Here is a 144,179-nt window from a genome sequence, read left to right on the forward strand (position 1 = left end):
AAAACAACGATCCTAGGGAGCAACGTTGAATCCAACCATGAAATCCTTCACACACCACGGATTACAACCCCAATCTACTCCACAACACCGGATCTGACCTCTCTTGAAACCACTCACACTGAAAACCTCTCAAACAAGAAACCCTAACTCCTCTGGAACCCAAGCAACCGAAGCAGTTGCTTATCTCTACCTACACACCCGTTTAACCACACAAAACCTTGTGATAAACCATCATGTAACACTCAGAGAAACATCAGAGAAGAAGAAGAAGAAGAAGCACCAGGGAACACTGATACCAATTGTGGTGAATTGTGGTGAAGCAAACCATATCCCACATCGGAGAATGGACAAGAGTTGCAAGCATATAAATGGACTACCCCAACTCCATTAGTATGAGGCCTTTTGGGGAGTACCCCAAGAGCAAAACCGTGAGGGCTTTGCCCAAAGCGGACAATATCATACTAATGTGGAGTTCGCGTGTGCACCACCGAGGACCCAACATCATGAATTTTAACAAATCTAAAGAAAAGTAAGTTGAATAAGTTAATGAAATGTGGATCTCACTTATATATATAATAAAATATGAATCAGATAACTTGGTGGAATGTGAACCTACTTACCATTTATGGTGTAAGTGAGATATGATTCTTATTGTGGGACGGACGAAAAATGTTGAAATAAGACTTTTATTGAGGAACAGGGGAAGTATTAAAAAATGAAGTGCAACCAGTTGTATATATAGAGTTGAAATAAAAATTAAAAAATATATAAATTTGAAAAATTTTGGACGGCTCCCGCTCGGCGTGCAATAGGCGCAGAGAGAGCATCGTCCCACCCCCGGCCCGGCCATGCCCTTCCTGTCGGTGCCCGCGGACCGCCATCCCACGGCTTAAGGAGCGCAATAGGAGCCGTCGCGACCGCTGTCGCACAGCGGTGGAACGACTCCCTATTGTGAATGCTCGTGGACCATGTTTATCGGTTAGATGTGGCGAACCGCCACATCATATGCTAAGTTTAAAATAAAAATTGAAACCAATGATCTCTCTCACTCTTTTCTCGGTCCATTTGAGGGCAACCGACATACCACCTAGTTTTCCTCCACATTTATTACATCAACGAATGAGCTTGTGCAAAATGGTACAATCTAATTGGTTAATAAATATTTTATTTTAATTGGTTAATAAATAAATGAAGATTAAAGTAGTAAATGAAAAAGATAAAGAGATGAAGAAATAAAAAAGTACTAAGAGAGAGTAAATTAAATGAGAAAAATGTGTTGACTTTTACTAAAAAGGGAAATGACTCCACCACTATGGAACGTACCAAAATGGAAAAATGATTCCACTTTGCTAGAGTTTTGCACCAATTATGTATATTTAATTTCGTATTTTAATTATTATAAATTTATGTTTTTATTTGTTTATTTTTATAATTTAGTTTGTTATTATTGTATTTTTTTTATAAATTCTATTGTGTAATAAATATTTTTATTTATTACTATAATTTTTCAAACGAGTGCTCAAAACAAATGCCTCTAATGAATTGGGACTAGAGATGTCATATGGGTCGGGCCTGTTAGGGTTTTGTATACTAGAAATCACCTTTCGAGTGATTGGATACTGTAAAACTCTAATGGTTATTTTCCAATAAATGCAACAGATTATTTTTGTCATAATGTTGTTATGTTTTACATTTAATGGTTGTTTATTACATATTTAAATGTATGAGCAAACGTAACAAAGTCTAAGTCTTTGTTTTAGTAGACCGGTTGTGGGCGTCGTCCAATTTAAGGTAACACGGTCAGTTCTAAACAAAGAAAAATAAGAATTTCACAACCTAGATAGGCCTAGACTACCTATCGCGAAAGGTTGCAATGTCAGTCCGATTATTTCTAAACCTTATTGAAATAAGATGACGTTGGTGTGGTATAGCACTGAATGGATCTAACAGCAAGACGAGTCTTTATGCTATCTACTGAAAGACGAGGTCTTGAAAATTAATTTCTGAATCAATGTACGTTAGCATTGAGCATACGATATTGAGGATCCACTACTTTGACTTTCCAAAGGTGCGGGTTTTTCGTAACCCAACGATCCAGGTATATTGGTTAGTGGTGCTCATTATCTAGAGGTGCTAGGATTGCTATTATGTTGAAACGTGCGCGAGGAGAGTCTCGTTTGATAATATCCACAAGAGGAGCTCGAAACGAGGTTTTAGTATTCGGAACCTAGCTAGTTGGAGTTTGATTACTCTATGAATAATAAATAAGAGTTTCTTGCTAAGTCCACTCTTGGAATTCGAAATATGTTAATTAATTAAGTCTATAGCAGACATTAATTAATTAATGGATGTTTCCATCTTAAGCGCGGGAAATGAATCAAATGCAATTAAAGGAAACCCGGAATACTTGTAATTTCGGATTTGGAAGGCAGTGCAATATTACTTCTGTAGTGGCTGCTCGTAATATTCCAATATAAGCTTATATTAAATTGTGGGTTCAATTTAATTAGTAAAAAGATAATTGGGTGAGACCTGTTCCAAATTCTTCCTTAGATCCCTGACTGGGCCCAATATGTGACTTATATAAATAGGAGAATAAAGGAGACAGAAAACATAACAATTTATTATCAAAATTTTCGTCCCCCTCTAAAGAGAGAGCTCGAAATTTGTGCATCCTCCGTGAGCTGAGTTCTGTCTTCCATTATTCGAGTCCTAGTACGTTGGTGAGATTTGCCCACACAAATATCAGCGTATAGTCCGGGACACCAGTCAGAAGATCCGAGGTCTTGTATTGAAGATCTTCACGTGGAGACGGAGCAAGCCATCATCGATTCTTGATTTAATCAACAAGGTAAATTGGCTAATTTCGTAGTAAGCATGTTTTAGGGATTTTATGTGCTAAAGTATGTGCTAAAGCATGTTTTAATTCAAGTAATGAGCATGATACATGTGATAATTACGCGAATAGATTTTGTCTAAATAATCTGCTAAATAGATCAAATTCATGTGATCTGTTTTGAACGCACGCTTCCGCTGCCAGCCCCTTCAGGGCCGGCCCAAACCCGACCCACCAATGAAATGGTGCGGACATGGGCTAGGCTTAGTAGATTAATCGGACTCCAATTGGGCCTTTTTAAAACCCAGACCAACTCAAAGCCCGACCTAAGCCCAGGACCAGCCCAAGCCCGACAGAATCTAATTATGTACTTAATTTTATACTATTAGTTCTTTCAATAAGTTATTTATGCATATACATATATCAACCTTACGTGTTTATATGTACTATGATGTATATATGAGTAAAGATTGAATATTATTCCTATATAATAACATATCAAATAACTATATCTCCTAGTTAATTTATTATTAGATGCATGATTATGGAGTATTATATTTGTATAGTATTTGTTTTCTATAGTTACATAGATTAGTTATTGACTTCTTTTTAAAAAAATAGTAGAACCTAGAATTGAGTGTGTTATACTTAATAATTTTGATTTGCATAATTATGGAGATTAGTTGTCAATGATTTATCTCTATTAAATATAGTTCCATAAATATAGTGATTAGGGGTGCGTTAAAATGCTAACTTTTCTTAAATTGTTAACTCATCAACTTAGTGTATTAAAAATGTCAATACGATCACATTAAAATGTCAACACATATTTATGTTGACATTTTAATAAATTATGTTGACATTAAAATATCAATGTCAACACAATGTATTAAAATATCAACTTAAGTTTATGTTGACATTTCAGTATAATCGTGTTGACATTTTTAATACACTGCATTGATGAGTTAGCAAAATAACAACTTAAGAAAAGTTAGCAATGGATCACACCCTTATTTATATGTATATAATATATGTATATGCGTATATAGATTGAGTGGATATATATATATATATATATATATATATATATATATATAGGGATGTATTCATTTCTTTTTTTATCTTTTGTTCTATTGTTCTTTTTAATCTCAGCCTCACGATTTTGTCATCCGACGGTTAGATTGATGTCCCGTGTCATTTAATAATGCAGATTTTTAGTTGAATAATGCACACCGACTAATAATGCACCATTATAGTATAATAATGCAGATTTTCAGTTGAATAATGCACACCGACTAATAATGCATCATTATAGTGTAATAATGCAGATCATCACAACCATCCAATTCAAGGATCCAAGGGCTGTGATTAAAAAGAAGCTTGGACTGAAAAGCTGCGAAGGACCTTAACACACCCATATATATATATATATATATATATATATATAGAGAGAGAGAGAGAGAGAGAGTTGTGATCAAGGTCGAACCAATCTTAAAGACCGAACTAGAGACCAAATTAGGGTCATCCATTTTCTTAATCTTGTGGTTAGGATTAATTTACCATTATTTCATTATTTTTTCCCAAAAAAAACTTGTTGAAGGGTATTTTGGGAAATCTATTCATTTACAAACATAAAATACGTGTTTCCTCAATTTATCTCTCAATTTTTCGATCTCCTTCTCGCAATCTCCTTCATCTTCATCGATCTCCTTCTCGCAATCTCCTTCAATCTTCATTGATCTCCATCGCTGGAAAATTGTGTTGCCTCAATTCATGATCGTCGGACAATTGCCTCAATCACGATCTGCCTCAGTTTTCGCAATCTTCTTAATCTCATCCATGGAGAATTCCACACGTGAAATCCATCAGCATCTCGATGGAGTAGGAACGACACCGACAAATTCTGCGGTGGATGAGAAGCTTCGATCTCGATTTGTCGTCGGAGGATTTGCCTCCGCCGGTGGAGTAGTACGACGACAGCAGCATCAACGGTGGGATTTGATGAATTTCTGTTAGAATTTTGCTATCTCTCTCTCTAAAATGCTGGAGCTTTTATTTAAAATACCAATTTAGTTTTTTCAATTCTGAATTCTGGCCAAATTGAATGTTATTTTGATACCTGTAAGTTTTTAGCTTGAATTATGAAATCCTAGCCAATTTTAGCCAATTCCGATTTTTGAATCCTAGCCAATTATAGCCAGTTATTAATCTGATATATGTTTTTAACATTGATGAACAATCTCTTGTTGAACCTTGTTGATGGATATTTTTTCAATTTTTTTCATGTCTGTTGTATTAACAAATCTATAATGAAGTAACAGTTTTGCTGAATGAAGTAATCCACAGGTTGAATGAAGTAACGTGAACTTAACTGTGTTGTATACATAAGTTATTGTATAGCTTTAGTTAATACAAACCAAATATCTAGTTGAATGAAGTAATAACATGTTCAATGAACAAATGCCGGTTAATATGAAATAATAATATAAAGTGTATTGTATGCATAAGTACGTGATCAATTGTACTTATGATGAATTAAATTACCTTTATAAATGAAGTGATAACATGGATGAATTTCTGGTTGAATGATAATTTTTATTGTTATTGTTGTGGTGGATGAGGCTAGGCAGGAATGATTTGCAAGCAGATTTTTGTTGTTATTGTCGTAAATGTGCCAAATACGGCGAGGTTGGTCGGCGTGATTCAAGAATTGTGAGAAAATACATGAGAAGAAGAAGAAGAAGAAGAAGAAGAAGAAGAAGAAGAAGAAGAAATGCTTATTTCCTTGTTGTAAATTATTTCATTCCAGTAGGTTTCGTACTTCATTCCTGTAGTTATTTACTTCATTCTTGTTATTTATTACTTCATTACACTTTGAATTTGAATTTGTTTAAATATTTGACAAACTTTAAATCAAATAGACTGTGTGAACTGTGAAGTGTTTTATTAATGAAGTATTTATTCTTTATTATGACGTATTTGTATGTCAAGACTGAACATACTTCATCCCAATAGGTTCATTACTTCATTGTAGTAGTTTATTACTTCATTATAGTAGTTTATTACTGTGCGTGAACTAAAACTGTTTGAATTTTCTCTAAAATAGTCAACTATTCCAATAGTAGGTAAAAGTTGTAAACCACACCATCCTCACTATATAAACCCCATAACCAATACAAACTCTCCATCATAAAAAAGGGAAAAAAATACAAACTTGTCCAATACAAGAAATCATCCAAAATTGACACACTAACACATCTCAATGAGCTGAGCCGTGATTCTGGGCACCACCCATTTGTTAGGCGTGGGGATGGACTGCAAAAATGTCTTCATCATCATGTCACCGTGCCTCAACTACATCTCCCGAAACTCTTCATCTCGCTCCTCAAATTTGATTTCTCACCCAGCTGTGAGTTGGAGGATTTTTCCCTAGCTTTTTCTTAACCTATATACAAGAAACACATAATTACAATGCAACATTTGAAACATAGTTTATATTACATCATTAAAATAGTTTGTAACTTCATTAAAAAGAATATGTAGTTCATTTGTATGTGCAAACAACACAGCAGTCAAGTTCAATCCTAAAACCCTAAACCCATACAACACAGTAAATAGGTAGTTCATAATTAGAGTCTGTTACTTCATTATCATGTTTTTTTACTTCATTTTATCAATTTACTACTTCATAGTTTACATAGTAGGGCATTAACTTCATTACTATCAATTTACATACCAGTTAACTTCACTTTTACCTAGGTTATACTTCACTTTTTAGCTATGTACACAGTTATATGCATTTATATGAGCTACAGTTATAGATACTTCATATAATAGGTATTAGATTTCATTACTTAATACATACTAGTTAACTACACCATGTCAATTCAATATTTTAAAATAAAAATAGCTTAGACTTCACTTTCTACCTTTCGGAATAGAATTTTTGGTCCCTTGAGCTGCATCCAATTTCTGTACAGAGGAACCTTTTGCTACATAAAAAAATACAACACATTAAAAATTAGATAATGATCAAGATCTTACTTAATCATATGAATTCAATACTTCATTCATCTATGCTTTAATTTCATTTTTTACCTTTCTTAGCAAGGATTTCAGTGGGGATTTCAGAACTACTTGCATTCATCTTCTTTTGAGAGGAAGTTTTACCTATACATGAGGTTTGTTAGTTAATACAACGTTAACTTAATCATATGAATTCAATACTTCATTCATCTATGCTTTAATTTCATTTTTTACCTTTGGTAACAGGTTTTCCAGTAGGGATTTCAGAACTACTTGCATTCTTCCTAGTTGGAGAGGAAGTTTTACCTATACATAACAAACACATAATTAATATACAACATGTCATCCACAATTATAGATAGTTCACTTGGAATACTATGTTACTTCATTATTAAGTGCTATTACTTCATTTTTATAGTATGTTACTTCATTATAATGTTTTATTACTTCATTTCAGTCATAAACCCTACTGTTTAAATAGAGCATTTATATTACTTCATCATCATAATTTATTACTTCATCTTATCAATTTACTACTTCAGTGAAAAGAATATGTAGTTCATTTGTATGTGCAAACAACACAGAAGTCAAGTTCAATCCTAAAACCCTAAACCATACAACACAGTAAATAGGTAGTTCATAATTAGAGTCTGTTACTTCATTATAATGTTTCATTACTTCATTTTACAAATTTATTACTTCACTAAATAGAATATGTAGTTCATTTGATAGTTAATATGCAGTTAACTTAATCATATGAATTCAATATATCATGCATCTATGCTTTAAGGAGACTTTTTTTTACCTTCGGTGTGAGGGATTTCAGGAGCACTACTTGCATTCTTCTTGGGTGCAGAGGAAGTTGTACCTATACATAACAAACACACAAATCAATATACAACATATCATCCACAAGCATAGATAGTTCACTTGGAATACTATGTTACTTCATTAAGTGCACATTAAATATAAATTCATTTTTTACTTTTGGTAGCAGGGATTTCAGTAGGGACTTGAGGAGCACTACTTGCATTCTTCTTGGGTGCAGAGGAAGTTTTACCTATACATAACAAATACAGAAATTAATGTACAACATATCATCCACTTAGTCACTTGGAATACTATGTTACTTCATTATTAATTGTTATTACTTCAATTTTAGAGTCACTTACTTCATTATAATGTTTTATTACTTCATTTCAGTCATAAACCCTACTGTTTAAACAGAGCATTTATATTACTTCATCATCATAATTTATTACTTCATCTTATCAATTTACTACTTCATTAAAAAGAATATGTAGTTTATATTAATGTCGAAAGAACACAACAATTTAGATTAATCCAAAAATCCTAAAACTATGCAATACAGGAAATAGGTAGTTCATAATTAGAGTTTGTTACTTCATTATAATGTTTTATTACTTCATTTTACAAATTTAAATCCTAGGTTTTACCTTATGGATCTGGAATTTTGTTTCCAGGATCTGCATCGAGCTTGTGAGTTGCTTGTTTGAGCGTCTTTGATTTAGCCGGATGCTTGCGAGTATATTATTGTGCTATTTTGACAAAAATCAGAATCAAAGTTAGGAATTAGATGAAGTAAATGAAGTAAATTAAGTGTAAGATCTTTGAAAAGCTTCAAAGTTGTATTACCTTCACCAGAAGTTCGGCCGGAACGCAACTGGTGGCCAGAATTTTCCATCGAAGATTTTCGAGTATCAACCATTTTGAAGAAGAAGTTGTGGAGTCGTTGATTTTGGCAGAGAAGCAGCGTTTGAGTGTCGATTTGCAGTAGAAATGAGAGACGATTTGGAGTAGAAGATGAGCGTCGCTTTGTAGAAGAAGATTCGTCGCTTTGTTGTAGAAATTTCGTCGATTAGTAGAAGAATTCTTCGATTTGGAGAAGTATTCTTCGATTTGAAGAAGAAAAGAGAGAGAGAGATGAGAATGAAGAGGAGCGGCGTGAATGAAGAGAAGCAGGGGTGATTTTTTTTACCCTAGATGTAATTTGACTGAAATACCCCTAATTTGAAGTATATTGCTTATATAATGAAGTAGCGAAATTCATGAGACATGGTTTAATCTCATCCATTAAAATCTAAATCTAAGGGCCCTAATTTGGTCTCTAGTTCGGTCTTTAAGACTAGATTTGTGAATAATGAGACTATATATATATATATATATATATATATATATATATATATATATATATATATATATTTGTATGTTTTCATGATAATTATAGATTTTTATTAATGAAATTATGCAAAAATAATCAATTAATTCAATTACTTAACCTAAATAAAATTTATAACAAATTTATTTTAATAATTACATTTGATTTGCATAATAATAAATATTAATTGCTAATTGATTTGCATAATTATTGATATTAGTTTTTTTTATAGATTTATCTCCATTAAAAATAGTAGTATCATAATTATAGTATAATGATTCCTGAAATTGTGGGATTATATATGCGTGTGTAATCAATAAATATAATACACAAAATTTGTGGGAATATACAAAACTTCATGTCTGCAAAATCTTGATTCCTTATTTTGTGGAACGTATTTATACATCATTACTACTATATTATTCAAATAGAGAATAATTAATGTTTAATTAGCACAATAAAAATGTTGAATTGTCAGCCCAGCCCGGCCCACTTACCAACTGGGCCCAAGCTTAGGCTGGGCTCATTTTGTATACCAAAACCCAGGCCTGACCCGGCCAGGCACAGACATGGACTTGGGTCGGGCTGGGCTTAAATACTACAAGGCCAATGTAACACCCGTACTTTTTAAAGTACTAATTTAATGTATATCACGAAATAATTAATAAAATTATTTCGAATTATGATGCTTCTCGATAAATGTGCTCTCGGAGAATTATAGTTATTGTGGTTAATGTGAAAAGAAGCGTGCATGTTTATATTTAATTGTGAACGTTGGAGACACGTTTAAGGTCTCGTTGAAAGATCGATGATGAAATTGCTATTCTTGAGCAAACGAAGGAATGTAGTGGGAAAGAATATATGTTTTTATGGATAACGACGCGCATAAATCGAGGAATGGTTGAAGGAATATTATATTTGGAATAACACCAAATATAAGTTATGCCGGTAAACGTACATTAATTTTGGTTGTGAAGAACGAGATAACAAAATAAATAAAGACCAGTGAATTTTAATTAACGAGGGAAAATGCGGAAAAAAATAAACTATGAATTTATTTTGGACTTTTCAAAATAAATTTGAAGTCCAATTAAAAATAAGATAATTTGGATTTTAATTACTCTTTAAAATCCATCAAGTAGTAGTTTTTTTTTCTTGGGCTTGCAACTTATTTATTTCTTTAGCCCAATGGAAATTAAATCAAGGAAGCCCAAGTGGATTTTAATTTTAGTGGATCAAGCCCAAGTCTTTTTCCTTTTCTTTTCCTTTTTCTTTCTTTTTCTTCTTCTTTCCTCCTCATGGCCGACGGCCCTATTCTTCATGGGAGACTCTCCAAGTTCTCACCCTTCCATCTCCCACCATCCCAAGAGTCACCACCACTCCTTCATTACCCTCCTCACTAACTCCTCTCATCATTCACACTTCAAGAAAAAAAAGAGAGAGAGAGAGAAGGGCCGAGAGAAGTCGACGGGAAGGAGAGGGGAGAAGAAGGAGTTGGTTTCATTTTTTTTTCAACCACATCAAGTTTAAGCTCTTGAGGTATACCATTTCTTCCATCCTCAAAGCATGAATTGTTTACTAACTTTGCATGCATATAGCCTTGATTTTATTTTCATAACCAAGCTATGAATAATCCGTAAGAATCAACCAAACGATCGCCGCGCGTAACCGAAACTAAGAAAGAACGTAACTTTATAAACATAACGTATGTTGCGGGATGTTTCAGAGTCGTTTCGGAAGAGGAGAAGCCGCCGCCGGCGACGGGCAGCGGCGGACAGCCGTTTGACGTCTTCCCGACGGCAGGCATCTCAAGTTGCGACGGGAGGCAGCAGCGGCAGTGGCGCGACGGCGAGACAGCAGCTCCCGGAGTGGCGAGGCAGCAGTTCCAGCCGCACGGCAGCGGCGACGTGGACTCTCCTCCGCGGCAGCAGCTCCCGCCGGCGAGCAGCGAAGACAGCAGCCTCCTCGGCGGCTCCAGCTGCGGCGGCAGGCGGCTCCAGCCGCGACGGTGGCGAGCCGGAGGGAGAACGACGGCGACGGCAGCTCCACGGCTGTTGTGTGATTGCCGAGAGAGAGAAAGAAGGAAGAGAGAGAGTATGTTGGAGAGGGAGATGAGTTTGGGCCAACATTTTATTAAGTTTGGGCCATATATTCTTTTAATTGTTGGGCCTTTTATTAATTAATTGGAACTTTAATTAAATTGATGTTGGGCTTTTCTTTTAATTGATGGGCGTACTAATTGTTTTTTTTTGAGGAATAAGGTGGGCTAAGTTTAGTCTCTTGGGCCGATAATTAAAATTTAATCGGGGAAAATTATTTAATTAATTCCCGGAAGACTTTTGAAGAATGAATAATTTACCTAAGTATGAATTAATACTTTTTCAACGGTAAATAAATACAGAAATTAAAGTATGCGCTTAAATAATTTTTTTAGAAATTATTTTCGACGATTATGGAAAAAATATGAGGAGCCAACGAAGGAAAGAACGAGCGTAAGCGGCCGACCGGCGTCGCACGCGACGCCTTGGGCGGCCGCCGAATAACCGAAAATACACGGAAATCGAGAAAGAAGATTTAAAAGAATTTAATTAGAGTGCATGCATTCTAATTATCATCGTTACCGAATTTTGATATGAATTTTATGTAATTTGCGAAAAGGTGGTACGCACGCACGCTAAAAGTCGGAACGAGGATTGTTACGGAAAACCTAAGCTTTTGAGGTGGGCTTTATTCTTTAAAAGTTTATTCTTAAATTGATGTATTTATGGTGTGATAAGGATGATTTTACAAGTATGTCATGCCGTGTTTATGTTTTGAAACTGCCTATCTGATTGTCTACTAGAATAACACTCTACTAGACTTTGATGGTTAACGAATTCGGGTCTGACTAGGGAGTGAGTCCCTACTCGGACTAGTGCACTGATGGGGATCGTGAGCCGTCCCCTAGGTTGGCCGGTCCAGTGATCGAGTTTGTGGCCACATTCTCGTTTCACATGATGGTTCAGATATGGTATATGATGGAGGATGATGTTAGTCCGCGCGGACACTATTTTATGGAAATGGATTTATGTGCTTCTCGGTCTCTTTTAAAGAAAAACCCGGGATTCACACGATGATGGCTTGACATAACTTAAATGATAAATGTATTTCGGGCATGAGTTCACTGGGTGCATCAAGTACTCAGCCCCTGCATATGTTTTCCCTATGTGCAGGTTGAGCGAGGTCGGAAGGCGGAGGATGTTGAGTGATGTTATCAAGAATTGGTCCGGTTACTATTACGTCTTCATACGTAGTAGTAACTACACTCTCAAATTGCTTCCGCTATTCAATCTCTTAAGAAACTCTATTATTTCCGTTATTGTTGAACTCTGTTATCTTTCATTATGAGACTTGGGTTTTGAAACGTTGATTGATTTAAATGGAATTTCCTCTTTGATTGTTAAGTTGTATTGCCTTGAATTGTTTTCCCCCTTCTTCCCCGCTTCTTAAATCCCCCACGAGTCACGATTTCCCGTGCCTCCTATCCTTAGGAAGTGCGGTCGTGACAGAATGGTATCAGAGCAATTTTTCCTTCCGCTCTGGACCGAGAGTCATTTATTCAATCTAGTCTAGACTCGTTTCGCTAGACTAAAAGAGTATTCACTTAACACTCAACACTCTGTCTCACCGCGCTCAACACGAAAGAGGGCAAAAGTTGAAACGAAGCATAATAGAAGTGATAGAATGAATGGGGTGCGAAAGGGTGCGAATTCCAAAGGACGATGAAATGACGAGACAAGGATAACCTTGTGAAACGCGATTGTGATAGATGGAAGGATAGACGAAGTTGCAAAAGTACCACGTTTATAAAATACGAAACATCTATCCTTAGGGAAAAAAAAAAAAAAGAATTGTTACGACTTTTCCTTATGGAAATCGACAGGTATATGCACGGTAGTACGTATGACGTTCTTTATGCGTTCTATCTTTCTCTACCTTGCTTTACTCTTTTCTACGACTGGTTGCTAAGGGGACTCACTTTTATGTAGATGGCGATCATGATCCACGCACCGCTAAGGGGAAGGTACGTCAAAAATGGATTGCGGGCGGTGGAAATGTATCGTGAGTTCGAGAGGGACGAGAGGACCCCTTTGATATCTTATGTCACAGATTACTTGACTTTATGGCGGGATGCTCATGGCTGTGGAGTGAGGCACTATGAGGGAATCAAGAGATTGATTGATGGACTACCGGCACCTTGGAATAGGTGGGCCGACGAGGCTTCACGGTCATACGTCTGGCATAAGCTTCCCGACTACAGCATGCAAGGGGACATGCATGGTTTTGTGAAGGTTCTCTTGGAAGCACTGGTTGATGCTCGTGATGGACCGCCACCCTATGCTCCTCCTAGGAAGGAGGCATCCTCATCGAGTCGCAGCCTCTACAGCGGGGGTCGGTACGAGAGTGAGACTCCGCAACCAAACTTCCCCAAGAGGAGGAGGCTTGGGATGCGCACCTCCGCACCTCCCGCGACGGAAGTTCTTGTAGTCGATAAGCATATCGACGTGGCTACTTATGTTCGGGAGAACGACGAGGAAGAGGAGGAAGATCCTCTCGAAGATGAAGAGGAACCTCTTGAAGACGAGGAGGATCCCATGGAAGACGAGGAAGACGCCGAAGAAGAGCCCCTTGCGAGAGAGGTTGGGATTGACAGCGAGGAAGGGGCGAATTATGAGAGAGCTCCCGAGGAGTAGTGTTTCTTTCGATGTTTATTAGCTTTTGAATGTTTTGTTTTGACGAACTATGTAACAGTTTCTTTTGACGTTTGTTTTTCCTTCCCTGCTTCAAAGACCTTGTGGAAACACGTACTTGTTGGTTTGAGTTAATAAAGTTTTCCGTTGTTTTATCGTTGTGTTCGTTTTACCACGTTGTGTATGGAAAGTTGTGTTATCGCTTTGGGAAGGTTATGTGGAGTGGTGATGGTAAAGTTGGATGTTATACTAACGTATGTGTTGAACAGAATGCCTCCCCGACGTGCAGCCGTTCACCACGAGAATGAGGCAAGCAACGAGACCCAGAGCAGTGTGGGTCCTGAAGGACAATCACAACCACCACCACCACCTCCACCACCGCCACAGCCGGAACGGAACATCGAGAAGGAGTTCCGAAAGGAACGTCCTCCCGTGTTTGACGGAATGGAAGATCCAACCAAGGCCGAGACCTGGATTCGGGCCATAGAACGCATCTTTAAGTTCTTAAGGTGCACCGACCAGGAGCGCCTATCGTGCGTGACCTATCAGCTCACCGGGTCCGCAGAGTTTTGGTGGGAGACTAAGCAGCGTACAATGACGCAAGAGCAATTGGACACCCTGACGTGGGAAGACTTTAAGGAGGAACTGTATGACAAATACATTCCAAGGAGCTACCGTAAGGCAAAGGAGGCCGAGTTCTACAACTTAAAACAGGGGCGGATGACTGTGACAGAATATGACCGTGCCCTATGTGACATGTCTCGATATGCACCCGAACAGGTAAACACAGACGAGAAGATGGCGGAGAAGTTTTATGCCGGTCTGAGGCACGAAATCAGGATGGCTTTGGCATGCCGTGGCAGACTCTCGTATGCCGAGTCATTGTCTCGTGCATTGGACGTGGAGGAAGCGATGCCACGGGAAAGGACAGTCACACCCACTACTCCAACACCGCCGAGCCCACAGCAGAATTTCCGGGATAAGAGGAAATGGGACGGGAACCGCACACCCTTTGACAACAAGAGGTTCCAGGGTACCCCAAACTCTTCCCAGGGAAAAGGAAAGCAGGCTGCTCCATTCCAAAATGGAGATTTCCGTCAGAGAGCACCTCCATGTGCCAAATGTCAGAAGAACCACATGGGAGAGTGCAGAGTCGGGACCAACATATGCTATAAGTGTGGGGGAATGGGACACTTCGCCAAGGAGTGCCCGAGCAACAACAACACTGGAGGTGGGGGAACACCGAACGGACCTCGAGGGAATCCTACACCACCTCAGCAGCAGCAGCAGCGTCGCCAACCATACCCAACTCAAGCTAGGGCCTATGCCTTGGGACGCAAGCAAGCTAAAGCCCCACAGGGAGAGCCAAAACAAGATAATCTGGCAGGTATGAGAACACTACTTGACATGCCTGTTGCTGTTCTGTTTGATACGGGTGCGTCGCACTCTTTTATATCGCACTCTTGCGTGAATGCTTTAAGACTGCCTGTTGATGAACTGGAACATAAGATGAACGTGAACTCACCAGTAGGAGGCCTTATAGAAATTTCACAGTCTTGTTCGAACATAGAACTCACGGTGGGAGAACTTAGTTTAACGGCTCACAACTTGCATGCTATGCCGATGGATAACATCGACATTATCCTGGGGATGGACTGGCTAGCTGAAAACTATGCCACTATCCGATGCCAAGAGAGACAAATCTCGTTACAAACCCCGGGGAAGGAGCCCTCTACCTTCCACGGAATTTCGATGAATCAGCAAACTTGTGTGATATCGGCACTTCAAGCATCTACGCTGATTAGAAAGGGGCGTCCGGCCTATCTTGTGTATCTGCAAGGACATGACAAGAAAGAGAAGAAAGTTGAAGATGTGGCAGTAGTACGTGACTTTCCCGACATATTTCCCGATGCTTTGCCAGGCCCTCCGCCTGACCGACAGTTAGAGTTTACTATCGATCTGGAACCAGGAGCCGCACCAGTGTCGAAAACACCCTATAGGATGGCGCCGAAGGAGTTGGAAGAACTCAAAATCCAGCTACAAGAACTGCTGGACTTGGGTTTTATCCGACCGAGTGTGTCGCCGTGGGGAGCACCGGTACTATTTGTGAAAAAGAAAGACGGGACACTGAGGATGTGCATAGACTACCGGGAATTGAACAAGTTGACTCTCAAGAACAAGTATCCTCTGCCGAGAATTGATGACTTGTTCGACCAACTCAGGGGAGCAGGAGTATTTTCGAAAATGGATTTAAGGTCGGGATATCACCAGTTGAGGGTACGAAGGGAGGACATACCCAAAACAGCATTTCGAACGAGGTATGGGCATTATGAGTTCATAGTAATGCCGTTTGGACTGACGAATGCACCGGCGGTATTTATGGATTTAATGAATCGAGTATTCCATCCATACTTGGACAAGTTTGTTCTGGTATTCATAGATGATGTGCTGGTTTACTCGAAGGATGAAAAAGAACATGAGGAGCACCTAAGGATCACGTTGGAAACACTACGAACGGAGAAGTTGTACGCCAAGTTCAGTAAGTGTGACTTCTGGCTAAAGGAAGTGAATTTTCTGGGGCATATTGTGACGGCCGAAGGGATTCGAGTTGACCCTGCAAAGGTTGAGGCCGTACAACAGTGGAAGGCGCCAAAGACCCCAAACGAGATTCGGAGTTTCCTTGGACTGGCAGGATACTACCGGAGATTTATAGAAGGATTTTCGAAAATCGCACGGCCAATGACTCAACAACTAAAGAAGGGGACCAAGGTCAATTGGACGCCGGAGTGTGAGGTCAGCTTCCAATTGTTGAAGGAAAAGTTGACCACCGCACCTATTCTAGCCGTGCCGGAACCAGGGGTAGACTATGTGGTTTACACCGATGCATCGAAGGTTGGATTGGGGTGTGTTTTGATGCAGAATGGTAAGGTGATTGCCTATGCTTCGCGGCAGTTGAGGCCACACGAGTTGAACTACCCCACTCATGACTTAGAACTAGCGGCTGTTGTGCACGCATTGAAGATCTGGAGGCACCATCTCTGTGGAGTTCGGTGTGAGATTTTTACCGATCACAAGAGCTTGAAATACTTCTTTGAACAGAAAGACTTGAATATGAGGCAACGCAGATGGCTCGAACTAGTCAAGGATTATGACTGTGGCATTAACTATCACCCAGGCAAAGCAAACGTGGTGGCGGATGCCTTGAGCCGGAAAGCTCAACCGCAGTTGGCTACTTTTCTCACTCAGGAAGCGGAGTTGATTCGCGATTTTAGCAAGATGCGACTGGAGGTAGTGAGAGCTCCGGAAACTGTGAAGGGAAAGATTGCCACCTTGGTAATTGCATCCGATCTACGGACAAGGATAATAGAAGGGCAGCGGAATGATGAAAATCTGGAGAAAATTCGACTGAGGGTGAGGAAGGGCGAACAAGAAAAGTTTAGAGAAGAAGCTGATAATGCTCTTACCTACGAGGGGAGACTGTGTGTGCCTAGTGACGATGGACTCCGAAATGAAATCTTGACCGAGGCACACGAGACTCCATACACCGCTCATCCTGGAAGTACAAAGATGTACCAGGACTTGAAGGGATCATTCTGGTGGGATGGAATGAAGAGGGACATAACTTTGTTTGTGGAAAGATGTTTGGCATGTCAACAAGTAAAAGCTTTACATCAACGACCCTATGGGAAGTTGCAACCATTGGAGATTCCGGAGTGGAAGTGGGAACATATCGTTATGGATTTTGTGACAGGTTTACCAAAGACCCGACAAGGGAATACAGCCATTTGGGTAATCATAGATCGCCTCACCAAGAGTGCGCATTTTATACCTATCCCTATAACTCATGGGTCCGACAAACTGGCCCGGATCTATGTGAAGGAAATCATTCGATTGCATGGAGTGCCAGTAACAATCACGTCAGACAGAGATACAAGGTTTACTTCAAAGTTTTGGATGAGTCTACAACGAGAACTGGGTACACGACTGAATTTCAGTACTGCTTTCCACCCACAAACCGATGGACAGTCCGAGAGAACGATTCAAACTCTCAAGGACATGTTGAGAGCCGTGGTTCTTGACAGAGGAGAAAATTGGGAAGTTGTATTGCCGTTGATCGAGTTCGCTTACAACAACAGTTTCCAGGCGACAATAAATATGGCCCCATATGAAGCATTGTATGGGAGGAAGTGTAGATCACCACTCTACTGGGATGAGGTTGGTGAAAGAAGAATACTCGGGCCAGATTCGGTCGAGGAAATGATAGAGATCGTGCGACAAATCCGACGAAGGATAAAAGAAGCTCAAGACCGACAGAAGTCGTATGCTGATGTTCGGCGCACAGATTTACAGTTCAATTATGGAGATAAGGTGTTCTTGAAAGTATCCCCGTCGAAGGGAATAACGAGGTTTGGTGTAAAGGGGAAGTTGAAGCCACGATACGTAGGGCCTTATGAAATCCTCGAGAAGGTGGGACCCGTAGCGTATAGATTGGCACTACCACCGAGTTTTGGGACTGTGCATAACGTTTTTCATGTGTCACAATTACGGAAGTACGTGTTCGATCCCAAACACGTGGTTCATCAAGAGGAAATGATATTGAATCCCGACTTGAGTTATGAGGAGAAACCTGAAGCTATTCTGGACAGGAAAGTGCAAGAGTTGAGGAATAAATCGATCGCGTCCGTGAAGGTACTTTGGAAACACCATGGCCACGAGGAGGCTACTTGGGAACTCGAGGATAAAATGAAAGAGAAATACCCGGAGCTTTTCGCTGGAAACAAGTAAATTTCGGGACGAAATTTCTGTTAAGGTGGGTAGAATGTAACACCCGTACTTTTTAAAGTACTAATTTAATGTATATCACGAAATAATTAATAAAATTATTTCGAATTATGATGCTTCTCGATAAATGTGCTCTCGGAGAATTATGGTTATTGTGGTTAATGTGAAAAGAAGCGTGCATGTTTATATTTAATTGTGAACGTTGGAGACACGTTTAAGGTCTCGTTGAAAGATCGATGATGAAATTGCTATTCTTGAGCAAACGAAGGAATGTAGTGGGAAGGAATATATGTTTTTATGGATAACGATGCGCGTAAATCGAGGAATGGTTGAAGGAATATTATATTTGGAATAACACCAAATATAAGTTATGCCGGTAAACGTACATTAATTTTGGTTGTGAAGAACGAGATAACAAAATAAATAAAGACCCGTGAATTTTAATTAACGAGGGAAAATGCGGAAAAAAATAAACTATGAATTTATTTTGGACTTTTCAAAATAAATTTAAAGTCCAATTAAAAATAAGATAATTTGGATTTTAATTACTCTTTAAAATCCATCAAGTAGTAGTTTTTTTTTCTTGGGCTTGCAACTTATTTATTTCTTTAGCCCAATGGAAATTAAATCATGGAAGCCCAAGTGGATTTTAATTTTAGTGGATCAAGCCCAAGTCTTTTTCCTTTCCTTTTCCTTTTTCTTTCTTTTTCTTCTTCTTTCCTCCTCATGGCCGACGGCCCTATTCTTCATGGGAGACTCTCCAAGTTCTCACCCTTCCATCTCCCACCATCCCAAGAGTCACCACCACTCCTTCATTACCCTCCTCACTAACTCCTCTCATCATTCACACTTCAAGAAAAAAAAAAGAGAGAGAGAGAAGGGCCGAGAGAAGTCGACGGGAAGGAGAGGGGAGAAGAAGGAGTTGGTTTCATTTTTTTTTCAACCACATCAAGTTTAAGCTCTTGAGGTATACCATTTCTTCCATCCTCAAAGCATGAATTGTTTACTAACTTTGCATGCATATAGCCTTGATTTTATTTTCATAACCAAGCTATGAATAATCCGTAAGAATCAACCAAACGATCGCCGCGCGTAACCGAAACTAAGAAAGAACGTAACTTTATAAACATAACGTATGTTGCGGGATGTTTCGGAGTCGTTTCGGAAGAGGAGAAGCCGCCGCCGGCGACGGGCAGCTGCGGACAGCCGTTTGACGTCTTCCCGACGGCAGGCATCTCAAGTTGCGACGGGAGGCAGCAACGGCAGTGGCGCGACGGCGAGACAGCAGCTCCCGGAGTGGCGAGGCAGCAGTTCCAGCCGCACGGCAGCGGCGACGTGGACTCTCCTCCGCGGCAGCAGCTCCCGCCGGCGAGCAGCGAAGACAGCAGCCTCCTCGGCGGCTCCAGCTGCGGCGGCAGGCGGCTCCAGCCGCGACGGTGGCGAGCCGGAGGGAGAACAACGGCGACGGCAGCTCCACGGCTGTTGTGTGATTGCCGAGAGAGAGAAAGAAGGAAGAGAGAGAGAGTATGTTGGAGAGGGAGATGAGTTTAGGCCAACATTTTATTAAGTTTGGGCCATATATTCTTTTAATTGTTGGGCCTTTTACTAATTAATTGGAACTTTAATTAAATTGATGTTGGGCTTTTCTTTTAATTGATGGGCTCACTAATTGTTTTTTTTTTTGAGGAATAAGGTGGGCTAAGTTTAGTCTCTTGGGCCGATAATTAAAATTTAATCGGGAAAAATTATTTAATTAATTCCCGGAAGACTTTTGAAGAATTAATAATTTACCTAAGTATGAATTAATACTTTTTCAACGGTAAATAAATACAGAAATTAAAGTATGCGCTTAAATAAGTTTTTTAGAAATTATTTTCGACGATTATGGAAAAAATATGAGGAGCCAACGAAGGAAAGAACGAGCGTAAGCGGCCGACCGGCGTCGCACGCGACGCCTTGGGCGGCCGCCGAATAACCGAAAATACACGGAAATCGAGAAAGAAGATTTAAAAGAATTTAATTAGAGTGCATGCATTCTAATTATCATCGTTACCGAATTTTGATATGAATTTTATGTAATTTACGAAAAGGTGGTTCGCACGCACGCTAAAAGTCGGAACGAGGATTGTTACGGAAAACCTAAGCTTTTGAGGTGGGCTTTATTCTTTAAAAGTTTATTCTTAAATTGATGTATTTATGGTGTGATAAGGATGATTTTACAAGTATGTCATGCCGTGTTTATGTTTTGTAACTGCCTATCTGATTGTCTACTAGAATAACACTCTACTAGACTTTGATGGTTAACGAATTCGGGTCTGACTAGGGAGTGAGTCCCTACTCGGACTAGTGCACTGATGGGGATCGTGAGCCGTCCCCTAGGTCGGCCGGTCCAGTGATTGAGTTTGTGGCCACATTCTCGTTTCACATGATGGTTCAGATATGGTATATGATGGAGGATGATGTTAGTCCGCGCGGACACTATTTTATGGAAATGGATTTATGTGCTTCTCGGTCTCTTTTAAAGAAAAACCCGGGATTCACACGATGATGGCTTGACATAACTTAAATGATAAATGTATTTCGGGCATGAGTTCACTGGGTGCATCAAGTACTCAGCCCCTGCATATGTTTTCCCTATGTGCAGGTTGAGCGAGGTCGGAAGGCGGAGGATGTTGAGTGATGTTATCAAGAATTGGTCCGGTTACTATTACGTCTTCATACGTAGTAGTAACTACACTCTCAAATTGCTTCCGCTATTCAATGTCTTAAGAAACTCTGTTATTTCCGTTATTGTTGAACTCTGTTATCTTTCATTATGAGACTTGGTTTTTGAAACGTTGATTAATTTAAATGGAATTTCCTCTTTGATTGTTAAGTTGTATTGCCTTGAATTGTTTTCCTCCTTCTTCCCCGCTTCTTAAATCCCCCACGAGTCACGATTTCCCGTGCCTCCTATCCTTAGGAAGTGCGGTCGTGACAGCCAGGCTGGGCTGTCCCGGCCCACTTGACATCTCTAATTGGGACTGAGGGTGTATTTAGTTTCTAGTTAATTGCTCATTGTAGTGTGTAAACTCAATTTTTTCGTTAGAAATTTCCTAGCTAGCATTAGGCTTAAATGACCTTATTTTTTAGGCAAATTAGTAAGCGACATATAGTAAGAGAAAAACGCATTTTTAGGCTAATTTGCCTTTAAAATAACGAAAATGTACCCATTTTGTTATCTATTCCACAAATGGGAAAAACGTCACTCTCGTTGGCGTGTTTTAAGTGAAAACGCCAACCTTATTGGCGTTTTACACCGTATGTGGCGTCGTATTGCATGTACGTTGAAAAACGCCGATGTGGTTGGCGTTTGAACGAAAAACGCCAATCCCACTGGCGTGTTTCAAAAATGCCAATCTTGATGGCGTGTTTCAGTCTATACACGCCAATGGGATTGGCGTGTTTGCTGTGAATGGGATTGGCGTGGAAATAATGGCCAAAAATTCTCCTTATACACGCAAGTGGGATTGACGTTTTTGACGAAAAACGCCAATCCCACTGGCGTTTGTAAGTGAATTTTGAGTTAAAACGAAATGCACCCCACGTGTTTGATGAAATGCCTCAAAGAGGATTATGTCCTTGTCTCTTACATAGCACACCAAGTGTTTGATGGAATGTTTAAGTGAGCTCCAGCCAGCTTTTTACATCCTAAACTTCGATGAAAACAACGTCCGCGCCATCGAGGCTCTTGCCAACTCCACATACGCGGCGGCCTTCGGGGTCGGGGTAGGGATCGGGACCAACTTTTAACCTATTTCATTTTTCATACATATCTTGCAATGTCGGTAAATCACATCCAAAATTTCCACATGAAATAGTAGCCTAAATACGACAAATTCTGATGAATAGAAAGATAATGTTGCATCATTCGAGAGAGGGAGAGGCCTTTGAACGTTGCACTATTTTCAGGAATTAAGGAGACTTTATATCATTTCTATCACCCATTAATCATGATAGACCAACATAATTCAGGGTTAATGTCGGATTTAAACAGTATTTAGATGTTGCAAAATCTTAATTAAATAAGTAACTAAAGTAGTGGTCTAACTAATGTTCCCGTGCACGTAAAATCTGTGGAAGAATGCGGGTAGGCATTAAAAATTAATGTCAATTTGCATGGATTTTTAACCTTGTTTAATCATGTGGAGTATAGTAATTCATTATACGTGTGATTGTAACAATTATGTGTATAAGTGGTGTGTTGTAAAATCCATATGTTCCGGCCATCGGTTCCCAATTTTTATTTAAATTTTTTATATTTCCAATTTTTCGTTTTTTTTTTGTAACTCTCAACTTTTACATTTTTTACAAAGTTGTGTTATACAACACAAGTGTAGTTCAAACAATGAGTATATAGCGAAATACACATAATATCCGTTCACAGTTAATAGACTTATTTTTTCATTTTTGATATTTATAAAACCTTTTTTTATTTTTTGCAGTAGTACTAGTTAAAAAAAGTATATCAATAAGGTAAGTGAATACTATTATAGGAGTAGATGTATTAGGTGAGTGAATATTCGATGTGTCAGCATATATCAAGAAAAATCAAATGTGATCCAAAAGATATCATAGTTCCCAAAGCTTGCCATATTTATTTTTTGTACTGGCATAAAGTATGAAATTTTACCTAGATTGCAAAATTTATTTTCTGTCACGTATTTTGTTTTGTTTTCTCGAGTTAGGATGGTTTGGCCTTGGAAAAGTATTTAAAAACTTTATAATATAGCTGTGCAGTTGGTAGAAAGTATAGTTACGTTCACACATTTGATTTGCTGTATGTATATGCTACAATAATTGAGTGAATAAAAGATAAATCTCTTTCCTGACATAATGTGGATAGTTGTCATTTACCAAAGAAATACTCCATGTATCAGATAATCATAGGAAGAGATTATTGGATATATAGGTTTGGTGACATTCTTCTCAATTTATCCTTATTAAAAATATATATATAGTGTATCAATATAATAGAAGTAACTAACGAGGTTATAAATGTTAGTATTTTCTTAATATAAAAAGCGTCACTTAAACTCATCAAATCGTGTTTTCATCGAAGTTTAGGATGTAAAAAGCTGGCTGGAGCTCACTTAAACATTCCATCAAACACTTGGTGTGCTATGTAAAAGATGGACAGAATCCTCTTTGAGGCATTTCATCAAACACTTGGGGTACATTTCGTGCTAACTCAAAATTCACTTAAAACGCCAGTGGGATTGGCGTTTTTCGTCAAAAACGCCAATCCCCCTGGCGTGTATAACTTGGGAGAATTTTTGGCCATTTTTTCCACGCCAATCCCATACACAGGAAACACGCCAATCCCATTGGCGTGTATAGACTTAAACACGCCAATCCCATTGGCGTGTATAGACTGAATCACGCCATCAAGATTGGTGTAATAATGGAGTGCTCATTTCAGTTGGAAGAAGCTCGGCTAGAAAGGAGTTCGGCAAGCTCGGCTTACCGAGCTGGAACTAGCCTGGAACTAGCCGAGAAGAAGAAGAAGGCAGAAGTCGGTAAGCTCAGCGGTAAGGAAGTTCGGTAAGGAAGCTCGGTATGGAAGCTCGGTAAGGAAGCTCGGCGTTGAGCTGGAATGAGCCGAGAAGGAAGAGTTCGGTTGTAAGCCGAGAAGGAGTTCGGTTGTAAGCCGAGGAAGGAGTTCGGTCTTGAACCGAGGAAGGAGTTCGGTCTTGAACCGAGAAGGTAGAAGCAACCTAGCCGAACTAGCCGTTGGAGCAGCAGTTAGTTAGCTGAGATGTAGCGGTTATTCTTCTTGCTTTCTTGATTCTTCTTGTAGTTAGTTAGTAGCAGTTGCTACTTGATTATAGAGCTTTAAATAGCTCACCGTGTATGTAGTTTAGAGTAGAGTTTAATCAATAAAGAATTTTCCAGTTTTCTCTCCAAGATTATCATCTTCAATACTCAAAGTGTGAGTGTGTGTGTTTTCTGCATTGTGTGATCTCATACAACAGTGAGTGTGTGTGTGATCTTATTGAGTGTGTGAAAGCCTTGTGTGTGCCAATCCTAACAAGTGGCGCCGTCTGTGGGAAAGGGATATTGAAACTGATTTGCAGAGGATCAAACGGTTTCAGAGATGGCAGCAAGGCTTGATGCAGAAAAGTTCACAGGCAAGAATGATTATGGCCTGTGGAAGATGAAGATGAAGGCGGTTTTAATTCAACAAGGCTTGGCGGCAGTTCTTGCAAAACCAGAGGAGAAAGGAAAGGCTCCAGTGCTTGATGAAAAAGCTCAGGCAAAGATGGAGGAAATGCAGCTCAAGGCACATTCTGCAGTGATTCTGTGCCTTGGAGATAAGGTCTTGAGGGAAGTTCAAGAAGCCAAGACTGCGGTGGAGATCTTGGACAAGTTAGATGAAGTTTACTTGGCCAAGTCCTTGGCTAACCGGCTGTATCTCAAGAAGAGGCTGTATGCCTATAGTTTTTCTGGAGATAGGTCCATCATTGAGCAGCTAGAGGAGTTCAACAAGATCATTGATGACCTGGGATCTGTTGATGTCAAGATCTCAGATGAGGATAAGGCCATTCTCACCTTGAATGCCTTGCCTAGCTCGTATGACCAGCTAAGTGATGCAATTATCTATGGAAGAGATAAACCTATCACCTATGCAGAAGTCTATTCAGCCTTGATGGCCAAAGAACTCCAGAAGACAGCCAACAGAGGCTCTGCAAGCTCCAATGTTCAAGCTGCAGAGGCCTTGAATGTGAAGAAGTTCAAGAAGCAGAACTTCAAGAAGAAGTTTGAGGGCCCTAAACCCTCAAGTTCAGATGCTCAGAAGGAAACCAGAGCTTGCTATTGGTGCAAGAAACCTGGACATTTGAAGAAAGATTGTCATGCATGGAAGAGAAAGATGGCCTCTGAGGGACACAATCAATCTGATTGTGTGGAGAGTGCTGATCCCCCGGCTCAACTCATGAATATCAGTGATAGTGGGGTCAGTCATAGGTGGATAATGGACTCGGGGTGCAGCTTCCATATGTGCCCCAATAGAAGCTGGTTTCATGATCTTCAAGAAGCATCGGGTACGGTTGTTCTTGGTAATAACCACATTTGTCAGATCAAAGGAATAGGGAAGGTAAAGCTAAGCCTACAAGATGGCTCTATAAAGATCCTAACTGGGGTGAGGTATATTCCAGAAGTAAAGAGGAACCTCATCTCATTGGGAATGCTGGAACAGAAAGGGTTCACCATATTGATGAGTCAAGGAAAATTGTTTGTGAAATCTGGAGATGCAGTGATGATGGAGGCTGACAGAGAGCATATTCTCTATTATCTGAAGGCTAAGGCTGTTGATGGAGAAAGCAATGCAGTGTCAGATGATTCCATAATGCTATGGCACAAGAGATTGGGCCACCCAGCCGAAGGAAGCTTGAAAGAACTCATCAAGAAGGGTCTGATCTCTGGAGATTTCAACAAGATGGACCCCTGTGAGCAATGTATACTTGGAAAGGCTAAGAAGGCACCCTATCCTACAGGTATTCATTCTTCTACAGCCCCTTTAGACTACATACATAGTGATCTTTGGGGGCCTTCACCGGTGTGTTCAATTGGTGGAGGAAAGTATTATCTAGCTATCATTGATGACTATACAAGGAAGTTGTGGGTATATATTCTTAAAGAAAAATCTGAAACACTCACAAAGTTCAAGATATGGTGTAAGGAGGTTGAGCTAGAGAAGGGTAGAAGTGTTAAATGCTTAAGGACAGACAATGGCCTAGAGTTCTTGTCTGCTGAGTTTGATCTGTTTTGTAAAGAGAAGGGTATGAAGAGGCACCGGACTGTTCCTGGTAATCCTCAGCAAAATGGTGTTGTGGAAAGGATGAATAGGACAATCCTAGAGAGGGTGAGGTGCCGACTTCTTGGGTCTGGTTTGAGCAGCAGATTCTGGGGTGAGGCTGTGTATACAGCAGCCTATCTCATCAATAAATGCCCATCTACTGCCCTGAAATCTGAAACTCCTGATTACATGTGGTATGGAGCTCATAGTGACTACTCAAAATACAAGGTGTTTGGGTGTGTGGCCTATGCTCATGCTAGGCAAAGTAAGCTTGAAGCTAGGGCTCTGAAATGTATCTTGCTGGGGTATCAGAGGGGTGTTAAGGGGTATAGGCTCTGGTGTATTGAGCCCGGTAAGCAGAAGGTCTTGGTGAGTAGGGATGTGGTGTTCTTGGAGGATCAGATGCCATTCCTGAAAGATAAGCCGGACTCCAATGAAGATGAGGGTGATTTCTTCAAGGTGGAGCCTGTGGGGGTTGGCCTAGGAGCAGGTGGAGTTATTGACTCAGGGAGTGAGTCTGATTCAGATAAAGAAGAGGCTCCAACTCAGGGCAACCAGGCTGGTGAGTCTATATCAGACTCTATCAGAGACTATCAGCTTGCAAGGGACAGAGTTAGAAGAGAAACAAGGCCACCAACAAAGTTCTCTGATGTTGTGTATTATGCTCTGTGTGCAGCTGAAGGTATTGATGGTGCAGATCCACTCACATATAAAGAAGCTATGCAGAGTAAAGATAGAGAAAGATGGATTGAAGCCATGAATGAGGAAATAGAGTCTTTACTCAAGAACAAAACATGGATTTTGGTGGACAAATCCAAGCTGAATACAGATGGAAAGGAGAGGAAGCTGATCAGTTGCAAGTGGTTGTTTAAAAAGAAGGTAGAAACCACTGATAAAGACAGAATCAGGTTCAAGGCAAGGCTGGTGGCTAGAGGCTTTACACAGCAGGAGGGAATCGATTTCAATGAAGTGTTTGCACCTGTTGTGAAGCACACTTCGATTAGGATTCTATTGGCTGTGGTGAATCAGCTTGACTGGGAGCTACAACAGCTTGATGTGAAGACAGCCTTCCTCAATGGAGATCTAGAGGAAACTATCTTCATGGAACAGCCAGAGGGCTATGTGAAGATTGGAGAAGAAGGCAAGGTGTGCCTGTTACAGAAAAGTCTTTATGGACTTAAGCAAAGTCCTAGACAGTGGAATAAGAAGTTTGATGCACAGATGAAGAAGATTGGCTTCTCCAAGTCAGAATATGATGATTGCATCTACATCAAGAAGGCAGGCAGGACTCCCGTTGCCTACCTATTACTCTATGTGGATGATATGCTACTTGCAGGGCCTTCTATGACAGAAATTCAGAAAGTTAAACAAGATCTGAAGTCAAGCTTTGAAATGAAGGATCTAGGAGAGTCAAGGAAGATCCTAGGCATACATATTCAGAGAGATAGAGGCTGCAAGAAGCTGTGGATGCTGCAAACTGACTATATTGAGAAAGTTTTGCAGAGATTCAAAATGGAAAATGCAAAAGCTGCATCAACTCCTCTGTCCCAGAGTTTTAAGCTATCAAAGGAACAAGCCCCTAAAACTAAGCAAGAGGCTGATGAGATGGAGGCTATCCCTTATGCTAGTGTGGTTGGAAGTGTTATGTACACTATGATTTGTACAAGACCAGATTTGGCTCATGCTATCTCAGTGACTAGCAGATACATGGCAGACCCGGGGAAGGAGCATTGGAATGCTCTTAAGTGGATATTGAGGTACATGAAGTCAACTAAGGACTGGGGGATTGTGTTCAATGGCTGGGAAGGTGAATCTGAGGAGGTTGTGCAGGGCTATTGTGATGCAGACTATGCTGCAAACCTGGACAACAGAAAGTCCCAAACAGGTTATCTTTTCACCATGTTTGGAACTGTAGTCAGCTGGAAGTCAGGGTTGCAAAGTGTTGTTGCTCTCTCAACAACAGAATCAGAGTATATAGCTCTCACTGCAGCTGTACAGGAGAGTTTTTGGATTCAGGGAGTGATTTCTGATTTTGGTTTTGACCAAAAGACAATGGTGATTCATTGTGACAGCAGCTCAGCTATGTGCTTGGCTAAACATCCGGGTTTTCATGAAAGGAGCAAGCACATAGACATAAAGTTGTATTTCATTAGAGATGAGATTGAAAAGGGGAGAGTGAAGGTGATTAAGATTAACACCTTGCACAATCCGGCTGACATGCTAACAAAGTCTCTAGGTAGAGACAAGTTTGATCATTGCAAGAAATTGATCAATGTTTGTGCAAGAACTGAGATGAGCCCTCAGGTGGAGAATTGTAATAATGGAGTGCTCATTTCAGTTGGAAGAAGCTCGGCTAGAAAGGAGTTCGGTAAGCTCGGCTTACCGAGCTGGAACTAGCCTGGAACTAGCCGAGAAGAAGAAGAAGGCAGAAGTCGGTAAGCTCAGCGGTAAGGAAGCTCGGTAAGGAAGCTCGGTATGGAAGCTCGGTAAGGAAGCTCGGCGTTGAGCTGGAATGAGCCGAGAAGGAAGAGTTCGGTTGTAAGCCGAGAAGGAGTTCGGTTGTAAGCCGAGGAAGGAGTTCGGTCTTGAACCGAGGAAGGAGTTCGGTCTTGAACCGAGAAGGTAGAAGCAACCTAGCCGAACTAGCCGTTGGAGCAGCAGTTAGTTAGCTGAGATGTAGCGGTTATTCTTCTTGCTTTCTTGATTCTTCTTGTAGTTAGTTAGTAGCAGTTGCTACTTGATTATAGAGCTTTAAATAGCTCACCGTGTATGTAGTTTAGAGTAGAGTTTAATCAATAAAGAGTTTTCCAGTTTTCTCTCCAAGATTATCATCTTCAATACTCAAAGTGTGAGTGTGTGTGTTTTCTGCATTGTGTGATCTCATACAACAGTGAGTGTGTGTGTGATCTTATTGAGTGTGTGAAAGCCTTGTGTGTGCCAATCCTAACAATTGGCGTTTTTGAAACACGCCAGTGGGATTGGCATTTTTCGTTCAAACGCCAACCACGTCGGCGTTTTTCAACGTACATGCAATACGACGCCACATACGGTGTAAAACGCCAATAAGGTTGGCGTTTTCACTTAAAACACGCCAACGAGAGTGGCGTTTTTCCCATTTGTGGAATAGATAACAAAATGGGTACATTTTCGTTATTTTAAAGGCAAACTAGCCTAGAAATGTGTTTTTCTCCATATAGTAAACTCTTAATTTTTTCGTTAGAATTACATAGACGACGATCTCAGCCATGGCTTATAGGAGACAAGTTAATCGAGGCGGGAGGAATAATTCTAAGCAGAACTGGACTTGTTAAACCCCGTCCAATCTCTTCATCTTCTGCTGAATCCTGCCAAAATCAGCCAGATTTGAATTCGCTCCCCAACAACCAACAAAATCAGTGTGTTAACTCAGAATCTCAACTTGCTTCAAATTCACTCGGTGTAGATGCAAAACAACAGGCTTCTGGATCTGCTGGAAATCAAAGAGCCGTAGAGGGGAATTCGAGTTCCCACAGTGATGAAATTGATGAGGATCTCATTGTTAAACGATTAGAGGAGCTCAGGTTTAGCGCGCAAGAGCCCTGAATTGACTGAGGCGCTTCTTAGCATCAATAAACAGCTACAAGAAGATGAGGTATTTCCTATTGTTTCTTCACTTCTACATGATTTTCAGTAGTGGTGGCTAATTTAAGTAATAATTCATTTCAACCATACTTAAGATGAAATTTTCATCTTTAACTTTTGACTTAGGAATCGTGTTCATTGGATATATTCTAGTAGAATATGCAATTTAAATTAATGTGATTGATCTCTGCTTATTGTAATTTTTACTATCAATTTCTTCTCAGTGTTCATAACTTCATGTATTATTTCCATTGGCTGACTATCTCGGTCACGACCATCCTTTAGGGTTAATAAATATGGGCGATCGTGATTAAAAGAACTAAATAAATAGGCGTAGAAAAACTAGGGTTTCAATAAAGAGTTTGACCAATAATTAATAAAAAAAAACGACCAAGAGTTTGACATTATCCAAAAGATATCAAGTTTCAAATATCCAAATAATTAGGTTCAAAGCTAAATAAATGATGAGAAAAAAAAATAATGTCTCAGCGGAAGCGTTCAAGAGAAAGAGTGACGTAATGTGTGAAGACACAACGACACTCGTAGTTCAAAGATAACCAAATAATACTTCAATTTTAATTGCTCAACACCACCAATTGCTCGTCGCCGCTCAACCTGCACATAAGGAAAACACATGCAGGGCTGAGTACTATAAAATTACTCAGTGAACTTATGCCGAAAACATGTTATCAAAATAGTATTTATCATGTCATCCATAAGCAACCATCGAGATTTAGCTTTAGAAAGACCCGAGGCACTCAAAATCATTTTCATTGTAAATAGTCGATTGATCAGTTATTTTCCCATAGACGTTAACCATATCTGCACATACATGACATGGAATGTGACCACAAACCAAGTCACTAGACCGGCCAACCCATACGCTAGCACACGGTCTACCATAGGTGTACACTAATCCAAGTGGGGTTTTCGACCCTACGAGGACCAAAATTTGATTTAAATAATAATGGCAAAAGCCACATCAGATAGGCACGTTAAAATCAAATCACGGCATGATAAACATAGTTTCATTCCCGTCAATAAATATTTAGGACATTGTCCTTATTTAAAAGAAAGCTCACCTCGAGTGCTTAATCTACAAATATATTCTTTCCCTTGCGATCACGATTCACTTGCGAAGAATCACCTTTAGCATTTACATAACACGTAAATCAACACACTTTTCAAATATATAAATAAGATGCATCCATCCTATGTCTCCAATTATCTTCCTCGTTCAAGACTACCAATTTCTCATGATTACGGGCTTGGGTATTTTTGATTAATTCTGGCCGCTCACGCCCCAACCATTCATATTAGAAACAAGCCCAACCAAATAAATTAAGGAGCCCAAAGAAGGAAATAGTATACTCCTATTCGCAAAAGTAATACACGTATCTCCTCCACTGCCAATTAATCCAAACTCAAATAATAACAAAGCAAATAAAAATTAACATACACCATTTTTCCTAAACGCACGTTCACATACCCCTTTCCTAAGTACTGCTGCCACTTTCAATTAAGTAAAAATAAACAATTTAATGACAATACAAACACTCCATTATATTTACACGCACTTTAACATCCCGTTTTCTTTAAAAATCTACCAACTAAAAAGCACTTCAAACTAGGATTAGTAAGAATAAATAAGGTTTTAAAACAACAAGAATAAAACTCCCCTTTCCAAAATACACGCTGCCTCATGTTTCACTTTTAAACCAACAATCTCAACTAAAGCATTAGGAAAATGATTAAACAAGAAAAACAAGAAAACAAGAAATACTCTTCTTCCCAACGGTACACGTACACTCCTATCTCCATTTTTAAAATCAAATACTCAAGATTTAACATAAACAGAATTTTATAATATTCCCCTTTCCTAAATACGCAAACAATCATATACTCCCTTTTGAAAAACTAAACCAACATAATAAAGCTCTCCTCTAAAACCATCGGCTTCTCCCCTTTCTCTCTTTACTGTGTTTTATTTCAAAGAACATCCCCAGAACTTTTCTCCCTTTCTTTTTATTTGTTGAAACATAATACATAACAGTAATTCACTAAATGAGATACACATAAAGCTCAAGGAACGCTGCCCCAATTCACCCCGAATAGTCCCCGCAATTAAGTTCTTAAATTTTGATTCTGATCCTTTAAAAGGTTGCTCTTTGATTTATTTTACTTCGATATCGAGTTTCGATTGGTGCAAAAAAGTGATATGCTTGATGTCTGGAGAATTGAGATAAAGGGGGAAGGTTTATACCTTCACTGAACAGATCGGCTCAGGCAAAAGGTCAAGGTTGCTGGTTTCTCCTCCCTGAATTTGGATTCTTGGTTTCTATCAAAATAAGTTTTAATTTGGATTCTTGGTTTCTATCAGAATAAGTTTTCTATGTCCATGTGAATTCATCTTGAGAAAGAGGGTGATAGATTTTTTTTAATTACCTCCGTGGATGAGAAATCAAGATCAGCAAGGATTTGAAAAAAGTGGTTCTTGAATAACAAACTATCAACTCTCTGTCTCGACCCTATTCAAAAATTTCAATGAGTTTGACTTGGAAAGGTTGAAATTGGCGAGATAGAATATGGAAGGGTAATTACCTTAGTGGAATCAGGGTTGAGAGGGGAGAAGAATGGGCTCTTTTCGCTGCTTTCTCTGCCGCCCTGAGAGAGTTGTGACTACAGAATTTGTGTGAGGAGCGATTAGGGTATGGCGATTAATATACTGCATAGTGTGGGTGTATAATCGGGAGTTTGTTAAGGTCTAGATTTGGAAGAGATTTACAGAGTGGGGAACGGTTATGAACGTGGGAAAGGGGATGGATAATGGGTAATTGATTTCACAAAATTAATTGGGATTGACTAATTTTATTTCTTTGGGATTTTATTTGCAGATCAAAGAGGAGGAGAGGAAAATCGCGTAAGAGAAGGAGGGGAAGATCTCTGCAGAATATTTGTTTAAAATTTGAAACTATGGGAAGTCTTGATGACCAAGTCAAGGAGAAAAAGATTTAATTAAATTGATTTGGTCAAACACGTATTTCTGTAACTGCGACACATGAAAAACGTTGTGCACATTTTCAAGGCTTGGTGGTAGCGCCAATCGATATGCAACGGGGCCCACTCATTCAAGAATTTCTTAAGGCCCAGTAAATCGCGGCTTCAATTTGCCCTTGACGCCAAATTGTGTTATCCCTTTTGAGGGGGATACCTTCAGGAAAACTTTGTCGCCAGCTTGGAATTGTAAGTCGGTTCGTCGGACATCCGCGTATGATTTCTGTCTGTCTTGAGCTTCTTTTATCATTTCACGAATTTGTCGAACAATTCCAACCATCTCTTCAACTGCATCAGGTCCAAGTATTCTTCTCTCGCAATCTTCGTCCTAGTAGAGCGACGATCTACACTTTCTTCCGTATAATGCCTCATACGGCGCCATGTTTATCGTTGCCTGAAAAATATTGTTGTAGGTGAACACAATCAGTAGTAGTGTTGCCTCCCAACTTCCTCCTCGGTCGAGTACCACGGCTCTCAGCATATCCTCAAGAGTTTGGATCATTCTCTCGGATTGTCCATCGGTTTGCGGGGGAAATGTTATGCTGAAGTTCAATTGAGTTGCAAGCTCTTTCTGTAGACTTATCTAAAATCTTGAGGTGAATTTTGGGTCACGGTCAAACGTGATAGTCACTGGGACTCCATGCAATCGGACTATCTCCCTTATGTAAATTTGAGCTAGCTTGTTGGACCCATAGCTTATGAGAATCGGTATGAAGTGCGCACTCTTGGTAAGTCGGTCTATAATTACCTAAATGGTGGTGTTCCCTCTCAGATTCCTTGGCAATCCCGTCACGAAATCCATGGCGATGTGCTCCCATTACCACTCAGGAATCTCTAGTGGTTGTAACTTTCCATACGATCGTTGATGTAGAGCCTTCACTTGCTGGCAGACTAAACATCTCTCAACAAATGACACTATATCCCTCTTCAAACGATTCCACCAAAAGGACTTATTCAGATCTTGATACATTTTCATACTTCCTGGGTGAGCAGTGTAACGAGTCTCATGTGCTTCTCTCATAATTTCGTTTTTGAGTTCCTCGTTATTCGGTATACATAGTCTTCCTTCGAAAGTGAGGGCGTAGTCACCTTCTTCTCTAAAACTCCCAGATTCGCCGGTTCTCACTTCTACACGAATTTCCTATAATTTTGCATCCATCCGCTGTGCTTCAATAATTCTCGACCTTAGATCAGGTTCAACAACTAAAGTGGCGATTCGTGCTTCCAATGTTTCAGGTGCCCTCACCACTTCCAAACGCATCTTGCTAAACTCGCGTATCAGGCTTTTTCCTTGGTGAGAAAAGTAGCCAGTTGGGGATGGTCCTTCCTGCTCAAAGCATCATCCACTACATTTGCTTTGCCGGGGTGGTAATTGATATCACAATCGTAGTCCTTCACCAATTCGAGCCATCTCCGTTGCCGCATGTTCAAATCTTTCTGCTCGAAGAAATACTTCAGGCTTTTGTGGTCAGTAAAGATCTCACATCGAACTCCGTAGAGATGATGTCTCCAAATCTTTAAGGCGTGTACTACCGCTGCTAACTCCAAGTCATGGGTTGGATAGTTCAACTCGTGTGGCCTCAATTGTCGGGATGCGTAAGCAATCACTTTGTTGTTTTGCATTAATACGCAGCCAAGTCCCACCTTTGAAGCGTCCGTGTATACCACATAGTTCACTCCAAGCTCTGGCATGGCTAGAATCGATGCACTAGTTAGCTTCTCCTTCAAGAGTTTAACACTTGCCTCACACTTCGGGGTCCAATTAACTTTTGCCCCTTTCTTGAGTTGTTGGGTCATGGGTCTCGCTATCTTGGAGAATCCTTCTCTAAACCTTCGGTAGTATCCTGCCAAGCCTAGGAAACTCCGAATCTCGTTTGGTGTTGAAGGTGCTTTCCACTGTTGTACCGCCTCAACCTAGGCGGAATCCACTCGGATTCCTTCTGCCGACACAATGTGACCAAGGAAGTTTACTACCTTAAGCCAAAACTCACACTTGCTGAATTTGGAGTACAGTTTCTCACTCCTCAATGTCTTCAAAGTGATTCGCAGGTGTTCCCCGTGTTCCTTCTCATTATTCGAGTAGACGAGTACATCATCTATGAAGACCAAAATGAATTTATTCAAGTATGGGTGAAATACTCGATTCATCAAATCCATGAATAATGCAGGTGCATTCGTCAATCCAAACGACATTACCACAAACTCATAGTGACCATATCTTGTGCGAAAAGCGGTCTTCGGTATGTCTTCTCTTCGGACCCTCAATTAATTGTATCCGGACCTTAAGTCCATCTTTGAGAACACACCGGCTCCTCGGGGTTGATCGAATAGGTCATCTATCCTCGGTAGTGGATACTTATTCTTGAGGGTCATTTTGTTCAACTCTCTATAGTCGATACACATCCTCATCGACCCATCCTTCTTCTTCACAAAAAGCACAGACGCGCCCCACGGAGAAATAGTGGGTGTAATGAAACCCAAGTCCATAAGCTCTTGAAGTTGTATCTTGAGTTCTTCCAACTCTTTTGGCGCCATTCGATATGGGGCATTAGACACTGGTGCCGACCCTGGCTCTAGGTCGATTGTGAACTCCAATTGTCGATCTGGCGGTGGGCCAGACAAAGCTTCAGGAAAAACGTTTGGAAATTCTCGTACCACAGCAACATCCTCCACTTTCCTTTCTTTCTTCTCATCTCCTTGTAGATAGACAAGATAGGCAGGACGCCCTTTTCTCAGCATCGTAGTGGCTTGGAGTGCGGAGATGATAGACGTTTTCCGGTTCATCGTGATTCCATGATACACAATTGGTTCCTTTCCAATGGCTTGTAATGATATTTGTCTCTCCTTACAACGAATAGTAGCAAAATTCGCAGTTAACCAATCCATTCCCAAGATTATATTGATATCCCCCATTGCCATGACTTGTAAGTTGTGCGCGACTAGCTAAAGTTCTCCCATAACAATTTCTACATTCGAGCATGTTCGAGAAATCTCTATTACCCCTCCTACTGGTGAGGTCACCATCATCTTATGTTCAGATTTATTAGCAGGCAAACTTAATGTGTCCACACATAGTTCTGATATGAAAGAATGCGATGCGCCCGTATCAAACAAGACAACAATAGGTGTATCGAGGAGTTTGCCCATACCTGGCAAGTTTACATTCTCGTGACTCCCTTGTTCAGTCTTGGGTTGTTTATAACTCAGGGCATATGCTCTAGCCTGGGAGGGAAGTCTTGGGCGGTGAGGTTGTTGTTGTCGCGGAGGTTGATCACGATTCATCCTTGGTTCCGCCGGTGGTGCCCTACTGCTGACGGAATCCTTGATTGTTCTGCCTTGACCCCATCCCCACATTCTTGCTCGGACACTCTCTAGAGAAGTGGTCATTTCTCCCACAGTTAAAGCACTTGGTAGTGTTCTGCATTCTACACTCTCTGAAATGGTACTTGGAGCACACATTACATTGTGGTGGTTTGGGTCGGAAGTCACCCATCTGGTTAGAGGAATTTTATCTGCCCCCATATTGTGGTAGGTTTTGGGTGGGCTGGTACCTCTTGCTTTAATAGTGGATCCTATTCCCATCTCACTTCCTCTTCTCCCGGGAATGATGTGGTGGAGGTAAAGCCAATGTAGTGTTTTCCGTCACCCTCTCCTTGGGCATAGCTGCCTCAACATCTAGCGCGAGGGCCAACGCTTCCGCGTATGTAAGTCTCCCAAGACTAGCCAATGTCATCTTTATCTCATGCCTTAGACCCTCACGGAACTTATCGGCGAGCTTCTCGTCGGTGTCAACTTGTTCAGGTGCATCCCGAGTCATATTGCAGAGCGCGCGATCATATTCAGTCACAGACATGCGCCCTTGGGTTAAGTTGTAAAACTCAGCCGCCTTTGCTTTTCGCTAGCTCTTTGGTATGTACTTGTTATATATCTCTTCCTTGAAGTTCTCCCAAGTCATTATACCCACTTGATCTCGTGGCGTGGTCTTCATCTTGGTATCCCACCAGAAGTCGGCTGACCCAGTTAGTTGGTAGGTCACACAAGTCATTCGTTCCTCATTGTTGCACGTCAGAACTGTGAAAATACGCTCCAATGCGCGTATCCAAGTCTAAGCCTTTTCCGGCTCTCCCATTCCATCGAAGACGGGAGGTTTTATTTTAGGAACAACTTCACAATTTCCCGGTCTACCAGAGGTGGATAAGGTGGTGGTGGAGTTGGTTGTGGGGTTGTTTGTGCCACACTTTCGTCTACCGTCGTCTGAGGTGTAGGCTCTCGGTTCTCATTTCTTACATTACGTCTTGGCGGCATTCTGATTCATTATCAATCAAACGAGTTATTATTGCACTTATTCCAATCTATCAATAGTCATGTTGTATAGTTGAAAAGGTCATGCAATATCCCATAAGTAGGGATAAAGGGACAATTGTACAATAAAAATAAAAGATAATTGCACAATGGATAGAGAAAGAAAATTGTATCATGGATTAGCAAAAGACGTTTCCATAATAGGATAGCAAAAGACGTTTCCACGATAGGATAGCAAGAGCCGTTTGTACAATAGGATAACAAAGGACGATTACACAATAGAATAGCAAGGACAATTGCACAATAGAATATCAAAAGACAATTGCCCAACAAGGTAGCAAAAGATAGAAATTCCCCATAGCATATCAAAACGTTGCCTCCAAGAGATCTTAGTATCAATCACAACCAAGGAAGGAGAAAAAACCAAAATGTGGAAACATAATGGTAAATAGTCAAGTAGAAACAATAAGGTATCAAAACATGGGGAACGCAAAACAATCTATTCCATGACTATCGTCTCTAAATTTCTCCCTTCTCTTTCTCCTCCTCCTCCTCTTCGGTCTCGCCAACACTCTCCCTATTTGGGTTCCATTCTTCCTCGAGGGGTTCCTCCTCCTCCTCATCTTCTTCTTCGGCACGCACGGGTGGGGATCGTCATGAGTATCTTCTCGACCTCCCTGTCTATTCTTGGAGGAGCCGAAGTGCGCATCCCAAGCCTTGCTCTTTTGGGAGAGCGTGAGACGTGTGGCTCCTTGTCATAATGATATTTCTTTAAGAGAGCTTGGTCAGGCGGAAAAATCTGCAGAGGTGGGTAACGTGGTGGTCCATCGGATGCAGCCACTAAGGCCGGAAGTAGTACCCCTAAAAGGCCGAGCAAGTCCCCTCGCGGTTCGTACTCTGGCGGGCTATACCATGTGAATGAATCTGCCGCTTGGGCGACCCACTGGCTCCAAGGGGGCGGTAGGGTGTGGATGAGCCTTGCGACTCCCGCGTGATGGATGGCTCCCCCATACGCGTAGGCGTCCATCCATCTATCGTAAAACTCGGCGACGTAAACCATAAGGTAGATCTTTCCATCCCACTCGTTTTCTTTGTAGCTCTCAACTGGGAAGTTCTTATTTCTGGCATAACGATTACGCATCGGAGCATAATACGGCCTGGCCATCTACATAGATGGAAATCTCAATATCAACTCAAAGATAGAAAGTAATAAGGAAGATATATGGCTCAAAATGATGTTGAGAGTATGATGTAGATGCATATGGATATGTATACAAGATAGAGGTATGATAGTTGTATCACGTCAAGAATAAAACTTTTGCCCTCAAGGTAAATGGTTCGCTCATTTTGTTTGATTTTGTATTTCGTCAAATCGCAATACGTCGACTTCTAGATCCCCATAGGCTACTTACCTCGTATTAGACCTTTCACACCTCCACGTTTATTATTGTCGGAAATTTATTTATCGCGTATTTTATAGGTACGTATGGTTACAAGCAAAAAGTTCATCACCATAGAAGTTGTATTTCATACACTATACATTTGTATCTATCAAAATCAACATGCCTCATACTTTACGTTCCACAACTTCCAAAACCATGTAAATCCCACCATATATGGGTAAAATGAAAATTAGATTTTCCAACACTCATGGAAGTTCAACATACACTCACACATTTTCCTCATCAAGAAAGATACAATTTCACATGCTTGACAATATTCATCATATTTGGCAAAATCATGCTACACAATCATCTCACATTTCGAACAATATTTTTTTTCAAAACAATAGTATTGACTTCAATCTCCAAAAGCAAAACTTCCCATTGCAACTTCCAATATTCAATAATCCAATCCAAAAGTCACCAAAATACTTTTACCTCTTTCTTCGTGGTTGGGCGTGACGAGTTGTGGTGTTGAGCCTTTGATGTTTAACACTTTAGCCAATTAATACAAGGATAGATTTGGACTCAAAAAGACTCTTGGGTCCAGAGCGGAAAGAACTGAGGCTCTGATACCAAACCATCACGACCGTCCTTTAGGGTTAATAAATACGGGCGATCGTGATTAAAAGAACTAAATAAATAGGCGTAGAAAAACTATGGTTTCAATAAAGAGTTTGACCAATATTTAATAAAAAAAACGACCAAGGGTTAGACATTATCCAAAAGATATCAAGTTTTCAAATATCCAAATAATTAGGTTCAAAGCTAAATAAATGATGAAAAAAAAAACAATGTCTCAGCGGAAGCGTTCAAGAGAAAGAGTGACGCCATGTGTGGAGACACAACGACACTTGTAGTTCAAAGATAACCAAACAATACTTCAATTTTAATTGCTCAACAACACCAATTGTTCGTCGTCGCTCAACCTGCACATAAGGAAAACACATGCAGCGCTGAGTAGTATAAAAATACTCAATGGACTTATGCCGAAAACATGTTATCAAAATAGTATTTATCATGCCATCCATAAGTAACCGTCGAGGTTTAGCTTTAGAAAGGCCCGAGCCACTCAAAATCTACCAACTAAAAAGCACTTCAAACTAGGATTAGTAAGAATAATAAGGTTTTAAAACAACAAGAATAAAACTCCCCTTTCCAAAATACACGCTGCTTCATGTTCCACTTTTAAACCAACAATCCCAACTAAAGCATTAGGAAAATGATTAAACAAGAAAAACAAGAAATACTCTTCTTCCCAACGGTACACGTACACTCCTATCTCCATTTTTAAAATCAAATACTCAAGATTTAGCATAAACAGAATTTTATAATATTCCCCTTTCCTAAATACGCAAACAATCATAGGCTCCCTTTTGAAAAAGTAAACCAACAGAATAAAGCTCTTCTCTAAAACCATCGGCTTCTCCCCTTTCTCTCTTTATTGTGTTTTATTTCAAAGAACATCCCCAGAACTTCTCTTCCTTTCTTTTTATTTGTTGAAACTTAATACATAACAGCAATCCACCAAATGTGGTACACATAAAGCTCATGGAACGCTGCCCCGATTCGCCCCGAATAGTCCCCGCAATTAAGTTCTTAAATTTTGATTCTGATCCTTTAAAAGGTTGCTCTTTGATTTATTTTACTTTGATTTCGAGTTTCGATTGGTGCAACAAAGTGATATGCTTGATGTCTGGAGATTTGAGATAAAGGTGAAGGTTTATACCTTCACTGAACAAATCGGCTCAGGCAAAAGGTCAAGGCTGCTGGTTTCTCCTCCCTGAATTTGGATTCTTGGTTTCTGTCAAAATAAGTTTCCTGTGTCGATGTGAATTCATCTTGAGAAAGAGGGTGATAGATTTTTTTTTAATTACCTCTGTGGATGAGAAATCAAGATCAGCAAGGATCTGAAAAAAGTGGTTCTTGAATAACAAACTGTCAACTCTCTGTCTCGACCCTATTTAGAAATTTTATTGAGTTTGACTTGGAAAGGTTGAAATTGGCGAGATGGAACATGGAAGGGTAATTACCTTAGTGGAATCAGGGTTGAGAGAGGAGAAGAATGGGCTCTTTTCACTGCGTTCTCTGCCGCCTTGAGAGAGTTGTGACTGCAGAATTTGTGTGAGGAGAGATTAGGGTATGGCGATCAATATACTGCATAGTGTGGGAGTATAATCGGGAGTTTGTTGAGGTCTAGATTTGGAAGATATTTACAGAGTGGGGAACGGTTATGAACGTGGGAAAGGGGGTGGATAATGGGTAATTGATTTCACAAAATTAATTGGGATTGACTAATTTTATTTCTTTGGGATTTTATTTGCAGATCAAAGAGGAGGAGAGGAAAATCGCGTAAGAGAAGGAGGGGAAGATTTCTGCAGAATATTTGTTTAAAATTTGAAACTAAGGGAAGTCTTTGTGACCAAGTCAAGGAGAAAAAGATTTAATTAAATTGATTTGGTTCACGATCCTTTGTACTCTATTTAAATTGTGTAGCCCACAATTTATTTTCCACAAGGTTGGATTTTGTATTATTTATTAATTTATCGGATTCAACACGGAATTGAGTCCAATAAATATTCCTCACGGAAAGGAATTATTTAAATTTGCATGGTGATTTACTTCACAAATTTCGAGCTCTCTCATAACCAATTATCAATTATTAAAAAATAATTAATTTCACCTCACATCATTTATTCAATATGGCCACATCACAAATTCAACGAAGTTGACTCGGTCAAAACTCCAACTCAAAATTAGGTCACGAAAAGTATTCAACAACAATTCTACTCGACAATTAATCCACATACTTCGCAAGATTAAAAGCATTAAATGCAAGTACGGTTCGAAAATTAGGGTTCAAAAAGTGAGACATTACAATATCTCTACTTTCTTTTGCTGCTATTCAGCTACTCGTTGTGGAATCTAATTATGGAGATAAAATTGTTGTTCTAGAGAACCGGAGTGGCATGAAATGTTTCCAGGTAATAAAGCAACGGATGATGTTAGTAGCATTATCTAATATGTTTAACATTCATTATGCCGTGCAGGCTCACATTCATGTCGAAGTGCCCAAAGACCTTCGTGTCACTGCAAAGTTTAACTCGTCTGCTTCTCATCAGAACGGAGATGGTAATTCTTCAGATTTCTCATACTCTTTCCAAGTCGAGTATCTGCCACCAATTGTATTGTATTGACATGCTTATTACCTAAGTCGTACCCAAGCGACTGCCCTCCGTACTTTACTATATCTGTGCAGTGGTTGGGATCTGCTAAAATTTCTGATCTTTGCTCCAAGCTTGATTCAATTTGGTTAGAGCAGGCCGGACAGGAGGTTATATACCAATGGTTGGAGTGGTTACATGGTTGTACCCTTTCTTATCTTGTTTTTGACAGTGACATCATTCTTGGACCATACGGTGTAAAAAACAATGGCGATAGGAGGGCGATTTCAGGAAGTGTCTCCCCTGATGTTGAAGAGTTACAATGATGAAGAGTGCCACGAAAATTTCTGTATAAACTTTGCTTTTGAATCAAGTGAATGTCTCTTGGTAAGTTTTATATATTCATTCATAGAATTATATTCAATGTCGAACCAATATTAATGACCGAACTAGAGAACAAATCATGTCCACCCATTTTCTTAATCTAATGGTCATAATTAATTCTCTCAAATATTATTAAATATTGAATTTATTAAATATAATATTATAAAAATAACATGTGGGATGATTTCGTAATTTTAACTTTGGCAGTAATTGCCATTTCCTTGATTTCAGTCTAGTTAATTTTGGAAGGCATTTCACACGATTTTAGATGCCATCTTCACACGTTAATTCAATCTTGAAATATATTCACACAAGTTAATATGATTGCATAATTTCACACGATTCTATCTGCTAATTTTCAGATTGCATAATATGACTGCATAACTCCAATATCTCTACATAAACTCCATCCAATTCCATTCATTTCCAATCTTCATGTTAATATGATATTGATACTCACACGATTCTAAGACACTCTGCATGTTCCATTGAATGTGCTAATTTGCAGAGTTCATTTTCTCTATATAAACTAATCCCAATTCCATTCATTCGCAATCGGCAACTATCGCATCTCTACTTCTTCGTCTTATTTGGCTATATGAATTCCTCAAACAGCGTTACGCATATAACGGAAGAGACTAGTTCATCAATGGACGACTCGAGCAATCCTTCTCACACAACTGAATTGTCTCCCGAAGCAGGAAAAACACATGGAACTACTTCTACAGAAAATATTATCGACAATCATGGTTCTATTTTCGATGAGTTACAATCTCCGGTTGGCGGGTCACTTTTTGATTCTGACTCCGATTCATCCGAGGATGAAGATCTAGAGCCAGGTACTAGGAATACTTCTTCTGTTTAGCGCAATTAATACGTGTCATCTAAAACATACTGATGTATACTTTTGTTCGTTGAAGTGAAATATGTTTCGTTCTAGATGAAATAAACTTCTTAATGAATGAACTTTTTTTTTAATCCCAGTGTCATACATCCCTGAATGTCCTTCCCAAATGAAGCCACATATTGGCCAGGTTTTTCAGACCTTGGATGATGCTACTGTCTTCTATAATAAATATGCACGGCAGGTAGGGTTTGACACCCGTAAACATGGATCTAAAAGGGTTGGAGATCTGGTCACATGGCTATACGTTGTGTGTAGTAGAGAAGGTGAGAAGCGAGTGAATTATAAACAGCCTGAGACTAAACGTAGACATTCATCTAGAAAGTGTCTTTGTAAGGCTAAAGTTGCTTTTAAGTTTTGCTTGGGTACTGGTTATGTTGTTAAACAGTTTGAAGAGCGACATAATCACGATATGGTTCATTTACGTCACAAGCGGTTTATGAGGCTCAATCGCAATATCGACCCAGTGCATCAGAAATTCATAGCAGATTGCGCAAGTGCAAATATCGGTCCCACGTTGACTTTTAGTCTGCTTAGCGAGGTCTTAGGTGGTTTGGATTACTTCATCAGATTCAGTAAAGATTTCATCTTATAATTGTAAACCTTCAAATATATATACATACTACTTCAGCTAGTGCCGTCAAGACTTCATCTTACAATTGTATGCGTTCAGATCACATCTTTTACACCTTCACACAACTCACCAATTTTGGACAGAATTCAATCGGTTCAAAACATACTTCATCTTACACATATAATTGTAACCCTTCACATATTCATACTTCATCAAAATACTGCATCAGATTCAGTAAAGATTTCATCTTATAATTGTAAACCTTCACATATACATTGTCCATCCAAATACTTCATCAGATTCAGTAAAGATTTCATCTTATAATTGTAAACCTTCACATATACACACATACTACTTCAGCTAGTGCCGTCAAGATTTCATCTTACAATTGTATGCGTTCAGATCACATCTTTTAAGCCTGCACACAACTCACCAATTTTGGAAAGAATTCATTCGGTTCGAAACATACTACATCTTACACCATCAATGCAATCCAAACCATATCAATATTACCTTGTGATTTTACAATAGCATCCGACATTTTTTTGAGTGGTGGTAACTTAGCTAATCGGCTGGAAGATGGAGCTGATTTTGCACTAGCAGCATTTTTTCCTATGTTACCATATGCAAGAACAGGATAATACCAACACCATCAAAGCGATTAAATAATCATTTCATATCATCCTACAACCACATGTATTCATCTTATTCACATATTTTTAATGACCTTTTACACAATACAGATATTGGACCAAGTTCATCCTTCAATGAACACACTTAAAATACCGCACACATAAATCATTCACATGCCCCAACTGACACAAATCATAAGTAAATACTTCATCAGATGCAGAAAAGATTCCATCTTATACTTGTTAACCTCCAGATATACATACATAATACCTTAGAAGCCCTTGGCTGAATAAAGTTCTTTACACAATTGTAGACCTTAACATATTTTAAATGACCTTTCCACAATTATGGACAGACTTCAGCCGATTCTGGATATACTACCTACAACATCTATAAAACATTCACCCATAATCTATAAAAACTTCACCCAACACAACAATTTTGGACATACTGCAGACGAATCTGAGCATATTTCATCTTATAGGTTGACAGGTTTAGTATATTAGACCAACATACTTCAAACAACAAATTCAACCAAGATTCAATTAAAAAAAACAAGCACTTCAGTGAACTAAATACAAGTGAAACAGTGAGAAAAATAAAAATTCCAGATTGAAATCAGAGCTCACCCGAAATGTTTGGTTCACTTCGGCGTGGGCTAGCCAAGGGTTTGGCTTTTGGCGGGCGTTGTGGTGTAGATTTTCCAGACGAATTTCTGGATACTAATTGTAAGAAAAGCAATAATCAGCATCTGAACTAAATGTACACATGCAATGAACTAATTTAAAGTTCGGTCACGCGATTTGCAGAACCCAGCTTCTGGACTAAATTAAAGACCCAACTAAACTCACCGGGAGCGGCACCGGTGTTGGAACGCAACGACCGCTCATCTACAACAAAAAAGAACGAGATTAGTTCAAATCGTTTTGGTAGAAAGTATCCATTATTAACCACAATGAATACCCTTCAATTTGCTCCGCCTCGTGTCCACCATGGCGAGATCGGCAGACGAGTAGTGAGGAGGAAGTGGATTGAGAGCGCTAAGTAGAGAAGGGGGTAGTGAAACGGTGGATGTGAGGATGGGAGTAAAGATGAAGCGGCGGAGAGTAGAGCGGGAAGTGGAATGGGTGCGTTTTTTACCCTAATTCACACTTCCGTAATTAACGCTCCCTCAATTTTACCATAATTGACCACATTATCAAAAGACTGAGAAGCCCTTGGCTGAATAAATTAATTCACGGGATGAATGTCGGATTTAAGATGTGGGATGTTTAATCTCAGCCACTAAATTAAAATCCATTGGCTAATACTTAGTCTCTAGTTCTACACTAAGAAGGTGTTGTGGGAATAAGGGGACCTTCATTCATATATTTATATTTATTACATTTAGATTCAAACTTTGCTTTCGAATCAAGTGAATGTCTCTGTTGGGTCCCGTTGGTGCACACCCGAACTCCACATTAGTATGATATTGTCCGCTTTGGGACAAGCCCTCACGGTTTTGTCCACTTTGGGACAAGCCCTCACGGTTTTGCTCTTGGGGTATTCCCCAAAAGACCTCATACTAATGGAGTTGGGGTAGCCCATTTATATGCTTGTAACTCTTGTTCATTCTCCGATGTGAGATATGGTTTGTTTCACCACAGTCTCAAGCATAAGAAACTTGATCTTCAATTATAAATATTCAAATTTAAAAGTAATAGATGAACTCTGGAAGAAATACTTTAAAATTCATATTTCTAGTGCCTCGACACGAGCTTCCATTTGTGTCGTCATTTCTTTTCACGTTCACTCCACCATTTTGTCAGAGAAAAGAAGCGAATGGAGAAGATAACAGTATTGGCTGAACTCAAATAAAATGTAATATGGAATAGATATTGATAAACAACGAGGTCCTATGGTATGTTACTGTCCTTATACTAAACTCAAGATTCAACATCCCTCTCAAAAAGGGGGTTATTTATAGGATTCTGAAAAGACTAAGGAAATAAGGATAATATTAAAAGGTAGACTTATAGACTTCTAATGTTTAAACTTTAAAGATGGACTTCTAGACTCCCAGCTCTTTATGTGTATCATGAAGGAACTAGATTTGAAATTTTTTAACAGCTAGAATTGTACCATAAAGCACTGAGACTACATTGTATAAGTTGAGTTCCATAAAATCTTCTTTGATGTTTCAGTTACAAACCTAAGGACGTGTATCAATATCTTTAGATTTCTTTACTGCTTTGAATTTTTGTTTGACCTTAAAATGATTGGTGTTCTTCTTGTCATTTATTAGGTACAGAGTTCATTAGATTGCCCTGCCAGCACTACTTTTGTGAGAAATGCATTAAAACTTTTGTCTGACATGCACATAACCGAAGGAACAGTACTGAAACTTCAATGCCCAGAAGCAAAATGTGGGGATATGATCACACCTGGATTACTGAAACGATTACTAGGAAAAGAAGAGTTTGAGCACTGGGAGTCCTTGATGCTAGAGAAAACTCTGGAATCAATGACTGATGTTGTCTGCTGCCCGAGGTGTGAAACACCTTGTCTAGAGGATAAAGATGACCATGCACAATGCTCAAAGTGCTACTACAGTTTCTGCACACTAGAAGCGTCATGTTGGAGTTGAATGTATGTCAGCAGAGATGAAACTAGCTATTTTGCAGGTATGTGAACTTGACCTCTTTTGCTGCTCTCTTTGGAAATTCTTGTTACTTGACTTTTCAACCACGGTTTATCCAAAAAACCTGCAATTTCTTCCTAGGAAAATTTTATTTTTGGAGCAGAGAGTGGATAAGGAGGGAATAGTGCGATAACCTAATTTCAGGATTTAGTTTGCAAAGTGTAGGAACAGAATTATACAGGCTCTTTCATTTATACTTGGTCTTGGAGTGTGGTGTTCTCTGCCCGGGACCAGAATTGGATTTAAATGGTCAAAAGCAATTTCTTTAAGAGTCTGTTGTGGTTGGCTAGTTTGTAAGCACCTCCAGCAATACAAATCTTGTTTGCTTTTATAGTCATGATAAAGTGATTGAAGTCTATTTTCTATAGTTCTTAATACTTTGTTTATAATCTTGGAGGAACTTAATATTCATTGGTTTCTGTTGGAAAAAGAAATCATAAATGGCCGCCCATATTTATTAGAGTGTAGAGTCCCTAGCATGATGTAGTTCCAATACACATTTAATTGTTGTATTCCAAGGGACTCAAATCTCCCTATAAATACTAGGGAGATGAGCATTTCATATGAACAAGAAAAACATACAAGAAATATTTTCTTTCTACTTCCTACTCTCAATATGCCTTACCAACTTATCTATACCTCTCTCGATTACCATCTTTAAGATGGTATCAGAGCAGGAAATCAACAAAAAGCCTCAAATGGAGGTCAGTCAAATACACACCCTCGAGCTATTGATCGAGTCTATCTCAAATCTAATTAATGTGTACAAAGCCAACACAAATCAAAACCAAAAATCCTACCACCCGAAGAACTTCGGCGTAGAGTCTACTCCTACTACAGTGGAGCACTCACTGCTTGCTGCCCAGCTCGAGATCGAGCCGGAGAAAACCTCTGAAACACCAGAGAAGAAACCCGAGGAACCAAAAGCTACTGACAAGCAGGTACCAACCTCAGAAGCTGAAAAGAAGCTTTCAAAAGAAAAGCCATCTGAGGTATCAATTGAGAAAACCAAGTTACCTGTGGAGGAAAATGCTGCAGTAGACGAAGAAAAGGAAGCCGCTAAAGATGAAAATGAAGAGAAGGCGGCTAGAGTAGCGACGGCGGTGGCTGAAGCAGTGGAAACGGCTGCTCCTGTTGCAGCGACAGCAGCGGCTGCTGCAGCGACGGCGGCGGCGGCTGCTGCAGCGGCGGCGGCGGCGGCGGAGGCGGCGGCTGCTGCGGCGGCGGTGGCGGCTGAGCAGCGGAGAAGAAGGAAGAAATGTGGAGGAATAGCCCCTCAAGCTAAAAAAATGTGGGGGATGAAGAAGGGTCCGATTTGGGAGTTTTGGAAAAACACCCCCTCCATTTTGCAAATTAGCCCCCCAAGTTTGAAAAAATCTCAAAATAAACCCTACCACAAAATTTCCTCCCAAATTCTCCCCCAGCCAATTCCGATATTACGGAACATACCCCAGTTGACCGAAAAATTGCATAAAACCCCCTCTTTTGTCCGAATTCCCGAGAATACACCCCGAACTTTCGACAAAAATGAAAATACACCCCGACATTTTGAATTTCAGCCTTCCATTACTTGTACAAACAAATTCCAAGCTTTAGCGTACTCATCTTCCTCAAACATAGGACCTAAAGACTATCATTGGATTTTTGATTGTGGGGCAACCGATACCATGTCCTTTGATGCATCGGACTTCCTCGATATTTCTCAACCCATAAAAATTTTTGTCCAAACAGCTAGTGGGGAGTTAGCACAAGTAGAAGGGGCAGGAACTATATCTATATCACCAACCCTTCGCCTCTCAAATTGTCTTTATGTTCCATCTTTGTCCCACAAACTGTTGTCAGTGAGTCACGTCACGAAAGAACTTAACTGCAAACTTCTAATGCAGCCTCGTTTTTGCATGTTACAAGATATCAAGACGGGGACGATAGTTGGGCGTGGCACTGAGCGACATGGACTGTACTACGTAGATGAGATTGCCCAACACAGTACTGCGCTGCTAACTCATGGACTGAATGAAAGACAGGTTTGGCTCTTACACCGTCGGTTAGGGCACCCATCTATAGGATATCTCCGTCTACTCTTTCCCAAACTTGTTTCTTCTTCACTTGTTTTGAATTGTGAAACATGTGTTTTGGCTAAAAGTCATAGACATTCCTTCAAGTTGAACAAAACTAGAGAAAAATCTTCGTTTGCTTTAGTTCACTCTGATGTTTGGGGCCCTGCTCCGGTTACCGGGGGTCAAGGATTTCGGTATTTTTTGCTATTTGTTGATGATTTTTCTCGTATGACTTGGATTTATTTTTTAAAATCAAAATCAGAAGTCTTTGAAAAATTCACTGAGTTCTATAGCCTTGTCCAAACCCAGTACAACACCAAAATCCAAGTCCTTAGATCTGATAATGGGAGAGAATATGTGAACTCTAGAATGAAAACCTTCTTCACCGAAAAAGGTCTCCTTCACCAAACAACATGTGCATACACACCTGAACAAAACGGGGTGGCTGAGCGGAAAAACCGGTATATCCTTGAGATCACCCGTGCACTTCTAATAGAGTCCCACATCCCGAAATCTTTCTGGCCTGAAGCCATAGCCACATCCGTTTACCTTCTAAATCGTCTTCCAACAGGAATCCTAAACTTCAAAACCCCTTTAGAAATATTCTCTTCAAAACACTCAATTCCCTCTTCTCTCAATCTTGAACCCAAAGTTTTTGGTTGCACTGTCTTTGCTCACATACCCAAACATGATCGCGATAAATTCTCACCATGTGCAGTCAAATGTGTTTTCTTGGGGTACGGTAAAAATCAAAAAGGGTATAGATGTTATGACCCGTCAACAGATCGCATGTATGTCACTATGAACTGTGACTTTGTTGAGAGTGAGTACTTCTATAGCCAATCTAGTGGTCAGGGGGAGAGTGAGACGGAAAATCCAAGCAGTGACGCACTAAATTGGGTACCTCTGTGGGGAGAAACCATTCAGGGGGAGGATATTCAGGGGGAAAACAACCAAACTACCCTATCAGACCAAAATCCTGTCATAGAAATCGGTCCAACAGAGGAAGTTAGCAGTACCACCGGGCAGTCAAATCCACAGGAACATAACGTGCCGCTTCAGGACACTGCCAAGCTATCTGACCAGTCCTTGAATCCTGAGGTAAAAGCTTCTGATCCCAATATTAGTACCCTACTTGGAACCACTGACAGTGACAGGAAAAACAGAAGTGATACAAATGAACCACCGACGGAACAAGAGACAGGGCACGACAGATTGCACCAAAGAAGTACAAGGGGCATTCCTCCTCGCAGATATTCGCCAGACTGGAAAGGGCGGAAATCGAGATACCGCATTGCCAATCTCACCCAGGGACACCTTACCAAAATGGCTAGGGCGTTCGAAGCTGCACTTTATGAAGAAGAAGAGATTCCGCAGTCCTTCGAAGAGGCAATAAAACACAAGCACTGGAGGGAAGCCATGAAGAAGGAGATTGATGCCTTGATAAAAAATGAAACGTGGGAAAAGTGTACTCTACCTCCGGGAAAGAAACCAGTAGGATGTCGGTGGATCTTCACCATAAAAAGACGTGCAGATGGTTCAATCGAGAGATACAAGGCAAGATTGGTTTCTAAGGGATATACTCAGGTGTATGGAGTAGACTACGAAGAAACTTTCTCCCCTGTGGCCAAACTAAATACAGTAAGAGCACTTCTATCTGTAGCTGCATGTAAGGAATGGTCATTATACCAGTTTGATGTTACAAATGCCTTCCTTCATGGAGAACTTGGGAAAGACAAATAAGTCTACATGGAGGTCCCCCCAGGTCCTCCCAGACTTAGGAAGACTCTTTATGGGTTAAAGCAATCCCCCAGAGTGTGGTTTGGAAGATTTTGCCAGGCAATGTTCAAACATGGCTTCAAACAGAGCCATTCAGATCACACACTATTCCTAAAGAAGAGGAACGACAAAATGACATGTCTAATAATCTATGTTGACGACATGATCATAACAGGAGATGATGCCGAGGAGATCCAAAATCTAAAGGAGAATCTTTTCAGGGAGTTTGAAATGAAGGACTTGGGAGCGTTAAAGTACTTCCTAGGAATTGAAGTATTGAGATCCAAGCACGGAATATTTCTAAGGCAGAAGAAGTATGTTCTTGACATGTTAGCAGAAACGGGCCTACTGGACTGCAAGCCTGCTGAAACGCCAATGGTACCCAATCATGGATTGAAGATTGTGGATGGAGCTAAGCCTACAGACCGTGAAAGATATCAACGGTTAGTAGGTAAACTTATCTATCTTCCTCATACTAGGCCCGACATCACATATGCAGTTGGAGTTGTCAGTCAATTCATGCATCAGCCTCAGGAAGACCATATGGATGCTGTCATGAGCATTGTGAGATATTTAAAGGGAACATCCAGCTATGGGGTATTCTTAGAAAAGAAGAAAGATCTGGAGATTGATGGATACACCGATGCTGATTGGGCAAGCAATCCGGTGGATAGAAAATCTACCGGAGGATATTTTACCTTTGTTGGGGGCAACCTTGTCACTTGGAGAAGCAAGAAGCAAAAAGTAGTAGCTCTATCAAGTGCAGAAGCCGAATTTCGAGGAATCAGAAGTGGCCTGATGGAGATACTTTGGCTTAGGCGATTGTTAACAGAAATTGGCTTTCCGCCCACTCGGAAGAGTCAGCTTTTCTGTGACAATAAAGCTGCGATTAGCATTTCAGAAAATCCCGTACAGCATGACAGGACCAAACATGTTGAGGTCGATCGTCACTTTATCAAAGAGAAACTTGAAAGCGGGATTATCGAATTTCCTTTCGTCCGATCTGAGGAACAACTTGCAGACATGCTAACCAAGGCATTGAGTCCTAAAGTCTTCAAAGAATTTCTGGGCAAGTTGAGTATCGGAGACACCGTTGCTCAACTTGAGGGGGAGTGTTGGAAAAAGAAATCATAAATGGCCGCCCATATTTATTAGAGTGTAGAGTCCCTAGCATGATGTAGTTCCAATACACATTTAATTGTTGTATTCCAAGGGACTCAAATCTCCCTATAAATACTAGGGAGATGAGCATTTCATATGAACAAGAAAAACATACAAGAAATATTTTCTTTCTACTTCCTACTCTCAATATGCCTTACCAACTTATCTATACCTCTCTCGATTATCATCTTTAAGAGTTTCAATAACTTACACAATTCCACAGGAGCACTAAATGTTGAACGCCTGGACTACTTCTCTCTCTCTCTATTGCTTTGAATAAATTTGTTTGACAAATTCTGTCAGCTGTATATACGCTTGAATTTTTTTGTCAGATTTACTTGTTGATTATTTGTAAATTGTCTGAACTCTTACTTGGATTATTGATTGTATCATCAGGATCGACAAAATTCAACTTCAATGAAAGGAGAACAAAGGCGCCGTGAGGCAGGTATGATTAATCAGCTTCTTAGTATGAAGGAGATCAATCGTTTTGCGAAACAATGCCCTTCTTGTAAGATGGCTATATCTCGAACTGAAGGTTGCAATAAGATGGTTTGTGACAATTGTGGGCAATACTTCTGCTACTGATGTAATCAGGCAATCTCTGGATATGACCATTTCAGGTACGCTGACAGTCTTCTGCTGTGAAAATAATAGTCACATAGTTGTATAATCTTCTGTTTGTGATAATTTGCTGCATAACATTTTAAATTGGTAAGCTTTTTCAAAATGCAGGTCTGGGACTTGTGAACTTTTCCCTACAGAAGAAATTCAGAGGTGGGAGGCTGAAATGAATGGTCGCCAAATCGTTGGTCAGATTCAAGCACAACTGTTTGCTAATCATGGTCATTCATGCCCTAATTGTGGTCAGCAAAATGTGAAGGTTAGGAATGCATTACTTCATTCTCTTGATAGCAATATAATTGTTAATTTTTACTACGTAGTATATATTATGTCAGCAGTAACATTTCAACTAGTAATTCCAAAAGAAAAATGAGGGAGGAATAAACAAGGGGATTCAGTCAAGTTTAAAGGTTAATGCGCCCTTCATATCTGGACTCTACAAACATATTTAGAGATACTTTCCTTAATATTTATGGCAGTATTATTATTCTGTTATTATTGTCTGTCCCAAGTTCATTTTGCTGTGGTTTTAGGGGAGCCCAAGATCAGGATTTGTTACTTTTGCTCTGACTTCTCTATCCCTACTAAAGTAACATTTATAACACTAGTAAAGTGTTAATGCATTGATCAGACAAGTACGATTCTTTTTTATCAGACAATCGATAATGAGGAGAGGAATAGAGAAGTACGTATTTCAAGAAAGACAGAGTTAAGTGTTCTTTTTTTGCTAAAAAGGGAAATCAATCACTTGAGTTGGGACAACCCAAAATGGAAGTTGATCACTTGAGATGGGACAAAGGGAGAATAAGTTAGTTAGTTAGTTCCTTTTATTATTAAGTTGGATCAATAGGTTATCAGGCTCATGCTGACCAAGAGTTAAGGAACATTTATATGCTTTATTTGGGTCAGAAGGTTAGGATTTTCATTGTTAGAACTATCATCCAGTTACCCGCTTGTGTGGGATGATTCAAGCTTAGATAGGTTCTCTTGTAGGTTGTTTTTTCTTCAATTTCAGCATAGCTCCTTGTATCGTTTGGTTCATTAAACTTGCATCATCTTTCATTTGGTCCGACCTGCTGATCTCTTACAAGACAAGAATGAGAACTGAATCATGTTGCAGCTATAGAGAAGGTCTGGGGGACCTTCATTCTGAGTTTGCCTCTTAGAAAATGCAGTTGTGATGACAGAAACCATGCTGGTAGCCATCCTTTAGAATAAGTTCTTTGAACTTGTAGTCATCTTTTAACCATTGTGATTGTGACTGTATTCTAACTTTAACCAACAATGTGATTTTAAGTACTTAAACATGTGATCATTTGACGCTACATTTTCTCATATCTTCAGTTTTGTTGATATTATAGTCATCATAATCATCATTTTCATTGTTGTTGTTGCTGCTGCTGCAGCCGATTATGTGGTACCACTGTTATTTTTTATATTAGCATATTATTATTATTATCTTGCTTCGTGTACCCATCTATATTGCGGCATATCAAATTAATGGTAAATTCATCAAATATTGAAACCTGAAATCTAACTGTTATGTCCTTCGATAGGTGGGAAACAACAATCACGTTTTCTGTTGGGCATTCGTGCCAAAATCATTATTGCTACTTGTGTAGGAAGATGGTACGACGCAGTTCAGAGCACTATGGTCCCAAAGGCTGCAAGCAACACACGGTTGGATAACAGGCCTTACCCTCTTCAGGTTTACTATATCTTCTGGAGTTTTTCGAGTGCATTTTTGGTGGCACATATATTCAATGCTCGATGAGAATGTAAGTGTGAGTGTTGCTTGTATCCATGCCCTACGATACAATAAATGACAAGCGATTCTGGTGGTGTAAACACATGTTTGTTTCTATCTTCAAGAGAGAGCTCAAGAAAGTGATCTCGGAGTGATGTATACCTTTCATGCACCGAAAGGAGAAATATGTCAATTTACGAGTTGGGAGTCATTCTTATCAGTTGATCGGTCGTTTCACATCTGGTTTACCTTACGCAGTCGTTGGGTTGTGCAGAGGTGATTGGATCAAAGTTAAGTGTTCCAATCGGCCGATGTCTAACCTAAGCAAGAAAAATGGTAAGGAGGGCTGTCGATCCCACTAGGAGTTGCCCATAACGATGGACAACTCTGCACCATGTATGTATTCACTGGATAATGCAATTTCAGGGAGGAAAACAGTTTACTGATTTGACAATTGCATCAGTATTGCACGGCTGATACACATATACCTGGTGGTGTTTTTTAAAAATTATACTTTATATACCTCACATAACATCATCCTAGATGTATGTATGCCACATTGTAGAAAGAATAAAAGCGTAAGGCCATGCTCTAGATAATAACAACTTTATTTATTCTACTCTTATGGCCAAAATAATGAAGCAAATCATGAAATATGCCCCCTTAGCTGACAAATATATCTAAACTTGAGGAAAATATTGCACTGAAAAGTCTGCAAAGGAAATACATTTGCAAGTACTATCTAAGATAACCGACTTGAGAAGAAACAGTGACATAGAAGCTCAACCAATGAAGGCAAAGAGATTCCTCCTCCTATGCCTTTTTCTTTTTGGATTTCAGCATCACATATCCAATAAAAATAGAAAGGAAGCAGATCAGAGCAACACCAGCATATACAGGAATGAAAATGGCATATTCTTGAGGCAGGAAGTACTTGTGCACAAAATGGTCACTGTCAACAAAAGGCTGGAAGAAGATAAATGCGTCATTATACATCGGCAAGGAGTATATTAAATGTAAAACAATCTAGGAAAATGATTAACTAACCAGGATGACAATCCAGAAAGTATAATATGTGAATATGGATAAACTGATGACTGATAAAAGCAACCCAACAGCCCTGTCTGCTAGTTCCATTACAGAGATTGACCTTGCTCCAGACAAAAATAATTGGCAACCTATGCTGAGATGACACCAAAAATAAGGAGAAATAAACAAGCGCACAAGCATCTGAATGCTTTAGATCACCATACCTCAGCGAAGAGGTCAAAAGAAACTATAGGCCTTGATATATAAAGATAACAAGAAATGCAGGTTGGAGCACAAAAACATTAGTTTGAGTTACCTAACCAACTATACAATTCAACCATTAGAAAAGTTTGAGTTAGCCACAATTCAACAAGCGAAACTGATGATATCATTAGATGTCGAGCATGATAAATGTTACCCAATGTTCCATTCTAAACAACAAAAATTATATTATGAAGTAGTACTACTAAGAAACCTAATATACATTGCCAATGGCTGTGATTGTAAATAAAATTAAAGAATATGTCACTAATCCTCTATAGATCATTACAATCACAAATTTTATAAAAGTTAGCTAAAATGTAATGTTTATTATGTTATTATTTCCACCATAACAACTGTCAGTCCTTTATGAAACAATCCAATAAAAAGCAGTCTCAATTAAGCTCTTCTTTCAGTGTCATCCAGCCTTGGCAGTCTAGCATTCTTATTGCCTTAATTACACCATATGTATCTCAGTAGATTTGACCATGAAAGAAATGGTTGTTACTTGTTAAAAGAGCTTATCACAATCTGTACGCACTAACGTAGTGAGTAGAAACATGTAGGATGCTTAAGTGAACAGTATATAATCTAAAAATGACACGACATAAATATATGTAAGACTTAGGTTAGGGCATGTCATGGCACAAGAAAGCACTCGTTCACCAGGACCAACATCTAGGATCTTAAGAATATGTCACTGACCTTTAATTGTTTCTAAGCATTGGTTATATGTATATCTAATTGGCATGCTTCATTTTCCTCTGACACAATGTTTGAAGGTATTACCTTGGTCCAGCAAATGCAGCAAGCATGACTACTCACTAATCAATACTGAGTTGGCCTTAAGAAATTAAAAAAAAAATGGAGCAACTAGTAATAACTGTAAGCTCATCATGTACCTGGGATCATGCAGATATTGCAAAGAAATGGGAAATTTACCAGACAAATGACACTACCAGCAATCAATCTATTGCTCTTTTTGAAACTATGATTGGTTATCCTAAATGGCTTAAGGAATGTGTAGAATGATGATAGTAGCATTGCAAGAGAATGATAAGTGAAAGAAAATATTAAGTGGGGGCAAAGTTATTATTAAAAGAGCTGGTCGATTTATCACTTCAGGGCATCAACATTCATAAAACTTTTCTGAGTTTTGTCATATCTCAACAATTGTATAAGCATTTAAGCTCATTTATGTTTTGAGGTCTTCCTTGTTGAAAATGACCCAGAAATTACAAGTTCATAAACAAAGCACTCAAGCTATTATTTACTTGTCATTGTTAATCAAGATAACCTCAACAGTTTATTAGATAAAGTTGCTTATAAAACCAACACACCAGAAAATTGGTAGGAAGATCCTTTTAATGATGAACAACTCAACCTAATTTACATCAATCAAACCATGATATATCAAGAAGATAATATTGCAACTAAACTTCTTATGTTCATGACATCAAACAATTTGGGGAGTTTCTTATTGTTGATAGCTTTAATTTCTTACTCTCCACTTGAATGTCCCCAACTCAATGTTAAAGCACATCAAATGTTAGCTGGTTAGCAGCTCCTACCTTAAAAAATGCTTCTAAAAGTTGTCCAAATTGCAGTAAATATGATTATGTTTAAGCACAAATTAGCCGAAACAACCAAACTAATTATCCGAAGGCATCGCTCTGGCTACAAAACAACAGCAGGATACTAAACCTAAATAGGAAAAATCAAGACTTCTAAATTATATGTTCCAAGACAAACAAATATAGAGATCTACAAATAACATATATACACAATACGAAGACCATCATTTTAAACAAAATTCTAAGAAGAAAATAAAGAAAGAATCTCATTTCAATACGGGTTAATTTCGCATCCCCAAAGTTGCATCACTGATCAAAACACCTTAGATTTAACAATAAAACGTCCTCCAATCCCACCAAAGGGGAGAACATAACCACACTTTCACACAATTAGAGAAATATCTTGAAGATCAAATCGAATTAAATCGCATGGTTGGAAATCGGGAACTGAAAATTACCAGAAAATTAGTTGTTGCGGAAACAGAACTTGACAGCAGGAGATTAATTCAATGAACAAAGTAAAGTAAGATTGGTTTTACACAATTAATCCTAAATTTACCGGTAGTCCGGTTTTGGGCCAGGTGCTAGCATTATAAAGTACTCCTATTTAGGGACGTCAATCGGCTAACCCGGTCGGTTGTAGGGTTATTTGGATGCGGGCTATTCGGGTTATGAATTTTTTGGATTGTAAATTTTCAATCCTAACCCTAATCCATCTAGCTTCGGGCTATTCGAGCCAAAAGGCTTTAAAAACAATTTCTCCTAATCAAAATTTTCCTCTGCAAAATTATTCTAAATTTTAGATTTTTTTATTGTTAGTTTTAGATTCACATAAAATTTGGGTTTCAATTTTAGTTGGAGATACATCTTTCATCTTGGTTAACATAAAGTTAAATCAAAACTAAAGCAATTAATTTAAATTTTAAAGATTGTGTTCGTGTCTTTATTTCGACATTGTTCGTAATCAATTTTTATAAAAATTTGAAATAATATCTTACATTAATCACAGTTAAAACAATAAATATATTGGGAAATTCTGATGTGTTAATTCTAAATTTTGTCTTGATTGGCTTTGGCGGTGATAAGCTGATGGTGACAGATGTTGGGACGACGGAAAAATGGTTCGAGGTGGAACTTGAAAGTTGGTAGTGTGGAGCCGAGTGTAAAGATACGGAATGAAGATTGAAAAAGACTATTGCATCGCGTGGAATTCAAAAATACAAGAATAACCCTAAAACTTACTCCCTCCGTCCACAAAAATAGTCTCATTTGTGGACAACACGAATTTTAATGAAAAAAATGGTAAAGTAAGAGAGATGTGGAGAAAAAGTGGATAAAGTATGAGAGAGAGAAGAGAAAAATGGATAAAATATGAGAGAGAAACTTTACATTTTAAAAAACAGAACTAATTTTTGTGTAAATCCCAAAATGGCAAAATGTGCTAACCCGTTTAACCCATTTTGTATATAGGTTGCGAAATTACAGTCTTAATCGGCTATTTTTTTAGACTATTCGGGCCGACCCTCAGGTTTCAGGTTATATTGACATCTCTACTCCTATTTACTAATGACTATGACTTGAAAGACGAGCTATAACATTTTATGGGTGGTTACTAATTACTCGATCGTCCCATTGCATCGTTCCATCAATTATAGTGTGACAATAAAAAAAGGATAAGAGTAAAGGCCAAAACTGGTCCTAGACATATGCTCATTTTACGATTTTGGTCCTAGACTTTATCTTTTGAATTTTTGCATCCTGAATATTTCAACTCGGATCACAATCGGTCCTACACTTTATCTTTTGAATTTTTGCATCCTAAACATTTCAATTAGGATCACAATCGGTCCTACACTAACTGTTCCGTCTATATTTAACGGTCGACGCATCATCTTCTCCGTCAAAAGCCGGGTGGCTGAGAATGCAGCTGAGCAGCTGCGTCCCTCACAACGCATTCGTCAGCAGCAGATGCCCCTCGGCGGCCCCTCCTCCATCTCCCACATAAACTCCGCCGGAAAGCTCCTATAATTGTACTGCTCCACCTCTGAGCTCTCCAGCTTCTTCATCCACCCCACCTTGATGAAGAACGCCGTGAAATCCCCATTCAATTTCTTCCAGATCCTCCGCTGCACGTTGTAAGCGAACTTCCCGTCTCTGTGCTGCCGCCATAGCGCGTCGATTTCCCGGAGCGCCTCGGCGGGGATGAATTGGAGCTCTGAGAAGAAGACGTAGCCGCGCTTCACGGTGGCGGCGAATGCTATGATGTAGGACCGATTGTGATCCGAGTTGAAATGTCCAGGATGCAAAAATTCAAAAGATAAAGTGTTGGACCGATTGTGATCCGAGTTGAAATGTTCAGGATGTAAAAATTCAAAAGATAAAGTGTATGACCAAAATCCTAAAATGGACATATGTTCAGGAGCAGTTTTGACCTTTACTCAAAGGAAAAGCAATCACTTGCAATGGGACAAAGAGACAAAAAGAGTACTACTTCCTCCGTCCCAACTAAGTTGAGTCAAAACTTTTAAGCACGGAGATTAAGAAATTGTGTTGAAAAGTAGGAGATAAGAATAAAGTAGAAAAGATAAAGTGAGAGTAAAATATCTAATGAAATAAAGTAAAAGTGATTAGATGTTTTGTTTTTAGTCAAAATAGGAAATGACTCAACTTGTTGGGACATCACGAAAAAGAATACGACTCAACATAGTTGGGATGAAGGGAGTACTACTTAACTGACAAATCAATGTCAAAGTGTATAGCTTTACAATTTCATTTTATTGTAGTACTCCCTCCGTCCATAAAATTAGAAATTCTTTCCTTTTTAGTCTGTTTTCTAAAAATATAAACTTTCTATTTTAGGAATTTTCTTTCTCTCTAATGAAATGAGACTCATTTTTTACGACACACTTTTCTTTCTATCTCTCTACAAAATCAAAACTTGAGTAGTATCCAAGTCATACATGCATTATATTTTAAATTCCAAAATTGGATTTTAATTGAAAATAAAAATGACTGAAAAATTAAAATAACTAGGGGTGGGAAATTATACCGAAATACCGGACTTACCGTACCGAAAAAATACCGAAAATACCGATTTTTCGGTATACCGCAGTTTCCGGTACGGTATGATACTGTACCGCAGTGTTTCGGTACGGTAACGGTATTAATTTTTCTATACCGCGGTATACCAAATCTTCGGTATATATCGAAAATTCGATATACCGCGGTATACCGGTATACCAATAGATTATTATTATTATTATTATTATATATATATAGGGGCGCGTTATAATGATAACTCCAATTTGTGTGATAACCCTATAACTAAATCTCCACCACACATTTTTAAAATATGTGGTCCAGATTTAATCTAACAAAACTATCATTTTATCAAATAAAACTATCATATTTCGGATATATTAAGGGCAAAATTGTCATTTAGTTATAAAATTGGGCGGGTAAGAAGAAAACGTGAATTAAACACTGCATTCAATTTCTCAGAGTATCATTCTATCCGGCAAAACTATCATTTTATCAACTCAGAGTATCATTCTATCAGGCAAAACTATCATTTTATCATTTTTCAAGCACTGCAGCGACTCCTCCTTCCTCCTCACATCCTCATGCCCTCCCACCACTCCGGCTGCTTGAGCAACTCCGACAGCTTCTCCGATCCCTTCCTATTGCCGGATTTCTTTCGCTGGAAGCCTCCGCCGCCGCAGCGCACGTTGTCGAGGATGAGAGACCACAGCTTGAGAGGACGCTCGAGCGCGACCGATCCGGCTTCGCATTTGCCCATGGCGACGATGATCACTCGCACTCACACTTGCGACAACACATTTATAAACGGTACGTTGATGCATTACACACACAATGGTCTCCGTTTCTATCGTTTAATAAATGCATTACATAATAGTAGAGATGTGAGAGAGACTGGCAGTGGAGAGAGAGTATCATTCTATCCGGCAAAACTATCATTTTATCAACTTAGAGTATCATTCTATCTGGCAAAACTATCATTTTATCAACTCATAGTATCATTCTATCCGGCAAAACTATCATTTTATAAACTCAGAGTATCATTCTATCCAGTAAAACTATCATTTTATCAACTCAGAGTATCATTCTATCCGGCAAAACTATCATTTTATCAACTCAGAGTATCATTCTATCCGGCAAAACTATCATTTTATCAACTCAGAGTATCATTCTATCCGGCAAAACTATCATTGTATGCAGGAATGTACATACCTACAAATCAATAAAACTATCATTTTATCAACTCAGAGTATCATTCTATCCGGCAAAACTATCATTTTATCAACTCAGAGTATCATTCTATCCGGCAAAACTATCATTTTATCAACTCAGAGTATCATTCTATCCGGCAAAACTATCATTTTATCATTTTATCAACTGAGAAGAGAGAATCGAACTGAGAGAGTGTGAAAGAATGGAGCGAAATTCAGAAATTAAATGCGGGAAATGACATATTTACCCTCTGCGCCTTTTTTATGAAGTAAATCTAAGTTTGAATCTCAGCCACAAGATTAGAAAATATGTGTGGTCCAGATTTGGTTATAGAGTTATTACGTTATTTGGGGGTTATCATATGATCAAAACTCTCTCTCTCTATATATATATATATAGGGATGTATTCATTTCCTTTTTGTATCTTTTGTTCTTTGTTCTTTTAATCTCAGCCCCACGATTTTGTCATCCGACGGTTAGATTGGTGCCACGTGTCATTTAATAATGCAGATTTTCAGTTGAATAATGCACACCGACTAATAATGCATCATTATAGTGTAATAATGCAAATTTTCAGTTGAATAATGCACACCGACTAATAATGCACCATTATAGTGTAATAATGCAGATCATCTGGACCGTTGATGAATGAGATCTAACGGTCCATATTAAGAAGAATAAAGGATCTAAGAGATTAATAAGAGAATAACGCTCCACTATATATATATAGGGGTGCATTATAATGATAACCCAATTTGTGTGATAACCCTATAACTAAATCTGGACCACACATATTTTCTAATCACGTGGTTCAAATTCAAACTTAGCTTTCCTTCATAAAAAAGGCGCAGAGGGTAAATATGTCATTTCGCTCATTTAATTTCTGAATTTCGCTCATGATAAAATGAGTAAAAGTATCATTCTATCCGGCAAAACTATCATTTTATGTACATACCTACAAATCAGTAAAAGTGTCATTGTATCAACTCAGAGTATCATTCTATCCGGCAAAACTATCATTTTATGTACTAAAAGTATCATTGTATCAACTCAGAGTATCATTCTATCCGGCAAAACTATCATTTTATGTACATACCTACAAATCAGTAAAAGTATCATTGTATCAACTCAGAGTATCATTCTATCCGGCAAAACTATCATTTTATCAACTCAGAGTATCATTCTATCCGGCAAAACTATCATTTTATCAACTCAGAGTATCATTCTATCCGGCAAAACTATCATTGTATGCAGGAATGTACATACCTAGAAATCAATAAAACTATCATTTTATCAACTCAGAGTATCATTCTATCCGGCAAAACTATCATTTTATCAACTCAGAGTATCATTCTATCCGGCAAAACTATCATTTTATCAACTCAGAGTATCATTCTATCCGGCAAAACTATCATTTTATCATTTTATCAACTGAGAAGAGAGAATCGAACTGAGAGAGTGTGAAAGAATGGAGCGAAATTCAGAAATTAAATGCGGGAAATGACATATTTACCCTCTGCGCCTTTTTTATGAAGTAAATCTAAGTTTGAATCTCAGCCACAAGATTAGAAAATATGTGTGGTCCAGATTTGGTTATAGAGTTATTACGTTATTTGGGGGTTATCATATGATCAAAACTCTCTCTCTCTATATATATATATATAGGGATGTATTCATTTCCTTTTTGTATCTTTTGTTCTTTGTTCTTTTTAATCTCAGCCCCACGATTTTGTCATCCGACGGTTAGATTGGTGCCACGTGTCATTTAATAATGCAGATTTTCAGTTGAATAATGCACACCGACTAATAATGCATCATTATAGTGTAATAATGCAAATTTTCAGTTGAATAATGCACACCGACTAATAATGCACCATTATAGTGTAATAATGCAGATCATCTGGACCGTTGATGAATGAGATCTAACGGTCCATATTAAGAAGAATAAAGGATCTAAGAGATTAATAAGAGAATAACGCTCCACTATATATATATAGGGGTGCATTATAATGATAACCCAATTTGTGTGATAACCCTATAACTAAATCTGGACCACACATATTTTCTAATCACGTGGTTCAAATTCAAACTTAGCTTTCCTTCATAAAAAAGGCGCAGAGGGTAAATATGTCATTTCGCTCATTTAATTTCTGAATTTCGCTCATGATAAAATGAGTAAAAGTATCATTCTATCCGGCAAAACTATCATTTTATGTACATACCTACAAATCAGTAAAAGTGTCATTGTATCAACTCAGAGTATCATTCTATCCGGCAAAACTATCATTTTATGTACTAAAAGTATCATTGTATCAACTCAGAGTATCATTCTATCCGGCAAAACTATCATTTTATGTACATACCTACAAATCAGTAAAAGTATCATTGTATCAACTCAGAGTATCATTCTATCCGGCAAAACTATCATTTTATCAACTCAGAGTATCATTCTATCCGGCAAAACTATCATTTTATCAACTCAGAGTATCATTCTATCCGGCAAAACTATCATTGTATGCAGGAATGTACATACCTAGAAATCAATAAAACTATCATTTTATCAACTCAGAGTATCATTCTATCCGGCAAAACTATCATTTTATCAACTCAGAGTATCATTCTATCCGGCAAAACTATCATTTTATCAACTCAGAGTATCATTCTATCCGGCAAAACTATCATTTTATCATTTTATCAACTGAGAAGAGAGAATCGAACTGAGAGAGTGTGAAAGAATGGAGCGAAATTCAGAAATTAAATGCGGGAAATGACATATTTACCCTCTGCGCCTTTTTTATGAAGTAAATCTAAGTTTGAATCTCAGCCACAAGATTAGAAAATATGTGTGGTCCAGATTTGGTTATAGAGTTATTACGTTATTTGGGGGTTATCATATGATCAAAACTCTCTCTCTATATATATATATATATAGGGATGTATTCATTTCCTTTTTGTATCTTTTGTTCTTTGTTCTTTTTAATCTCAGCCCCACGATTTTGTCATCCGACGGTTAGATTGGTGCCACGTGTCATTTAATAATGCAGATTTTCAGTTGAATAATGCACACCGACTAATAATGCATCATTATAGTGTAATAATGCAAATTTTCAGTTGAATAATGCACACCGACTAATAATGCACCATTATAGTGTAATAATGCAGATCATCTGGACCGTTGATGAATGAGATCTAACGGTCCATATTAAGAAGAATAAAGGATCTAAGAGATTAATAAGAGAATAACGCTCCACTATATATATATAGGGGTGCATTATAATGATAACCCAATTTGTGTGATAACCCTATAACTAAATCTGGACCACACATATTTTCTAATCACGTGGTTCAAATTCAAACTTAGCTTTCCTTCATAAAAAAGGCGCAGAGGGTAAATATGTCATTTCGCTCATTTAATTTCTGAATTTCGCTCATGATAAAATGAGTAAAAGTATCATTCTATCCGGCAAAACTATCATTTTATGTACATACCTACAAATCAGTAAAAGTGTCATTGTATCAACTCAGAGTATCATTCTATCCGGCAAAACTATCATTTTATGTACTAAAAGTATCATTGTATCAACTCAGAGTATCATTCTATCCGGCAAAACTATCATTTTATGTACATACCTACAAATCAGTAAAAGTATCATTGTATCAACTCAGAGTATCATTCTATCCGGCAAAACTATCATTTTATGTACATACCTACAAATCAGTAAAAGTATCATTGTATCAACTCATAGTATCATTCTATCCGGCAAAACTATCATTTTATGTACTAAAAGTATCATTTTATCAACTCAGAGTATCATTCTATCCGGCAAAACTATCATTTTATGTACTAAAAGTATAATTTTATCAACTCAGAGTATCATTCTATCCGGCAAAACTATCATTGTATGCAGTAAACCTAACATATATATGCCAAAAGTATCATTTTATCAACTCAGAGTATCATTCTATCCGGGAAAACTATCATTGTATGCAGTAAACCTAATATTTGGCGAAATTCAGAAATTAAATGAGGGAAATGACATATTTACCCCCACGCCTTTTTTTATGAAGTAAATCTAAGTTTGAATCTCAACCACAAGATTAGAAAATATGTGTGGTTTAGGGTTATTACGTGATTTAGGGGTTATCATATGATCACAATTCTATATATATATATATATATATATATATATATATATATTAACATTAAATATGTTATAATATATATATTACATTTATATATATATTATATTAAAAAAATTTTAAAAATAGAATTCTCTAAAATTTAAAAAAATTTAAATGTAATATTTTGGATATATATTATATTAAATTTAAAAAATGTATATTACATTTATATATATATTATATTAAATAAAATTTAAAAAAAATTCAAATGTAATATATGTATTACATTTATATATATATATATATATATTATATATATATATATATATTACATTTATAAATATTTTGGATACAATAGGTTTTTTACGGTATACCGTTATTACGGTATGGAATTTTGACATACCGTAATTTCCGGTACGGTATGCGGTACTGTACCGACCCACCCCTAAAAATAACTAGTGGTAACCTTTTTTTTAAAATTCTAATACTATTTCTTATTTCTCTTTTATAAACACCTTCATTCGCGTTCATTTACTCTACACATCTTCATCAAATTCTCTCTTTTTTTTCTCCACATTTTCTCCAAATTTTAAATGGATCCAAAATATTCATTAAAATAGTTGCATCTTTTCATTTATGTCTGTCCGCCAACTAAAATTAGTCTCATGGTACTAAAATTGAGCTTAGTATTTTACTACTCACAATTTATTTTTCTCTCTCCTACTTTATTCACATTTTCTCCTTGCCTCTCCTACTTTACTTACTTCAAAACCCGTGTTGTCTGTGAGACTATTTTTAGTAGGCGAAGGAAACATTAGATCATTAAGAGTCAATTCTATCACCTTCACCTTCAATTCTAAAAATCCTCCAATTCCTCTAACATCTAATTTAGTTTGGAACGCAATCATCATGCATTACTTACATCACGTTCACAATGGAAATAACCAAAGCAGTCTTTGAATGCTTCGTCGGTATTAGCAAAGATCTTGTCATTGCCAACTCCTAAAAAGCACTATCATTTTGGCATAAGATAATAGTATATAGTGTAGCTTACTAGAAGAGGTGAAATAACTTCTTGAGAAAATTAAGAAAACTATTCTCAAAGATTATAAATCTTGAAACTCTTGAAGTTGTTGTTAAGAAACTACGAAAAAAATCTGTATCATGATATTATTTGCCGAAATTTTTTTATTGGTGGGAAATAACAAACTCGGGGTAAAATTCGTGATATTATTTGTCAATTTCAAAGTTCGTGAGAAAAACTCAACTTTTTGAAAGTTCCATGATATTAGGTGTTAATATCCCCTATTTTATTTACTTTTCTCTCTCCATTGATACATTTAACCACTTTTATCTCTTTATTTAACGTACTAAAAAATTTATCATAAATTACTATGATATTCCCAAGTGTGATGGCTACTCCTAGAAGAATTATTTTTAAATTTTTAAATATAATACTCCTTCCGTTCCAAGTTAAGCGAATCACTTCTTTTGGACACGGGATTTAAGGAATTTATATTTAAGGAGTTAAAATAGAGAGAGAAAAAGTAGAGAACTAAAAAGAGAATTAAGTAGGTGGAGAATAAAGTAAGACAGATGATTTTTTGTTAAAAAGAGAAATGACTCACTTATAGTGGGACATCCCAAAAAGGAATATGACTCGCTTATCTTGGGACGGAGGAAGTATATATTATACAAAATGTAAAAATATTTATATAATGATTCAAGATATGTTTACATGTATATTTCAATTTTTTTTACTAACCTTCAAATTTAGAAAAAAAATAATGAAATTTGTGTTGGGGTTTGGTGCCCCTTGCACAGCGGAAGACATGCATAAACAAATAAATCAGATTTACAGATCTATTTGACCGATTATGAGATTAATTATCTACATGTTAAATAATCAATTGCATGCTAGAACACACATGAATTCATGCTTAAGGAAATTAAACCCTAATTCATGAATTCCTACGGTTTAGAATTACCGATCTGATTCTCCAAAGAATCAACGATTGCTTGCTCCTTCTCCACGTGATGTTCTTCGTACTCAACCACGAATCTTCTAATCTGTATCCCGAACTGAGAATCTGACATTTGGGTGGGAAAAGCTCGTCAGAATCAAAAGGACTTGGTTAGAGAAGAAGGCAAAAATTCAGTTCTGGAGAGAACTGAAAAACACGTTCAATCTGTGAGAAGAGAGAATGAAATTTTTTAATAAAATTAATTAATTTGTCTTCTTCCTAATCTCCTTTATATAGAGTTATGATTGGCCAGATTAGGAATTCATGGAGGTCGGACTTAGGCCAAACCTGTTGGACTTTTACTAATTAAATTGTACCCCAATTTAATACAACTCCAACAGAATATTATTATCAGCCACTACAGTAAAATAATATTGACTGTCCGTCCAATCCAAAATTACGAGTAATCCAGGCTTTACCTCTTTAATTTATTATTTCCCGTGTTTAAGATATAAATATTCATTAATTAATTTAAGTCTGCTATTTGACTTTAATTAATTAAAATATTTTTTAAAGAGTTGTTTAGTTCAAAATCTTTATTTATTATTCTGGAATAAATTCCAAACGGGCGGGTTTCTGAATAATAAAATCTTTTTCGAACACCTCTTGAGGATATTATCAAACTGGACTCACCCAGCATACGATTCATTGCAATAACAATACTAGCACCTCTAGACATTGATCACCACTACCCAAGATATCAGGATTCTTGGATTACGAAAAATCCGCACCATTTGATAAATCAAAGTTGTGCATAATCAATATCGCATGCTTAATGTTATGTCAACAATGATTAAGAAATAATAATCACCGAGACCTCGTCTTTCAGTAAATAGCAAGAAAGACTTATCTCAACTGTTAGATCCTTCAGTGCTATACCACACCAGTGTCGTTTATTTCCTAAGGTAAGGAAACATGCGGACTGACATTGCAACCTTTCACGATAGGTAGCCAAAGCCTATCTAGGTTGTGAAATTTTATTTCTCTTCTACAAAGAACCGACTGCGTCACCTTCTGTGAACGTCGTTCACGACCAGTCTACTATTGCAGAAGAATTAGACTTGTTTGTTTCTTATACATTTAAATGTTTGAGAAACATCTTATAAATGCACAAGTAAACATCAATGCGATAAAATTACTTCTTCTCGCATTGGGTTAAAAGTGGATTGTAGAGTTTATAGTATACAAGCAATTCTATCCGTGCAACATGCTCGAAATATGCTTTTCAGTATACCAATCCTAACAATTTGAAACGAAATAAATAGAATTGCTTATATCGGGCCAATCATGTGGAGCTCGGGAATATCAGCCTATGAATTTTTGAGCTATAAATTTTCGATCTTAACCCTCTCATATTGTCGAGGTTATTTAGGTCAACACGTAGGTTTTGGGTTGAATTGATAATTCTATCGGGTATGATTGCACTCATCAACAACACTGCACTTTATTTTCTTATTGCCTTTGAGACATATATGTAATATAATTATTTTAATATGGTCAATTGATAAACATAGAATTTGAATGTTTCTAAAGCCTAACACGTTTGAAATTATAACATGTGAATGTGAAATTTGGTATTATATTGGAATGCACAAGGATTCAATTATTTTCCTCAATTATGGAACAAATGGAGTATATAAGAAGCCTTTTAGATAAAGAATGACGAAATGAATAGAGTACAATTCCTTTTTGGTCCAAAACATATGGTCAAATTACGAATTTTGTCCGTTACATTTATTTTCAGGTTTTCGGGTCCATAACATACGAAAATCGCTCTCGGTTAGGTCCTTTTTGGACGGCTCCATTAAAATACGCAAGTCAACCGTTACTTAGCAAAAGTTTGACTAAATTAAACAAAAAACTAGATTATTAGTGACTAAATAATATGCTAATTATTTTCTTCAAAAATACCAATTATCTATTTTCTTTAAAAAATACCAAATATTTTATTTTCATTAGGGTGGACTATTATAGCGACTCTTCAACTCTCATTTTCAACTCTTATGCGATCTTCCGGCGATTCGAGGCGATATACCAGTGTTCCAGCCATGAGTTGGGAATCGCCGTCGCGAAACCCACCTGAACCTGAGAATGAAGGCGAGAAGGGTCATGGTTCGTCTGTAGCTAACCCTAGTCCCGAAGGTGGGTTGGCCTCGTCGAACCTTAGCCCCGTCGCGGAAGTCGAAGTGGAGCTACATTCCGGTAACGACGGGTCAAAGTCAAACCCTAATTCTTCGAAGGCTGACCGACGACCTCCGACTGGCGCCGATGACCCCGAAGTAGAGAGGAGGACGAAGATGAGACTCAACCGCTCGGTTTCTCATAAGCCGTCACTTCCTCCGAAGGAGAAGGCTGCTGCTTCTTCTTCGAAATCCAATTTGAGTTCGCCAGTTGAAATCCTTAGAGATAAGCCGCCATTTGAAATTCCAGTTCCACACCCTCGAAATCCATTTCGAGAAGGTTAGTTTCGAACTAAGCATATGAGTTATTTGTTTCATGTAAAAAACTAGGGTTTGCAATAATTGGTTATGTATGAATTCGTCTGGAATAGATTGAATTTTGGTCCCATAGAATATGTATGTAAGTGTGGTCCCACCGAATATAGATTGAATTGGTGGTGGGGAAAACAAGTGGATGGTCTGGTTGTAGGGAAACCAGACGACAGGGATAAATGTTTTTGTCTTGATATGTGTTGGACTAATAGGGTTTGTTCTGTATAAATGTTGGACCACTTTGTTATGTTTTTATTGTTTACTTATGGTTGACACCTTTGCTTACAGATGATACATTCACTACAAAGATCCACTACAATGTTGTTATGGAGACATTGGAAGGGGGTGGAAAGCGTTATGTAAATGGTGAGTGTGATTACATTCATAAATGTGATATGGACAAGTGGTCAAAACTGGAGGTTGATGATGCTCTGGAGAAACGGGGGTAGATGTCAATGGTTTGGAGTACTTCTACCTGTGGCCAAGGATGACCTTGGAGAATGGATTGGTGCGGCTGTTTGACAACCAGTCCGCAATTGACATGGCAAATTTAGGAGTCTATTATGGAGTCGTGGATGTTTATGCAGTTCAGGTTGGGTGTATGGTGATTGATGCTGTTGAGGGGCCAGTGATGCCTATGAGTCAGTTAACAAAAGAGGAAGTGCAAAATGAAATGGAAGAGGAGAGATGGGACTACAACGAGAATTTGAGTCCGGTTAGGGTTACAGGAACAAGAGCAAGAATGGAAGACGAGGAGTTTGATGATGAGGTTGTGGCCACAAAGAAGGGAAAAAGAAAGGTTGATGATGTTGAACAGCCTAAGGGAAAGGAAAAGGAAAAGGAAAATGAAACGGAAACGGTTGATGATGATGTTCTTACATTTTTCGACAGCGACTATGACTTAAGCGACAAGGAGGAGGACGAAATCATGGCGGCACAAGTTCAGGGATAGAAGAATGTGGTGGCATCAATGCGAGTCATTGAGGATCGGGATGAGGAAGCTTCAAGTGACAACCTACCGACTGATTCACCTAGTGAGGGTGTGAGTGAGGATGATTTAGGTGGTGAAGGTGACCCAGATATGCCCCAGGTTGTGAGCCTAAGATTCAAGCCTGCCACAAACTTTAATGATCCAAGATGGGAAATAGGTCTGCGCTTTAACTCAAAGAATGATTTCAAAGAAGTTATCCAACATGAAGGAGTGAAGACGAGTAAGAAGTTGAGGCTGTCGAAGAACGATAAAATACGCTGCATTGTCGTTTGTCGTGGGTTGGAAAGGAGTAAGAAGTTTAAAGCGGGTTGTCCTTGGAAGATTACCCTAACCCACAGGCCTACTATTGGTTGCTGGCAGATTTCATCGTTGAAGCTAACACACAAGTGTGGAGGTGCTTCTTACAACCACGGCTGCGCTAACGCCCGGTACTTAGTACAATAATTTATTGATTTATTTCACTTAGTTAATTCTCAGTTCATTAATGTCATTATTTGTATAAATTTCAGGTTCTTATCCAAGTACTTCAAAGAGGATATGCGAATCTTCCCGGGAATGACAGTTATTCAATTTATTGAAAAAGTCAAATGCGAGTTGAAGATTAACATTTCCTTTGGAAAGGCACAGCGTGCAATGGCACAAGAGAGGAAGGTGATCGAGGGTGATGTAATCAGGCAATACAAGAGGTTGCATGATTACCGGGCGGAGATTATTAGGTCTAATCCAGGGAGCACCGTTATGCTAGCTACAAGACGACTGTCAGATGGGACTGAGAAGTTCGCTGGCATTTATGTTTGCTATGAAGCGTGCAAAACGTTATTCAAGCAACATTGTAGACGTATTGTGGGTCTGGATGGATGCCACCTGAGGGGGCAAGGGAAGGGCATACTGTTGACAGCCATTGGATTAGACCCGAACGATCAGATATTTCCCATTGCATTTGCCGTTGTAGCCGTCAAGAGTACAGAGACGTGGAGCTGGTTCCTGGAGTTTTTAGTCAAAGATTTGGAAATCAATTACTCAAGCAAGTGGACATATCTATCGGATAGACAAAAGGTATATATACTTTGAAAGTTATCATAATCACAGTTGCTAATTATGGACTTATGCATAATTTACTATGTTGGCAGGGGTTGATCAATGCGGTACGGAGTTGCTGCCATATGGCCGAGCACCGCTTCTGTGTTTGGCATATGCATAATAACTTCCGGAAGGTGTTCACCTCGACAACGTTGAAGGACAAGATTTGGGAAGTCGCTCGTGCGACGACTGAATATGCCTTCGACAGGGTCATGGATGAAATCAAGCAACTAAACTCTGGAGCACACAAGTGGTTGACCACACATACTTCGAAGGAGCACTGGAGCCGAGCCTTCTTCGGTTTTGAGGCCAAATGTGATATACTCGTGAATAATATTTCAGAGTGCTATAACCGGGTTTTACTTTTTGCACGTGATAAGCCATTATATGATATGCTGGAATGCATCCGTATGTATCTGATGGATAGATTCACAACCCGACGAAAGATGGCTCAAAGGCTCGAGGATTGTGTTGGCCCCAAGATACGGAAGAAGATCGAGAAGTTGAAGAGCAAAGTTGGAGACTGTATGGTGAGGGAGGCAGGTGAATGGCTGTATCAAGTGAATACAAAATTCAATGAACAATTCGTGGTCGATCTAAGGGACCGAACGTGCAGCTGTAGGCGTTGGATGCTGACGGGGCTGCCATGCCCACACGCATGTGCTGCCATCCAGTTATCATCTGAGACCGTAGAGTCTTTCATACCTACTTGCTACTCAACGGAGACGTTCCGACAGGTCTATGCAGGTGTGATCTACCCGGTACATGGACCGGATATGTGGTCGAAGACTCCACACCCAGATATTGTTCCACCGGACCTTAGAAGACTACCAGGACGACCTAAGGGATCAAGGATGAAGTCGGTTCAAGAGCAGGCCGAGATACGCAAAGCCAAAGCAAAGACAACACGATTAGCCCGTCGCCTTGTTGAATTTCGAGAGGAGGATGATGGAGGGAAGAAAATGTCTAAGAAGGGCCTGATGGCAGATTACAGTTGCCGTCTTTGTGGTGAAAAAGAACACAACAAGAGGAGATGTCCCCAAGCCACTGATGCTGCCGAACCGCCTAATGGTATTTCACTACATTGACTCTTCTTGAATTCTAAGTTTTTATTTGTTGTGCTATAATCTGTTCACAAAATTAGTTTGATTCATTGATTATTGTCTTGTAGAGCCAACTGTGAGAAAGAAGCGAAAACATGCTGAGGAACAACCAAAGTGCAGTTTGTGCCGCCAGCCGGGACACAATAGGGCACATTGTCAAAGTACGATCGCGAACATGTTTGCAGAAGGCGGTTCCTCGTCCTCTAACCCTCTCAATAAGAAACGTGGTTCATCCTCACTCACTCGGAAGAAGAAAGGAGGGTTGTCCTCAGTCCCTTCAAAGAAGAAAACACATTGATTTAGTGTGATCGGTTTTTTTGTCATGTAACATATACAATGAAAACTTGCTGGTTTTCTTGACTGTTGCTGGATTGTTGGTTTTTGGATTTGAGTGTTGTTTTGTTTTGGTATGTGAAGATGCAACCAGCTGGAAGTAATGTAACGTTTGTTTAAGACCAATTTGGAGTACTTTATGAATATGAAGGATGGCTTTCGCATGTATATTTTTTGCATATTTATGCCCCAAATTCCAAACCCAATTTCGAACAAGAACAGATTCGAATGCCAAAGAAGAAGAAGCAAGCAAGCTAGCTCGCAAATGCATCGAACTCAAAATACAAAATTCAGACAAAACTAGGATTTTCATCAAATTAATTCAACATACAAAATAACCCAACAATAACTACAAAACATAGAGCATATGCAACAACATACACTAATTTCTCCAATGTTGCCTTCATTTCTGCTTTAATTTCGTCCAACATCAATTGTACAGCCTCAATGTTTTCATTAATTTCTGCTAAAACCAACCCTAAATCAGAAGCAACAAATGAGGTTGACGAAGAAGAGGCTTCGCCTTGATTAATTGGCTCACACCACTTGAAGAAATTGCATTCGTTCTTCTCACAAGTAAAGTAAAGCTTCCCTTTTGACGGTTTGGTGTCGCTACTGACGATTCAGAGTGTCGCTACCTTCTTACAAAAACAGAGCAGGGTCCTAAATCGAAGGTCGCGCCAACCGCCGTTGTCGCCGGAATTGCTGTTGGAAGTCGACCGATGCATTTCAAACGGTTTCTCGGTGTGTTACAGGGATGGGGGAAACCAGACGAAGAATTAGGGTTCTTCGCTGATTGTGTGGGGAAGAAAGAGAGTAAGCGTAATAAAAAACGATGAAGTGTGTTAGCGATAAAGAGAGGAAAATGAAATAATTTGGGGAAAATAAATAAATTTTATTTTTTAATAAAATAAATAAATGGTAGTGTTTTTTAAGAAAAAAGATAATTGGTATTTTTTGGTATTTTTTGTTTAATTTAGTCAAACTTTTGCTAAGTAACGGTTGACTTGCGTATTTTAACGGAGCCGTCCAAAAAGGACCTAACCGACAGCGATTTTCGTATGTTATGGACCCGAAAACCTGAAAATGAATGTAACGGACAAAATTCGTAATTTGACCATATGTTTTGGACCGAAAAGGAGTTGTACTCAAATGAATAAGTATTGACATTGAAAATTACTATATCTATTAGTGATTTGGAATACTGAATAACTTAAATCTCAGTTAGATGAGAATTTATCGTTTAGATTTTGAGCTATATAAGTTGAAATTTTCAAAATTTTCTAAAAATATAACGTTGTTTTACAATACTTGTACACTTTCATAGTAAACCGATTTTTTTTCGGTAAGGATCACCTTAAACATTTTATAAAATATCACCTAATACACCAACATGAAATTGACATGTGGATATTATTTTAAAAATCATAAAAATACTGCCACTTCAAATTCCTCACTTTCAGATTGGAAGCAATGCTTGAAAATTAAGAGGGAAAAGAGAGATTTAATGGTGGTTGCGAATTTATGAGGGAAGGGAGAGATTTAATGGTGGAACGTACTATAAGACGGTTTCGAAATCGATCACCTACAATAAACCCTAAAACAAATCCTAAAATACATTTACAACAAAATAAAATGGACTCCACCATCACTTATTAAAATTGTTCATGTTTATAAGATTATTTGATTTTGTTGTGAGTGTGTTTTAGGATTTGTTTTAGAGTTTGTTATAGGCGGTCCTTTCCGAAGTGTTTGGCATGAGTAAATTTGGACCGGCAGTATTTATGATTTTTTAAATAATATTCACATTTCAGTTTCTTGTTGGTGTATTAGGTGATATATTATAAAATGTTGGAGGTGATCCTTACCGAATTTTTTATGCATCAACTCCAACTCTAGATGGATAATCATGTATAATTAGCCATAACTAACTATTTATAACTAAAATAATCTCAAAATTCAATCTAATATTGATTGGAGTTGAAGCCCAAGTGAATATAAACATTGAAGTGGCCATTATTGGACGCAACAAACAATAACATTATTGGATACAGAACTGAATCGAGAAGAGATTTTGATGGCGGCGTCGTTAAGCGAAACATTTTTCATCTCCCACGGCTCGCCGATGCTGTCTGTGGACGACGCTATTCCCGCGCGTCACTTCCTCAAATCATTTGGTCGTACATCGTTGACCGACAAGCCCGCTTCCATTCTCATGGTTTCAGCCCACTGGGAAACCCCCCAACCCGCCGTCAACGCCATCGCCGGCCCTTCCGATACCATCCACGACTTCTACAACTTCCCCAAACCCTTGTACCAGGTTACCTACCTCCGATTTATTTGAATTGAAAAAATCTAATTCTTCATTCAATTGATATCTCTGCAATTCCTGATCAACCAATTCTTCGTTGAATTGATATAGAGTTGATTTGATGCATCAGATATTGTTATTCATGATAGTGATCTGGTTCGAGATCATCGAATTTATCATCTTTAGGGGATTAAATCCTGAGTTATTGCTAAGTAAAAAACCTGTTGTGACATAGTAGAGTAACTGAGTGATCGAAACAAACAGAAACACAGTGGCTCATCAACGTTGTGTTGGCTATTACAGTATTTGTTGCCCTACTTTTATATAAATAGACACACAAGGACGGGATAGGCCCAATATGACAATTAGGGCCCAATACAACAACATAGCATACCGTCGGGCCGCCCGTTTGGCTAGCGGTAGACTAACAAAACCGATGAGATTACAGAAGTAAATATTCTTGCATTTATTATTACTATTCGTTGTAGTTCGTACCGCTTGTCTACTTATCATTTATGTAAAAAAACAATAAGTCAAAATGATTAATTCGATTGAATTTTCAAGTGAATTTGTTCAATGTGTTTAAATATGGAGTAATTGACAGCTCAAGTATCCAGCACCGGGAGCACCGGAGCTGGCGAATAAGGTGAAGAAATTGCTGGAGGCGGGTGGATTCGAGCATGTGGTCGAGGATAAGGAGCGCGGGCTGGACCATGGGGCATGGGTTCCACTTATGCTCATGTATCCAGATGCTCATATTCCTGTGTGTCAGCTTTCTGTCCAAACACATATGGATGCAACTCATCATTTTAACTTGGGGAGGGCTTTGGCCCCCCTCAAGAAAGAGGGAGTCCTCATAGTTGGTTCTGGTTCCGCCACACATAATTTGAGGACTTTGATTGACCCCAGTGATTCTGTTGCTTCATGGGCTGCTGAGTTTAACAATTGGCTTAGAGACTCCCTCCTCAACGGAAGGTATGCACGGATCGATCATCAATTATTTTCTTGTTTCTACCCTTTGAGATAATGGGTTTAATGATTGGGTTGTTCATGGCAGATATGAAGATGTGAACCAGTATCTGGAGAAGGCTCCATTCGCAAAACAAGCACATCCACGGCCTGAACATTTGTATCCTTTACATGTAGCTATGGGTGCAGCTGGTGTGAATGCAAAAGCTGAGCTCATCCATGATAGCTGGACCAGTTACACTCTCTCTTATGCCTCTTACAAGTTCTCTGAGTCAACCTAAACAGACAAGCCATCTTCTTCTCTTATGATGCAATGCAACTGTTTCAATGATTATTTAAGAATTGTTTTCCATATGCTCTTGGGTATGAAATGGAGCACCCTAGCCATAATTAAGTGGACTCTACATATTTCAGTTATAGGTTTGTGTTCAAGTAGTACCAGTAGATGATGTTTGTGGTAGTGGTTGTTTGTCTTTTCAGTTTTTGTGATTTAAAAGAAATGTTAGCTCTTGTCAATATTAATGGGAATTTAATGTTAGAAGAATGTTATTAGAAGAGTAAAAGAGTAGCAATGCAACAAAAATGGCCCATCAAAAGATAGATTTTTGTTCGTGTAGTGGTCTTGAAGCGTGATGGCCAGTGTCTACAAAAAATAATGTGGTGATAGTCCTATCAATGGGAAGCAGCAGAACAGGTATTAATGAGTCATTGCCGGGAATTTACCCGTTGCAATGTCCTCACAAAAATCAATCAACCGTCAAATACCAAAACAAGGGAACTAATCTAATATCTACTCACTGCGTGTGCTATTATTCTCCAGCCAAAGACTGGAAAACACACCCCGGCTCGAGAACCCCCAATGAATTGTTTACCCTGCAAATCGCCCCATTTTGAGGCCTGCACAAAAAATATGATGATGCTTTTACTCTAAACTTGGTTAATTTGTTCACTGCTCCCCACCGTGGAAACTTGTAAATTTCCTGTGTTGTTAGATTCCCAATCGAGGCAAATGTTGTTAGCAAAGTCAGCTTGTTGAAGATAATCAGTGGCAGATCATCAGCACTCTGATAAATAATTTAGTTCAACTGCTCCTTGTGCCCGAAAACTGATGGACCTTTGACTTTAAAGCGCCTGGGCCCTATCTCAATCTGCCGAGGTTCCCTCCTGACTTTCCCCACCTCATTCTCATGCCTTTCATCTCTGTCAAATTCTCCATGCTTACTTACAACTTCGTTTCCTGCTCTCTTAAACTTGATTGAGATAGGAATGGCTCTCGCCTTCAGCGGTTTGTCCCTTGACAGACCAACTAAGGCTTCTTTTGATTCAGCAGAATTACAATTACTATCAGCAGTAGAACACCACTCATATGATGTTATCTGCTTGCAACGTAATTCTGGTTGGAGTTTCTTGAGACGCTTGAATCCCTGATACATAAACTAATATTATAAAAAATAAATGAAATAAGAAATGTAATCAGAGATCTCCCACTAAATAGTGCACAACTGTTTAGTTAGTGTGACCAAGAGCAAAGGTGAAACATGATTTGGTTGTTCTCAGACATACCATGTTTGTTTTAGTCAGTTGTGTAAAATACAAACCGTTTTACACCAAAACAATACATTCTCAAGGTGCAACAGAGCTATAAATTGGGTTAGAAAATAACTAAGAGAGCTATTAGTAAGTATTTTTATAGAGATGGTTGCAGCTGAATGCTGGAGTGCATTTCTTTAGATATCTTTAGTTTCCTCTTTTTTCAGCTGATTAAAAGGGAAAAGGCCCTATTTCTCCAAATTTCATTTAGGTTTTTCCTTTGCTATTATAAACATACAAGCAAATAGTAGAATACTACAACCCTCTTGACAAAATTGACTGCATTCCGGATTAACATTGAAGGATTATAGATGCTCTAAAATAACAAAAATGCCTTAAATTCTCTACCTGTTGTTCAGTATTAACATGGCCAGCGTCACATACAATCTTCAGGTCCACTTTACAAGATCTCCGTTTGACACAGAAAATTTCTGAATCTGAATCATCACTTTCTTCAGTAATGGTACTTCTGGTAGCCAGACAGTGACCAATTGTGCTTTGGGAAACAATATATTCACTACATGAGGCTTTTGAGACTTCCGAGCTATTTCCAACAATATGTCTCGACAACAGCTGAGACATTTGATTCTTCATGTTGGGCACTTTGTGTTCCTATGATGCCAACAAAAATTCATAGCCATGTAAGTTGACTTCTTGAATACAAAGTCTATATACTTGGTCGTGTGTGTGTGTGTGTGTGACTATGTGGAACAAACAACTTAAACGAGAATACATCTGTGTGTGCGTGACTGTGTGGAACAAACAACTTAAACGAGAATGAATCTTACATTGGTGTTACAGTGAGGATTTTCAGTTGACATTAGTGACGATGAACCAAAACCAGAATCATAATAACAATATGAAGTTTGAGTCCCAGTTGATCCATTGCCATCACAAAAGGGATGATTTGTAACTTGGGACGTTTTTTGAGAAATTTCGCAGTAAGGTATATAACTATCACTTTCAGCTCCTGAGAATATGCTAGATAGCAAAACAAAGTCCTCACTCTTTCTACAACATTGTTCAACCTCAAGGGACATACTCTCCTGTTCAAACTTCCTCGCTGCAGCTTCCATATCCAAGATATCTTCCCTCACAGACAGTGTTAGAATACCTCCACAATTCAAATCAATCGATTTGATATCTGATGTGAAACCAAAAAAATTTCATCATTATCGTATAACAATCTCGGTGAGGAAAGTTAACATTAACATGGAGTCTGTCATACCATGGCGAAGGCACAAAGGATGCAAGTAACACCGGCAATTGAGATATGCTACATAACAATCACGTTTGCATAGACTGCAAAGAATTGTTCCATGGGAAAAAGAAGAGACATCAATGCATTCATTCAATTGCATCACACACCAACGAGCACGATGCTGAAATCGGATCAAATTTACAAAAGAAACCTTAATGCTTTCCTGACATATCAAATCTTGGTATGTATATTCTGGGTCTTCAAGTTCCACACTAGCATGAAGTAGCATTGCTTCTTTGCATAGGAGCTCCTCTTGAGGAAGGAGAGGAGTTCTGTTAAGCAAAGCATAGCGCCGGCTAGCTATTGTTCCCAACGGAAACCAATCACCAACAGCAAAGTTGACAGCTTCACCACAATTGAAACCTGAAAGCCCCAAGATCAAATATACTTCACTGATTAGAAAGATCAGGAGACGACATAATCAAAAGGGTACCAAGTTCCAGAGAAAAACTGTAAACCACAAGTTCTTAGAGGAGAAAATTCGACATACCATGACTGAATCCGGCATGATAAGCCCTGGGGAAAGTTATAACATATTCACCAGGCTTCTGCACAGCTTTATAAACAGGAATATCATGCTCTAGCAAAACTTTGGGTGGAAATAATGTCGTCTTGCCTAAGAGGACATCAAAAGCTCCATCCTCGCCCTCAGATGACAATATTTCTTGAGTATAAACATGCTCCCTGACAACCTTTTCAAAATCAAGAGCTGCAGGACCAGGAATGCCATACCAAGTTTTTGCTGCTCCACAGTGATGATAATTGATGCTGCATATGCAAAAAAGCATCAGCTTAGACCTGAATGAGCCAAAATGGTTGTATATCAAATAGGAGAGTGCCTACCTGTATAAGTAATGATCTTCCACGTGCCATGCAAACATGCTAAAAAGCATTCCAATGTAAAGCATCGGTTCAGTGACTCCCTTGGATACACCAAACATAAATTTAGAACATTCCTTAACTCATATAACATACAGTATCAACAAAAGGATTCAATTTACCGGAATAGAAGTTTCTAGAAGACGCAGTATGGATTTTGGCAACAGTGAGAGTTTCTGAAATCAAATAATACAACAAGAATTACTTATATGTCCGCATAAATATCCTGAACAAGCTTAAGAAAAGCTAGATATGACAGAGAGGAGGAAGTGGTGGACGAGAATGGTTATGAAGTTCAAGAAAATGAAGAATGGTAATTCATGGAGAACATTTTTCTGACACTAGAAAAAGCTTTGAAATGAATGGATATGGAAGAAACTCAAGCACATGAATATCATGACCTGTACATGGGTAACTAGCAGTAAAAAAGAAGGCATACAATTATCTATATTATGAAGAACTTCCAATAAGGAAAAGTGGCGAGGTATTAGAATAAAGCCATAAAGATCATAATCAGGGTTTCATGGACTACAAAATCATGCAACTTAGAATATGTAAGTGCCTCAGAAGTACATGTTTCTTGGTTCCATTTGCTTGGTAGAACTGAGATTCCAAGACCAAAGGTAACTAGAGTATCAGATAAAACATAATTAAGGGAATTTTGTTCGGTGGAGTCAAGACCTTCAAGTTCCATCTGCTTTTTCCAAGCGGATCACTGGGAGAAGATGAAAATGCACTACCATCAACATCACATGCATATTCAACACTTTCGGTCTTTCCACAAGATATTTCATGCCAAAATTCTTTTTCCATGAAGGAGTGAGGAAGGCATCCAGCACTATAATATCTACGAGCAAAAATCTTGTTCGCCATTTTCTCGAAGTCGCGAAATGTATAGTTTCTGAAAAAGCACACTCGTATTGAAAGCTTTAAAATAACTAAGAGTATCATATCTCATATTAAAAAAATCAAGTATTCACCTTCCACTCATGAAAAAAGTGACCTTGTCAACGCTGTTCCATTCAGCCAAACGAAGAGGCTGCACCCTAGTAGTAAATTTGAATCCAGCTTTCTCTTTCATAAGAACTACACCAGCAGGAACAGAAGCACTCACAGGAGATACAATCTTGCAGATACCTGAAGATGAAGCAAAATTTCAGTAGTAGTTTTCAATCCAAGAATCTATAACACCAAACTATTATAAACAATTATTAGCATAAAGTGAATGGAGGAAGAAATGTAACACTAAAACACTGGAGTAGGACAAATGTATCATCATTTACTAGGTCAAACAATATAAGCCTCCGCAAGTAACAACCAAACCTAGAGAACTTGAGTAGAACTCAAGCAGTGTGAAAAGATATGGTAAAACCTATTTATCAAAGAGAAAAAGTATATTAACTGAAACAGAATATTTGCATGAACCAACAATGTAAAATTAGCCTACCATATTTTGAGGCTTCTTGAGCTATCTTTTGCAAATAAACTAAAGGATCCTGGAATTCCTCCACACTTGGAGTGTACACCGGACATTCCAGTATTTTCTCAGTCCATTCAAAGTCAGGTGTATCAAACTTTGCAACTTTGCGCTTATAAAATTCAGCTCTTTCATTTAAATTGCTGCCAATATTTGAGGACATAAAGGAGTTTCTATGCATCCTCACACCACATGGTACGGGTCTTAAAGCTTCCCCACCACTTCTATGCATCATGTAAGTCAAACAGGAGGAATCATCTTCCCTTTCTATTTTCATCTGATCTAGCCTTTTACACTTCAAAAAATCCAGTTTAGATTCTTTTAACACACAAACCCTTCCTTCCACCTGCCAAACAAAGCAATAAAAATAAGATGTATGCATGTACGCATACCTCTAAGGCTAGATTGAAACAAAATCATCTTTACTACTACAATCTAATAGGCAGTGCACATCATCAAAATACCTATTTCCATAAATTTGGTAAACAAATCCACGAAAGGGTAACCTGTTTTCATCATTTCACTTTGTTTTGTTTCCTTTATTGGAAAAACTCAAAAATAATTTTCTGGTGTCATATCATGGCTCTATCCTTCTTACAAACAACAAAATTCAAGAAAAATATGAGCGCAATAATCATTCAATGTATTCATTGAAGAGAGCAGTGTGTCTTCGCCAGCTATCTCATCAGGCAAAACCAAAAAGTGTTAACAGTGGTTGTGAGAAAGACGCATGCCAGCTCAAGGATGAAGATGTGGCAGCCCGATTCACATCAGCTTGTGCAACGAATGAAAGTGAAACAAGTCTTACAAAGAGTGTGGAGAACGTGTGTAAGAAGGATCCAGCTACTATAGATAAGAACCTGCCAACTGGTGGTGTGGACCACAAACGTAGCTGGAAACAAGTTGTTGCCGGAGCAGCTTGATTTGTATTTTTGTGTAATCAGTTATTATATGCTTTTAGGGTTTATTATCTTGTGTGCTAAACCCTGAACCCTAAACCTCCTACATCCATATATGTATAGAGTTTGACAGCAGCTGCATTCATTGAATGAAACAGTGAAAATATTTCCTTTCTCCGCTTAAGTCTTCTTTGCTTTCATTTTTCATGGCTTGCTTCATAATCTTTTATGGTATCAGAGCAGGATTCTAATCCTGGCTCTTTTGCCTCTTGCTTTATCCCTTCATTCCATTTTAAGGCATGGCGGATTCCAATGAATCAAACGCTAGTGCTGATTCCTCTTTTCTATCCATTCCATCTCTGCCAAGTAATTTGCCTATCTCTGTGAAACTCACGGACTCCAACTTTCTTATATGGCAACAGAAAATCGAAGCAACTGTGTGGGGCTACGGCCTGGAAGGCTATCTCACAGGGGAAACTCCTCTGCCGCCAGCACTCTCTTCAGCCGACTCCCTTACTGCCGAGATGCTTGCTAGCCGTCGTCAAGATCAGCGGCTGAGAGCATGGTTGCTGTCCTCTCTTTCAGAAAGTGCCCTGATTCAACTCGTCGGGCCCAAGACTACCAAAGATATCTTGAAGGCTCTACTTACCAACTATGCTAGTCAATCCTTGGCTAAGATAATGCAGATCAGATCGCAACTTCAAAACACCAAGAAAGAAAATCTTGGGATGCAAGAGTATCTCAACAAAATGAAATCTTATTGTGTTTTCTTAGGATCTGCAGATTGTGCAGTCACAGAACGAGACCAGATTCTCTATATTCTTGGTGGGCTTTCGCAAGAATATAACTCAGTAATGGTGGCAATCTCATCAAGGCGTGAGCCATGGACAGTGCAAGAAGTTACTGCACTACTTCTGACTTTTGAGACAAGGCTGAAAATGGATTCAGTTGATAGTGCAGGAAGTGCTGAAGGAACACAACCTTCTCTCAACTTGGCTCAGCAAACTGGGCAACGAAATGGGAACTCACACTTTTCATCCCATTCCAGCAGAGGTGAGAGAGGAAGAAGTGGTCGTGGAGGAAGAGGAGGCAGGAACTATAACAACTCAAAGCTAATATGCCAACTGTGCCAGAAACCTGGGCATGGGGCTGACAAATGTTGGTATAGATATGAGCCAAATGGATCCTCTTCAACCATCCGTGGACAGCAACAGCAGCAATATCAGCCACCACAACACCCATCAGCACACCTAGTGCAGTCAGTCACCAAATCCTATGGGATCCTCTCCTTTAGTGGCATGTCCATCAGAGTACAGCTATGACTCCTCCAACACCACAGCTTGGTATCCGGATTCAGGAGCAACAAATCATGTTACAAATGATCTGAGCAACTTCACTCTTGGGTCAGAGTACACAGGAGGTAAGAAACTTGCTCTTGGTGATGGTCATAAAATGAATATTGCTCATATTGGGGAAACACATCTTCTGCCTGATACAGGTTCTCTCTCTAGCAAAAAACTCCTTCTAAAAAACCTTCTACATGTGCCTAACATAACCAAAAATCTCATTAGTATCTCTCAATTTGCTAGAGATAACTCTGTTTTCTTTGAGTTTCATCCTCTCTCTTGTTTTGTCAAGGCCCGACAATCCAAGGAAATCGTGCTCAAGGGAACTCTTGAGGATGGACTTTATCATTTCCTTGTTAGTCAGCCAAAAATATAGCGAGGCACTGCCTCCACTCCTTTCAATCAAGTCAAGAATCCCTCAGTCAACACATCTCTTTTGACAGATCCACTCGTTTTCAGCTCTAGTTTATGCACTGATGTAGCCATTTGGCACAATAGATTAGGACATCCTTCCTATGATGTTGTTAAAAAAGCTCTTGATGGATGTAATATTCCACTTCAGTCAATGAAAACAAATTCTCCATGCCATTCTTGTAGCATATCAAAATCTCATAGATTACCTTATATACTTAATCAAATTCAGAATGCACATCTCCTCTACAAATCATCCATAGTGATCTTTAGGGGCCATCACCAATCTCTTCAAGAAATAATTTCAGCTATTATGTGTCTGATAAGAGTTAAGGTACCGGACAATAAGAGGAGCACAAGAAGTGCTCTATAAAATATGCAGAGGAAGAAATAAACTCCCACACTCAATCAGATGAAAGAACTCGGCTTTATTGATATGAGAAACGAAATGACACTTCAACGGAAATCCTCACAAGGAAGCCTACGATACTACGATCGTCCAATACTAAATTCCCAAGATACTTTTCTGCATTTTGGAACTTCAATATATAGACTTACAATTAGAGAAAAATCAGCAATTACTAACAGCATCTGTAACAACTTAATTTGAATTTGAAAACTCCTAACTACAGCCGAGATTTGTGCGCCTGCCGCTCCTTCATTCTTCCTCCTTTTCCTCTGACTCGGTTGGCCAAACAACCTGGCGGTTTCCCCTTTTGTAGACCCGCCAACTCCTATCAACTGCCCGGGTCGGCGAAACAGCCTTGTCCGCAAGGCGGAAGTAAGGGAACTGACCTGTCAAATCCGCCGTATCCATCCATGTGGCCTCGTCGACCGACTGGCCCGACCACTTGATTAGTAATTGAGGTGTTTGGCTCCCGTCCCGTGTGACCACCCGTTCTCCCAGGACCTCCTCTGGTAGAAACGGTGGCTCGGCATCCAGCAAGACCTCTGGAAGTTCGCCGTCCGGCGTTGCAGAGCCAATCGCCCGCTTTAACAATGAGACGTGAAATACTGGGTGTATGCGAGAACCTTCGGGTAGTTTAAGGCGATAGGCCACTTCGCCAATGCGAGCTTCCACCGAATAGGGCCCATAGTAGCGAGGAGCTAGCTTTCGGTTAGGAGCTGGGAAGAGGGATGACTGGCGGTAAGGACGAAACTTTAGATAGACTAGGTCTCCCACGGCGTACTCCACGTCTCTACGGTGTTTGTTTGCTGATGCAGCCATTCGCTGTTGTGCGCGGAGCAGATGTCGCCTGAGCAAGGACAGCGCCTCGTCACGAGACCGGAGGGAGTCCACTACTGCTTGGGCACGGATTTCACCAGGTAAAAAACTGTGCAGCGTGGGTGGGGGTCTGCCATAGACTACCTCAAAAGGGGTGGTTCCCGACGCGGAGTGGGCACTCGTGTTATAGCAATATTCCGCCCATGCAAGCCACTTGTGCCATTGTTTGGGGCGCTCGGATGCAAAACAACGCAGGTAAGTTTGTAGACATCGATTCAGCACCTCGGTTTGGCCATCCGTCTCCGGGTGATACGCTGAACTCATTCTTAGTTTGGTACCCGTCGCCCGGAATAATTCGCGCCAGAACGAACTCAGAAAGATAGGGTCGCGATCCGAAACAATGGAGCTTGGGATTCCATGCAAACGAACAACCTCTTTAGTGAAAAGTTCAGCGACTTGCTTGGCCGAGAATGGGTGGCGAAGGGCGATGAAATGGGCGTACTTAGAGAGACGATCCACGATGACGAAAATGCAGTCGACGCCGCCGGACTTAGGGAGGCCAGATAGGAAGTCCATGCTCAGATCCTCCCAGACGCGCTCTGGAACGGGAAGCGGGACGAGGAGGCCAGCGGGCGCTTGGGTATCAATTTTATTCTTCTGACAAGTTGCACAAGCAGCCACGAAGTGTGTAATATGCTTCATCATTCCCGGCCAGTATACGTTCGAGGCAAGGCGTCGGTAGGTACGGTATGCCCCTGCATGACCGCCGGTGGGGGTGGCGTGGAACTCTGCAATTAACTGCTGAATCCAAGGTGAGTTGGCTGGTACCGTGATGCGCCCTTTATAGAAGAGTATGCCATGGATTAATTCATAGTGGGCCGGTCCCTGCTTGCCTAGTTCGAGGTCAGCCTTGATCTTGGACAGAGCTGGGTCTGCAGCTAGAGACGACTGGACCTGCGACCAATCAGGCCATGTCGGTCGGGAAATAGCCGAGAATTCTACCCCATCGTCGTCCCGCCGAGATAGAGCATCTGCCGCCCGGTTCGTCTTTCCCTCTTTGTAGACGATGGAGAAGTCATATCCGAGCAATTTCGCAGCCCAATTCTGCTGCGCAGGCGTGGACAAAGGTTGCGCAAGGAGGTGTTTTAAACTCCTTTGGTCGGTATGAAACGACGACCCAACAGATAAGGACGCCAGTGATGTATAGCGAGCACCAAAGCCATCAACTCCTTCTCGTATGCCGACTTTGCAAGCCAACGCCTTGATAAGGTCTTGCTAAAGTAGGCGACGGGCTGTCGATCTTGCATAAGGACCGCCCCCAACCCATGGCCCGATGCATCACATTCAATAACGAAGTCGTTGGTGAAATCAGGCATCCTTAGTAACGGGGCTGATGTCAATGCTGTTTTTAAGGTGTGGAAAGCCTGATCCGCTTCGGGGGGCCAGGTCCATTTTGCCTTGCGGGTGGTGTCGATCGGCTTCTTGAGGAGCTGAGTCAGAGGCGCCGCGATCTTGCCATAGTCGCGGACGAAACGCCGATAGTACCCCGTCAACCCAAGGAAACCCCGAACTCCTTTTAGGCTGGTGGGTGTTGGCCAACGAAGCACTGCAGAGACCTTGGAGGGGTCCATGCTCACCCCTGCCGCTGACACCACATGACCGAGATACTCCACTTGGCGCCGCCCAAGGAGGCACTTCTTTGGGTTAATTATCAAAGAGTGGTCCTCGAGAACGGTGAAAACCAGCCGAAGGTGAGATAAGTGCACGTCCCAAGAGTCGCTGTAGATCAAAATGTCGTCGAAGAAAACCAGGACGAACTTACGGAGAAAAGGTCTGAAGATTTCATTCATTAGACTTTGAAAGGTGGCGGGGGCGTTCGTTAGGCCGAATGGCATTACGAGGAATTCATAGTGGCCTGAGTGCGTACGGAAAGCGGTCTTGTGCACATCGGGGGCGGCCACCCGGATCTGATGGTACCCGGCCTTCAGATCGAGCTTGCTAAACCAGCAGGATCCATGTAGCTCGTCAAGGAGTTCTTGGATAATTGGGATCGGGTATTTATCTGGCACCGTGCGCTTATTTAATTCCCTGTAATCGACACAGAATCTCCACGACCCATCCTTCTTTTTCACCAGCAACACCGGGCTGGAGTACGGGCTGGTGCTTGGTTGTATAACCCCCGCGTCGAGCATTTCCGCAACCAAACGCTCCATTTCATCTTTCTGAGTGTGATTGTAACGGTAAGGCCGCACGGAGACAGGCTGTGAGCCTGGTTTTAGCGGTATCTGGTGGTCGGTGTGGCGATGAGGTGGCAGTGCCGACGAAGGGCGGGTGGCACGCGGGAACTCGTCGACCAGTGATCGCAGCTGATCACGCTCGGGCAGTGATAATGAAGGTTCTAACCCGAATTCTGTCGTGAGGCTTGGGGCTTCTAAGGAGCGCAAGACCCAACACGAGTCGCCATCCTCTAGCCTATTAATGTCAGAGGAAGAGCACGCCCGACGAGTAAGGGACGGATCGCCCTCCATCAGCACCCACCGATCGCCGACACGAAACTGCATAGTTGACCGTTTCCAATTTGCGACCACGTAGCCCAATGTTTCCAACCAAGAGACTCCCAAAATAATATCAATATTTCTTAAAGGAAATACGTAACAGGCCAAGGAAAAGTTTTCAGACGCCAACCGAAGAGGCACGGCGTGGCAGATGCCAGAAGCGCTGACCGACGAGCCGTTTCCCAGCGTGACCGAGTAGGGTGCCGTGGGCGTGGTCGGGAGTTGCAGACGTCTGACCAGCTGATCTGAGATGAAACAGTGACTCGCCCCGCTGTCGACCATGACTAGGATCTTATTGGAGTCGATGTCGCCGAACAGCTTCATAGTGCGGGAGGTATCCAAGCCGTTACAAGATAGTTCCGAAAGCTGGAGCTCCAGTTCGGTCCCGTTATCCATCTGGTTCTCGGACTCCACAGCGTCATAAATAGGATCATCGTCGTCGATGACAAGAACGTTGAGAGTCTTCGGGGGGGCAGCGATGAGTGGGGCCAAATTTGAGGCCGCATTTGAAGCAGGTGCCCGCGGCGATGTGCTTTTTGTACTCCTCGGAGGATATATTCCGGAAACGGTTGGGGCGGTTAGAACCCGAAGAGGAAAACGACGTCGGCGTCGGGGAGAAACCTTTTGGGCTCGGGCGAGATATACCCTGTGGCGGCAGAACCGCGGTTGAAAGAGGTTTACTCACCTGATGAGTACCAGAGAGTTGGTCCAGTTGTAAAGCCATTTGCACTGCATCCGAGTAAGAAGTAAGTTGCGCTGCCTTCAGGTGCATCCGAATCTCTGGGCGAAGGGCTGCCAAGAAGAACCCCAGATATTGGTGATCTGCTAGGTCCGGTATTTGGGCAAGACGAGCCTCGAAAGCTGCTACAAACTCGACTAGAGAACCTTCCTGTCGGGTAGAGGCGAAAGCCTCGTAGCCATCTAGAGCCATTTTATCACCGAAACGCTTCATTATCTCTCGTTTGAATTGTTCCCAATTGAGCGCCGGAAGACGGCGTCGCAGAAGTAGGAACCAAGGCAAGGCTGGCCCAGCCAAAGCCACCATTGCAATGTCCAGTCGCTTCTCCGGGGAGGTTTTGGACACCAAGAAATATTGCTCCGCGCGTGCGAGCCACGCTAAAGTATCAGTTCCATCAAATGTAGGCATGGATAGGTTCGAGTTGTCCCATGTTGCTGTCGTGCTGCTGGTGGAGTCACCATCCGTAGGAGGATCTGTTGATTGGGAAGAAGATCCCGTGGCGAGGGCGGTTCGGACCTCCGCCATAAAAGTCTCGAGTTGAGCTCCAATCGTTGTAACTTGCTCACCCGTTTTGGAACACTGGAGATTGAGTTCATCTACCATGGCAGTCAATGTCTCGGTCTTTTTCTCCAGATCTCCGGTGACCTTCTCTAATCCCTCCAGCCGCGTGTCCGTATTCCGAGTGTTAACCATCGTCACCGCACCAATTGATAAGAGTTAAGGTACCGGACAATAAGAGGAGCACAAGAAGTGCTCTATAAAATATGCAGAGGAAGAAATAAACTCCCACACTCAATCAGATGAAAGAACTCGGCTTTATTGATATGAGAAACGAAATGACACTTCAACGGAAATCCTCACAAGGAGGCCTACGATACTACGATCGTCCAATACTAAATTCCCAAGATACTTTTCTGCATTTTGGAACTTCAATATATAGACTTACAATTAGAGAAAAATCAGCAATTACTAACAGCATCTGTAACAACTTAATTTGAATTTGAAAACTCCTAACTACAGCCGAGATTTGTGCGCCTGCCGCTCCTTCATTCTTCCTCCTTTTCCTCTGACTCGGTTGGCCAAACAACCTGGCGGTTTCCCCTTTTGTAGACCCGCCAACTCCTATCAGTGTCTTTCATTGATCAATATAGTCGATTCACCTAGATATATCTCTTGAAGTATAAAAGGGATGTGCAATCTGTTTTTAAACAATTCAAGTTGCTGGTTGAAAACCAATTCTCTTGCAAGATTAAATTTTTTCAATCAGATGGGGGAGGTGAATTCCAAGCATTATCTGGTTTTCTCAAAGAATCCGGTATACTTCACAGAGTGTCATGTCCCTACACTCCACAACAAAATGGATTGGTGGAAATAAAACACAAGCGCATAGTTGAAACAGGCTTATCTTTTCTTGCTCATGTTGGGCTGCCTCACATCTTTTGGGATGATTCCTTTCTTACTACTACATATCTCATTAATCTCATGCCTTCCAGAACCATTGGAAACCTGTCACCATTTGAGAAACTTCATAAATCGAAGCCAAACTACGCTGCTCTCAGAACCTTTGGCTGCCTTTGCTTGCCTTTGCTATCCTTTTCTCAGACCATATAACAAGAATAAAATGGAATTCGGGTCTGTTGGAGCAACTTTTCTCGGATATAGCCCTTCCTATAAAGGTTATAAAGCTCTACTTCACGGAGGTAAAACCATCATCACAAGAGACATAACTTTTGATGAACTTGCTTTTCCATTCAAAAATAAGTCATCATCAGGCAATGTTCCTACTATCGTCCCTACTATCTCAGTTGATGCCTCTTTTCATGGTAGCTTTTTAACACCATTTTCCTCAGTTGTCTCTCATGTTCCACCTCTTTCAGTTGTCTCTCATGTTCATTCCTACATCAAAAACATCCAATCCTAACAATTTCCCTACCTCAGATAACTCACATTCGCATGCCTATGTTGATGTTCCAGCTTCCCCCATACTCACCGATCCTCCCTCACCTCAGTCACCTACTGATGTTACTCCCCCTCCTCACACACACCACATGATTACTTGATCAAAAGCAGGGGTTTTCAAACCTAAAATCTACACCATCAAATTGTCACCTGATCTAATTCCAAAATCTGCTATCCTTGCTCTTTTGATTCCTATTTGGAAAGTTGCCATGCTCTCGGAGTTCTTAGCTCTCCTTAAAAATCATACATGGATTCTTACCACTTTACCACCCGGAAAGAACCTTATAGGTTGTACATGGGTCTTCAAACTTAAAAAAATTTCTTGATGGAAGCATTGTCAGACACAAGGCCAGGCTGGTTGCCCAAGGCTTTACCCAACAGCCGGGTTTTGATTATTATGAGACTTTCAGTCCTGTGGTTAAACCTCCCACAATCAGACTTATTCTCTCTATTGCTGTCTCCAACGAATGGTCAATATCTCACTTGGATGTTAACAATGCTTTCCTACATGGAACCTTGAAAGAGGAAATTTACATGAAGCAGCCCATTGGTTTTGAGCAAGGAGGGCCTCATCTTGTTTGTAAACTGAACAAGGCAATATATGGTTTAAAACAAGCTTCTCGAGCTTGGTTTTTATCATCCACTGTGTTTTACTTTCTCTTGGATTCACTCAATCAAAGGCTGATGCTTCTTTGTTCATAAGGCACATTAGCACTGAAGTAATTTATCTTCTACTCTACGTTGATGATATGCTCATCCCTGGTAATGTTCCATCTTCTATTCGGACTGTTATTTCTCAACTTCACTCTCATTTCTCTTTGAAAGATCTAGGGGAGGTGAATCTATTTCTTGGTGTGGAGGTTTTAAGAACTAAATATGGCATGCATCTTAGTCAATCCACATATGTTCAAGATCTTTTAAAGAGAGTGAACATGTTAGGAGTAAAGGGGTGTCCTACACCCATGGTTTCTAACTGTGAGTTAAGAAAATCAGTAGGGAATCTTTTCGAAGATACTAAGCTTTTTAAAAGCACGGTTGGTGCACTGCAATATGTAGCAATCACAAGACCGGACATCAATTTTGCTGTTAACAAAGTGAGCCAGTATATGGCTCAACCTCTGGACTCTCATTGGAAAGCAGTGAAAAGGATCCTCAGATATTTGTCAGGGACTTTGAATCATGGGATTCACATAAGAGGTGGAAGTGGAAGAAGCATTATAGCGTTTTGTGATTCTGATTGGCTTCAGACTTAGATGATAGGCGATCAACAAGTGGTTATTGCACTTATTTCGGTGAGAATCTGATCTCTTGGAGTGTGAAGAAACAGACAGTAGTAGCTCGTTCTAGCACAGAAGCAGAGTATCGCAGTTTGGCGCATGTGGCAGCAGAAATCAGTTGGCTGCATTCACTTCTTGGTGAGCTGAAGGTAAAGAAGAAGGGAAGTTTAGTTGTTTGGGTTGACAATTTGAGTGCAATAGCACCAGCCTCGAATCCGGTTCTTCATTCAAGAACTAAACACATTGAACTGGATGTTCACTTTGAGAGGGACAAGGTTTTGGCAAATGAGTTGGAGCTCAGGCATGTGCCTACTTTAGATCAAATAGCCGACATCTTGACCAAACCTTAAGTCACCAATCCTTTATCAGATTGCGAGAAAAACTTGGAGTGGTCGAGCAATCTAAGCTAGGATTGAGGGGGCATGTTAACAGTGGTTGTGAGAAAGACTCATGCCAGCTCAAGGATGAAGATGTGGCAGCCCGATCCACATCATCTTGTGCAACGAATGAAAGTGAAACAAGTCTTACAAAGAGTGTGGAGAACGTGTGTAAGAAGATGGATGCAGCTACTACCTGCCAACTGGTGGTGTGGACCACAAACGCAGCTGGAAACAAGTTGTTGCAGGAGCAGCTTGATTTGTATTTTTGTGTAATCAGTTATTATATGCTATTAGGGTTTATTATCTTGTGTGCTGAACCTCCTGCATCCATATATGTATAGAGTTTGACAGCAGCTGCATTCATTGAATGAAACAGTGAAAATATTTCCTTTCGCTGAGTCTTCTTTGCTTTCATTTTTCATGGCTTGCTTCATAATCTTTTACAAAGTAATTGTTTCCTTGCCTTATGTAACACATTATAAGCAGTGTGATATGAGATCAAAATCCCAAATTATAGTACTGATTGAAAACAAAGTGCAAAAAACAATATATGCATATACAATTATACATACAAAAAATAATGAAGAGATCAATTGGATGACAGTTGCGAATATCTCATCAATCAGGAGCATTATCATAACAATGCTTAAGATCCAAACGATCAAAAGTCAGCCATATGAACTACAGAAATTGAAAACGGAAAATAAGAGAAATGATGAGGCACGATTTAATAGACTAGAATTACAAATACTACTTACCATCTCATAGCGGAAAACTTCAGTATTAGACTCCGTCTTCTCCAAATTTTAGCCGGAAACAGAAAAATCAGAACAAATGTTGACTGAAAATTCCATAGGCAACGATTCAGGGCCAAAAAAACAATGAAAACTCGATTACACCTCCCACATTCTCCCTTAACCGAGTCAAACTCAGATCCGATCTTTTCCACCCACCGAGTTACCCAGCCAGCGAAACAGGCGTTGGCGCCTTGCGAGACGGAGTCCGAGTCAACATACCCGGCGGCACTGTTTCGCCAGCGAGAGGGCAATTTTCCGGCGGGTGTAGAGACAAGCAAGCACAATCGCGTTTTGTAAGTACAGAGAGGGGAACAGTAGATGGAATCTTGACAAAAGTGGGTTTTGCCGGCAGGGGCGTAGCTCGGTTGGCAACGGAAGGGTTTAGGGTTTAGGGTTCAGAGAGGGGAACAGTGTAAGTACAGAGAGGGGAACAGTAGATGGAATCTTGACAAAAGTGGGTTTTGCCGGCAGGGGCGTAGCTCGGTTGCTATAATGAGTCTCTCACTGCTCTCGTGTAGTTGCTTCCATCTCTCAGGCACAAGTGTGAGGCATTGGGAGATGGACTTCTGGCAGCCAGTGGATTAAGCCTCCCCTAACGGGCTATTCCATACCCTGATTGAACCCCCTCACATAATGTTGGGCCAGAGTGTGAGCGCCTGATTGAACCCCTCACATAATGTTGGGCCAGAGTGTGAGCGGCGAAGGCGACGGAATCGCTTTTTTTTGCTACAAAAGTGGGTTTTGGAAACCGTACGAGAGAAGAGGAAATGATAATTTAATACACTTTCTCTGTAATTCGTCACCGTTGAATTGATTAAACAAAAATTAATTACAATTATTTCTGTAATCTTGTTTATGTGGTTGGTAGTCGGTGCTGCAGCTGGATTACCCATTTTGCCCCTTAACGGGATGGATATTTACTGGTGTAGTTAGGGAAAGAGATCTTTTTCGTATGGGCTAAAATGAAATGACGATAATACTAAGGAGTTGGCTAGGAGGTAATAGTAACGTGGGGTGAGGAACAGGTAATGAGTATAAGGACGCAGTTTCCTCGGCCGTTGGATTTTTCGTATTAACGGTCACGAAACAATACAACAAATCGGGAACGGAGAAACGGAAATATGGAATAGAGTTTAAGCATTTGATACATATTGTTGTTTCTATTGCTGCGGCTGTGATACTATTAATATTGTATTTTTCGTTTTTTCTTTTTCTTTTTTTTTCGTAGAATCAAAACAACTTGGTAAACATATCTTCATATCACAAAATTAACTTTACGGAGTAATAGAAACCGCAAAAATACTATGACGTTCAGTTGGTTAGACATAAGACATAATAATAGTAAAATAAGTACAATAAGAGATTAGTCATAATAAAATTCTTATAGAACTAAAATATATATGAGAGTAAAAGTAACATAGTTAATACTTCCTCCACCCCTTGGGGATGTGATTTGTTGCTAACTTTTCTTAAGTGCTAATGTTACGAAGGCATCCACACCAAACCCATTGGACGTGAGTGTAGCAGGGGAAACGGCTGGCGAGCTGTTGACGGAAGCGCCAGCCGAGGACGAGGAGCGAGCACCATCCGAGGACGAGGAGCGAGCACCATCCGAGAACGAGGAGAGAGCCGAGGACGAGGAGCGAGCACCAGCCGAGCACGAGGCCGAGAACGAGGAGAGAGCCGAGGACGAGGAGAGAGCACTAGCCGAGAACGAGGAGAGAGCAGAGAGAGACGCGGTGCCGAGCAGGAGCTTGAGGCCAAGGGATCGGTTGAAACCTCCCAACCGATTCCTTTGATTAGTTGGAGTCTTTTGGTCATTTAATTATTTTTGTTATTTAATTATTTTTGGTAATTAGTAGTCATTATGTAATTAACGTTTTTTATTATTTTCCGTCGGGTTTTCTTTGTTGGTTCTTTCCCGATGTAGTTAGGATAGGTCGAACCAACCCTAGGGTCCATAGATTATAAACAGGGCTCTTCATTGTTCCGAAAATCATATGAATGAAGAATATTTTTGCCCAAGAAATTGCGTAATACTTTGAACCTTTGTATTCTGCCGACGAAGAGTGAGTCTTCGCGCCAGATTTTGTTTCAGCCGCCGATCTTCTTGTTGAAGACGCCGGAACGAGTGTTACTTGGTGGAATTGGTCAGGATATTCACGTTAAGAGCAGGAGCATCTTAACAAGTGGTGCTTTCATTCCGTACTCATGGATGTGTGGGACGTCAACAACCCGTCTCGCCCGCCGCTGACAGGGGGCAACGCGACGGAATTGGGAATCGGCTCATCTCGCCGCCAATCTGGGGTTGTGTTTCGAGAGAACGCGGGTCAGCCGCAGGAGCAGGCGCGCGGGGTTAATCGTGAAGGGGACGTCGACCCTTTCAAACTAGGGTTTGATCGACTTATGTCTCGTTTCGATCAATTGGAGATGCGTATGGATAATTCTGATCGTCGGATGGATAATATGGAGGGTCGACCCATACAGGAGGATGATCTCTCGGTTGAGGAGTCCGATTCCGACGATCGCGAGTATCGTTCTTTTCGCGATACGTACGGCCAGCCCAAGGATTGTAAACCTAGACGTCAGGCAGGTTACCGCGGAGGGCGACCGCCACGGGGCGGGCGAAAGGACGTGTATAGAGGGCGTGATTCTTATCGACGAGAGGAGGGAGCATCGCCCGATACACGCCCGCGGCGCACGACAAGTTGGGACCGGCCCTCTGCGCGCCTGAAAGGGGGCCCTACTCGCCGCCCAACGGTGTGGGACAGTCCCCGCCATCGGGAGCAGGGTGCTTGGAGACATGGAGGTGATGACAACACGGGCGTCACTATGCGGGCACCGCACTTCGACGGCTCAAATGCGACGAATTGGATATCACGCGTCGAATATTACTTTAATCACAAACTGATGCCCGAGGAGGACAGGCTACATTACACAGTTATGTTATTCGAACCTCCGGCGGCAGAATGGATTTTTAACTATCAGAAGAACAATCCCTACGTTACTTGGCCCGAATTTTTGGAGGACGTACGTCATCGTTTTGATCCTCAGAGTTTCAAAAATTATACGGGTCCCCTTGCGAAATTGGTGCAAACGGGCTCTGTTACTGAATATCACAACACCTTTGAGAGGTATTTGGACATAGTCCAAGGTCTTTCGGACGAGGCATTGATCCCAATTTTTGTTGAGGGTTTGAAACAACCGCTCCAGGAGACGGTGGAGTTGCAGCAACCGCAATCACTAGCCGAGGCGATGGCGCTGGCGCTGCGGTTGGGAGCAAGTCAGGAGCAGCGCGCGCAGCAGGCTGTTGCAACCCAGAAGCGGCAGTGGCAGAACAGGGACTCCCGGCTCGCTGCGGGGGCCCCGACGACCAGCTCCGCCCCACCACCGACTGGGGCGCCATCGACCAACCCTCGCTTTGCTCCAGTCAGGGTTTCGCTGGCTGAAAAATCGGAGAGATCGAGGAAGGGGTTGTGTTGGCATTGCCCCGAGAAATATACCCCGGGACATGTGTGTACGGTGAAATTGTTGTGTTATGTCGGGGAGGAGGATGACGAGGATACACGACCGGATACCGAGTGTCAATTACAGGATGATCATGTTATCACGGCAGACCTATCTCACCTGCATTCGTTGAATGGGAACAGCCGGTCTAGGCCATTTAGGGTGACAGGAAACATTGGATCAACGGAGGTGGGCGTGCTTATTGATACAGGAAGCACCCACGACTTCCTGCACCCGCGAATTGCGGAGCGCCTCCAGCTCGCTTTGACACCTATTCGACCCTTTCGGGTATACGTAGGAAACGGAGCCTCGTTATTATGTGCCCACGTGTCTCGTCGCACGAAGTTGACTATACAAGGTGCTCAGTTTTTGGTGGATTTGCACATTCTGGAAGTGCATGGAGCGGATGTGATCCTAGGGATGGACTGGCTCGAATCACTTGGCAAAATCTCGGCGGATTTTGTTGGGAAAACCCTGGAGTTCCGACGGGGAGAAGATGCGATCGTGTTGAAAGGGGATAGACCGGGACCGCAGCAGCTGTCCTTGAATTCATTGATGATGCTGGCAGCTCACTCTCCATCACACGAATTTTATGAGATTGTGCCCTTCGATTCCGAACTAGGGACAGGCGAGTTGTTATCTGTCGAACCGTGTTTTCCACCTGATCTACCGCCACAGTTTAGAGCAGTATTGGAGGCTCATCAGCAGGTGTTCGCGTTGCCAGTAGGGATGCCCCCTAAGCGAGCTTTCGATCATAAAATCCATTTGCTCCCCAACACCAAACCAATTAACGTGCGACCATACCGTTACCCTTACTTTCAGAAGAACGAAATCGAGCGTCAGGTTCAGGAGATGTTAGAACAAGGGATAATACAGAAAAGCCAGAGCCCTTTCTCGTCTCCAGTATTGTTGATTCGGAAGAAGGATGGTTCTTTCCGGTTTTGCATAGATTATCGTGCCCTGAACTCGGCGACTATTCCGGACCACTTCCCGATCCCAACCGCGGATGAACTATTCGATGAGCTAGGTGCGGCCAAGTTCTTTACGAAGTTGGACTTACGTTCGGGATATCACCAAATTCGGATGAACGGCGAGGATATTTTTAAGACGGCATTCCGCACCCATGATGGGCATTTTGAATTCCTGGTCATGCCTTTCGGACTGACGAACGCGCCGTCCACGTTTCAGGCGGCCATGAACGGAATATTTCAGCCCTTACTCCGAAAATTCGTCATCGTGTTCTTCGACGATATTTTGATATACAGTCCGTCTCTGGAGGCCCATTGCGACCACTTGTCCGAGGTTCTATCCTTACTACAGTCCCATAAGTTCTTCGTAAAGTTGACGAAGTGCGTGTTCTGCAGCACTACTGTCGAGTACTTAGGCCATCTCATTACGGAGGGCCTCTTGAAGGCGGATCCAGCGAAATTGGAAGCTATGACCGCTTGGCCTACCCCGCGGTCGGTCAGGCAGTTACGCGGATTTTTGGGGTTGACCGGGTATTATCGCCGCTTCGTCGCGAACTACGCCATGATTGCAGCTCCCCTTACTGATCTTTTAAAAAAGGACGCCTTCGAGTGGGATGCCGGGGCAGCGGACGCCTTCGAAGCTCTCAAGTTAGCTATGACGTCGGCGCCGGTGTTGAGTCTGCCCGATTTCTCGAAGCCACTTTGTATTGAAACGGATGCCTCCGATGTCGGCATTGGGGCAGTGCTCATACAGGATGCTCATCCGATCGCCTTCTTCAGCAGGAAATTGGGGCCCCGTCGACGAGCTGCTTCCACGTATCACAAGGAGTTATTTGCTATTGTGGAAGCCGTCCAAAAATGGCGCCAGTACTTGTTGGGGAGGGAGTTTGTAATTCGTTCCGATCAAAAGAGTTTGAAGGAACTGTTCCAACAAGTTGTTCACACGCCGGATCGGCAAATGTATGTCCGGAAGTTGATGGGGTACAAGTTTAAAATTGAGTACAAGAAGGGGATATCGAACAAGGCGGCTGACGCTCTGTCGCGTCGTGAGGATAGGGTCACACCACCGGGTGAACCGGAGGCTTCTTTAGATGAAGATGCTGTCGCGGGAGCGGCGCTGTTGACGGCTGTGGCCCATCCCCTACCGCGCTTGCTGGAGGTACTTCGCTCCGAGACAGCATCCTTTCGCGATTTGGTGGAGCTGGCGGCGAAAATAAAAAAAGGCGAGGCCCCAGCACACCTCTCATATACAGATGGTCTGATCTACTTTGGCCGCCGGGTCCTTGTCAGCCCGTCATCGGCCATGAAGAGGTTGCTGTTAAAGGAACACCATTGTACCCCACTCGCAGGCCACCCCGGTCATGAGCGTACGTTCCGTTTGTTAGCCGCGGGGTTCTACTGGCCCAAAATGCGGAAAGAAGTGCGAGATTTTGTAGACGCGTGTGTCGTCTGTCAATCTACGAAGTATTCAACCCAGAAACCGGCCGGCCTGCTACAACCGCTCCCGGTCCCGTCGCAGGTTTGGGACGATGTCTCCATGGACTTCATAACGGGTCTGCCGCAATCCCGGGGATATACGACCATTATGGTTGTGGTGGATAGGTTGTCCAAATATGCTCACTTTGCCGCTTTACCCACTCGGTTTGACGCCCTGCGCGTGGCGCATCTCTTCGTCAATACAGTGGTCCGACATCACGGATTTCCAAGGACTTTAGTGTCGGATCGGGACCCGGTTTTCTTGAATTCCGTGTGGGAAGGAATCTTGCGACTTAGCGGCACGAAGTTGCACTTTTCGACGGCCTATCATCCGCAATCCGACGGCCAGACGGAGAATCGGAATAAGGGACTAGAGCAGTACCTCCGCGCATTCACCGCGGATCGCCCCTCGACGTGGTCGAACTTCCTACCTTGGGCCGAATTGGCGCTGAATTGTTTTCATCATGAGGGTCTCGGGACGTCACCATTCCGTGCTCTGTATGGCCGAGAGCCGCCACCCTTGATTGCTGCTCCCCCGTCGGCCAAAACCCCTCCAAACGTGGCAGATTTGATTAAGGAACGGGGTGCGCTCTTGGTGGAGTTACGCCGGAACCTTCAGAGGGCACAACAACGGATGAGAGCGTCGGCTAATAAACATCGCCGCCACATTGAGTTCGAAGTGGGGGATTTCGTGTGGCTGAAACTGCAGCCGTATCGTCAGCACTCGGTGGCAAAACCGGTTTCGGCTAAGTTGGCGAAGAGATTTTATGGACCTTTTGAGATTCTACAGAAGATTGGTCCGGTGGCGTACAAGCTGCGTCTTCCCGAGGGGAGTCGGGTGCATAATGTTTTCCATGTTAGCTTGTTGCGCGCTTTCGTGGCGGGGGATGAAGTGGTTCCTCTGCCCGACAAGTTCAGCGGGGTCAGACCCATTGCTCATCCGGTGGCCATTTTGGAATCTCAGATTATGTGGCATGAGGGAAAGGCGGTCGAGCACGTGTTGGTGCGTTGGTCGGATGGAACGGACTCACCCTCGTGGGAGCCGCTGACGGAAGTCCGCAAGCGATTTCCAGATCTCCCCCTTGAGGACAAGGGTGCTGCTAAGGAGGGGGGAGTTGTTACGAAGGCATCCACACCAAACCCATTGGACGTGAGTGTAGCAGGGGAAACGGCTGGCGAGCTGTTGACGGAAGCGCCAGCCGAGGACGAGGAGCGAGCACCATCCGAGGACGAGGAGCGAGCACCATCCGAGAACGAGGAGAGAGCCGAGGACGAGGAGCGAGCACCAGCCGAGCTCGAGGCCGAGAACGAGGAGAGAGCCGAGGACGAGGAGAGAGCACCAGCCGAGAACGAGGAGAGAGCAGAGAGAGACGCGGTGCCGAGCAGGAGCTTGAGGCCAAGGGATCGGTTGAAACCTCCCAACCGATTCCTTTGATTAGTTGGAGTCTTTTGGTCATTTAATTATTTTTGTTATTTAATTATTTTTGGTAATTAGTAGTCATTATGTAATTAACGTTTTTTATTATTTTCCGTCGGGTTTTCTTTGTTGGTTCTTTCCCGATGTAGTTAGGATAGGTCGAACCAACCCTAGGGTCCATAGATTATAAATAGGGCTCTTCATTGTTCCGAAAATCATATGAATGAAGAATATTTTTGCCCAAGAAATTGCGTAATACTTTGAACCTTTGTATTCTGCCGACGAAGAGTGAGTCTTCGCGCCAGATTTTGTTTCAGCCGCCGATCTTCTTGTTGAAGACGCCGGAACGAGTGTTACTTGGTGGAATTGGTCAGGATATTCACGTTAAGAGCAGGAGCATCTTAACAGCTAACTTGCTAATTCATCAATATAATTTATTAAAAATGTTAATACGATACTGAAAATATAAATTTAAATTGATATTTTAATACATTGACATTGATATTTAAATGGCAACATAGTTTATTAAAATCCCTCCTTTATATACTTTGTTCGTGCTTAAAAAAACCTTTATTTTTTTAGGATAAAGAGAAAAACATGAAAACCTTAGGTAATGGAAAAACAGAAAAAGTATGAAGCGGCGCCGTTTCAATCTGGATCCCTTATTTTGACTTTGAATCGACCCCAATCGTCTACCTACCGACGTTTCTCGTCTCTCTCCGGAACGAAGGTTTGCATCTTCTCTCTCGCTTTTATATTTCGACTTTCCGTCACTAACCGCATGTTTAATGCCTACTTTTATAAGAAATATTTCATCTTTAAGAGAGTTTGGATGTTTGAATGATGGCCGCATGGATGATCAAGTGGCGGTGTTGGTTCGTTGTTTTTTTGTTATATTAGCTGTAGTTGCTAGCTTTGAGAAGTTCATGAATAATATTAACCTAGATCTTCAGAATGATGCTCAGAGATTCTGCTATCATAAATATGAATCAGCTGGTATTTCATAGATTTATGCTTCATCTAGGTTAGATTTTTAATTATGAGTGTAGATTCAGGACTTATGAGAATGAAGTTTACAGAAAAGAACTAAAATCCCCTTTTTCTGATTTTGACAGCAACATTTTGGTGAATTAATTGATTAATTGGTTGCAATTTGTGTATCGCGATATTTGTTTGGACATCACCTGAGAAGTGGCTCTGATATACAGGCTTTCTCCACCTGCTGAGATGGATTTGTTTCTTTGAATTAAAGCTTAAGACTAAGGCGTATGCAACTCTTTTCGCTGTACTATTGGCTGTGAATAGGTTGTTAAGCATTGATCAAATTGGGAAAAATGAACACAAAGTTCGAAAAGGTATTGGATAGTGGCAGAAGTGTTGTTGTTGATCTGAAGAGAAAGAGGCCAGAACTGTGCATCATCCCTTCAAAGGGAGCTACTCATGTGCCATTCACTCTGCAATGCCCTCCAGTATCATCTATCAATAAGATCAACAAGTGGAGGAAACTAGATGGATCCATAAACAAGTATTGCAGTTTTACCTTGCCATCTGGGAAGGGTCTGCTTAATAATTATTCCAACTTTAAGAAAAGTGGGAATTTGCAGCGCTTGATGTATCATGACAATGGTGAGTGGAATGATTTTTCCCTTGACATCGTTACGCATGTCAACAAGGATCTTCTTGTTGGCAAGCCTGCAATTGAAGTGGAGTTTAATGGAAACAAGATCCTGCTTGATTTCTTGTATATGATGCAGTTGGACCTGAATACTGGCATGCATCGGCCTATTGCTTGGATTGATGCCTGTGGAAACTGTTTTTTCCCTGAAATATTTAGTGATTATGATGAAACAAATAGTTATGACAATGAATTTTCTGAAGGCGAAGGTGCTAAAGATATGAGAAAGCTGCCTTTTGGTTCCAGTGGTATAAACTTGCATTTGGAGATTGCTATTGATGGATTAGATAATGAGTCTAGTGGAGAATCAAATGTGATTGTCGAGCAGGTACATGCTCATGAGAGTGCTGCTCCTAGAAATATTGATGATGAAACTGATGATAGTTGCACCGAGGCATCGTATGAGGGTGCCAATGTGAAATGTGAGGACAGTCAGCAAATTGAAGTTCAAGTGGTTAGTCCTGTACCTAGCTCATTGAGAAGTGACACTGTGAAGGAGCTGTTTGTAAAAAGTATTAGCTCAGCTGCTGCGGAGATTGTGGAGATGCATCATTGTACAAGTATTTTGATGAAAAGTCGGTTGGAACTATTTGAAAAACAGGTGGAAATCACAAAAAAGTACCGTGGAGATGCAAATGTTCAGTATGCTTGGCTTCCTTGTTTGAAAGAATCTGTTTCAAGTATACTAAAGTATGGGCTAGGGCATTACAAGCCCTTGAAGATGAAACCATTCAATGGTATGGGGATACATCTAATCCCTGCAAATGGTACACCGATCAGGTTGGTTTAACTGCTATCTTATATGCATATAATAAAAAATTGTGTGCATGATATAAATATATCAAGAAATGATTCCTTGTTGTATTAATGTGTCATCCTACTTATATTTCTGATGTTTCATTTGATTTTATTTTGTTCTTCAAAAAACCTGTGCTCTGGAAATTTCTGTTCATGCTGATGTTCTAGATTGTCATGTGAGTTCTATTCTGGTTAACATTCTTTATGTCTTATACCACAGATCAGCAATCAGTATTATATAGTTAGGCAGTTCGTTATTTAGGATGAAAATCACCATTAGATTCTGACTGCAAAGAAATTTATGGAGAATTACATTCTTGTACTATATTTTGGTCTGGACTATTTTTCCGCATGGTTCTATATCCTATGTTTTTTTCAGTATTGGTTGTTTAGACGTTGATGAAAATGATACACGGCATATGGTATTCTGCCGTGTTATAATGGGAAATATGGAGCTTGTTAGTGGTGGATCAACTCAATTCCATCCCAGTAGTGAGGAATTTGATAGTGGTGTCGACAAACTTCCAAATCCAAATCGTTATGCCGTATGGGATATGAATGTGACTTCTCACGTCTACCCTGAATGTGCAATTAGTTTCAAGATGACTTCTGATGTTGAAGGTAATGGTTTAGCCCTTCCTTTGACTTTCTCATTTGGTTTCATCTTCAAACATATTTATATTTAGTTAGTTATAGTGTTTCATATCCTAGCATCTTACATGCGGCTGTGTTATTTACTTATTTTCATGCTGTAATGTACTTCCTGAATATGCCAATACGGTCTTGTGGTTCTTCACAGTGATATATTACAAGTTGGATATTTTTTAGTAATTTATGCTCTTTCATTACTAGAGATATAATCTATATTTCTTTGGCTAGGTTTTGGATATACTCAATGAAACCCAAGTATTGGTTACGCTCTACTTAGCTTAAACCCTTCAGGCTTCAACTACCTGAACATCAATTATTCAGAATGCGAGGGGTTTGTGTATTATAATAAGCTGTTTATAATGAATTTTTTCTCATGTCCAGACTCACTATTCCGTTAAAAGGAAAATGTGTCACTATTAAATTAGCTGTTGAGCTTTTCATTTTGCTCAAAACTTCAGTGCTTGAGTGCATTTGTTCAATTTCTTCTACAGAACCTGTTTTTGGGAAAGAAAGCATGGTTAATCTCCCTGTCTTCAATACTTGTTTCAAAGGACCTCAAAACCAGGTATGCGTTGCCAGTTTGTTCCTGTTGATGTGTGTTCACTGTTCAAGATCATTCGTTTATTCTCTATTTCTCTCTGGCTCTCCCTCCCTTTTATTTATTCATGTGGTGTATTTTAGGTTGTCTTTTTCCTTTTTTCTTACACCTTTACTTATACTTTTTTTCCACTCGTGACTGGTACTAATGAGATTCATGCATGGAATAGTATTATTGGTTATATTGCCTGCTAGTATGACCCGGTATCTACCTTTCTCTTTGTTCCAAATACATTGAAGGTATACAAGTATTTTAAATACAACAAGGAATTAACTAATTCTGTGTATTATTTCTATTCATGTGGTTACAGTCATTATTGGTCTCATGTGTAAGTCCGTATGGAATACTGGAATTATATGTTGTTGCTGCACATTCTGTAGGCTGTTTTTAAAAAAATATTCATAGTCGATGACTATTTGGATTGTAAGCAGAATCCAATTTATGGGAAACTTCAGCTATAAGATATGATCCTAATAATAATTTTCTTTTGGTACAATAAACTCTTTACTACATGAGATTTTGGTGTGCCTATCTTAATCACATTTTATTTTTGATAAAGTACCCAAGCAAAGTACTAGTTGTAGAAGAGAAGAGAAAACCCAGAAAAGGGTGTAGACTGTAGATATAAATGCGATTGGAAAACAGCATCGGGAAGAACTCTTGTCAGGAAATTTGCGCCAGTCCTGCAAATCTGTCGAAACAACAATTGAAGGGGATTCCATCCCTAATTCTTTACTTCATCCGTATTTTGTAGTTTGTACTAAAGGGTTTACAAGTGGCTAAAACTAGCTTAAAAGTAAAATATAAGATAGTACTATCATGTAATCGTAAATAGAAATAAAATAAACCAATCCAGAATCCACATGTAGCCTAATCAACTGAACACTACAACTCCAATTGACTAGATACAGCATTATGGTGATGCAACGTCAACAACCTAATTGCTACTGATGCCCTTTCCATGGGTCCGAGTAAACAAGAGCTCCAATTGTGTGGTTGTCATGAAAACTCTTGTTAAGGACTATTGGAATTAGCAGAAGGTCGGAACAGTCGGTAGAGTTAAACAACCTGAGCACATCCATTTGTGGTAGAGAGAACAAAAACCAGAAAAATGGTGGGAATAATATTTCCATTTGTGTGATTCGAAAACAGTACCAGAATAGTTCCTTTCATCAACAAAGCTAATAACCTGAAACAAGTCAACTATCTGTAAGTGTTGCTATATCCTAACTCTTATGATGCATGTGTGAGCCCTCCTGCGTTAAAGATGGAGACTTGCCTTAGGAGTTTATCTTTTAGTTGTTTTCTAGTTTTGAGTTTGATTTCAATTATTTTGTTTGTGTCAAATTCTATTCCTTAAGGGATTGAATTCATTTGCAGTCGTTTCCCATTAAGATTAGAAGTTGAGTTTGGATATAATTTTATTTCCTTAAGGGATTAGGTTTATCTTTTCATTTTCAATTAGTATTAGGATTTTTTGTTGCTTAAATAAAGGCCTTATTGTTTGTTTTAATGGTGGCTTTTTGAGAATTTGATAAACAAGATTTAGAAACTTGATTCTCTATCTGTTGATTTCGTTTCCCTCAATGTTCGGTCATTCTCGAGAGCGATTTGACATCATCATAACTTCAGCTTTACTTGGATTAAAATATCCCTCAAGTGCTAAATACTCTAGCATGACATAAATACAATTTAGAGGTGACTGGTGACATCAAATATTGATAAAATTGAATAAAAATCTTCCTCCTGTAGCCACACCAATTGATAGACAAATTCTCTCAATTTTAGTGACTCCATAAAGACGATCTCTTGTCACCTTATCAGTTCTTCATAATAAAAGTTGTCAAGAACCTCTCCTATTTTCTGATGAACATAGGATAATGCTGATTGACTCTAGAATCGTGTTAGAGGAACTGCTTATTGTCTGGCTAATATAATATGTTGGGAAGTGGCTTTATCGCTGATACCTGCTATGTCTCAGTGAGGATGTTTGGTTATACAACGCCAGAAGGTGCATGAGGGTTGGTGAATTGTTGAATGTACTATGCTGTGTAGACTCAGGTGCCCAACCTGCAATCCACAGCAGTTGGGAACGAAATGAGATGGTCTTGTGACCCAAAAACTTTTTATGTTAGAGAATCAATAGGATGCAGTCACACAGATCCTCTATTTTCTTCCGAAAGCACACCATTTCATTGTTTTAACTTTTGGTTGCAGCGCGTTAAGCACTCCATATTTCCACTACTTATTGGGTTCTTTCAGTCTCATGCACTTCCATTTCAGTGATACGCTCCTGAGTCTAATTTTTTTGTCAGAGGAACTGTGTTATTAGGCAAGCTATAATTTAACATGGAATGATTTTGGGTAGTCAGTTTCAATAATCATAAAATGTCTTTCTACCAGATGGCAGGGAAAACATTTCAAGCTAGGACCCCTAAGAGTCCTTGGATGCCATTTCCTATGCTTTTAGCTGCCATTTCAAGCAAAATCCCTTCTCAGCACATGGACCTTGTGAAGACCAACTATTTGTTGTTCAGAGTATGCTGGTTGACTCATCAAAATATTATCTAACTGCAATAGTTTTCTGCTACACTAACAATATTTTGCTGGTTGACAGAATAAAAGTATTAGCCGGGATACGTTTGTGAAGAAATTGAGGACAATTGTTGGTGATAATTTACTGAAGTCAGCAATAACAAGTCTTCAGTGCAAGGTGTGGCCCTATTTATTACTTGGTGAGTGTGATGTTATGCTCAGTTGGCCAAACAATGAGATGTTATCTTTGGCTTTCTGCAGTTGCCATCGAACTCCAACGGTGAAACGGTTTGCAGCTAAGCATGAGTGATCAAAAGTTGAATTATCGAATGTCAAAAAGTGAGTTTGAAATTTCTGCAAGTATTATTTTGCTTATGTTTGTCTCTCACCAATTACACTTGTTTGTGAGTAAATTGGTTGGAAAATAACTTACATTTGTTTGTTTTGACAAAGATTTTTATATAGTTACTTTTGTCTGGTCAACAATGTTGGAAAAAATTGTCTGGTGAATTTATAACTTGATATGTATTTGTTGTAGGAATTATGTCTTTTTGTAAACTTGTATTGAGGTTGTAAAATAGAGCCATGTTATGGTTTTAGTGCTTCGTATGATCCAATCATACTGCAAGAGCATCCACAATGGATTTGTCAATTCATGCCACCACGTTATCATTTCCTCTTTTTCTATGCAGCTCACAACACCCACAGTGTTAAAACCTTTTAGCCATACATCTCAAATTAATTTGAACTTTTCACTTCACATAATTATAAAATTAAAATTTAGGATGATATAATAACCAAATTACTTCAATAAAATTAAAATCTATGAATTATAAATTTATAAAAAAAAATTCATTAAAATTAATTTAGGATGGAATACGTTGGTGTGAGTCCATGCTTCTTGAATTAAAAAACCCTTCTTCTTGAATTTGGAAATTTAAAAAAAATTCAAAACCTTACCCCCACTCCCCTAAAACCACCCCCAACCCTAGTGCCCGGGGAGCAAGCTCTTCAATGGGTGCTCGCGTCGGGCCCGTTAATATTAATAAAAGTCCGGCCTGCTTAAGATATTGGGCATCAACCTAGCGAGTTTGGGTCCAACACATTTGACAACTCTACCGTCGCACTTTAATTTGGAGGAGAGTGAAAACTAAACTACGAAACATATGGAGTATAACACTTTGTTAAACTCCCGTTGGGAACACACAATTGTAAAATTAAGAACAATGACTAAACTTGTCACTATAAATAAAATTGAATCAAGCAAATTTCTCACCAATATAAATTTTATCATCATTTATTTTATTTTATTTTATTGTTAATAAATAAAGTTGGCCACTAATCCACTTTTATAGCTATACGTACTAGGGGGGAGAAAAAAATATCGAAAATCGAATATCCTAACCGATCCAAACCGAAATTTTGAAATTCGGTTCGGTTTTAAAAATACAAAAAATTCGGCTTTTCGGTTTGGGCGAAAAAAAACCGAAAAACCAAATAATCGAATTATATTTTAAATATGATATTATATATATATATATTCTATTAATTTAATTTAATATATTATATTATATAATATATATATATATATATATATATATATTCTTTAAATATATTCTATATAATATGTACTCCATCCGTCTGCGAATAGGAGTCTCATTTCTATCCAACACGAGTTTTAAGAAATGTTAAGAAAGTGGGTGGAAGAAAGTTAGTGGAATGTGAGTCTCACTTGTATATATTAGTTTTAAATGATATGGGAGTAAAATGAGTTAGTGGAATGTGATGCCTCTTAGCCATTTATAGTAATAATGAACCAGGACTCCTATTCGCGGACGGACCAACATGGAAAAACGGGACTCCATTTATAAAACATTTTTATATACTATTACTTTTAGGGTGCGTTAAAATGCTAACTTTTCTTAAATTGCTACCTTGCTAACTCATCAACGTAGTGTATTAAAAATGTCAACACGATCACATTAAAATGTCAACACATATTTGTGTTGACATTTTAATAAACTGTATTTACATTTAACAAATCCACGCTAATCTCCAAAAAACCTGATTGAAGAAGTTTAGACACACCAATGTTTTTTTAGCATTGATGAGCTTTTTCAATTTATTTTTTAAGTATTTTGAATGTTTTTTAGTGTTTTTAGGATTTGTAACTTTATTCAATTTTCAATGAAGTCCAGTCATGTTAGCGGAGAGAGATAGACAACATTTGAAGCGGTATGAGTTTTAGTGCATAATTGGTAAATAAGAAAGAGATTGAAAAATGATTGGAGCATTGTTAGTGGCGAATGAAATCCACCTCATTAGAGAGGAAAAAAGTTTACTTAAACAGAATTAGTCTATTTTTAATGAAGGTCCCAAAATGACAAATGTGGTCTATTTTTAAGTGACAGGAGAGTATATTGTTATCTAGTATTTCAGTTTTACAATAAAAACAATAATAGTGTAAATTAATGCTAGAAGTGTGAGGAGAAGTCTTCATTTGTGCAAATTGAGTAGGACTCTCTCCGACCTATATTACTTTCATTTTTAATTTTAGGTCATAAATTGGGGATTTATTTTTAGTGTAATTAAATTAATATTTTTAATGTAATATGAGATCACTTAATAAGGAAATATTTAATTAACTCTAATATCTTAATTTTTACTTAAAATAGAAATAGTATAAGTAATTTGGAACTAGACAAAATAAAAAGGTGTGAATAATATAGGTAAAAGGAGTATACAAAAGGAAAATAATGATATGATGGATAGTAATGATGTGGCGGGAGAACATCCGTTTTGGACGCTCTTGCCAACTCAACCATTTGCGATAAAACGTACTCCCTCCGTCCCCGAATAAGAGTCGCTAATTTCCATTTTGGGTCGTCCCCCATTAAGAGTCACTCTTCATTTTTACCATAAATGGTAGTAGGCCCCACATTCCACTAACTCACTTCACTCACATTTTATAATAAAATCAATATAAAAATGTGGGTCTCATATTCCACTAACTTTTTCAATCAACTTTTCTCTACATTTCTTAAAACTCGTCCCCGGTCAAATAGCAACTCCTATTAGAGGACGGAGGGAGTATGAGTTTGAGCAACGAACTTGAGGAAATTCCTTTTTATAGATAAATGAATTTAAATTTAAAGGTCGCACTACCAAAGATACATTAAACTCTCTGCCAACTCACACACTCGAGTATATTCTACAAACTGAAACGGACGTGACATGGAGTATTTGAAAAAACTTAAACTGAAAACATGTAATATTCGGGGCATATTCAGCATAAAAGAAAAAGTAGAACGTTACATAGAAATTTTTCTCTCTCTGTTTTTACGTATACATTATAAAAAGAAAAGTAAGTGCATGAAAAGAACAAAAAAGTTTATGAAATGAGAGCAATTCACACATTCGAAAGCAAGATTTTAGCTGGTAGGTCACTATTTCCTTATATTTTAAATTGTTTTCTTTTCTGGTGGAACTATTGTGATATTCATGTACGACTCCCTCCATCATAATAGATAATATAATGGGAATGACATGATATCTGGTGTGTTAGATAAAGAGAGAAAATAATATATTTATATTAATATGAGAGTGAGATTTTTTTAAACAAAAAAAACTATAATATCTTTTATAGGACAAACTAAAAAGAATAATGAGGCATTTATTATAGGACGAAAGGAGTACAAATTAACACTCCTATTAATAAAATGAGCATAAAAATTAGCACAACTAATGTTCCACATAATGGATTTTAAAATGAAAGATGTTCCTACAAAGTTTATTTTTCTTAGTTTGATACATTCATAAAAAAATTATTCCCTTCCTCCAACATTATTTGTCCATAATTTCCTTTTTTATCCATTCACTAGTACTTATTAAATTTACTTTTTAGTAGTTTTAGTAATAGACTTCGTATTCTACTTATTATACTTATCACATTTACTTTTTTATAGTTTTAATAATAGACTTCATATTCCACGAGCATATTACACTTATAAAACTAATCAATTTTTACTTATAGACACTATTCTACAATATATTTTCCTTAATATATTAATCTATGTTGTGTTATTATATAGGAGTACCCTATTATGATAAGGCCAACTTAACAATTAGTAAGTTTTTTTTTTTTTTTTTTTTTTTTTTTTTTTTTTAAATTAACTTCATATATTTATATCATATATATGAAGGAGGAAATTACAAATCAACTCCTATAACAAGGAGGAAAGACAAATTACAAGACAAATTACGCCACCCAGGGTTCGAACTCGAGACCTCCAGGATGGACGCGGTATCCAGCACCCTTTACCGCTAGGCCAAGGGGCTTGGATAACTTAACAATTAGTAAGTTATCTTCTAAGAGCATCTCCAATAGCGACGAGCGCACCGGCTAGCCGATTCTTGGCGCTCGCCGGTCCGCTCGCCGAACCATTGCAGCCGGCGAGCGCCAAATCGGCGAGAAAAACGGCGAGCGCACACCGATTCCCGAGCGCTCGGCGATGCGCTCGGCGATCTCCTGACCGCCATTGCAGGCTCCAGATCGGCGAGCGATCGGCGAGCGGGATTTTTTTTATTTATTTAATTTTCGAAACACTATATATACACGATTTGGACATCATTTTCATTTGCACCACTTGTTTTAACGAGTACTCTCTCTATCTTAATTTCTGTACAAGAGCAACAACGCAAAATGGAGCACAACAACGAGCCTACTCCAGGGACGAGCGGGTCTCAAACTCCGACGGTACCCGCGGGAGGTGGATGGGGTCTGATGCCCGGGTACTACTACCCTTGGCAGCATATGATGCCCGGGGTGGCATCCGGGGGTGGTATGCCGGGATGGCAGGGGATGCCGGGGGGTCCGGAGATGCAGGGCGGGCCGCGCGGTTCCGGGCGGGCAGGGGGGATCGGGGATGCAACCCCCTATGCCGATGATGCCGGGGTGGATACCTGGGATGCAGATGACGCCAGGGTACCCGAGGATGCAGGGGACGCCGGGGTACCCGGGGATGCAGGGGACGCCGGGGTACCCAGGGATGCAGGGGACGCCGGGGGGGGACAATGTCTATCGCCCCAGTCTTGATTTTGCTACTGCTGCTTCGCACACATCGACCCCAGCGGAGACGCAATTCATTGGGTTTGAGACCTTCTCCTTAGAGGAGTTGGGACTAGATCTCGGGGATGCGGACACTCTCGTTCAAACGGGGGGAGTAGGGCGGGGTCGGGGCGCGCCCAAGAAGAAGAAGGGGGAGAGGGTGGTCGGCGAGTCGTCGCAGCCAGCTGGTGACGACAGCTCGGCACGGAGGAAGTGGACGGACACGGAGAACGTCGCGCTGTCCAAGGCGTGGGTGAGTGTTTGTGATGATCCCCTCACCTCAAACAATCAGAAGATCGTCAACTTGTGGGCTAAGATAGCAGCAGCCTACAAGGCATTTTGCCCGGAGGGGAGGCCACGCAACGGGGAGGAGTGCCAGAAGGGGTGGGACTGAATCCGGCAAGGGGTCTCCCGATTTTCGGGCTTGTACACCAACGCCCTCCGAATGCAGTCCAGTGGCCAAACTGACGACTGCATGAGGATGGCGAAGAAAGAGTTCCCCGTGCCCGGGCTATACAAGGAGTTCACCTACTGGAACTGCTACCTGGTGCTAATGGACTCCGAGAAGTTTCGGGCAGGAGTCGATGCTGGCTGGCCGAAGAAGCAGCGCCTGAACTATACCGGTGATTACGCCGGCGGCAGCAGCGGTGGTTCCCACGACCTCCCCGAAGATGCTCAGGAGACCCCGTTCCCTCCCGCGTTTACTCGCCGCACTCACCCGGTTGGTCAAAGGCGGGCGCAACGGGCTCGCCAGAGGTCCGAGGAGGTCCAGTCACCATCCCCCACTGTTGGCAGCCCGACAGCCGACCTCGTCTTCTTAGCGCATCAACAAACGCGGGCTCAGATGCACAAGGTCATATCTGACTGGAAGAATGCCACTGACCCCGAGGAGAAGAGTTTTTTTCATGCACTGCTCGTGAGTATGCGAGCCGATTTGACTGCCGCCGCGGCACAGGTGGTGGGCTCAGACGCGGGCTTAGATGCCGCAGATTTTGGGGTCCCGGATAGCGGCAACGATGCCGACGACGGCAAGGCGTGAGGCGGAGGCGGGGGGGCTCGTGCGTGGAGTAGGAGTTTTTTTAAAAATTAATGTAATTTTTTTTGTTAATGTACTTTTTTTAATTAATGTACTTTTTAAAATTTTAATATTATTATTGAATTTTCACGTATATGTGTCGTAAATTTAATTCCGTATTTTGTGTGATTGTTAATTATTTGTTTTTAATAATTTTGTTTATTGTGGCTGGGCTATTGCTTGTCCTGATGATGTGGCAGGAGGAGTTTGTGGCTGGGCTATGGCTGGGCTATTCTTATTGGAGATGCTCTAATGAAAAATGTAGCCATATTTAGATTTCTGAAAATAATACTACGACATATTACCAAATTATTGTTTATTATTGTACTCCATTCATCCGCTATTAAGAATCCCATTTGAGTTCACCACGGATTTTAAGAAGAGTAAAAGTCATTTTTAGTCTTGAACATATAACGATTTTACGATTTTGGTCCAAAACTTTATCTTTTGAATTATTGCATTCTAAACAAATGAAAACGGTCCGTATTTAGTCCATTTTGGATCAAACATATTTTGACCGGATTAACAACTTCTAATTAAAATATTTAATTTGCCAAAAATTAAAATATACTCCTTATTTACTAAAAAATTCCATTCTGGTCACTACCTTCTCCCTCAAATTGAAAACAGGGAATTTCAAAAATTGATTCTCCGTCAAGTCAGCATATACAAGTTTGGGGACTCCTCGTCGCAAAGAAAGAACCTTTAGTTGAAGTTTGGGGACTGCCGGACCAAGATGCGAGCCGGCTGCCGGGACTGACGGCAGGCAGCACACCACGGTTGAAGCACGAACTAAGGAGACGATGGCGTACCGGCCGCTGGCTGAACTGCCACAACCAAGCTTCATCTCCGATTCGCGATGAGGTAGGAGACCACCGCGTGACGCCGCTCACTGAAGACGGGGGTGGTGTCGATTAGGCTGTTCGAGAGGCGCTGCGGAGAGGTTGAGAGAAAAAGAGAGATAGAGTGAGAGTGAGGGCAATTGGGGAAAGAGCAGGGGGACGCCCACACGCCGGCGATGGCGGTAGTCCTCCGAGACCAGGCTAGAGAGAAGAGAGGCGAAGTAGAGGCTGTGGTGAAAGAGAGAGAGTTTTTGGCGCGTTGTTTCATTTAGAGAGAGAGATGATGATGAGTGACGACGGTGGAGAGGGGAGTAAAATCTGGCTGGCACGCCGGCGACGGTAGCGCCACGGTGGAGTAAGTATGAGGGCAGCGGCGGTCGACGAAATTGCCAGTTAAAGGGGAGAGAGAGAGGGAGAGGGTATTTTTTTTGGTGAATAATATAGTTGTTAATTTAGTCGAAACTTGTTTAATTGACGTTGACGGTCAATTCCTAAGAGCATCCACAATGACAATAGGCCAGTCATAGGCCAGTCATAGCCTAGCCACAAACTACTTCTGCCACATCATCAGCACTAAAAACTCCTCCTGCCACATCAACATGACAAGCAACTGGACAAGCAATAGGCTAGCCATAGGCTAGCTACAATAAACAAAATTATAAAAATAACAATCACACAAAATACGGAATTCAGCTTACGACACAGATACGGGAAAATGCAATAATTTTATTTAAATTAAAAAAAGGTACATTAAAAAAATTACATAATTAAAAAAAAAAACTAACGTCGTGCAGTCCTCCGCGCCCACAACTCTTCAATTAAATCCTTTTGGAGTCGAATATGAGCTTCCACTTGGCGCATGTCGGCATGTGCTTGGAGGCGGTCGGCTTCATCGTGAGGTACCTCACTTCGTACGTTGGGGGCGGCCACGTCGTGGCTTGGACCGGCTTCATTATCGTCGTTGGCCCAACTAGTCAGTTGTACACCTTCATCTTCGACAATCATGTTGTGCATGATAATACATGCGTACATTATATCAGCAATGCAGTCGACGTGCCATAAACGCGTTGGACCCCTAATTGCCGCCCATCGAGACTGGAGCACACCAAATGCGTGCTCCACGTCCTTGCGCGTCGACTCCTGCCGTTCCGCAAAGTAGGCCTTCCTCTCATCTGATGTGCATCTGATCGTCTTCACAAAGACGGGCCACCTAGGGTATATCACATCCGCCAAGTAGTAGCTCATATCATGCTGGTTCCCGTTGGCGATAAAACGGATGGTCGGACCGACGTCGTGGCACTGCTCATTGAAAAGGGGCGACGAGTTGAGGACGTTAAGGTAGTTGTTCGACCCGACTACCCCAAAATATGCATGCCAAATCCACAGCCGGTAATCAGCTACGACCTCGAGGATCATCGTGGGATTCTTTCCCTTGTAGCCGGTCGTGTAGAACCCTTTTCAGGCAGCGGGGCAGTTCTTCCACTCCCAATGCATACAATCTATGCTGCCTAACATACCCGGGAACCCATGCTTCTCCCCGTGCATCTGCATCAGCTCCTGGCAGTCTTCGGGGGTAGGGCGTCGAAGGTAATGTCACGGAATATTTCAACCACGCCCTGATAGAAATACTTCATACATTCAAGGGCAGTCGTCTCACCGATGTGGAGGTACTCGTCCCACATGTCTGCCGCTCCTCAGTAGGCCAACTGCCTGATTGCCGCAGTGCACTTTTGAATAGGTGTGTGGCCGGGTCTGCCAGCCGCATCGTGCCTGAAGTGGAAACACATATATCGACGCTCCAAAGCATCAACAATACGCATAAACAGGGCCCTGCTCATCCTAAAACGCCGCCTGAAAAGGTTGGCATTAAATCGCGGCTCCGGTGCGAAGTAGTCTTCATATAGCCGCTGATGTGCAGCTACGTGATCCCGCTCAATCATTGCTCGGCAGTGGACAACGGGTCGAGGTCGAGGTACCGCCGGCTGCAAGGCCCTTTGTATCAGCCGGTTTATCTCATGGGACGTATAGGCCTCCAACTCTTTGTTCATTCGCCGTTCGTACTCCTCAGCATCCCCACCACTACCACCACTACTACCACTCGTGTTACTCATTTCGCGTTGTTGATCTTGTACAGAAATTAAGATAGAGAGAAAACTCGTTAAAACAAGTGGTGCGAATGAAAATGACGTGCAAATCGCTTATATATAGTATTTCGAAAATTAAATAAATAAAAATAAAAAATCAGCTGGCCGATCGGGAGCCTGCAATGGCGGCCAGCCGATCGACGAGCGCATCGGCGTGCGCTCGCCTTTTTTCTCGCTGATTTGGCGCTCGCCTGCTGCAATGGTTCGGCGAGCGGACCGGCCACCGCCGGGAATCGGCTAGCCGGTCCGCTTGCCGCTATTGTGGATGCTCTAATGGTTCCATCCAAAATGGACTAAATGGGGACCGTTTTCATTTGTTCAGGATGCAATAATTCAAAAGATAATGATCGGGATCAAAATCATAAAATTGTTATATGTTTAGGACCACAAATGGCCTTTACTCTTTTAAGAAATACTATAAAGGAAAATGTGTGGAAAAATATAGTACTCCCTCATTCCCACAATATGAGTCACTCTTATTGTGGGTACGTATTTTAAAAAATGTAAAGAATAGTGGGTTGGAAAAGTTAATGGAATATGAGACCCACTTTTTTATATTGGTTTTATTATAAAATGTGATTGAAGTCAGTTAGTGGAATGTAGAACATACTTATTATTTATAGTAAAAATGAAGTATGACTCTTATTGTGGAACATACCAAAATGACAAAGTGTGACTCTTATTATGGGACAGAGAAAGTAAAATGTAAACCTTATTTTTATAATATTAGTTTTACAATAAAATGTGAGTTAAATTAGTTAGTGAAAAGTGTATTCTACCTACCATTTATAGTAAAAGTAAATCGAGACTCCTAATGGCAGACAGACTAGAATGGTCAAACGGGATTCTTAATGGCGGACGAAGGGAGTACACTATATTGAGATGCTTTGTTCTTCGTTTTTCTCCTCGCGTACCTTTTTATTACTTCCTCTATCCGCCATTAAATGTCTCATTTTTCCTTTTTCGTACATCCGCCAATAAAAGTCTAATTTCACTTTTACTATATTTGATAAGTGGACTCTACGTTCCACTAAGGGCACCCGCAACGCGTCTCGCGGGTGTCCCTTATCTCGTCCCTTCGAGACGAGACGGGCGCGGGACGCGTTGCAGCGTCCCATCTCGTCCCCAGCCCGCCGAGACACCCGTCCCTCCAAGACGGCACGCGAGCTGTCTCGCCAAGCGCTTGCGCGACGTGGCACGCTCCGGCGCCATGCGTGACGCCTACTCGCCGACCCGCGAGTGGGCTTCGTCACGTTGACGCAATAAATCTTTTTTTTTTAAAACCGAATTTAATAAAAAAAAAATTTAAATTTAAAAACGGTCATATGACCGTTCAACGGTCATTTTCCTTTTATTTTTTTATTTTTTTATTTTTTTACTCTATAAATACTCCTATTTCATCCTCATTACATACAAACACACATCTATTGTTCTCAAATTACCTCCATTTCCTCTCCAATTTTCATCTCAAATCATCTCTTTTATTCTTCTACCAAAGTTAATACATTCATGGATCCATTTGAGCAAATGCGTCGAATAATGGAAGAATCACTTGAAGAAGATCGACGTAGGGAGGCGGAGGAAGTCGCGCCTCCCCAAAGACGATCCCGGACTTACATCCATCGTAACCGGGAGGAAGCCGCCGCAAGGTTAGTACGCGACTACTTCTGTGACAACCCGGTATGGGGAGATACCTACTTCCGTCGCCGTTTCCGCATGCGGCGACCGCTATTTCTCCACATCGCAAATACATTGCCAGCCCGGGAAGAGTTCTTCCAAGAAGGGTTCGACCCCGTTGGCCGTCCCAGCCACACGACGCTGCAGAAATGTACTGCAGCAATCCGCCAGCTTGCGACTGGACAAACGGCGGATTTGTTCGACGAATACCTCCACATTGGAGAAAGCACTGGGAGAATTTACTTGACGCAATTCTGCATAGGCATTCGTGCAGCCTTCACCGACGAATTTCTCCGGAAGCCAAGCACGGCAGATTGTCAGTTTCTGCTCCACCTCCACGAAGAAGTGCACGGATTCCCCGGGATGCTTGGCAGTGTCGATTGCATGCATTGGCAATGGAAGAATTGCCATATGGCGTGGAGGGGGTCATACACTAGCGGCCACAAAGGCACCCACCCCACCGTTATATTCAAGGCCGTTGCCGACTACCGGCTATGGATTTGCATGCGTACTTCGGGTCCCCGGATCAAACAACGACGTCAACGTGCTCAACCAATCCGACCTCTTCGCTAAAGTTTTGGATGGTAAAGCGCCGGCCATCAACTTCATCGCTAACAACCGGCGGTATAAAATGGGGTACTATCTTGCCGACGACATCTACCCGAAATGGCCAACCTTCATGAAGACGTTCAATATGCCGGTAAACGAAAAACAGGCTCTTTTTGCTCAGAAGCAGGAGGCTGCTCGCAAGGATGTGGAGAGTGCGTTCGGGGTTCTCCAAGCGCGCTTCAACATTATCAAAGCCCCGGCTTGTACGTGGTTCATGGAGAGTATGGTCGACATCATGTATACGTGCATAATCTTGCACAACATGATTGTCGCCGACGAAGGACCTGAGGCGGGAAATTGGTTCGACCCTGAAACCCTCGGAAGCTCTACCGCAAGTAGTCCGCCTCGCAGTGGAGTGCATCCGTCTTTGCAAGATCGGTTGTCTATTCGGGCAAGGACACGTGATTCTACCGCCCACGTCCAACTCCAAGATGATATAATGGAGCACATTTGGGCAAAATTTGGCGGAATAAATTAAAGAGGGAACATCATTTTTGGTCCACGAACTTTGCCAAAGTATCATTTTAGGTCTGTGAACTTTGAAAATATCATTTTAGGTCCGTGAACTTTGAGTTAATATCATTTGAGGTACTTTTTACTATTTCCAAGTTGTTTTGGACGAAAATACTCTCAATACCTTAAAGTGTATATATTTTTAATAAATTTATCATATACTCATAATTTTTTATAAATATCTGTACAATATATTTTTGACAAATTTCCTAAATATAATTTGACCTTAAATATTATCACCTAATTTTGTGACATGCAAGTAAAATTGCTTCTTCAATTTTTTATAGTATTAATTTTTTTTAAATTGAATAAAGAACTTTTCTTTAATAATAAAAAATTGAATAAAGATCTTTTCTTGCATGTCACAAAATTAAATGATAATATTGAAGGTCAAATTATATTTAGAAAATTTGTCAAAAATATATTGTAAAGATATTTATAAAAAGATCTTTATTCAATTTTTTATTATTAAAGAAAGTTCTTTATTCAATTTTTAAAAAAAATTAATATAAAAAATTGAAGAAGCAATTTTACTTGCATGTCACAAAATTAAGTGATAATATTTAAGGTCAAATTATATTTAGAAAATTTGTCAAAAATATATTGTAAAGATATTTATAAAAAATATGAATATATGATAAATTTATTAAAAATATATACACTTTAAGGTATTGAGGGTATTTTCATCCAAAAAAGTATGAAAATAGTAAAAAGTACCTCAAATGATACTAACTCAAAGTTCACGGACCTAAAATGATATGTTCAAAGTTCACGGACCTAAAATGATACTTTGGCAAAGTTCGTGGACCAAAAAGGATGTTCCCTCTAAATTAAATTATGTATTTTTCATTTTTTTAGAATTTTTAATTATGTATTTTTAAATTTTTTAAGAATTTTAAGTTGTAATTTTACTTTATTTAATGAAATGTGTTTTTATTAATTGAATTTGTTGGAAATAAAAATAAAAAATGAAATTGAATGAATAGTAAGTTAAGAGATGGTTAAGAGACGGATAAGAGATGGAGGGTTGCAGGTTCTGTCTCTTAGTTAAGAGATGGAGTGAAAAGTACAGTGGGGCCCATGAATAGTTAAGGGATGAGACGGTTAAGAGACGGATAAGAGACAGCGTTGCGGATGGCCTAACCCATTTCACTCACATTTTATTATAAAACCACTATATAAAAGTAGGTCCCACATCTACTAACTTTTTCTAGCTACTTTATTTATAAAGTTAAACAATTTTTAAAAATTTATATCAGTCAAATATAAGACATTTAATCATGGATTGTGGGAGTACATTTAACCTCTCAAACACCTTCTTTCTTCGGTTAATTTAATTACTACTCTCATTTTATTTAAGATATAGTATATCTCATTCTTTATCAATTAATTTGTCATCCTTTCATATTTAAAATAAAATTTACTTTTTTAATATATTGAAATAGTAACTCATTTTTTTCTCTTAATTAACTACATTTAGCATTTTTATCTAAATTCTCATGTCATTTAAAGAAGTTGACATTTTAAATTAGGTAGGACCATTTCTCAACTCTACAATATTCCAATTATTTCAGTTATTTATTTTATTTCATTTAATTTTTATATTTTATTTTATTCTTATTCACTTATATTTAATTTATTTCTTTTTATTTTTCTGTTTTATTTTAATTCTTATTCACTTAATCTAGTATCTAATCATTTTTTATATTTTGTTACCATAAGAGCATCAGCAATGGCGCCCGTCCCGGCGAAATTCCGACCTGCGTGCCGGAATTCCGCGGCGGACGCTCGCCATTGTGCATGGTATGCACGGATACGGAATTCCGCCGAGGACACCGCAGTTCCGCGGCGTTACGCGGAATTCCGTTGCGACGGGCATGCGGACGTCCGCCATTGCATTGACTCCACGGATGTCCGCGGGGAATTCTCATTTATTGCATTAAATTTTTTTTAAATTTCTATATATACGGCTCGTTGAACTGCATTTCATTCGCACCACTTGTTTTAACAAGTTTCTCTCTTTACATTTCTTTTATATATCATAAATGGCTGGTAGTGGTAGTGGTAGTGGTGGGCATTATGAACACATGATGCGTCTGATTCATGCACGTGTGAGGCAATAAAACTGCTATTTAACTTTCACGAAGCATACTTTACACCCAAATTTTACCACATAATCTGAACACATGAAAATCATTTGTAACAAGAATAAGAAATCATTCAAAAAAACATAATATGGTCAAATCATTGCTGCTGATTTGTTGACCAGTAAAGTATCACCTAATGGCATATGCCAACTTATGGCAACAGTTGAGCGGTAGCTGACTACCGGCTGTGGATTTGACATGCCTATTTTTGAGAAGTCGGGTTTAACAACGACATCAACGTCCTCCAGTCGTCGTCCCTTTTCAACGAGCAGTGTATGGGCGTTGGTCCGGCCATCAACTTCGTAGCCAACGGCAACCAGCACAATATGGGCTATTATTTGGCGGATGAGATATACCCTATGTTGCCCGTCTTTGAGAAGATGATCAGATGCCCAACAGATGAAAAGAAGATATATTTTGAGGGTCGCCAGGAGGCAGAACGCAAAGATGTGGAGCGGGCATTTGGTGTGCTCCAGGCTCGATGGGCGGCAGTGAAGGGTCCAACACGGCTGTGGTATGTTGACAGCATCGCCGACATCATGTACGCATGTATTATCATGCACAACATGATTGTCGAGATGAAGGTCCAGCACTGACTGATTGGACCAATGATGATGTTGGTGCTGGGGTCCAAGCCACGGCGTGACCACTAGCTATGTACGCATGGGAATACCCCATGACGATGTCGATTGAGTCCGTGCATTTGCCGACATGCGCCAAAGACAAACCCATGTTTGGCTCCAGAACGATATTATTGAAGAAGTATGGCAGCGGATGGGTCGTCGTTGATGTAGTTTTTAATTATTGAAATGCTTTTTTTTAATTTAGTGAAATGTACTTTTCTTTTTTTTTACTTAATGGAATTTTTTCCCCCCATTTGTGTCGAAATTTTAATTCCGTAAATTGTTTAATTACGGAAATTGTTTAATTTGTGAATTTGTGGTTTTTTAATTGTGGGAAGTCCTTAGGGATATCCGCCACTGTGCAGTGGGAAGTCCTTATGACGTGACAGTGCAGTGGGAATTCGTATGACATGACAGGAGGTGTTTTAGGGAATTTCGCAAGGAATTCTGCCGAGAATTCCGCGCCAATGCTGATGCTCTAACAAAATATTCTCAATTACTACTCCCTCTGTTCCATAGTAGTGGAGTCATTTTGCCATTTTGGTACATTCCATAGTAGTGGAGTCATTTTCCTTTTTAGTAAAAGTTAACACATTTCTTCTCACTTACTTTATTCTCTCTTCATCTCTCTACTTTCTTAATCTCCGTGCCGAAAAGAAATGCCCCAGTACTATTGAATGGAGGGAGTACTATTTTATGAAAGGTAAAAAATTAAGATTACGGGCAAGGTAGTGGAACAGTAAGTCAGTAAATAAAGTGCAAATCTGCAATACTTTTAACTGAGATTAGACAAATAGACAAATTGACACGAAAATCGATGTCTGGCAGCACATAAATCAATGCATCAGTGAGTGAAGCAGTTTGAATTAATAATCTGAATACGGAGTATTTTAATAACTCGTCTTGCACTGTTTACTCTATGCGCCAATTATATTCTTTTTGGGATGTTTGATTGTAAATAAATAATTTTCTTTTTCAGTAAAAATTCATTCTTCTTGCTTTATTCTTCGTCTATTTTGTTCTCTATTAACTTCTCTACTTTTCTCACTCTCATATTTTATTCTCTCTATTTTAATTCTTTAAATATTAATTTCTTAAATTTTTTACCCAAAAGAAATGTTTTACTTATCTTGAGACAAAAGAAGTACTATTTTACTACTATTTCGTTGTCTTGAGCCTAATAATTAATTTAATAGGACTCTCTCATTCCACTCAAGATGTTCATATTCTTAAGTGACATGAAATTTTTGGAGAATTTGTTAAATGGAATAAGTTTAGAAAAAAATAATAATTGAATATTTTAATAAAAATGGAAGGGAAAGGGATTTATTTTCAAATATAGAAAGTGCACTTCTTGAATGAAACAAACTAAAAATAAAAAGTAGACATCTTGAGTGAGACGGAGGTAGTATTTCATAAATTAACTTTGTATCTGCTTGACAATGTACGTTCATTATAATTAGGAGATGTTAAGTGGTAAGAGAAAATAATACTATTTCTGTCCGCCATTAGAAGTCTCAGTTTACCATTTTAGTATGTCCGCCATTAGGAGTCTCGGTTCACTTTTACTATAAATAGTAGGTAGACACCACTTTCCACTAAATAGATCCCCACATTTCACTATTTTTTCTCACCCACTTTCCTTTAGATTTCTTAAAACTCGTGGCGAATTCGAATGAAACTCCTAATGGTGGAGCAAGGGAATACTTATTTATATTAATGTGAAAGATAATTTTTTTTAAATTGAAAAGTGACATCTTTTGTAGGACAAACTAACAACAAACATATGATATCTATTATGGGACGAAGTGATTACTTAATTACCAAATCTACTTAAAACACTAAACTTTCATTTTTTAGTCTCAGTGCCGAAAAGAAAAACCTCAATTATTGCAGAAGGAAGTGTGTAACTTTTGTGCAATGCTCAATGGTTTCATACATTTAAAAATTTTGATAATATTTATTGTGACTTTTGTAATTTTTATCATTATATTTTTACTATTCATATACTCTCTTCGTCCCATAAATTTTATCACACTTTGATCGGACACAGATTTTAAGAAATGTAATAGATAGTGAGTTGAAAAATTAATCGAATATGAGTTTTACTTTTATATATTCCAATAGTTTTATAATAATAAAATGTGAGTGAATGAGTTAGTGAAATATGAGAGGCATTATTAAAATGGTAAAAGTTGAAATATGACAAATTTTGTGGGCATACGAATATGAAAAAAATGTGACAAACTTTCTGATACTAAGGGAGTAATAATTAACCAGAATTGACGACCACATTGTATAACAATGTAATTTATCTAGAATGTAACTAAAAGTTACTGTATAATTTAAATAATAAATGTTAGTATAAAATTTTAATTGAAAGAGACATTAAAAAAGATATTAATTACATAAAATTATGGGATTGACGATTTTCCCTTACAGAAGCGAAATTACACTCCTAGTAGTAATATTACCAGTACTTAGGCCTGCTTAACCGGCCGGTTCCGGTTCTATCCGGTCCGGTTTGACCGAGTACCTGGTTACAAATTTTCATGAATTCCGGAATCGGAAACCGGTTCTTACCCGGCCGATTCCGGTTACGAACCGGATCCGATTTGTAGTTTTAATTTTAATTTTTTTTGAATAATTCAACATCTAGAAATATAACAATTTATACCTAAAAATTCAAAGAAACACAAAAAAAATCAACAAGATAACAATATTCATCATCCAATACTCTAATACTTACAAACAATAATTAAATAAATACCTAAAAAGTATAACAACTAAAATTTAAATTATCACATAACAAAATACTAACAAGTATACACCTAAACACATGCAACACCACACACACACACACATCACCTTAACGCGCACACACACGACATACACACACAACCCCCATAAGATAATTGGATACTAATTAATAGTATCTTATAAAATCTAAAATTGATTTATTATTCGGTTTCGTGTAAGAACCGGTCGGTTCCGTGTAGAACCGAAACCGGAATTTTTGAGAACATTAGAACCGGTACCGGTAAACCGGTTCCCGGTTCCTCAATTACCCGGTCGGTTCCGGTTCCGATTTCGAGTACCTGAGAACGGGAGAACCAATTAAGCATGCCTAGCAGTACTCGTTAATTTTTTAGCATATCATTCTATTTCTCATGTACATTAATCAAATAGAGTAAATGAATCAACTTAGACAATTTTAACGATAGACTAAAACCTAAAATAATACTAGTACTCCCTTTGTTCCTTCATAGTTGCGTCATTTTTTCATTTTGATAAATTTCCTATTAATTGAGTCATTTTCATATATAATACTCTCTCTGTCCCATAATAATTGTAACTCTACATGGGCACGGTTTTAAGAAATGTAAAGAAAAGTTGTTGGAAAAATTAGTTGAATGTGAAACCCATTTTTTTATATTAGTTTTATAATAAAATGTAAGTGAAGTGAGTTAGTGGAATATGAGACTCACTTACCATTTATGGTAAAAATAAAGTGCAACAATTATTGTGAGACAGAAAGAAATGGAAAAGAGTGACAATTATTATGGGATGGAGAGAGTAACTTTTATCTATTTCTTACGGTCTTACTTTACTTTATTATTTTATTGTCTCTACTTTATTTCCTTTCTAATTTATTCACTTTTTACTTTTTTATCTATTTATTTAACACACTCAACATTTCTTTCTAGAACTCCACGTCAAAAAATTTCACCTCAACTATAAAAGAACAAGGGAAGTAATATGTAATTTGTTCCAACAGTACTTTAAAATTAATTGTATTTTTATTTTTTAAATAAAAAGTACTTATATTTAGGTTACAGTAAATCAAAACTAATTTTTTTCCAAATTTTATGAATAAAAAATGTACTCCTACTATAATATAGAAATATTATTTTAAGTTTGAGTATAGGGATGGAGTAAAATGATATTTGCCGTTAGAGCGTCCACTATGGAGTGGACGCGGCGGACTCCGCGAAGGGGGGCGGTGGGGGGCGGTAGGAGCGGATATTATAGTGGGAGGGGTGTCCGCCGCGAGGGTGGACGCGGCTGGTGGGGGGGAGGGCGGCGGACGAGGCTTCGCCGCGAGTGGGGCGAGGACGGGGCGTAGGGTGTATAGGCGCGGCTATAGCCGCGGCTATTATAGTGGCGGATATCCGCCGCGGCTATAGCCGGATTTTTTGAATTTTTTTTTTCATTTTTTCCTCTATATATATTTTAATTATTCGTTGTATAATTTTACCGGTTTACAATACAACGAATATTCGGCCCTAATTACCCTCGTATTCTAGTTATTTACACTGCGATTATTTAAATTACACTTGATTGAAACTAAAAAATATTTAAAAATGAAAATTAATTATAAAATTTGAGGGCTATTGGAGTTGTCCACTATAATGGCGGAAATAGAATTTTGGGGCTATGGACAACAAAATTTGGGCTATGGACAAAAACTGGGGCGGGGTTATTGGGCGTGTCCGCCTTACGGTGGACACCCTTTACATTTATACTAAATAGATTTTGGTTTAATTAAAAGGAGAAAAAGAAACGATATTTACTGAAGACCAAGAAACATACATTTCCCAGATTTTATTTCCAAAACAAAATTCCATAAGTCCACAATAAGCATCAAATTCTCCACAGAGAGAAAGAAACACAGATTCAAAGACTTAGAAAGCAGCAGAGATCTAAAAAATCTCAGTGACAGAAGATAACTTTGAGCTCTTTGGGAGCAGAGCACTCGTGCATAAGCGAGGGGCTATCGTGCGCGTAGGTGAATGTCGCCGGGCACGCGTGCTTGAAGAACTCCGAGTAGCTCGATGGCTTGCACGTCTGCGGGCTGTTGTAGTGGTTCCTGCAGCACAGCTCGTCCGTACCGAACGCCGCGCACCCGCTCCTGCACCCCACGACCGCACCGTGCGGATGCCCACTCTTGACCTGCAGCGCGTGCGGGCACGTCTTGAGCAGATCCGCCCGGCAGCCGACGACGGGGCACGTGCCCTTCCCCTCGTGCGGCGTGACGGTCATGGGGACGTTGAATCCGTCGACGAGGCTGACGCCGTAGGTGGAGAAGTCAGCGTGGCCGTGGTGGAGGACGAACTGGGCGAGGGTGGCGGGGGCGGCGCCGCCGAGGCCGTTGCACTCGAGGCGGCCGCCGCAGTCGCCGGTGGCGCAGGAGAAGTGGTGGCCGTTGTGGGAGCAGGCGGTGCGGGCCCAGATGCGGCCGGACCAGTGGGCGGAGGGGGCGGGGAAGGAGCGGTGGGTGAGGGTGGAGAGGGAGAAGCCGCCGCGCTCGAGGACGGGGTGGCCGGAGTTGGGCTGGATGGCGGGCCAGATGGTGTAGGGGCAGTTGTTGACGAGGGTTAGGATGAGCCCTGGGGGCGTAGCTTTGGCGAGGGTGCACAGGATAAGGAGGAGGGTGGTGGTGCTGATGAGAGAGAGGTTGGCTGCCATTTTTTGGAGTGCAGATGGGAAAGTGAGTTGAGTCAGTGTGTATGGTATGGCTGTATGCATTAATATATAGACGTGTACACAACCAAAGAATCTTTTGTCCTTTTCTTCTCACTTTGTACTCATCTTTTTCTTACTTTCACTATTTGTAAATGACTAAGGCCATCCACAACGCTGTTCCTATACCGTTCCTATACCGTTCCTTAAACCACTATTTGAGGGCCCCACTGTACTTTTTTACTCCATTCCTTAACTAAGGAACGGAACCTGCAACCCTCCGTTCCTTAACCGTTCCTTAACCGTTCCTTAAATTACTATTCATTCTATTTCAATTTTTATTTTTATTTCCAACTAAATTAAATTAAATAAACACACTTTATTAAAAAACAAACATACTTTATTAAAAAACAAACATACTTTATTAAAAAACACACAATATTAAGAAAAAAGTTAAAAAAAACGTAATTGAGATCCCTGCGTGCCCGGCGTCGCCGACCCCTGCGTGCCCGGCGTCGATGACCCAGAACCACCAAGTGTGTTGTACATGGTCTCCCAATCGCCGAACGCGTTGAGATCCCACCCTCCGGCGCCGCCACCACCGTAATTGCCGTCGCCGGACATTTTTTGAAGAGATAGAATATGAAAATTGGAGAGAAATTGATGTTGATGTAGGAAGAATAGATGTGTAGTTGTGTATAAAATGAATGAATTAGGTGTATTTATAGAATAAGAAAATAAAAATAAAAATTAAAAAAATTAAGAAAAAGTTAAAAAAAACGGTAATGTTACCGTTTAAAAATTTTTTTTTTTTTTTTAAAATTCGATTTTTATAAAAAAAAAATAATTATTGCGTCATTGCTGACGTGTCCCACTCGCGGGCCGGCGAGTGGGAAGCACGCACGCACGGGGATCGGCCACGTCGCCCAGGCGCGTGGCGGCTTGTTCCGTGCCGCGTTACGTGCCATCGGCACCCGGCACGGAATGGGAACGGGACGGGAGCGGAATGCAGCGCCGCAACGCGTTCCGCGGCGAAACCGTTCCGGCGGAACGGCACGCGGAACGGTTTCGGCACGCGTTGCGGGTGCTCTAATAAACCCTCCAATTTCTAAAATGTAAAAGTAATAAGGCCATCCACAACGCTGTCTCTATACCGTCTCTTAAACCGTCTCTTAACTACTATTTGAGCACTATTTGAGGGCCCCACTGTCCTTTTTTCCTCCATCTCTTAACTAAGAGACGGAGGCTGCAACGCTCCGTCTCTTAACCGTCTCTATACCGTCTCTTAATTACTATTCATTCAATTTAAACAAACACACTTTATTAAAATTAAAACAATATTACAACTTAACATTAAAAAAGCGAAGACATAATTAAAATTCTAAAAAAATAAAAATGACATAATTTAATATTCTCCGCCAAAGTTTTCCCAAATGTGCTCAATTAGATCCTCTTGGAGTTGGGTGTGGGCGCTAGAGTCGCGTGTCCTTGCCCGAATAGCCAACCGTTCTTGTATAGATGGATGCGCTCCACTTCGCGGCGGACTACTTGCAGTTGAGCTTCCGGGGGATTCGGGGTCGAACCAATTTCCGGCATCGGGTCCTTCGTCTCGGACAATCATGTTGTGCAAGATTATGCACGTATACATGATGTCGACCATGCTCTCCATGAACCACGAACGAGCCGGGGCTTTGATGATGTTGAAGCGCGCTTGGAGAACCCCGAACGCCCTCTCCACATCCTTGCGCGCAGCCTCCTGCTTCTGCGCAAAAAGAGCCTGCTTTGGGTTCGCTGGCCTGCCACACGTCTTCACGAAGGTCGGCCACTTCGGGTAGATGCCGTCGGCGAGATAGTACCCCATTTTATACCGTCGGTTGTTGGCGACGAAGTTGATGGCCGGCGCTTTACCATCCAAAACTTCGGTAAAGAGGTCGGACTGTTGGAGCACGTTTACGTCGTTGTTCGAGCCAGGGACCCCGAAGTACGCGTGCCAGATCCAAAGTCGGTAGTCGGCAACGGCCTCGAGTACAACGGTTGGGTGGGTGCCTTTGTGGCCGCTCGTGTAGGAACCCCTCCAAGCCACCGGGCAATTCTTCCATTGCCAGTGCATGCAATCGACACTGCCAAGCATCCCGGGGAATCCGTGCACTTGTTCGTGCAGGTTGAGGAGGAACTGACAATCCTCCGTGGTTGGCCTCCGGAGAAATTCGTCACTGAAGGCTGTCCGGACGCCTCTGCAGAAGTTGAGCAAGCACAAGCGCCCAGTACTGTCTCCGATGTGCAGGTATTCGTCGAATATGTCGGCCGTTTGTCCAGTCGCAAGCTGCCGGATGGCTGCAGTACATTTCTGCAGCGTCGTGTGGCTGGGACGACCGACCGCGTCGAACCCTTCTCGGAAGAACTCCTCCCTGGCCGCCAAAGTATTCGCTATGTGGAGAAATAGCGGTTTCCGCATGCGGAAACGGCGACGGAAATAGGTATCTCCCCAAATCGGGTTATCGCAGAAGTAGTCGCGTACTAACCGTGCGGCGGCTTCCTCCCGGTTCCGATTGATGACTTCCGGGAGCGTCGTGGGGGTGGTGCGGCTTCCTCCGCCTCTCGTCGTCGATCTTCTTCGAGTGATTGTTCCATTAATTGGCGCATTTGCTCAAAAGGATCCATTTGTTTGAGTTGATTGAAGATGGAAATTGGTGTGATAGAGAGGATTTGAGAGGAATAGATGTGTGTTTGTGTTTGAAATGAGTATGGAATAGAATTATTTATAGAGTAAAAAAATTAAAAATTTAAAAAATGAAAATAAATATTTAACGGTAATATTACCGTTTGAAAAAAAAAAATTTTTTTATTAAAAATCGATTTTTTTTAAAAAAAAAATGAATTATTGCGTCATCAGTGACGACGCCCACTCGCGGGCCAGCGAGTGGGCGTCACGCACGCATGGGGACGTGCCACGTGTCTCGGGCGCGTGGCGAGACAGCTCGTCTCGTGTCTCTCCGAGACGAGCTACGCGACGAGACGGTCGCGAGCTGGAGACGAGATGGCCGCTGCAATGCGTCTCGCGGGGGTCTCGTCTCTCCGAGACGAGACGCGAGCCCGGCGCGAGACGCGTTGTGGTTGGTCTAACCCCCTCCCTATAAAACATAGTACTCCATCCGTACCATAATAGATGTCACACTTTTCTTTTTTATTTGTAATATAAAAGATGTCATATTTCTTTTTTTTAGAAAAAGTTTTCTCTCACATTAATATAAATATATTATTTTCTCTTTTCACCTAATACACAAAACAACATCTCCTAAAATACCGTATCATTTTTCAACTATGTCATTTATTATGAGACGGAGAGAATAGTAAAAAATATATGCATTTTTATGGGCATATTTCCATTTAGAGCGTCCACAATGGTCGAATGATTGTTCGCCCTAGTGATCGCCACATCAACACTTCTTGGTCCGGTCTTTCCTTCTGCAATGGTTCCGCTCTAGTGTCCACCCTATCAATTAGAACCCATTTTACATTTAATTTTTAATGTTATTATTTTTTATTTTTTTTTCAATTATTAAAATACCAAAATATATTATATTAAAGACCACAAATCTAAAAAGCACCTACATTACTTAATTAAAAAAAACTACATTATACTTAATTTTTTTTAAAAAAACTACATTACTAAATTTTAAAAACTTAAACTAGTCATCTAAATCTAACTTCTTGCTCAAATTCTTGATCATCTTCTCAAGCCTCTGTCGGGCGACCAGATCAGTGGTATTCGGAAGGCTATTTTGTGCCTCAAGTATAAACCTATTCTCGTAACTCTCGTGAAACCACTGAACTCCTGGATCGCTGAGGCCACGAGCTAAGTAAACACATCAGGCGAAGCAGGCGGGGGAGCCAATCCAGACGTGGTCGTCTTCCCTTTGGCCTATTGGTGTCTATTGGTGTCGTCTGCTCCTTCGCGGCGCAGGTGGTGCAGGTGGTTCCTCCGGTTGTTCCTTCTCAGTTCTAGACTGGTTCTCATCAGACTTCGCCGGCTCCTCGGCATCCGCCGGCACCTCGGCCTTTCCTTCCTCTGTCTCTGCAGCTTCTGTTTCGGGTACCTGTGGTTTATCACTCTGGCCTCCATGGCCACTCGGTCCAGCCGCTTCCTCTTGCCTTCTCAGAGCTAACTCCATTAAAATTCCTTCAATCACTGACGCTAAGCGGGTCATCTCCGATCTCATTTGTCGATTTTCCTCTCCCATCTCTGCCACGGTCCTCTCCAAAGTCGCTTGCCTCTGAGCTTGCATCCCCTGTCCCGCAGAAGCTCTACCAGCTGGTATAGCCTCCTGTCCCATTGCGTAGAAATGCGGAACACCTTCCCTCATGTACACGGCATTTGTGCGGACGAAGAATGGTATGTCAAACAACCCAGGAGGGCGTACCATGGTCAGCGGGGATAAATCCTCAGCCTCTGTGATGATAATGTTGTTCCCGACAAATATTCCCAGAATATTGCATAGGGTGAGATTTCGGGCAGGATAGGTGGCGATCAAATGGCATTGGTACGCGGTCCAGAAACCTAGATGCAATCTCCGTCCATGTTTTGCACACCACAGCAGATACAATTCCGTCATTGAGGTACGGATGACTGAGTTTGACTGGCCCAACAAGTTGAAATCTAGATGGAGTTGCACTAGACGTAAAATGGGGTCATTGAAATGGGTTGAGCGAGAGATGGTTGAAACAAACTCTCCAGCATCTGGATGAGTTAACTCTGCCCAAGCCTCCTGTGGGTCAAAATCGATGATCGTCCGGAAGTTGCGATGATCGTCCGGAAGTTGCAATTTCAAATTTCCCCCTATTCTTACGTAATACGGAAAATAGTTAAAATAGGCACTTAAATAAAATTGAAGTTGCACCAGATAAGTAATCTCGTGGTCAATGCATACTCCAAAATAATTAAGGCCAGAAAATATTTTTGGATTTTCTAAAATTTATTTTGCAAACGAAAATTAACTATGTATTTACAATATTTACATTTCTCTTAGGCAATTTGGAACTCTACTTGGCCAGTATATGTAGACTTTCAAAAGAATTGGCCCAGTGGAATTCCAAATTCCTATCCTACTGGTCAGTATGCGGCTAAAGTATGTGGTTGTAGTGGATCTCATCCACTACACCCACTTCACTATTCTCCCTAAATACTTTTAGCCTATGCCCATTCACAACAAAAGGTTCAGAGTTAGAAGGACTCCCTGAAATTTCTACTGCTCCATTGGAACGGAGTGAGGTGATGACATAAGGCACTGTCCATTTCGACTAGAGTTTCCCAGGCATGAGCTTCAGTCTTGACTGAAAAGTAGTACTTTCTGCCCAACATGGAGATCCTTGGTCCTCAGATTCCTGTCGTGCCACAATTTGGCTCGCTCCTTGTACCACATGGCTGAGTCGAACGATTCCAATCTGAGTTCCTTTAACTCCTGCAGCTGCAGCTTCCTTTCCTCTTCACAGGTTGTAGCATCCATATTCACTTTCTGTACTGCCCAGTATGCCCGGTGTTCAATTCCAACCGGTAAATGGCACATCTTCCCAAAAACGATCCGGTACGGGGACATTCCTATGGGGGTCTTGTAGGCTGTACGATAGGCCCATAGAGAATCCTCTAACCTCACACTCCAATCCTTCCTAGAAGGATTTATAGTCTTCTCCAGAATTAGAGTTGTCAACTGGGCCGGGCTAGCCCAGCTCGGCCCAGGCCCGACGAGGCCCGAGGGTGTTGAGGCCCAGCTCGGCCCAGGACCAGGGTCTGAAACGAGCTGTGCCGGGCCGGGCTTATTTTCATATATCTCAACCCAGCCCAGCCCAGACCCACTTGGTCAGTGGGCCGAGCTGGGCCGGGCCGGTCTGAGTCTGAATCTCTCTTCCACTCTCTCTATCACACGCACACGAACTCACGAAACGGGATACTGAAAAGGGATGAGTTTGATTATGGCTGAAGCCGACGGAGGAGGGGACGCGAAAGCACTGTTAAGCTCTTCCATCCCTTCCGGAAAGGACACCGTCTGGTTTGATGTCTCGTCTCTCTTACATCGCGCCTGCCACGGTCCGTTCCTCTCCATATCTCTTTCTCAATTGCCGATCACTATATTTTTTTAATTATAAATTGGACTGAGAGGGTTGCCCCAGCCTTACTCCGTTTAATACATTCGCTGATTTCTTAATGTATGTGGTTAATTCTTTTCAATTGCTGTATGGATTCCCGTTTTCCGGTGTAAACGATGTATTTTCTTAGGGAATATTTCTATGTAAGTATGTTTTTCCGATGCAGCAAAACTAAGCTGGAGTTTCCATAGGGAATACAATTACATGTATTTATAGGAGTGGGTTGAAGCTGGGCTGGGCTGGGCCTGGGCCTGGGCTGCTAGCGGGCCTGGTCCTGGGCCGGTCCTGGGTTTACAAATAGGCCCAAATAGAGCCCGTTACACTCAACAAGCCCAGCTCGAGCCCGTTCTATTTCTCTAACGAGCCGGGCCTGGGTCGGCCCATACCGGGCCTGGGCCGAGCTGGGCTGGGCCAGCCCGGCCCAGTTGACAACTCTATCCAGAATCTTCTTTATCTCTCGGTTAGAAATCTCCGCTTGACCATTAGCTTGCGGATGATAGGGGCACGAAAGTCTATGGTGCACACCGTACTTTTTATTACAGCTTCAATTGTACGGTTACAAAAGTGTGTACCTTGATCAGATATGATCGCCCTCGGAACTCCGAACCGGCTGAAGATCTGACTCTTTAAGAACTTGGCCACCTCATTTGCTTCACACGTGCTCGTGGCCTTTGCTTCTACCCATTTGGAAACGTAATCCACCACGACTAGGATATACAGATTGCCATAGGATGAAGGAAAAGGCCCCATGAAATCCATTCCCCATATGTCGAATAGCTCACAAACGATGATGGGTACCTGCGGCATTTCATCCTGGGCAGATATTCCTCCGGTCAGTTGACAACGTTCACAGCTTCTGCAGAATTCGTATGCATCCTTGTTGAGGGTTGTCCAATAAAAACCGCTATCCAGAATCTTCCTTGCCATCTTCTTGGACCCAAAATGTCCTCCACATGCTAACGAATGGCAATGGATCAAGACATCCCGCTGCTCCCAGTCAGGAATGCACCTCCTTATCACTTGATCGGATCACACTCTCCACGGATAGGGGTCGTCCCAAAAGTAGTATTTTGCTTCACTCTTAATCTTCATTCTTTGGGCCTTGGTAATACTCGACACTTCTGGAAGCTCTCCAGTCACTAGGTAGTTGGCTAGGTCTGCATACCATGGTTCTTGCCCTACCTTTTCTTTCCCTCTTGTTGTATCGTACTTGCCAGTAAGCTTCATCACTTCTTCCCAGTCAATTTTCCTGACCTCAAAAATCACCTCACATAAATGCTCCTCTGGAAACTTGTCGTGCACCTCTTCGCTGTTTCCATCTTGCACTATTCTACTCAAATGGTCCGCCACCTTGTTCTCGACTCCTTTCTTATCTTCCACTTCCCAATCAAATTCTTGTAACAAGAGTACCCATCGGATCAAACGGGGTTTGGATTCTTTCTTGGCAATCAGATACTTAATCGCTGCATGGTCAGTATATACGATTACCTTGGATCCCAACAAGTATGGCCGGAACTTCTCGAAAGAATACACCACTGCCAGCATCTCTTTTTCAGTGGTATCGTAATTCCGCTGGGCTTGATTCAGAGTCTTAGATGCATAAAAAATTACGTACCTCTTCCCATCGATCTTCTGACCCAGTGTGGCTCCCACTGCATAGTCGCTGGCGTCACACATTACTTCGAAAGGATAGTCCCAAACAGGAGCCCGTATGATAGGTGCGGATATCAGCTTTTCCTTGAGAAGGTTGAAAGCAGCCTTGCATTGCTCATCAAAAATGAACTCCACTTCATTCTGAAGAAGTCGGGTAAGGGGTTGGGCGATCTTGGAGAAATCCTTGATAAATCTTCGGTAAAATCCGGCGTGCCCCAGAAAGCCCCTTATCCCCTTCTGATCAGTAGGAAACGACAATTTGGATATAACGTCCACCTTGGCTCGATCCACCTGGATTCCTCTCTCTGAGACCACGTGTCCTAGAACAATCCCCTCGGTGACCATAAAATGATACTTCTCAAAGTTCAAAACCAAACTCTTTGCTTGACACCTTTCGAGAACTATGTCTAAGTGATGAAGGCATGAGTCGAAAGAATCTCCGTAGACCGTAAAGTCATCCATAAATATCTCTATACAGTCCTCAATTAGATCGGAGAATATGCTCATCATACATCTTTGAAACGTACCTGGAGCGTTGCATAGGCCGAAAGGCATGCGTCTGTATGCATAGGTTCCGAATGGGCAAGTGAATGTAGTCTTGTCCTGGTCCTCAGGATCCACGTAAATTTGGAAATATCTGCTGTATCCATCCAAAAAGCAAAAGTACTTCTTACCAGCTAGTATCTCCAACATTTGGTCGATGAAAGGCAAAGGGAAATGATCCTTCCTCGTTGCATTGTTCAGCTTTCGGTAATCGATGCACATTCGCCAACCCATGACTAGCCTCGTTGGGATCAGCTCATTCCTCTCATTTTGAACAACTTGGATTCCCGACTTCTTTGGAACCATGTGGATCGGGCTGACCCACTCACTGTCTGGCACTGAATAGATAATCCCTAGCGACAACAATTTCAAGATTTCTTTCAATATTTCTTCTCGCATGTTAGGGTTTACCTTCCTTTGAGCATCTCGATGCGCTTTTGCTCCTTCCTCCAGCCTAATATGGTGCATGCAGACGCCGGGGCTTACCCCCACCAAATCTGTAAGACTCCATCTAATCGCTTTCTTGTTCTTGCTCAACACAGTCAATAGCCTCGCCTCTTGTTCCTTTGTAAGGCTGCTGCTGATGATCACTGGATATGAGTTCTCCTCTCCGAGGAAAGCATACTTCAGATTCGATGGCAGTTTCTTCAGCTCGACTTGGGGTGGAAGTGTGTCTTCGGGTAGAGGGTTTCTTTCAGCTTCTCCTTCTTTTTCTAATTCTCCCCCTGGGAATTCCTCTATACTAGCTGGTAGCTGAGCCCCTGCGGCTCCAATGAACTCTGATTTCTGGCAAAATTCCTTGATCGCTCCTTCTATTTCTTCATCAGTCAACCCTTGGCTACTGATCAGATCGCACCATGCAGCAGCTTCTACGTCAGCCTGCTCATACACATCTAAAGCTTGAAGTTTCTCCTGCAATAGTTCGGTCTCAAGAAAATCTTGGACTAAGGGGTCAATCACATCAACATAGCATTAGTTTTCAGAATTAATAGACTTCTTCATGGCCTCATTGATATCAAAAGTAAATTTCTCCCCATGGAAATCAATACAAATTGTCCCCTCAGCCATGTCTACTATTGTCTTGGCCGTTCTCAAAAATGGTCTCCCTAACAATATGCCACTAGATTCCCTAGCCTCGGACTCACTCATTTTAATCACATAAAAGTCAGCAGGGTAGGTAAAATCATGCACTCTAACCAACACATTCTCTAAAACACCCTCAGGACTTATGCATGACCTATCAGCCAGTTGGATCAACACCCTAGTACTCGACAATCTAACTCCCTTCAATCGATTATAGATTGACAATGGCATAACATTTATAGATGCCCCCAGGTCACACATTGCATGCTCGACTTTTACATCTCCTACAGTTATGGGTAGAGTGAACATACCTGGGTCGGCTCTCTTGGGTGGTAGTTTTTCCTGCACAATCACCGACGCTATCCCTTCCACTATGATCTTCCCATCCTCCTGGGCTTTCCCGGCTATGAACTCCTTAATGAATTTCCCAAGAGGGGGTAGCTTCACGGCTTGGAGGAATGGTATGGTGACATCCAATTTCCCAAAAATCGACAAGTAATCCACCGGGTTCTCCTTCTTTCTTTTTGTAACAAAGCGGAAATGGAATGGTTTCTCCCCCTTTCTCTCCTCTACCGGTCCCTCAGCAACCTCCTTGGAATCATCCTTGGGCAAATTCTGGAACTGAGCCTCCGTTCTGGATTCTACCTCTTGATGGGGTTCCTTCCTGACCAGTACGTTCTCGGGTTCTCCTCCTCCACATGGCGTCTCCCCCAAGAAAAATGGGTCCTGCATCCGAGGTATGGATCTATTAAGCTCTTCCACTGAGATGGTGTCGCCCCCTATCTTCGTTCCACTCGGCTCTCCACTTGGTTGTTTCGGTCAAGGTCCATCATAAGTAGTTCCTGACCTCAATGTAACCTTACTCACATTCGCCTTTTCGGGTATTTGCACTGTAGACGGGAGTTTCCCTGTATTTCCTTTCAAATCACCCACCGAACTGGCCAGCTGGGCCAACTGCCTATTCATCATATCCATGTTCGCTTTATGTTCCTTCTGGGCATTTTGCATCCCCTGCACTACTTCGTTGTGGGATTGCAACTCGCCCTTGATACCTTGCTGCGACGCGAGCAATTCTCCCATCATGTCCTCCAGGATCGTCTGGTCCTGCTGGAATATTGTGACTAATTTGGGCCTTGGTGCTAGTTATACTGGGAACTTTGGTTGGGCTGGAAATTTTGGAAGTTTTGCTGGTTCTGGTTAGGTGGGTATTGGTTATACTGGCCAGGAGGGTTATACTGGTCTTGGTGATATTGGTTCTGGTTCTGGTTTTGGAAATGATTTTGGTTCTGATGGTGTTGGGGTGCTTGATTCGGCTGATTTTGGTAATTTTAGAAGTTTCTCTGGTGGGGTGGTATGTAGACAGGGTTTGGGTTTTGGTGTTGTGGGTTTTGGTTTTGGGATTGTTGGTTCATTCCTGACTAGTTGAATTGGTGGTCCGGGTTTTGCTGGCCCACAGTTGGGGTTTTGGTTCGAGTGGGGGTTATATTGGTTCTGACCTTGACCTTGGTTTTGATTTTGGTTCCCATCTCCCCATCGAAAATTTGGGTTTATATATATATATATATATATATATATATATATATATATATATATATATATATATATATATATATATATTAAATAAAATATACACTAACTTCAAATTATAATACATCAAACGTGCTATAATAACATTCAAACATAAATTAAATACATTCAAAGACATCATGATTATACATAAATAAAAATACATTCATAGACATCATGATTATATAAAACATAGGACAACACATAAAAAGTAGCTAAAATTCAAGATTGCGTATTTGAGAAATTTTCCCACAAATGATCAACTAATGCATTTCGAAGTTCTAGATGTGCATTTTTATTTCTTATTGTGGCATACCGAGTCAAGTACTCTTGAAATCGAACATCTTCATTTGTCGTCATCTCAACTTCTGGTTGTGGTGCGTGTCTAGCAACTTCGATTGGAGAACTCAGGTCACGGTCATCTTCAACTATCATGTTATGCAAAATTATACATGTAATCATTATGTCACGCAACATTTCTTTATCCCAATACCGCACTGGTCCTGCGACAATTGAGAAACGTGATTGGAGAACACCAAATGCACGTTCTACATCTTTTCTACATGCTTCTTGCCTCATAGCAAAATATTTTGTCTTTGGGGTACGAGGCTCGTGAATTGTTTGCACAATAGTAGACCATTTTGGGTATATTCCATCAGCTAGGTAATAACCCATATTGTATTCTTTGCCTTGAATAACATAATAAGCAGGAGGAGCAATACCTTGAGTGAGATTAAAGAAAAGATTAGAGGAATCTAACACATTGATCTCGTTGTTGCTGCCGGGCAATCCAAAACAAGCATGCCATATCCAAAGATCATAATCTGCCACAACTTCAAGGATAATTGTAGGACTTCCACTACGACCTGAATATGAACCGCTCCACTCTGTAGGACAATTTTTCCATTTCCAATGCATACAATCTAAACTACCTAGCATCCCTGGGAATCCACGTTGCTCACCAATATATAAAAGTCTAGCAATATCATTAGTTGTCGGGCTTCTCAAATATTGCGTTGAAAAAACTTCTATTATTGCACGACAAAAATGTTTTAGACTTTTGATCACACTGCTCTCACTTATTTTCACATACTCATCACAAGCATCAGTTGGTACACCGTATGCCAATATACGAATAGCAGCTGTTACCTTTTGAAGAGATGATAGTCCAAGCCTTCCGGTTCCATCTGGTCGTTGCACGAAGTAGTCATCGTGTTCCTTAACTGCATCCACAATACGAAGGAGCAATGGACGAGACATCCGGAATCTCCTACGAAACATGGTTTCATTATACAATGGATTATTAGCAAAATAATCATTGTACAATCTAGCGGGAGCACCCTCTCGGTCACGGTTGATGACAATATGCCCTGGAACTGATCCACGATATATTTGTGGACTTTGATGGTCACAAAGGTATTGAATCAACATGTTGTTGTTATCGATTCTACATTGCATATCCTGTATAAATTGGTTGTAAGTGTATATCAAATGAGAATTTTCACCATCTTCATCAGAAGATGAAGAGCTAGAAATAAAATTGGGATTCATGGTGAAGGATAGATGAATTTGAGTGATTGATTGATATGATAAATGATCAAAACATGCCTTCAATTTATAATGATTTTACATAAGCACAATCCGTGTGCTTTCAATCGTAACCACACATTGGAAATATAGATTTAAATCCTAGCCATCCATTCAAATTCTAGAAACAAAAAAAGCACAATCCGCATGCTTTCAATCGTAGCCACTCATCGCAAAAGTAGATCTAAATCCTAGCCATCCATTCAATATCCGGAAACAAAAAAAGCACAATCCGCATGCTTTCAATCGTAGCCACTCATCGCAAAAGTAGATCTAAATCCTAGCCATCCATTCAAAATTCGGAAATAAAAAAATCACAATCCGCGTGCTTTCAATCGTATCCACCCATCGCAAAAGTAGATCTAAATCCTAGCCATCCGTTCAAAATCCGGAAACAAAAAAAGCACAATCCGTGTGCTTTCAATCGTAGCCACCCATCGCAAAAGTAGATTTAAATCCTAGCCATCCATTCAAAATCCGGAAACAAGAAAAAGTACAATCTGCGTGCTTTTAATCATAGCCATTCATCGCAAAAGTAGATTTAAATCCAAGCCATCCATTCAAAAAGTAGAAAAATCATTTCATATCTATAAATATAAGAAACCACAACATCAGAATTATCTCATCCCCGTTTTTATCTTTATCTTTTCCTCACAAAATGTCAGTTCGTCAAGAAAGTTATACAGAGAATGAATACATACTTTTGTGTAAAGTTTATATGGAAATTTCACAAGATCCTGGCATAGGCACATCACAATCAGCACAACGATTCTGGCAGCGCGTGGAAAATGGATTCAATCAAGCTGAAGAAAGAGATCCCACTTGGCCAGAGAGTACGCAAAGATCTATGCAGGCTCGTATTCAAGCCATCGAGAAAGCAACAAAAAAATTCCATGGATGTATCCGAGCTGCTGAAGCAAGAAATCGAAGCGGTGCTTCAAATGTAGACATAGTGAGTGTTTAATCATATTTTAATGTTTCATTTGTCTCTTTGAACATGTGATTAATTGATTATAATTATTTGTAGATGAATGAAGCCATGCAAATGCTCAAGACAGATTCAAAATACAAATCAGATTGGAAATTTGCTCATGTTTGGGAAATGATTAAATTTTTTTTAAAAATTTTAAGATTGTGCAGGGAGCTCTAGACAACAAGCATCACGTGGGATGCAAAGTTCTGATTTAGAAAGTCAGGCTCATACTTTGCATGGCTCACAAACTTTGTCTTCATTTCCTATGAGCTGTGATGATGGCGAGGAACAAATCCTTGGCGGTTCTTCTTCATCAAGGCCTATCGGGGTGAAGAGGGCTAAACTGAAGAAAAAGTAGTCTGATAACTCGGAATCAATTATTGCGACTCTAGAAAAACAAAATGAGCTATATATGCAGGCATGAAACAAGCAAACGATAATATGTCTATGTTTTTGAAACAACAAAAGAATAGCCATGATCTCAAAACTGTGAAGGAAGAAAATAAAATCATGGCTATGGACTTGAGCTCCATAGTCGATCCTGATAGTCGTGCTTATTTTCAAGCCGAGAGAAGACGCATTTTACAAAAAATAGCTCAGCAACAAGAACAACCAAATGACTATGCAACTGGAACATATCCTTCGTACTTCGATAATATAGGAGGTTCTGGTTCTGGTTTACCGGATTATTAGATTATGTTTTTCATTTTGTTATTGTAATATGTCGTTTGTCTTTATTTTAGTTTTATGTCGTTGTAACGTAATTTCCATTTTTAGGACGTGTTATGTAATAGGAGTACTTTTATTACTAAATATTGTACTATTATTTAATTTATTATATTATAATATTAAATACTAATATTACAATTCATACTCAATAAAATAACTAATACTCAATAAATTATTTAATAAATTATATTAAATATAATTTCACAAATCACACAAAATAAATATTTAATACTAATAATTTATATAAAATAAACTAAATTTCAATTAACTTTTTGAACTAAATATTGATAAAACCGTCCTAAAACAAATAAATACTATACATTTATACATATAATAGTAATTAATTAGCCTATCTTAGATTCTCAAATAAATACTCCACATATGTTTAATTGGAGGTGGTTTAATTAGCCCAGTCCATTAAATATATTATAAACCTAATTTTCTCTCTCTCTCTCCGAGCGCCGCTTCGTCTTCTTCCCCTTCTCTGATTTTTCGTTTCTCTTCCCTGCATCTCAAAATTCCCTTCACATCTTCTTCAACCATCTCTATCTCTCCACAGATAGTTGTTTCCATTCCAAAATACAAAGGATGAGGGAGCTAAGTGCAATTTCCAGGAACTTCAAAAGTGAAATGCAGTAGCTACAGTACTACTGCATCTTTGGAGTGATACTGTTCAAAAACGCAAAAAAACGACGATTTGGGATGCGTTTTGGAGTATGATTGGAGGTGTTTTTCACTGCAAAATTGCGTTTTGCAGTGTCGTTGGATATGCCCTTAATTAGAAAAAACTCATTTAGTCTATATACCCCAACCAGTTGTTGATTATCTCACAACCGATATGAGATTGAATCCGTAACATAGTAGGGGTGAGCAAAAAAATCATAAACCTAATATCCGAACTGAACCAAACTGAAATTCTAAAATTCGGTTCGGCCTTTTCGGTTTTTCGGTTCGGTTCGGTTTTTAAAATACAAAAATTTTGATTTTTCGGTTCGGATCAGGCAAAAAAAAACCAAAAAACCAAATAACCGAATTATATTTTAAATATAATATTATATATATATATTCTATTAATTTTATATTTTATAGATATATATTCTATTATATAAAACAAAATATATATATATATATATGTGTGTGTGTGTGTGTGTGTGTTCTGGTTTTTCAGTTTTGTTCGGTTTTTGAAGTTCGATTTTCAATTTTTCGATTTTTCGGGTTTGGTTCATTTTAGGCAAAAAAACCGAACTCAAACCCAAATGATCACCCTTATAACATATTAGTATCATACAAGTAATTGACTCGAGATAAAGCCTCTATGATTTCTTACTAGTTTCAATACTTATATATGCCGATTTTTACATTAATCGAAGCGCTGATATATTATAACGATCAAAAGAAGTGTATAGATGGAGTATAATTTAGCTTAAATAATTATGAATAACATAATGATGGATTGAGAATATAAAGTGGAGCGCATGAGCTGTCTGAAATCTTAGCCTTTTTCGTGGGTAAAATAAAAATGTACTCCGTACCAAAAAAATCCCCTTTTTAACTGTTAATAATTAGTACATAAAGAAAAGGAGAAAATGCCACATTTATCAAAGTTAGGATAAAGTGGGCAAGCACTGTGTTGTATACGATCAAAGAAAAAGCTATTTTAGCGAAAATAACATAAAAGATATTGGTATACGTGTTTCATGATGCTAACTCATGTATATTACATCAATCTCTCTTTACAAAATTTCATTGATAAATACACTGTCTTTGAATACGAAGAGCAGATGAGGAATTTAATGCCTATTTCGAAAAATTATGTCTGTAAGTACTGAGTGATTTTAATACACAAATTTAATACGTTGTCGCTGATTAATTAAGTATACTACTATTCGATATAAAATTGGGCTCATTTTACAACAAGCGAATCTCAGTAAAATCTAGGGGGAAAGAGAGGTGTGAACACGAGCTCGATCTATAATATACGAGCTCGATCTATAATATTTTACACTCAAGTTTTTAAACTGGTTAAAATTTTCTAATGAATAATTCTACGGTTTATTAGGGTTTGGATTTGATGAAATTGGGAAACTACGTGACAAAAACTGAGTTAGCTACCCCAAATTATCAAACATATCCCAACACTTTAAATGTTCAATTCAATCGTACACACTTCTAATTGCGCAAAATAATACTTCTTCTGTCTCACTCTAAGTGGAACATTTTTAATTTAA

At 40.3% G+C, this 144,179-nt stretch overlaps 6 protein-coding genes, 2 long non-coding RNA genes and 1 pseudogene across 19 annotated transcripts; 4 read left to right on the forward strand and 5 right to left on the reverse strand.

Annotated features, from left to right (window-relative positions):
- Positions 1 to 29,635: 29,635 nt before the first annotated feature.
- LOC121749352 lies at positions 29,636 to 54,979 on the forward strand (annotated as a pseudogene).
- Positions 30,485 to 32,973, reverse strand: LOC121747027. Of its 2 annotated transcripts, XR_006039103.1 has the most exons (3): positions 32,613 to 32,953; positions 31,094 to 32,539; positions 30,485 to 30,626 (listed from the first exon to the last, which is right to left on the reverse strand). It is a non-coding gene; the product is annotated as an uncharacterized LOC121747027 (long non-coding RNA). The 2 variants fall into 2 exon arrangements; XR_006039102.1 differs by having other exon boundaries at positions 30,485 to 32,539; positions 32,613 to 32,973.
- On the reverse strand, positions 37,713 to 41,357 carry LOC121747028. Of its 3 annotated transcripts, none has more exons than XR_006039105.1 (4): positions 40,843 to 41,357; positions 40,539 to 40,769; positions 39,248 to 39,738; positions 37,713 to 38,532 (listed from the first exon to the last, which is right to left on the reverse strand). It is a non-coding gene; the product is annotated as an uncharacterized LOC121747028 (long non-coding RNA). The 3 variants fall into 3 exon arrangements; XR_006039106.1 differs by lacking the exon at positions 37,713 to 38,532 and having other exon boundaries at positions 39,050 to 39,738; positions 40,539 to 40,613; positions 40,687 to 40,769; positions 40,843 to 41,355; XR_006039104.1 differs by lacking the exon at positions 37,713 to 38,532 and having other exon boundaries at positions 39,050 to 39,738.
- Positions 54,980 to 55,108: 129 nt separating the features above from the next.
- On the reverse strand, positions 55,109 to 57,797 carry LOC121747026 (dolichol-phosphate mannose synthase subunit 2-like). Of its 2 annotated transcripts, none has more exons than XM_042141008.1 (3): positions 57,659 to 57,797; positions 55,564 to 55,699; positions 55,109 to 55,482 (listed from the first exon to the last, which is right to left on the reverse strand). In XM_042141008.1, exons 1-3 carry the CDS (start codon positions 57,685 to 57,687, stop codon positions 55,330 to 55,332), a joined length of 318 nt encoding a protein of 105 aa, XP_041996942.1. In that variant the 5' UTR covers positions 57,688 to 57,797; the 3' UTR covers positions 55,109 to 55,329. The 2 variants fall into 2 exon arrangements, with proteins under 2 accessions (XP_041996942.1, XP_041996940.1); XM_042141006.1 differs by having other exon boundaries at positions 57,703 to 57,785.
- A 13,442-nt stretch (positions 57,798 to 71,239) lies between these two features.
- On the forward strand, positions 71,240 to 73,428 carry LOC121749353. The gene is made up of 3 exons (XM_042143927.1): positions 71,240 to 71,688; positions 71,770 to 72,316; positions 72,391 to 73,428. Exons 1-3 carry the CDS (start codon positions 71,240 to 71,242, stop codon positions 73,426 to 73,428), a joined length of 2,034 nt encoding a protein of 677 aa, XP_041999861.1.
- Positions 73,429 to 75,792: 2,364 nt separating this feature from the next.
- Positions 75,793 to 77,605, forward strand: LOC121747190 (4,5-DOPA dioxygenase extradiol-like). The gene is made up of 3 exons (XM_042141191.1): positions 75,793 to 76,096; positions 76,692 to 77,062; positions 77,145 to 77,605. Exons 1-3 carry the CDS (start codon positions 75,854 to 75,856, stop codon positions 77,335 to 77,337), a joined length of 807 nt encoding a protein of 268 aa, XP_041997125.1. The 5' UTR covers positions 75,793 to 75,853; the 3' UTR covers positions 77,338 to 77,605.
- Positions 77,606 to 77,639: 34 nt separating this feature from the next.
- LOC121747188 (lysine-specific demethylase JMJ706-like) lies at positions 77,640 to 94,308 on the reverse strand. Of its 5 annotated transcripts, XM_042141186.1 has the most exons (12): positions 93,813 to 94,308; positions 93,627 to 93,735; positions 82,234 to 82,609; positions 81,767 to 81,923; positions 81,468 to 81,687; positions 80,909 to 80,962; positions 80,751 to 80,830; positions 80,398 to 80,675; positions 79,875 to 80,270; positions 79,435 to 79,790; positions 78,995 to 79,258; positions 77,640 to 78,480 (listed from the first exon to the last, which is right to left on the reverse strand). In XM_042141186.1, exons 2-12 carry the CDS (start codon positions 93,690 to 93,692, stop codon positions 78,133 to 78,135), a joined length of 2,595 nt encoding a protein of 864 aa, XP_041997120.1. In that variant the 5' UTR covers positions 93,693 to 93,735; positions 93,813 to 94,308; the 3' UTR covers positions 77,640 to 78,132. The 5 variants fall into 5 exon arrangements, with proteins under 5 accessions (XP_041997120.1, XP_041997121.1, XP_041997123.1 ...); XM_042141187.1 differs by lacking the exon at positions 93,627 to 93,735; XM_042141189.1 differs by lacking the exons at positions 93,627 to 93,735; positions 93,813 to 94,308 and adding an exon at positions 83,124 to 83,230.
- A 7,501-nt stretch (positions 94,309 to 101,809) lies between these two features.
- Positions 101,810 to 108,075, forward strand: LOC121747938 (inactive poly [ADP-ribose] polymerase RCD1-like). 4 transcript variants are annotated; one of them, XM_042142103.1, is made up of 7 exons: positions 101,810 to 101,949; positions 102,335 to 103,674; positions 104,072 to 104,313; positions 104,835 to 104,908; positions 107,345 to 107,479; positions 107,559 to 107,654; positions 107,738 to 108,075. In XM_042142103.1, exons 2-7 carry the CDS (start codon positions 102,554 to 102,556, stop codon positions 107,774 to 107,776), a joined length of 1,707 nt encoding a protein of 568 aa, XP_041998037.1. In that variant the 5' UTR covers positions 101,810 to 101,949; positions 102,335 to 102,553; the 3' UTR covers positions 107,777 to 108,075. The 4 variants fall into 4 exon arrangements, 3 of the variants coding, with proteins under 3 accessions (XP_041998037.1, XP_041998036.1, XP_041998038.1); XM_042142102.1 differs by having other exon boundaries at positions 101,816 to 101,949; positions 102,428 to 103,674; XM_042142104.1 differs by lacking the exon at positions 101,810 to 101,949 and adding an exon at positions 102,076 to 102,094 and having other exon boundaries at positions 102,428 to 103,674.
- Positions 108,076 to 126,782: 18,707 nt separating this feature from the next.
- Positions 126,783 to 127,735, reverse strand: LOC121749775 (osmotin-like protein). Its single transcript, XM_042144405.1, has one exon. The coding sequence runs from the start codon at positions 127,680 to 127,682 to the stop codon at positions 126,927 to 126,929; it is 756 nt and encodes a 251-aa protein (XP_042000339.1). The 5' UTR covers positions 127,683 to 127,735; the 3' UTR covers positions 126,783 to 126,926.
- Between the last annotated feature and the right edge of the window lie 16,444 nt (positions 127,736 to 144,179).

This window comes from Salvia splendens, chromosome 9 (assembly GCF_004379255.2).
Source record: "Salvia splendens isolate huo1 chromosome 9, SspV2, whole genome shotgun sequence".
Lineage (NCBI taxonomy): Eukaryota > Viridiplantae > Streptophyta > Magnoliopsida > Lamiales > Lamiaceae > Salvia > Salvia splendens.

Bases quoted from the DNA above. Each gene is read 5' to 3' on its own strand.
- LOC121747938 (XM_042142103.1), top strand. From the start codon at position 102,554: ATGAACACAAAGTTCGAAAAGGTATTGGATAGTGGCAGAAGTGTTGTT. The intron at 104,909-107,344 runs GTATGCGTTGCC...TCTTTCTACCAG, and splicing joins TCAAAGGACCTCAAAACCAG to ATGGCAGGGAAAACATTTCA. The intron at 107,655-107,737 runs GTGTGGCCCTAT...GGCTTTCTGCAG, and splicing joins TAACAAGTCTTCAGTGCAAG to TTGCCATCGAACTCCAACGG.
- LOC121749775 (XM_042144405.1), bottom strand. From the start codon at position 127,682: ATGGCAGCCAACCTCTCTCTCATCAGCACCACCACCCTCCTCCTTATC.
- LOC121747188 (XM_042141186.1), bottom strand. From the start codon at position 93,692: ATGATAATGCTCCTGATTGATGAGATATTCGCAACTGTCATCCAATTG. The intron at 81,688-81,766 runs GTGAATACTTGA...GTGCTTTTTCAG, and splicing joins ACTTTTTTCATGAGTGGAAG to AAACTATACATTTCGCGACT. The intron at 79,259-79,434 runs GTAAGATTCATT...TTGGCATCATAG, and splicing joins ATCCTCACTGTAACACCAAT to GAACACAAAGTGCCCAACAT.
- LOC121749353 (XM_042143927.1), top strand. From the start codon at position 71,240: ATGCGAGTCATTGAGGATCGGGATGAGGAAGCTTCAAGTGACAACCTA. The intron at 71,689-71,769 runs GTACTTAGTACA...TATAAATTTCAG, and splicing joins CACGGCTGCGCTAACGCCCG to GTTCTTATCCAAGTACTTCA. The intron at 72,317-72,390 runs GTATATATACTT...CTATGTTGGCAG, and splicing joins ATCTATCGGATAGACAAAAG to GGGTTGATCAATGCGGTACG.
- LOC121747190 (XM_042141191.1), top strand. From the start codon at position 75,854: ATGGCGGCGTCGTTAAGCGAAACATTTTTCATCTCCCACGGCTCGCCG. The intron at 76,097-76,691 runs GTTACCTACCTC...AGTAATTGACAG, and splicing joins TCCCCAAACCCTTGTACCAG to CTCAAGTATCCAGCACCGGG. The intron at 77,063-77,144 runs GTATGCACGGAT...TGTTCATGGCAG, and splicing joins GACTCCCTCCTCAACGGAAG to ATATGAAGATGTGAACCAGT.
- LOC121747026 (XM_042141006.1), bottom strand. From the start codon at position 57,752: ATGTTCTCCCCTTTGGTGGGATTGGAGGACGTTTTATTGTTAAATCTA. The intron at 55,700-57,702 runs GTGTTTTGATCA...GTGTCATCTCAG, and splicing joins GTTTTATTGTTAAATCTAAG to CATAGGTTGCCAATTATTTT. The intron at 55,483-55,563 runs GTTAGTTAATCA...ATCTTCTTCCAG, and splicing joins CTTTCTGGATTGTCATCCTG to CCTTTTGTTGACAGTGACCA.